The sequence below is a fragment of the Anarrhichthys ocellatus genome, unplaced genomic scaffold (genome assembly GCF_004355925.1).
Source record: "Anarrhichthys ocellatus isolate YVR2014 unplaced genomic scaffold, GSC_Weel_1.0 scaffold23, whole genome shotgun sequence".
In the NCBI taxonomy this organism is placed as follows: domain Eukaryota; kingdom Metazoa; phylum Chordata; class Actinopteri; order Perciformes; family Anarhichadidae; genus Anarrhichthys; species Anarrhichthys ocellatus.
The window spans coordinates 2511676-2618305 of record NW_022280053.1 but is presented as its reverse complement, the minus strand read 5'-3'; the positions used below and the strand labels follow the sequence as shown (position 1 = coordinate 2618305).

The 106630-nt window shown below is 40.8% G+C and overlaps 12 protein-coding genes and 5 non-coding genes across 29 annotated transcripts in view; 5 read left to right on the top strand and 12 right to left on the bottom strand.

The window, feature by feature from the left end:
- Positions 1–21166: 21166 nt before the first annotated feature.
- dolpp1 (dolichyldiphosphatase 1) lies at positions 21167–25860 on the bottom strand. The gene is made up of 8 exons (XM_031860208.1): positions 25755–25860; positions 24966–25066; positions 24731–24815; positions 23978–24077; positions 23645–23743; positions 23365–23493; positions 23133–23222; positions 21167–22539 (listed from the first exon to the last, which is right to left on the bottom strand). The coding sequence occupies exons 1-8, from the start codon at positions 25828–25830 to the stop codon at positions 22503–22505; spliced, it is 717 nt and encodes a 238-aa protein (XP_031716068.1). The 5' UTR covers positions 25831–25860; the 3' UTR covers positions 21167–22502.
- A 1935-nt stretch (positions 25861–27795) lies between these two features.
- Positions 27796–37188, bottom strand: miga2 (mitoguardin 2). 3 transcript variants are annotated; one of them, XM_031860251.1, is made up of 16 exons: positions 36316–37183; positions 35284–35536; positions 34944–35154; positions 34726–34841; positions 34503–34623; positions 33762–33892; positions 33483–33600; positions 33101–33237; positions 32800–32912; positions 32461–32533; positions 32104–32190; positions 31878–31976; positions 31169–31303; positions 30990–31043; positions 30779–30895; positions 27796–30195 (listed from the first exon to the last, which is right to left on the bottom strand). In XM_031860251.1, the coding sequence occupies exons 2-16, from the start codon at positions 35377–35379 to the stop codon at positions 29995–29997; spliced, it is 1809 nt and encodes a 602-aa protein (XP_031716111.1). In that variant the 5' UTR covers positions 35380–35536; positions 36316–37183; the 3' UTR covers positions 27796–29994. The 3 variants fall into 3 exon arrangements, with proteins under 3 accessions (XP_031716111.1, XP_031716112.1, XP_031716113.1); XM_031860252.1 differs by having other exon boundaries at positions 33101–33210; positions 36316–37182; XM_031860253.1 differs by lacking the exons at positions 27796–30195; positions 30779–30895; positions 30990–31043; positions 31169–31303 and having other exon boundaries at positions 31318–31976; positions 36316–37188.
- On the top strand, positions 37029–41715 carry st6galnac4 (ST6 (alpha-N-acetyl-neuraminyl-2,3-beta-galactosyl-1,3)-N-acetylgalactosaminide alpha-2,6-sialyltransferase 4). The gene is made up of 5 exons (XM_031860254.1): positions 37029–37414; positions 37506–37649; positions 38312–38721; positions 39275–39382; positions 39492–41715. The coding sequence occupies exons 1-5, from the start codon at positions 37391–37393 to the stop codon at positions 39676–39678; spliced, it is 873 nt and encodes a 290-aa protein (XP_031716114.1). The 5' UTR covers positions 37029–37390; the 3' UTR covers positions 39679–41715.
- Positions 41716–41790: 75 nt separating this feature from the next.
- st6galnac6 (ST6 (alpha-N-acetyl-neuraminyl-2,3-beta-galactosyl-1,3)-N-acetylgalactosaminide alpha-2,6-sialyltransferase 6) lies at positions 41791–48236 on the top strand. Of its 3 annotated transcripts, none has more exons than XM_031860285.1 (6): positions 41791–41862; positions 42282–42357; positions 43834–44028; positions 45520–45932; positions 46020–46127; positions 46250–48236. In XM_031860285.1, the coding sequence occupies exons 2-6, from the start codon at positions 42337–42339 to the stop codon at positions 46440–46442; spliced, it is 930 nt and encodes a 309-aa protein (XP_031716145.1). In that variant the 5' UTR covers positions 41791–41862; positions 42282–42336; the 3' UTR covers positions 46443–48236. The 3 variants fall into 3 exon arrangements, with proteins under 3 accessions (XP_031716145.1, XP_031716143.1, XP_031716144.1); XM_031860283.1 differs by having other exon boundaries at positions 43813–44028; XM_031860284.1 differs by having other exon boundaries at positions 41793–41862; positions 42259–42357; positions 43813–44028.
- On the bottom strand, positions 47804–52043 carry spout1 (SPOUT domain containing methyltransferase 1). The gene is made up of 12 exons (XM_031860281.1): positions 51936–52043; positions 51813–51852; positions 51224–51340; positions 50979–51138; positions 50796–50885; positions 50665–50714; positions 50034–50164; positions 49775–49847; positions 49586–49684; positions 49317–49419; positions 48468–48615; positions 47804–48348 (listed from the first exon to the last, which is right to left on the bottom strand). The coding sequence occupies exons 1-12, from the start codon at positions 51981–51983 to the stop codon at positions 48262–48264; spliced, it is 1146 nt and encodes a 381-aa protein (XP_031716141.1). The 5' UTR covers positions 51984–52043; the 3' UTR covers positions 47804–48261.
- Positions 52044–54227: 2184 nt separating this feature from the next.
- Positions 54228–58745, bottom strand: kyat1 (kynurenine aminotransferase 1). Of its 4 annotated transcripts, none has more exons than XM_031860123.1 (14): positions 58371–58745; positions 58078–58153; positions 57947–58005; positions 57430–57577; positions 57158–57307; positions 56866–56952; positions 56630–56755; positions 56431–56551; positions 56275–56351; positions 56118–56207; positions 55739–55925; positions 55541–55617; positions 55269–55355; positions 54228–55178 (listed from the first exon to the last, which is right to left on the bottom strand). In XM_031860123.1, exons 3-14 carry the CDS (start codon positions 57997–57999, stop codon positions 55119–55121), a joined length of 1263 nt encoding a protein of 420 aa, XP_031715983.1. In that variant the 5' UTR covers positions 58000–58005; positions 58078–58153; positions 58371–58745; the 3' UTR covers positions 54228–55118. The 4 variants fall into 4 exon arrangements, with proteins under 4 accessions (XP_031715983.1, XP_031715982.1, XP_031715984.1 ...); XM_031860122.1 differs by having other exon boundaries at positions 58078–58194; positions 58416–58745; XM_031860124.1 differs by having other exon boundaries at positions 58416–58745.
- Positions 58746–59688: 943 nt separating this feature from the next.
- Positions 59689–62440, bottom strand: surf6 (surfeit 6). The gene is made up of 4 exons (XM_031860029.1): positions 62187–62440; positions 61347–61562; positions 61185–61255; positions 59689–60592 (listed from the first exon to the last, which is right to left on the bottom strand). The coding sequence occupies exons 1-4, from the start codon at positions 62275–62277 to the stop codon at positions 59894–59896; spliced, it is 1077 nt and encodes a 358-aa protein (XP_031715889.1). The 5' UTR covers positions 62278–62440; the 3' UTR covers positions 59689–59893.
- On the top strand, positions 62434–65651 carry surf1 (SURF1 cytochrome c oxidase assembly factor). Its single transcript, XM_031860030.1, has 9 exons — positions 62434–62566; positions 62673–62739; positions 63181–63308; positions 63404–63486; positions 63932–64123; positions 64210–64282; positions 64977–65139; positions 65334–65415; positions 65518–65651. Exons 1-9 carry the CDS (start codon positions 62504–62506, stop codon positions 65579–65581), a joined length of 915 nt encoding a protein of 304 aa, XP_031715890.1. The 5' UTR covers positions 62434–62503; the 3' UTR covers positions 65582–65651.
- Positions 65652–66216: 565 nt separating this feature from the next.
- rpl7a (ribosomal protein L7a) lies at positions 66217–70979 on the bottom strand. Its single transcript, XM_031860365.1, has 8 exons — positions 70833–70979; positions 68393–68516; positions 68053–68202; positions 67683–67823; positions 67331–67410; positions 66942–67072; positions 66461–66530; positions 66217–66355 (listed from the first exon to the last, which is right to left on the bottom strand). The coding sequence occupies exons 1-8, from the start codon at positions 70977–70979 to the stop codon at positions 66251–66253; spliced, it is 948 nt and encodes a 315-aa protein (XP_031716225.1). The 3' UTR covers positions 66217–66250.
- On the bottom strand, positions 66812–66885 carry LOC116390604 (small nucleolar RNA SNORD36). Its single transcript, XR_004213174.1, has one exon. It is a non-coding gene; the product is annotated as a small nucleolar RNA SNORD36 (small nucleolar RNA).
- LOC116390609 (small nucleolar RNA SNORD36) lies at positions 67181–67254 on the bottom strand. Its single transcript, XR_004213178.1, has one exon. It is a non-coding gene; the product is annotated as a small nucleolar RNA SNORD36 (small nucleolar RNA).
- Positions 67488–67554, bottom strand: LOC116390610 (small nucleolar RNA SNORD36). Its single transcript, XR_004213179.1, has one exon. It is a non-coding gene; the product is annotated as a small nucleolar RNA SNORD36 (small nucleolar RNA).
- Positions 67922–67990, bottom strand: LOC116390612 (small nucleolar RNA SNORD24). Its single transcript, XR_004213181.1, has one exon. It is a non-coding gene; the product is annotated as a small nucleolar RNA SNORD24 (small nucleolar RNA).
- On the bottom strand, positions 68271–68344 carry LOC116390611 (small nucleolar RNA SNORD24). Its single transcript, XR_004213180.1, has one exon. It is a non-coding gene; the product is annotated as a small nucleolar RNA SNORD24 (small nucleolar RNA).
- Positions 70377–80998, top strand: usp20 (ubiquitin specific peptidase 20). 2 transcript variants are annotated; one of them, XM_031860028.1, is made up of 24 exons: positions 70377–71489; positions 71665–71718; positions 72109–72171; positions 72288–72428; positions 72516–72618; positions 72929–72998; positions 73114–73227; positions 73357–73435; positions 74580–75093; positions 75210–75359; positions 75764–75876; positions 76270–76442; positions 77777–77871; positions 77980–78013; positions 78122–78167; positions 78266–78446; positions 78593–78719; positions 78820–78989; positions 79458–79539; positions 79743–79851; positions 79942–80044; positions 80138–80206; positions 80296–80465; positions 80774–80998. In XM_031860028.1, exons 1-23 carry the CDS (start codon positions 71412–71414, stop codon positions 80451–80453), a joined length of 2826 nt encoding a protein of 941 aa, XP_031715888.1. In that variant the 5' UTR covers positions 70377–71411; the 3' UTR covers positions 80454–80465; positions 80774–80998. The 2 variants fall into 2 exon arrangements, with proteins under 2 accessions (XP_031715888.1, XP_031715887.1); XM_031860027.1 differs by having other exon boundaries at positions 73357–73456.
- An 8372-nt stretch (positions 80999–89370) lies between these two features.
- Positions 89371–92204, top strand: ptges (prostaglandin E synthase). Its single transcript, XM_031860296.1, has 3 exons — positions 89371–89687; positions 89785–89867; positions 91120–92204. The coding sequence occupies exons 1-3, from the start codon at positions 89457–89459 to the stop codon at positions 91367–91369; spliced, it is 564 nt and encodes a 187-aa protein (XP_031716156.1). The 5' UTR covers positions 89371–89456; the 3' UTR covers positions 91370–92204.
- A 1996-nt stretch (positions 92205–94200) lies between these two features.
- The window catches only part of garnl3 (GTPase activating Rap/RanGAP domain like 3), a 55205-nt gene continuing 42775 nt past the window's right edge, over positions 94201–106630 (bottom strand). For 3 of the 5 annotated variants that reach the window (XM_031859859.1, XM_031859860.1, XM_031859861.1), the window contains exons 21-31: positions 106009–106125; positions 105387–105553; positions 104594–104752; positions 104145–104211; positions 103752–103859; positions 102987–103105; positions 102373–102508; positions 100892–100951; positions 98221–98439; positions 97781–97901; positions 94201–97696 (exon numbers count right to left, since the gene is read on the bottom strand). In XM_031859859.1, coding sequence (XP_031715719.1) covers positions 97531–97696; positions 97781–97901; positions 98221–98439; positions 100892–100951; positions 102373–102508; positions 102987–103105; positions 103752–103859; positions 104145–104211; positions 104594–104752; positions 105387–105553; positions 106009–106125 — 1439 coding nt within the window. In that variant the 3' untranslated portion in view covers positions 94201–97530. The remainder of the gene's footprint in view (positions 97697–97780; positions 97902–98220; positions 98440–100891; positions 100952–102372; positions 102509–102986; positions 103106–103751; positions 103860–104144; positions 104212–104593; positions 104753–105386; positions 105554–106008; positions 106126–106630) is intronic. The other 2 variants (XM_031859862.1, XM_031859863.1) reach the window with 1 other exon arrangement.

Here is a 106630-nt window from a genome sequence, read left to right as displayed (position 1 = left end):
GTGTGTGTGTGTGTGTGTGTGTGTGTGTGTGTGTGTGTGTGTGTGTGGAGGCGAGGCGAGGGGTGACCCAGAATGGTTAGGGCCGCCCCCATTCGTGGACCCACACACCCCGGCACTCACAAAAGCTCACACACACAACACTAACTAGCCCCAGTCTCCTAACAAAACACACATATATACGCACACACACACACACACACACACACACACACTTCACAGGACTGTTATGATACAGGGTGTGTGCTCAGGTGTGAGAAGGTCGAACAGAGAAGAAACCTCAGAGAAAAAAAGATGCATACGGGGGAAGAAAAGAAAAAAAAAAAGAAAAATAATCATACCAACCACTGTTCCCTTTATTCCTGAGCTGGAGCAATGTGCATCAAACCAAAAAGCATAAACTAAACACTTAAATCACCACTGTTTCACTTCAAAGGGAATGGCTGTTGTACCCACAAGGACCTTTTCTTTTCTTCCTTTATTCTTGGTTGAGTTAAGGATCTCACCTCCGTTTGACGGCCGACGTGTGTGTGTGTGTGTGTGTGTGGTCAGACTCGGTGAGAGTACGCGACATGACGACACGACGGACGAGTCAGGAGGAGAGCTGTGCGTTGGATCCTGCTGCTGAGGCCTACATAGTATATTAACCAGGTTTCATTTCTTCTCAAAAGATGATACTTGAGTTTACATTTATTCTATTTCTGCTGCATTCTTTTTTTTCCAAAATTATATCTTGAGTCATTGTATCTAATGTGCCCACTAACAGTCGCTGAGATTATACATATTATATAATATCCAGGGGGTTACGAATAATAAAAATGTAGTCACTATTATGGTTGTTATAGGAATGAGTGATTGTTGCCACACTTAGCGAGATTTAATCTTCACACAGTATTCAGGAAGCAGAATTTAACAGAATTTAACTTATCAGAAGTCTAAAAGAGAGAGAAAAGATATCGACCACGTATCAATATTATATGACATTATTTGAATATTTTTTGTAGAAATTATTTTTGTTTGGAGTTACAATAAATTATAAAAAATGACATTTACAACTATTCCAAATGAGCATTTTATTACACTGAGTGTAAACCTTGCAGTAAACATGACTGTTATTTGCCTTCTTGCTTGTACTTTTTTCATTCAATCAAGTGTCCGTGATTACATGTGCTGTTAACATCTCTTTCTTTATTTACAGTGGGGTGAAAAAAATAATAGCAAAAGTCATTAATGTGAGCCATTTAATTCACTTTTAACGTGGTATTGAACGCTCTTAATTACAGGCTATTCCAGCAGTCTGTCTGACAATCACAAAGAACTGCTGTCAAGATGATATAAATTATTTTATTCTGATTAAAGTTGCAAAGAGCTCTTTATATCTGATGTCACTTGCAGATTCAGCACAAGCGGTGCGCTAATTAAACATATTTTCCATTGTACAAACAGTGGAGATATACTGAGAGAGAACGACTGACCCTGAGGACGGATTTTCTCATCTCTAACTCTCCTCTGCAAGGCTGTTCCAGTGACAGGTTGTGTTTAGCAAAAATGTATTTTCCTCTGCAAAAACTACAACATTTCACTCAGAAGGGTTCAATTGCTGAGTCAGCCCAGGTACACGGTGGATAAAGAGATGTGAATGCTGCATTACACCAGGATACAGTGTACATCAAAGATAAAAGCCAGAATAACCCTGTGAGAAATGACAAGACAGGGATTCTTGTATTACTCCTCTGTTTTCTGAGCTGGTGGTTCCTGTATTAGCTATTCTGTGTGTAGGGCTCATCCCCTTTGAGTCTGAATGGTGTCAAGAACTGAGGCTTGGGAGGGAATAGTTTATGAATGTAGAACATTGAGAAGTGATGTAAAGGAACACATTTCATTGTGGATCAAAGAGCAGGAAGTGCTCGTAGCCAGAGAATAAGTGTATTGCAGTATACTGTACGCATTAATGCCTGACTGACTGTATTATGATGTTTAGATACAGCACACACAGTTGGATCCGAGTGTGTCTGCAGTGGGCTGGTCGCCCAGTGCTTAATTAATAACCGGGTTAAAGTTCCTCACAGTAACTTTAAATAAAAGTAGCAACACAGAGTGGAAATAGATTCAAGTACACGTCAGTCATGCATTACAGTTAAAATTAGTATCCAAAATGTATTTAAAGTACCAAAAGTACTCATTGTACAGAATGGCCCGTATCAGAATAATATGATATAATTGAATTACAATAATTGATTATTATAATTAATGTCATAAATATACGCACCACTTTAATGTTGCAGTTGGTAAAAGGTAGAGATGTTTTTAACACATTTATATACTGCCAGCTTGCTTAATCTGTGATAATACATAATAATTAGTTATTTACATTTTGTATTACTAATCTGAATCTGCAAAGTAACTACAGCCGTCAAATAAAAGTAGTGTCGTAACAAGTACAATACTTCCCTGAGGAATGTAGTGGATATGAGCAGCGACAGGCTGGGGATGAAGAATGCCTTTGGACTTCTCGACTCCGAGCGGCCCCCATGTTGACCGAAATAGGAATATTATATTCACACGTTGTTAATCAAGATAAAACCTGCTGCTAAATTTTTTTTCATGAATGAAATCTAACAAATGAGATTGGAGGTGCCAAATGATTCCGCCATTCAAGACAAAACTGTGAATAATTTTTTCATTAGAGTTTTATTAGGGTAATAAATGAATATTCAGATGAACCTGCCTACCTAATTTAATTAAAATGGAGCAACGCCTCTGCTTTGCTGCTTTGAGATGAACCCGGAGACATATAAAGAATTAATGAGTAAACTCTCTGAACAACAGAAAGCTGCTTTTTTTTATTTCACCTCTGAATAATGAGTGTAAAAGATCCATTTCAATGTGGTCTGGTTTCACAGTTATGTTTATTAACATACACAGACTGTACTGCTTATACAGAAATAAGTATATGCTGCCACAGCCATACCATGAACATAACACTTATCTGATCTAGAAACTGTAGCACCTGCCAACGCTGGTGTGTGTGTGTGTGTGTGTGTGTGTGGGAGATGAATACGATTGTCTTTGGTCTCCTGAATGTGATTCAGAGTTTGGTGAAAAATGGCTCCATTTGTCCCCGTCATCTCTGTACTGTTTTCCCAGCTGGACCACTGCCTCGTGTTTGGAGTATTTTAGGCTGTGGATTTCACTTGGGTCCTTGAGGCTTCCACGTCTCGACTGCCCTAAATATTCCCCTTGTTTTTGAGGATACACATGCCAGTCACCTTCCCCGTGGTGTGCCCATGGGTCTCCGTCAGTCACTTTGTACAGCCCTACCATTTACTTGTACATGACCTGATTTCTCTGCTGGGGTCATGCGTTTCTCTGGGGTTTGACTGATCTCATGTTTCATCATCTTTCGGAAAAAGATGAAGGGTTAGAAGTACAGGGAGCTTGTGCGTGACGGATCCCTCTGGAAGAAGCCTGACTGAGCACCTCGTGGGTTTTTTTTAAGGGGGTAACATGGATGCGATTTGGCTCAAAAACCTTGTGTGTTTCACAACTGAAGCCCCTCCCTGTTCGTCCACTGACATCCCCCACATACTTTGTATCAAGAACTCGGATCAGGCTGACTCGCCCTTCTGCTTTGGGATGCGCCAGTCCACCTTTTTCCTCTCCCGATACCTAAAGTCTTTCAGGACAGCATCGATTTTTCTTTCCTAATAATAAGTATCCTGGCTCACCGATCATGCAAATCGAGAAGGGCTGATCAATACTGATGAAATGGAAGAACTATATTTTCATCTACCTGAAAATAGACCCTCCCGAAAGAATCGGTGCTAAAAATGTGGATAGTGTATGAGCTTATACTGTCAGCTGTCACTCTGACGAAAATCCTTTAGTTAAGCACAGTCAACAAAATTTCTTTTACCCATGTGCTCTTTTCCATTTCTGAACAGGAGACAACAAGAACTATAACAATAGTACTCCTCAAATAGATTCACCCCCAGCATCCCACCTGTTTGCTTGTAATCACAAGGAAACAAGCAGAGTGCAGAGATATGGTAGGTGAAGTGAGTGCAACTGGAGTAACTGTGTTTTTACAGGAAACTTTAAAGCTCCACCTGTTACCACCAAGCCGTGCGGCAGCAGTGTTGTACCCGTGAATATCACTGAATAAAGCTGCATTAATTAGCATGAATAATTCATGCATCCACCATGCCATCACCTCGTATGTGGATGCAACAGTTGGCCTTAAAGGTTTGACTTCGACTTGCGCGCACACACACACACACACACACATAGAGGTGCTCCTCCCAAGGACTTACAATAACAAATTTGTTATTTACAGATGGAAATTGAACCCATATTATGATTAAATTCAATATGCATTATGCAACTTTCTGCCTGAAGTCAGCAGATTGTAGTCCCACTCTGGTCCCCGTTAGTCGGTCAAGTTCCCGTCATTCATCTTGATGAGGTGTCTGCCTGAGACGTCTCGCCTGAGGCTGACCCAAGGAAATCTGTAAAGACACCCAGAGGCGTTGCCAGACATTTAAAAAAAATAAGGCACAGGGGCACAAGCCGCCAGCACACCCTTCCCTAAAGAATACGTTTAAATCCATGGAAAGTGTGAGCAAGGCAGCACCTTTGTCATGAATAGCAATAACTGCAGATGAAGAAACTTGATCTAATAATATCATATACTCTGCAGTGGAAAAGATTTATTTGATTTAAACTGAATATTGCTAAAAATGAACATCACCGCAGTACATCTACCAACAGAAATACAGTGAAAATCAGGCCACATTAACCACAACCCACAGACTCAGACACAGTGTAGGAAGGCAGACAGGCCGGGCTTTCTAAAAAGACAACATGTCGCCTCTGCCAGCTCATTGGTCCCGCAGCTCTGTCCCTACTGAACATGTGGACAACACAATATGCTGTTTATGTGAGCTCTGCTACTCTCACTTTATTGCATGTTTTATTGTGCATCTCAGACTCCAGACTGCAGCGCAGCTCAATACTCTTTCCCTGACAGACGACTGAATAACACTGAATCACATCAAATAATTACCAAATGAAAAGTTTCAGATTCACATCTCTCTCTCTGTCCATATTAGGGATGCGCCAAGCTGACTTTTTCAGTCCCAATACAGATACCTGGGCTTTGGGTATCGGTTGATGCCGAGTACCGATCCGATACCAGAGTTTGATCAACTAGCTGCATGCATCACTGTGTGGAAGAGCCCGGGACCATTCTTTTATATGTAAGGAAACATCGGGCTTGACTTGACATGTAAAACAAAATAAGACAAATAACTACATAAATTAACTGAATTGTTATGTATTAGAATGATGTAAACGATACCAGATTGGCCACCGTCACCTACAGCATACCCAATCCAGCTATTTGAGTAAGTATTGGACCGATATCCAGTATCAGTGATTCTCTCTCTCTCTCCTTGTTTTCTTTTTTCTCTGGCTCTGCAAATCAGTTAAATTAATCTATTTCCATTAGTATTGGAAATGGCAGTTTACCAAAGCCGGATGGTTTGACCCAGAATCTGAATGATTAATTTGTTCACAAATATTAAAATTGGTCAGAAAATCATGAACTCCTGTCTCCCCATCACCAAGTCGGCTGCAGAATGTTTTATCATTGATTTAGGGGATGACAATTTGACTTTGTAATACATTTCTATGACTAAATTATTTTTGGAATTAGTTTGTACAACTTCACATTTGTTCTCAGGACATCATCGTCATTATTATGTTTCTGCCTGTTAACAGATGGCGCATCGTGCTGCTGCTGCTGCATTGCCTTGTTTCTAACACTGTCCTTTACCAACACATGCCCTTGTGAAGCATCGGCGTGCCCCATCTCAAACACGTTGGCATAAAGATGGCTGCCGCTGTGCAGTATGTAACCCTCACAACGCCTCTGCTCCAGGCAAAGAAATTGAAATCTTTGTCAATCCACTCAGCTGTCAGGCTCAGTGCACCAGTGGGGCTGACATCAGAGCTCTACAATGCCAGTTGTACGACTTAGTGCTGGGATGTCTGCCCTCTCCGCTGCTCCTGCAGACATTACAGAACGGTGAAGATGTGAGATCAGATGTCTATCGCTTGGAGCTCATGAACCCGACGAGTAACAATGTTTAAACATTTGTTGGGTTTTTCTGTTTCACGCTTTAATAGCGTCTGTCAGATTTCTTTGTATTTTTAAAGACTACTGTCACAGATGCAGTTTGTGTGCCGTGAGCAGGATGTTTTTTCCGTCGTATTTGATGTTTTTGTAAATTCTGCAGTGCTTTTAAAGACGTCGGCATGCTTTCAGGTGGCAAATCTAGTTTGTTTCCGAGTCGTACCTCTGCCAACTAATCCGTCTGAAAATTTCAGCAGACGAAGCTTCCCAGATATGAAGAGCAGACATGAAGGCAACATCTCCACCCTATATCAGACATTATTGCATTTTAATACAGTACGACAGCAGAGTATATGCACCTTTTAAATGCTTTTTCACAGCAGCACTTTCTTCCACAGTCATTTGAAAGGACTTCTGTCCTGATGAAACTTTTATCAAATCAGTTTGAGATGCATACAGAACGGAGGAGTGGATAAGTATCACACTCTACAGGTACCAGTGTGCTTGACAAATTGTCTAAAAGCATCTGAAACCCCCCCACGCCTTACCGATGTTAGCCTGTGTCTCACTATTTTGTAGCTTTTTCCCCCCAATCTGACAATCCAGCATTCACGACAGGTCTGAACTACTTGGTTCTTTTAACGTGTTCGACAAGTGCAACGCCATGAATGCCTCTGTGGAGACTCTGCACAATTATTCCCATTTGTAGGATTCATCACACCTCATTCCTCTCCATGATGGCAGGCTTTTTGCCTTTAGACATAGTCGGACCACACTTTCACACAAGATGGACAATGATGCACATGTATTTACATCAAAATGACGTCAAAGATCTTTACTGAGATCTGTAAATTAACCAAATTTCATAAAAAAATATGTATCCAGGTTGGAAAATGAGTCTAAGTCATGAGTCGTATAATTCAGACTCAGTGTTCTAAAGTTATTTGAAAGTGCTTGAATTAGTGTCCATCCTATAGCACCATCAGATTTGTTTTAGATACAAAAATGTGGAAACTTACAACTTGTCCAGTGCTAGTTCCTTACCGAACGGCCCTGTGTTAAAACAATGCAAGAGTGTTGCATCGGTGGGGGCATATTGCTTCAGACCTTCTGCACAGGCCACACACAATCACTAATCAAGGTCAATCACAGGGAAGCAAAAAATAGCTGCAAATTAAGGGGAAATGTCCAAACTAAGTACTGAGCCTCAGCGGGCTCCCTACTGAACATGTGGACAGCAGCAATAACACAACAGCTTCAGTGTCCAAACAATTAAGGCACAGCTTGAGCTCCAGAACAAACCAGACAGCAAGCAGTCAAATACACACAGCCATGACGTGACATGACCGTTAACCACCAGGAAAGCAAGACACAAAGACAAAGACAGAGAGAAAGTGTCTCTGACTCACCTTACTTGAAGTCTTTTCTTCAATGGAGGGGAACTGGTCCATATCCACACATCACCTCTTGCTGCTCTGTTTATTCATTTAAATTACAACTTTCTATTATTTATTGTGAGGATATAGTACTATGCGCTTAACAATTCACTTCAGGGTTTCTCCTCAGAGAGCATGGCGACGTGCTCACCTGTCTGTAATCAAAGTTTGACACCTGCACGCTGTCCTGAATCCACGCCACTGCCTCGACTTTACGGGTGCAGTACCACCTTTCGCCACACAGACTGTGAGACACTGACCAGCGCTGGAACCCTGGGAGGCGCTGTTTCACTCATTTGAAGTAATTTATTAAATACTGGTAAAGCAAAAAGGTCAACGAAACAAACGGAAAAAAAGGTGTCAAAGTTAAATGAATGAAAGATATGGCTGTTTTGGATCTAGTTTATTGCATAGTGTGTTGCAGAAAAGTTTGAACAGCTTACCAGATGACGATAAATAGGCAAGGGAATCTATTACAGTTTTACAGTAAGGGAGTCCAGGATTACTTCTTAATAGAAAACACTAGGGGGTCACAAGGGGGCTTGTTGCCAAAGGGGAACTGGCCTCTCTTGTTGCCAAAGGACCACCAAAGCACAAACAAGTTGACATTCACACATCTAGCTCACTCACTGTCATTTGTTATAGTTTTGTTTTTTAGCAGTAACACTTCCAGGAAGTATTCTACTTACCAGCTGTATGTGAACAGATCCTCGTTCTACTACTTTCAACTGCACGGTGCCAGAGGGGCTTCAGTGACTGGAGGCTCAGACTCCCAGTTAAGATATTGACAAAGCTCCTCTTCATTAGCCTCGAGGACTCAAACTTGAAACAGTTCACCTCTCTGTAGCACGCAGGTGCAAACGCAGAGACAGCGAGAAGTAGACTGTTGATGATCCTCTCCCATATATTCCATTCACCTTATCATGTTATATCCGCTGAAAAGCCTCTAATGCAACCCTATTTATAGACATTATTTTGTGACTGCATTATAAACTGTTTACACAATTCAATATATGACTTTATTGTCATTGTTTTGGGAAACAAATATTAATGTACAATGCATGCAAAATGATGTCGTAAAAAACAAACAAACAAACACAGAATACCAAAAACAAAGAAATATTTATGTTTAATCTGTAATACTAATGCATTGGCAATGGCAATTGCAGTAAAGCAGCCCTACTGTATAGGGTATTTATTATAAGGCTAAGTCAAATTTATGAATCGCTTATTATCAACAAATGTATGTATACCAAAATTATACATAATGGGTAGAAGTTAGGATGTCGTTTGGAACTCTGCAGTGTGATGACAAGATAACTCCTCCGAATTACATGTATAAATATCGGTCTTTGTGTGGAAAGATAGGTGCATATTTTTGCATGCTCATCATTGATACACCTGTTGTGTTTTTTGGCAATGATATGCCAGAACCACAGGTGACACCGGTGCATTCATCTGCAGGTTGGAGACTTTTATTCAAAACTTTAGCCATAAGGACACCAGGGAGCTGACCGTCATTCCTCACAGTCATAGGAAACAGCAGAGTCCACGTACCTCCAGATGGCTTTGTCTGAAACCTAATTTGGGTGTAAAGTAGTATCTGTCACGAAGACAGGCTGAAAGAAAACACTTCGGGCGGAGAAGCAACTGAAGTTTTTTAAAGAACCACCTTAGCAGAGAATATTTGTATGAGATTGTCCCAAACACATGGCACCACAATGACAGGAATTTGGGTAAACACAGTGACAGTTATTCAATTCAAGCAGCAGGAGGGAATTCACAAACCTACTTCTCTGATTTCAGCCTGTCCAACTGAGCTGATTAAAAATGAGATCTGAGAGAAACGCACCACTCAGCAATATGGAGGTCAAGAGAAATTGGAGCAAGAGAAATAGTCTATTTAAAAAAATTTAAAAAAACAGACACAAAAGAACACTTGGCAACGAAGGAAGCTGGGTTCATCTACAAAGGAGCACTGACATTTAAGAAATGTATGACTGCAGAGTAAACACCATCTCCAGCAGTGACATACCTGGAGTTTAAGTTACCTGAAGACAGAGAGTTTCGCTTGAAAGCCGGCACAGCTCAGTCTCAACAAAAAAGAAACTGACACAAACTGAGAAACAGTCTTCTATTTAGGGAATGGATACAAAAAGGCAGTAAAAGGAAGATGCATACTTATTATATACAGTAATATATAGTGTATGGTTACATTGTTTTGGTGTTAGGATTTTAAAGGAATACTTCACACACAAAATTACAATTTGCATATCAATTGTCTCTGTCTGGATAGGTGTACAACAAGAATTCAAGGTAGCACAGGGTAATTGATATAAATATGATTATTTTGTGGGTAAAGTATTCCTTTAACAGTATCGGCAACCTTGCTATAAGTAAGAGGATGTAGAGCAATTATGATTGACTTCTATGTGTGCTCTCTGGTTTGGCTTCTGTCACTCAATTCTTTCTTTTTGTAGGAGGTTTTATATTTAGCAGCTCTTGCACCATTTCTCCCTGAACAGATTAAACTTTCCCCCTTTGCCATAACTTGAAAATTCTGTGGATTTTCTCTATTTTTTTTATTTTTCAAAAAGCCTCTCTGGGTTGCTCTCTTTTTGTACACTCTGTCATGTAGTACGAAGTATATTTCCACCTCTTTTACGGCCTCTGTCTCTCTCAAACACCCCTCTCACAGCTATTCCATTCCTGCATTTCCTTCACGGATGGCAGACTATTGTGTCAGCTGCTGTCACACGTCTCAACGTTCAAGCGAGGGCTTCAGTTGTGTATTTACTGTATACCGATGAGAAAAAGAAACAATTTTCTGAAGTAAGGAAACAATAGTAAAGTACCTTCCCGAAAGGTTGTCAGGTTGTCAGTGAGTAAAACTAAACGAGCGATGTCATTATTTAAATTTGTACAATTTACTTCTGAGTTTTATTTTTTCTGTTTTATATTTGGCTTTCAGGAGGTCATATGATCGTTACACTCTCCATCCGCCAACACTAAAGATGTCTAAAGAATGGCAGGATAAGAAACAGCGGGGGCTTTCAAATTTCTGATTGATTCAAGAAACTTTTCGATGTTGCTAAAGAGATGCGAAGCCCTGGGGAGATCAGCTATAAGCCTCTTTTAGATGTAACGTCTAGCTTTAATGAGATCTGCCAAAAGCACTCTATCACAAGAAAGAGACAGAGATGAAGTCAATAAGGTCAATTTAGAAAGAGCAAGAAAGTGAGCCTGTTCAGAATCTCCCAGCAGACCCGGGAACAGAAACTCAGAACTTACACCGCAGAATGCAATTATCTGTTGCACAAAAGGTTATGGGCATCTTTGCATTTTGCACAAATTCAGATTTTCTATATTTACAGAACCTCAGAAAATGGGCATAGTCAAAAACATTTTCCTGCAGTCAAAATTCCTTTATAACTGCTATAAAAATTCATCCACAACCCAAAAAAAAAAGACAGACAAGTAATATTTTGTTTGTTCCGTACAAAAGAAGACAAAGAAGACTGTTCAGGTATATGGAGAAGTGTGCCAGATACATAAAGAGTGTACCAGTCATATGTGTACAGAGGAAAACCTGACGAAGGCGTTTGGTCAGAGTGTCTGAAGCGGAAGCAGAGGATAACAGTGTTTCATGTGTAATGTGTGTGTCCTGTCAGCAGGCAGCCTCTGGGGCGCCTAAGTGTACCATCTGTGACCAGGTCTGCCATGCCATCATACCCTGTACCACTGCCACTGATGATGAGGTCGTGTTGAAGCACATGTCTATACTGCTTTCACTGCCGGGGAGCAGCGGAGAGGAGCCAACAGGAAGCGGGGTCCTTGTTTGTTTTTCTTGACATAGTTCTGAAATCATAATTATAAAGAAAAACATGTTATTTACCATAGATACGACACATTTTGACAGCAAAGCTAACATGTCCTGCCCGCTAACAGCTTTCGTACAAAGCAGAGCCAGACAAAACACATCTCCGTACTGGATGTGCGGAGATGAAAATGTTATTGATCCTCTCTTGTAAATCTGTTTAGGACAGCAGACAAGTGTATTTCCCAAATTGAAAAATAATATTCCTTTGATATACTGTGATGGGATGCATCCTCTAATTTTGTCGTGTGATGATCTGCAGATCATTTGTGTATTTTCTCCCTATGTAATGCAATTTTGTAGTAATATTGGCAAGGACATTACCTGAAGCACAGAGTATGGTTTTATGATTAACGAGGAATAAAAGTGCTCACAGAGGAGCTTTTGCATCTTCTTCTTAATGCCCCGGTCTATCCTAATAGAAAACATTTGACCTGTCTATGCATGTTCTGTATGTGTAGTGGGAAAGGGGTCTACAACTGCATTTCATTGTGCAATCCTGTATTGTGCTGTAATGACACTTAGGCTGAACCTTTTGACCTTGAGAGCGAGAGAAGATGGTAAAAATAGTGAATTTTCAAAGATCAATGATGTGCACCACTTACTGAACACATCTCATTTGTTGCTGTTGTTGTTAAATCCTCCACCAGGCGATGGTATTGATGAGGCAGTGCTAGGAGGCTCCCAGAGGACAGGAGAGCTAAAGCTCTGCCAATGGTATTAGATCTGCAATGCAGTGTGCAAGAAGCAAGATATGTATTAACAGTAAAAATAACTTTTTACACCAAGAAAGGGTGTTGTCGATAAATAGATTAAAGAGATCAATAGATCAATGGATAAAAGCACAAAAACAAAAAGAATACACAAATTGGCCCTTACCTTAAAAACTGTTTTTAAGGTCTGTTATTACTGCAAATATGTTTTACAGCTGTTATGTGCAATTTGATCTGAACTGTTCTGTAATAGAAACATCAGACCGCCATATTTATGTTTTTACTGGTGCTTGACTAAACATTTTCTTAGTTAACCTAGCTAGCAACCTCATATGGAGCCTTGTGTTTGTCCTCGAACATAGGGAATTCAATAAATGAGCCTTGATACAACCGATGTTTAACAAAGATGAGACCATAAGCGCGAAATGCTTATTATTGGAAAATATTAATTGCTGGCCTACTGTTAGTCAAATATCTTGCTTATTAAAAGCTACACACCCTGTGGGGTTTTTAGAATTTAATGACACTCAGGGAACACTAAACATGAACAACGAAAAAGAATGTCCATGCAGTGCAGGATGTCGAAATATTCATGATGCTGTCAGAATGCTCAGGAAATCAGAAAAGCATGTGGACTAAGCTCCCCCGCAGCTCTCCAATGGATCCCCGCTGTCCATCACTGCACACTTGATGACACGTTCCATCAGTTAAACACAAAAGCATGACAAGTGACAAGAAGCTCCACATGAATAACTTCAACTGTTTAACTCAGTGCAGTATTCAGATGTGCAGCAGACAATGAGAGAGAGAGCTGCGTCCCACACAAGTGGAATCCTCCGTAGCAACATGTACTATGTCTGCATTGTGCATTACCTGCATTTTCTTCATTTCACTTTGTCGAATTGGAAGTCTATTTCCTAGGGGCTTCACTTCACGTGAACACAGAGCCCATCGAAGTGACCCGAGTAAAGCTTCTGTCCCAGAGCTGGAAGTCCGACCTGAAATCAAGCAACAGGCGACAATGGACCCCAGTTGCCGAGGTGACTAAGATCCAAGGACCTGTCGAACTAAACTACAGCATTCCTTGGCATGCTACAAGGGAATTTTCTGGAAAGACAACAGTCAGTGCAGCACTTCACAAATCTGGACTGTGTGGGAGAGTGGCCAGATGGCAGAAGACAGCAGCCTGGAGTTTGCAGAAAGCAGTGAAAGGTTCTAAGAGCATGACGCAAAAGACTGTGGTCTGATTAAAATGAACACTGAAGACTTCGACCATAATGCAAACTGATATTTTTTAGTGTAAAACAGGAATCAGCATCACTCCCCAAGTGGAGCATCATAGCGATCAGTCCTTACAAAACCAGTACAGTGATAAGAAGCTATATAAGGGGCGTCATCAACATCCCCACTAAGACAGAGCAGAAGTATAAACAGATGACATCACACAAGAACATTAAGGAGGATCACAAGCTTTTCATTCAGGCGGTGAGGATTATAAAGATAAGCGAGTCCCATAACACCTGGAGCTCCTGGCAGTCATCCTGAAACCGAGTTGAGTTGAGTTGAGTCAGTAACACAAGGAAAACATACAACAAACGGGCACAAATATAGATTAAAGGCAGACACCTGCTAAAGAATGAAAAGGAAGAAAAACATTTTGGAAAGTAAAAGAGAGATGAAGACATTACACGAGGTAAAAGAAAAAACAACCATGCAAGCGGCCCCCGAGTGGTGCTTTGAACATCAGCCTGTTATTTCAGTCTGGACCAAAGTGGTGGAGCAACAATGTCAGATCGACATTTCCATCCCTTCAGCCGCACACTATCCTGGCTTAAAACATGTGTGCATGCCTGTGTTTTGTGTGTGGGACTGTTCATTCAGCTTTGTTTATCAAAAAAAGTCTGAAGTCTGTGTTTATATTTATTGAGGGATTTTACTGTATTGTGCAGCGTGAGTGTAATAATTCCACAAATGTGATCCTCGACCTGATAGAAAATTGATAAAAGACAGCAAGTGCAGGAAATGAGAATGTGGGTGTTAATATCTTTTCACATATGAATATGATCAGAGGACGCAGAAGCACAGCTGAAACCACAAACACAGAGAAACGCTCACTGAACATGTGCTTGTATCTTCTTTCACTGTGCTGTTCATATGTTACTACACCTCACAATGTCAAAGTAACTCAGTCCAGTCCCCTTATATCAAGCATGTATTGAATAATTGATATGTTATATGATATTATTTAAGGTGCAAACTCTGCTATCCTACTCTCCTCTTTATGGGATGTGATATAACATTTCATTGCAGACATTTTTGTTATCGTTACACCTCTTTCCTGCCCTGTGGCAACAGTAAGGGTTTCCTTACTAGAAACTGGTCATGACCTTGTGATGTGGGAAAAGCATCAATGGGAGAGAAGAGAGAGAAAGCTGAGAGACACTGAGGAAATAAATGGTGAGGTGGTGAAGGAAAGTGACGGCCTGGGGCTGCTGGGAGGTAAATGTGTGTTGGAGAAAACAGCAGAAAAGAATTTGAAAAGGGGGGGAGAGAGGACAAGAAGGCAAAAAAACTGAAAAAGTACATGAGATGGAGAGAGTGTCATAAAAAGATTGGCAGGACGGCATAACCGCCAGGCTCAAATTTCAGAGGAGAATTATCCACAGATTAAATCACTGTTCACTGTGACATTTTAGCAAAGCGACCTCTCTCACATTAATGTCAAAAGATTTTCATGAACCCAAAGCCTGCTTTTGATATCATCTACGCTCGGCATGTTTTTTATGATTTATGTTTTTTATGCATGTTTTTAATAGCCATTCCACGCATTTACATTCCGTAATTACTTCCTAATGTTGTAGTTGACATTGTTTGTGGCGGGGTCCGCCATTTCCACACTGAATTCAACATTACTAACCAAACTGATAGTGCCGCATGAAATCAGAGTGTGTTTGCAAATATTATCATTGAACCAACATCACATTTTTTGGCTGCTCTGTAAACACACACTGACACAAGTCACTCTGCTATTTCTGAGAAAGTAACTGCTTGACGAGTGTTTTTTCGTTTTAAACTGCACTTTCTGTGGCGTCACCAAAGCAACCATGACTGAAATACTAAAGATCATAAATTTAACTTTGGTTTGATGCTTTGGGAGCGGATGGAAAGTTGAGACTCTTATGGAAGTAAATAACAGCTGTATTCATTTAAATATCAAAAGCATCTGAACACATAATTGTGAAATGCACCCATCACTCAATACTTCTTAACGTTGAAACTTAAATAACTGAAATAATAGCTTTAAAATATGATCGAAAAACGTCAAAAATCCAAAAAGCTTAAATTAAATTGGTCCAACTCCTACTTCAGACACTTCAAGATTGCGTGCTGTATCTGAGATCTGAAAAAAGGCAACTCAAACTGCCTGGTTATGAATATTTTAAAGCTATTTAGCATTTATACAAGTCATATACAAACACTCACAGAACCTGTTTACAACACACTAGTATTACGCAGCTATCGAGACACTTTAAGTGTATATCTATGTATAGTATTAGTAGACAATATTTGTTGGCCAATACATTAAAAACACTTAAATCTGCTGCTCACAACTCCATTATAGTGTATTGTAAACTGTTTATACTGCACGGCACCAAAGAAGTGTTGCTTATTGCTTCAATCATACTGCAGTGCAGGTTTCACTCCCATCTGCAGCTCTGGAGTCCGGCTGGTCTTTCTCTGGGATGGCTTTCTGTGATGTGACAGTGATTCATAAATTAGAGTACAACTAGCAATTAAGAGTCTCTCTGAAGCCGAATCAGACGGCGAAGGGATTTCACAAAAGCAGGTGAACCGAAGCAGATGTTGTGGTTCATGGGCACAATATTTGATATAAATAGTGCCAGGCCACCGCTTCAGAGCTGTTGTTGATGTGGTTGTTTGTTTTATCATCTGCAATATCAAAATCAGTGCAACATGAGCTCCATGTCGTGTAAAAATAGAACCACGTGTTCTCCAGCTGGCCAAAGATCAGGACCTAACAGAGACTGTCTTCTGCTTCCCTCGTGCTTCTCTCAGTGTCTAAATGAAGACTAAAATACTGGAGGTGAGACGCCAGAACAAAACAAAAAGCACAGCAATCAAAGCTTTTAAAACCTCTTCCAATTTTAGGCAAAGTCTACCAGCCATTTACCTGATATATATATTTATAGACTGTAACAAAATGAACACATGTTCTTACTAGCCAGCCCTTAAACATGTCAGCTGTTAGGACAAGAAAAAGTATTAAAACATATTAAATGACTTTAGCTGTTTGTCCTCTAAATATCTGTTTTGTCCTTGAACCAACCCACGTCACAAGGGAACTTCTTCTGTAAAGCTGACTTCAGGTCAGTGTATGTTGCCCCCAAGTGGAGAGACTGTGGAAAAACAAAGAGAAGACAACAGTGATGTAGAGGCAGCAAAGGCTTTTGACGTTTGCCTGAAGATTGTGTTTGTTAAAGTGTAAATAATTTATATCTATAAATCATATTAAACGTGGTACCTTTCATTGGTGCATTCAGTAACTAAGTGCTCAGGTACTTACTGATTTATTTCAGGTTGTACTTTACTTGATACCTCTATTCCACACCATCTGAGTTAATTAATTCATTTGATATTTCAGTTGGTGGACCAACAACAGACCGACGTTGTCATCTTTAGAGCCACTCTGCTAGCATGGCTGAAATAAAAAGAAAGTTGTTTAATATCATCTGATTTGCTTTTTCGCCAACAAACGCAGCTTAAAATGACTATTTTGTTTTTGTGCATTTGTTTCTTCCTGTTTTCTGCACTCCAGTCAGTCTGCTAGTGTTGTTGCTGCCTGCAGCTTCTGAATCTGTTGAGTTCAGCAGGAATCTAATCATATGCAGAAGACGTTTCCTCGAAATGTACAACTTACAGACATCTGAGTGGAGGGTCCACCAACTGACAAACAAAGATATCGCCAGGATAACTGTCTGTCTTCTAAGTCACAGATATGCCAATTACATCAATGTTGGGTTGAAATAAAGAAAAGTGAACTCGACAAATGTTGTTTTTTGTCACATTTTCTTAGAATTCTCAGTGAAGCAACAGGCTCCGTGAGCTGCTTTGAGATTTTGGATCAGATTAAAACAATCATTTGGCTCATGAACAATACTCATCCTACTCCCAGAAGATTCAAATATGTCCATGAAGCCAAAATGCAATAAATGTGCTGCCATTGTTTAAACACTGTTGTAGTTAAATTTAAGATCATGCCGGTTGTTTGTGATGTTTTAGGTTCGATCCAAGAGAAAAAACAGAAATATGAGGGTGGCAGTTTGAACACGCCTCGTGCCAAACGCTCATACATTTGTTCAAACAATAGAGTTAACATGTTGCTTGCATGTTTCAGAAGAGGAGATTGTGGCTCTTTCAGACACTAATTATCACAGACTATTCAATGCTTCAAGATAAGTTGGTATATAGAGTATATATAGTCTGTGAACATTTTAGTAAACTGAAGTTGTATACTGAAGTCAGTTTTGGAGGAGCTGCTGAGCTGCTTTGAAATCCACACTGCTTATGGATCTAAGAACGTGTTAAGATCAAATAACAAAACATGGCCTGAATCTGGTCCATGTAACTCCTCATACTGACATTTTGATACGCACTTACATCATTTTTGAAGACTTCCCCCGCATGATTTATGGAGGCATATAAGGTTAAACTGGAGAAGGTATATCCATTTTTTTGTGTGTTGTGTGTTTCAAATCCAGAACACACAAAATATATTGAATTTATCTTAAACGTCAACACCAACATTGCTTCTTAAAATCCTGTCTTGTGGTCAGTTCACTTTCCTGGCAGTACTTTCTATCCATCCCTCCATCCCTCCATCCATCCCTCCATCCATCCCTCCATCCATCCCCATCCATTGCAGACTACGTTTTCTTCAACTGACCAAACTGTTTTTAAACAATGACCCTCTGCCAAACAGTTGAGGTTTCCGTTTACAGTAAAAGTGGACTTTCAACCATCAGCGTTATTTTTTTCCGTTATAGTGAAATACAAAACTCAATTTTCATGGCCAACAGCAACATTAGTTGTATCATACTGAGAGAGGGTCATTACTTAACATCAGTCTGTTCAGTAAAAAAAAATTAAAAAATAACACGATGACCTAAAACTCCATCAAAAACATGCCACATGCTAAAACCAATTTTCTAAAGGGTTGGTTCTAAAAAAGCGCAGTGCACCCTGGGTAGTTTTTAAGGGTTTCAGATAAGATATTCCAACTTAAAAGCGGTTGTAGCTCACAGAGAACCACGTGTGTTGACGGCATGTTGTGTTTGGTGTTATCAGTTACAGTAAGCCTGCAGTGTATGAATGTGTGATAGGAACTGAGCAAACGTGTGCTTGCCTCACTACGGTCCCACTAGAGATGTACAATGGGTGCCATCTAGTGGCTCACAAGTAGAGACACTAAAACATTTAAGTACTTGGTCAGTTTGACTTGACTTGTATTTTTGACATTGAGCAGTATAGAGTAAAGATTTGAGCTTATACAATGTGATTCAATTATTCCATTATTATATTAGTTCACAGGTATTATTAATTCAGTTATAACGAAGAGTCTGAAAAGTAAAAATGACCTGTGCATCCAACAAAATCTTATTTGTCTTATAATCATTGTATGTGCTATATGGACAGTAGGCCGCTGCACATGTACGTACAGCAAAACAGGGTTTTTCAAGCCTCACACAGTAAATTTCCTGACATTCAATTTGAGCAGAGACGTTGAGCAGCTTCCATTTCTAAGCGTGAACACACTCAGAGCTGCTGCCGATCTCTCCTGTGAGATTACACTATGAAATTCTTGCCAACGTCTGCTGGCAGAAATGTGACTTTGCCAGTCAGTCTAAATCAGACAGACCGCTTCAGTGTTTGTGGTAATAAATGTCCTTAAAATCACATTTTGAGGACTGGAATCCAGGATTTGAAGCAGGTTTGGCAGAGCTTTATAGGAAAGCCGAACCAAAGCAGGGGACTCAACAAATACAAATTACAAGTGTGTTACTTATTCAAATAAATCCCCTCAAGATCTTTTACTTGATGTGTGTACTTTTCATCCAAAATGCCTGTTAAACCTCTTTGATTCAAATCCATTGATTCATGTTCAGATAGTAGAAAGCAACAGAATATTCCACCATTTAACGTGTCACTACTTCTGGATGTTGCTGCAACAATGCTTCTCATTTGAACAAAAATGCTATTTCTTTGTTTATTTTCTTGTAGTTACATCTTAAATTGTATGGTTAACCTAAACACTGGCCTGTCTTTCTCCGTCATTACAAAACAAATGCAAATCTAAAATGCTAAAACGCAGAGCGTACCTAAAAAGATGCCAGCAGTTTTGTGAGATTTATGTCTTAGCCAACTATCAAGCAATTAACATGTTTCAGGATGCAAATAAACAAGTCCACTGTGGAAGAGCAGCTTGTTAATGAAACCGGGGCCAATGTTTGATTTGTGGTTTAATTTGTTCCGCAGGGAGAAAATGAAAGTGAACATCATTCAGTCGAGAAAAAAAGGTTCATCTTGAATGAAAGGTGTACTTATAAACTTAAAGAATAAGGCTGGTGTTATTCTGCACTGATGGAATTGATGTCCTTGTCCTATTTTCGATTTGACTGGTGGGTGGTGCTATTTCCTAGATAGTGCCTTTGAAGTCCCTCAGGTGCTTCTCTCTGACTCAGCTTTCATCGAGAATGTGTGGGTTGATCAGATTTGACTGACAGAGGCAACAGAAGCAAACAACCCTACCCAGATTCAAATGTTCCAAAATAAGGATAAACACATGGAAATACATGACATCACCTTCTCCCAACTGAGATCAGAACAAAACAAAACTAGAGACCATCTCGTTAAGGGATCACACCAGCCTGAGACACCAAAAGGGGCCCTCTACTTCTGGCGCCCTTACTTGGACCACACCCATCTTCAAACTTGATCTTTATTTTGATGTCAACTACACACCTGTAAAGATGTGTGACTGCCTCTTGCACGGTTGCGATGCTATCACAGTCACAATATACAATATATTTTTATACAAAATATAAACATCTGGCAAAGTACTGAAATCACCTCTGTGGTAGTTCCTGCTACAGGTTGTCTCGTCAAACAAATCTCTCATCTAAAATAATTAAACGGCTCTAACTTTGGTGGGAAATGATGTGATTATATAGAATTCTGTTGATTGGGAAAATGTGTTTTCAAGGCCCTTAAGTGAATGATGCAATAATGCGTATGCAGCATTATACAATCAACACGGTGGTAATTGAAGCTATTACTATTCATCCTGCAGTATGTACGAGCTCACCAGATCAGTAAAAAGTACAATATTTCCTTTTCAATTGTAGTGGATGCATCAGTAAAGCAAAAGTACTGAAGTGTAGTACTTGATTAAATGCATCATTACTTCCCATGAGTAACTGCAATGTGTTCCTGTTCAAATGTGTGATGTTGTGCAAAATACCATCTCAAAGATATTTCACTTATTTTATGACTTTATCATTACATTGCAATAGCAATCTTCATCCAGTGGATGTCAGTCCTCCAATGTTTAAAATGTCAGTATTAGTGTACCAGTAGGGACAGCTTGGCCCCTCTGTTGGAAATGAAGTGTAATATATCTACATGTATGCTGTCTGTGTGGCCATAACCTCTCCGATGCAGGAATTAAACATCTGCTCAGGAAAAACAACATCTGTGGAGGGAGCTGACCACCAAGTCTAAACCATCACTTCACACAAAAAAAAAAAAAAAAAAAAAAAAAAAAAAAAAAAAAAAAAAAAAAAAAAAAGTTTCACCAGCAGCGCTCGCTGCTCATCCGATCAGAAACGGAAATAGGTTGAGGTCTTCAGCAAACTACCAATTGAACCACATTTTTGTATCATAAACATGCCACAGTATTTCAAAGCACGACACTTGAACCATGTCCTGTACATAAACACATTTTTATTTAGCCTGATATAGGTTACACATGGGGGGAAAAAACTAAATAAAATTCTAAGAGAACTACTTCCCTTTGTGGAGCTAATGATAAGACAGTTTTAAATCAGCTTATATCCCCACAAGACAGCCGTCAACATTAGCTGCCGTGAGATGTGTGGAATTAAGCATAATCACATGCTACGACTGACCCGAGGCTTTTTTTTTTTTACCTTTCTTCAAAAGGAATAGAAAAAGAAAACATATTCCCTCAGCAGTCTTTATGTACGTTTTCTCACTAAATAATATGGAATGTTATCTTGGAAATGCAGGTAAAAAGCAAACTGTTCTCTGCAACAGCAGAAAACAAGATAAGAAACTGAATGAATAACAAAAAAAAGAAAACCGATTCCCAGAATCCTGTTTGCAAGCTGCTACTGTGTGTGAGGCGTTAAGAAAACACCACCTCAGTCCAAAGTGTGTTCGACGACAAAAATAACTGAAACCTGCCGCCGTGATTCAGTCTTATTATCCTAAAACGTGGATATGAACAGAAAGCACAACCTCGATGCTCAATAGTACAGATTAAATTTACACTGCAGAGAAGCTTTGGAGTCTTATATATTAGGACCGACAGTCATAGACACAAAGAAAAGACTGATGAGGGAAAAGAGGGGGCGGGTCTTAACATTTAACTAGTGTTAGTCTGTTTTCACTTGTAAATTTCACAAAGTGCAAATTTTTCATTTATATTACATCATTACCAATTTCAGAAATTGTTCATTTTCTATTATACAACAATGAAAAATGGTTAATTCCACATTAACCCCCCCCCCCAGCCAGAACCAACCCCCCTCCACATCGGCTATCCATCCGAATGTTTTAAAAAAAGGAATCACTAAATACATGCTGCAATGCGCCCACCAATTTGTTTGAAACCGCTTTCGGCTCCTTGAATCTCTTACAGTACGTTGTTACCGTCAGCGTGCGTTTATAGTTAAAATATATATATTAATCTATCATTAAATAGTATGCCTCTTGCACAGTCTTGCATGCATTGAAGAGCATTTGGGGGCAAGCTGTACGAGGAGGAGAGGCGTGTGGACGGACTTGCTCAGGCTGTGGGCTCCGGGCCGGGACCAGGCACTCTTTCGCCACCACCTGTAAGCGGTTTCTGCCCTTTACTCTCCTTGCAACCACGTCAGTTCAAAAGATGGTTCTCCAGTGTGTTTTTGTTGAGTGAGCATTTTTGTGTGTACATGTGTGTGTGTGTGTGTGTGTGTGTGTGTGTGTGTGTGTGTGTGTGTGTGTGCGGTCCTAAACTCTGTTTCACAGAAGAACTGTGTAGATCACTGAAGTTTTGTTCCAAGCTTTCGTTGTCTGTTCCTAGAAGAAAAACAACAAAACAAATGCAAAAGACGGAAATTCTGTTAATTTCAATGGAATCGCAGAGTACAGCGGATTCTGTAGCGAGGACGAAGTAAATGCACCCAAATCTTTAGCCAAAAGTGCAACTTTACTTAGCAAACTATATAAACTATCTTGACAGCTAGTGTGTCCAAAATGGAAAATGGCTATTATTAATTGTGTTGCACTATTCACTTTTATTTAAACTGCTCAATAACCGAGACATGGTCTGTAGACAGAAGACAGGAGTCAGTGGTGAAATACTGTATAAAATCTGAGCATCTCGCTAGCAAATGAGCTAACGAACTTGCTAACTGAGCGCAAGCAGACTAGATTATTGTACTGATTGTTTAGTTTTTCTGCTCATTTTGTCATTATTTTTGTTATATTTTTCTAAACTATATTAGCTTAGATTTGTTTCCATCTTTTTTGTTATTGTTGTATTTCTCTTTAAGTTGAGTTTAGGTCCGTTGTATAAGCCCGTTGCTTCTTGATCTCTCCAAAAACATGTCTTACTTTTTCAGTATCTGGATTTTATGCACTAAATAAAAAATAGTGTGTCAGAAACTTACCTCGCCTCTGATCTGGTCACTGTATACTCAAACCATAAGATGTTGGGAATCAGACTTGTGTCTCGCACCAGGAAGTACTCTGATATTGGCCTATAAATTAAGAAAACATTAAAAAGAACAAATTATTAAGAGTGGCCATGAAAGACTAGTTGTATCCACTTATTCAGGCTACGGACGACTCGTCTTCCCCTGTGACACAAGGAGGAGGCGAAGAAATTAGAGCACGACTTACCACGCTGCTATTTTGGGGAATAATGGTGTCAGCATCTCTTGTGTGAAAAAGAACCAGAGTATGCCAATCGTACTACCGACCACTCCGCCATAGAAAACCTGGCTCCAGGTGTGATACAACAGGTAGACCCTGAGAAAGAGAGAGAGACAACACAATGTTCAAGAAAAAGTCAATTGAATATCTTTGGGTTCTGGATATTGAGTCAGCCGGAACAAGAAGCCACGAGGACATTTTATAGTCAAGGAAATAAAAATAGTGAAAGTAATGGTTGCAGCCTTACCTGCTGTATGAGACCGATAAGGCCACACCCAACAGGATGATGGACAGTATGTGTCTCCACAGCAGGTCCACACATCGAGCATTGTTCGTTTGATGCATTCTGAAAAGACAGATCGGCGTGAGTTCACATCATGACGTCTACCTCATGGAAAGATGAAGTGAAAGCGTCTAATGAGTGGTAGTCAAAAACATAGATAACAGATATTGAACAAAAACTATATTTGATTAGTTTGTGGACGTTAAACTTCAGCTTGGGTCTACGCCTCTCACAAATAACACAGCTACATATTTCCACCCATGAACGTTCACAAACACCAAGCAAAGACGAGCTCACCTTAAATAAAGGAAAAGAAAGAAGTAAACAACAAAGAACCACATCAGCTGGGAGTGACTGGAGGGCATCCCATAGTCTGTGTGCAGGGTTGTGTGAGTTCCTGCAGAGAGACAACATAACCGGATATAAATACACATTGTCAATATGGAGTACATATCCATACAATCATTAGATTGTTTTGGTCAGGTCAAGCACCAAAGTTGAAAAGTGAAGTGAGTGTCTTTCATTGCTTATCTGGCTGGGGTTGGGGCGGAGCTAAATATAATCAATTTGAAGAATATTTGCATATTTATTTCTATTTTAATTGTTTTGAATACCACTTGTATACCATAAATGTCTCTATTGTCTGTTTTTATTCTGTATGTTTTCTTTCCTGACTGCTGAAAAATATATCTTAATCTCACTGAAACTACACATCTAAATAAATGATTCACTAAATGTCACTGTGTCGTTTATACTGAGGAAATGCCTGTAATTGGCATCTCTCTCTTATGGCAGTTTGGATGTTTATATGATTTTTGCATCAGGTGATGAAGTACCTTGATTTTTCAGGAATTGAACTTAAAATAGAGCCGGCAATTAAGCCGTTAGTCAGTCTCTAGAAAACCAATCGGCCACTATTTTGACAATTGAGATGGGCAACATCGATATACAATCCAATGTGATGTAGAGAAACTAGACAACTGAGCTGGTGATGTCCCGTTACCTGAACAAATAACGTGATTGCATCATGTCAACAGTTTGTTCTCTCACCTGCACATGGGCGTGGCTCTCTGAGAATGTGCTTCAGCAGCCAGTTCACCCCTTCATTCAGGATGAGTCCACCGAAGAAGGAAATCTGTAAACATTATATATAATATAGAAAAAAACAATAAGGTAAACGCATAAAGCTTGCAAACTTCTTGCCTGCCTGACACACATACTCAGCCCCCCTTAAATTGACTTGAAAAGTGATACTCTCTGAAACTTAAAAGTGTGCAGAACTCACCGTGTGCAGCTCCCGTTTAAACACTATGAGTGTAACAAAACCCACGAGGATTGCTATGGGTAGGAGACTGAAGTAGGCCAGCATGTGTCCCGTCAGGTCGCCTAAAAACACAGAGACACTGTCATGAATATGAGACCATCAAAAAAAACACAAATATTAAAGTTATCCAGCACCGGTGGGAGGACACTTTGTGAACCCGGATGGCTGAAATATTTGACTGAATACAAGCAGGAAGCTGCTGCGGTGACGTAGCCAAGCCTTCATCTAACTAATGATCCACATTGTTTTCTTTTGTTAACGCACAGCTCGGTGCAATGTGGTTCATGCTAGTTATACTAATCAGTATGAGGCCAAGGAGCTAGCTACTACGTTAGCCGCAGTCCTGGCTACAATGCTATAAAAGGTGAAATATATGGCTGTTTCCACCATAGTTATGAATAATATTTTGCTGTTCACGATGCTTTAATTGTGTTGAATAATTACTGCAGGACGCGCCGTATTTGCTAACTCCTGAGAGGAGATATTAAAGCTGATAACAAGGCAGCTAACAGGCTAGCTAGCCTTCATTGTGGACATTAGCGGCAACTGCGCATGCGGCTCTGTCTCACTATTTAGCAGTCCGGGTTGCATTCCCCGCTGCGCTCCGACGTTTCGCAGCGTCTCACTATTTGGCAGTAGCGCCAACGACCGTGTCCATTCAGTTACGAGCACACACACGCGCAGTCTCCGAAAATCACGCTAGCGGTTAGCATCTTCGGTAGTTAGAGAAAGACGTTGAGTTTTACATACCCTCCGGGAACTCTACGTGTGTCAGAGATATGGACCGCCATCGAGATGGTGCCGAGCACTGCTCTTCCAACGCCATCTTACCCCGGACACAACCGGGCAGTCCCAGTGAAACGCCCCAGACACGTGTCTAACCAATGGTGAACGGAGCGCTGTGTTCAAGCGGGCCCCGGCAGCGGAGACGCCGTCCAATCCCAGCCGCACACTGAATATGAGATATATAGTCCCCATAGAGAAGAATTATTGAATGAACAGAAAACACAAAAGTCCAGCTCTCCACTGCACTCATTCAAAAAAATAAAGTTCATAATTAGGCTGCTGAATTAATTCAGGCTGTACATTAATTAAAATGGCATGCCATGTATATGCCGTGATATTGCCTCAGTATTTGCCCAGACACATTTTATCTAGATTAAACGATTCATCATTTATAAAATATATAAATGAAAATAAAAAACATCCCTTTTAATTCCCTTTACTTAAAGTGAACTCTTAAAAATGTCCGTTATGGTTTTGATAAGATATTTTGTACTGACTGGTGTTTCTATTATTTTGGCAACCCTATTTATATCAATGAAGAAGCTTAATAACAAAAACAACTCTCTGTGTAATGCAGTATTTAAACACAGCGTAGCCTTTCAACATCACTGGGAAATTTGAACCAATACATCTCTAAAATATGTTCAACAAAGCTGAACATTATAACCTTCATGAGGTATAAGAGAACCACATTTCTCCTCTGTATTGCATGACTATTGTATTAAACCTCATTAGTTTTTAGCTATAGGTGTACCAAATACACTGGGTGTAGCTCACCTGCAAAGCAAACACTAATCATACCTTACACTGCCTATAGGTGTCTATTCACTCCGGGAAAAAACAAATATTGTGCCATTGTCAAAATTGCACAATATCTCACAGCATTAGAGGGTTAGACCTAAATGTTGACATTGCTCATCTCGCAGTAGAAGATAGATAACATGTACTCACCCACACACACAGCAGACAAACTCAGGCTTTCACCAACTCACATAAATTCAGCCACGAATAACAGGACACGCAAAGTAAACAGCAAAAACCTGAACAAACAGACCCTATAAACAAACAGAGTATCTCCAACTGGAAAGAAAACCAAAAGAGGAAGCAGAGACTAATGGTAAAGATGCGTGTGACCTTTGTGTCAGCGTGTACAGTATCCAAAATGTAGGAGGAAATGAAAAGCAGAATAGGATTTAACGTTTTGAGATATTATGCATGTTTCAAGGCCTCCAACATCTTCAAAGCTGACTCTGTTTTAAACGTAATTTATGCATATTTTCTTTGAAAAGTGAGATAAAAATATATTTTTGTGGGGAAGTTTTGTTCAAGAAAAATAAGTGTTTTAAGACAATTCTTAAAGTTTTGGCAAAGCAGTGATGCTTTTAAATGGGGTGCGTTGATTATGTCCCCTGGTTGTGTAGTAGGCCTTTCCACAGACTAAACATTGCCTCGCTGTAGAGATGAGAAGAAGGTTTCTAAACTTGTTCAGCACACTCACAATATGAGTTGTGCACCCTCCACTGGCCTAACATCGAATCACTCCAGAGCTTCCTCTTGTATCTCTCCAACTGACTCTAGTTACTTTGTCAAGGTCTAAATGGTGTTAAGAAGCACAATAATGAATGAGAGTCCTGCATCAAATGTCACACTTTATTTACTGTTGCAGCCAACACAACATGGGCAACAGAAAAACAGATTCGACACGACTTCTTCATGATCTGTACCTCATTATTGCTGGCAATGTTTTAAATAACATTGTTTTTAATTATAATAGTATAGGGATCTTTGTATGAGTAAATTCTGTATAATACACGGCAGTGTTTGAGCCGTCAAAAGACAATCCATTTCTCTCACATATTCATACTTTCTGCTCTTTTTAATTATGCCAGTGCTTCTTATTCATTCATTCATTCTTAAAAAAAAAACCTCTACCACACTCATAAAATAATCTTGTGTTTTAGGAAAGTCGGATTCCTGGCGAGACATGAAATGCAATGAGCCGCCATCAGTTGGGAAAAGGCGTAATAAACGTAGTTTAATAACAAAAAAATAACATTTAATATGGAGAATCAAAATCAATTTACAGTTTGTGCTGGCATTTTAATTTAACAATAGAAAAGACAAAAGGCATGAATAGGACACTTGTAACGTACAGCAGTGAAAAAATATGTCTTTCTACATTTTGGCCGTCTGCAATCCTCATAAAACTCTTTAATCTATAGAATATATGCAAAGTATTTCAGTTCATTCCCGAATTTTGACATTCAAGTCGTTATGAGTTAGCTTCTTTGTAACTTGGATTTTCAAAACTAACGATTAGAGCCTAGATCTAAAAGTTGCAAAGATACACTGATTGATGCATTTCAGAGAATGTTCACATGCAGAGGGATTAATCTCTGGTCATCTCAGGACAGAGAAAAAGCAGACCGTCACGCGAACACAAGACTAAACTTTAGCATCTTTGCTTAGTTGCATTTACCTGCATGAGTCATACTTGATAGTCTACATTAACAGGGCTGAAACTTGGGAGAATGGATTGGACGGGACAAGCAGTGAAAAGTTAAAATTGGAGAATTTGAACATTTCAAACATGGAGACTAAAACAAAACCAGAATAAATAATTTTCATAAAATATTTTTCCAGGAACGATAGTTTCCATAGTGTACAGCATGTCAGCTCTATGTTATCCATAGCATGTCAGTTCTACGATGCAATAAATAATTCAATATATTTGTACAGATAAACTCTTATAAACGGCTTTTACAAAAAGGGTTGTTGGACATTCCTGTATATCTTTCTGCTTTTCTGATAAAGTGCAAAATGCTTAAAAACACAAAGCTGCACATTTGCAAAACAAAACGTCTTCTTGTACAGTAAAAGCTTAATTTATAGAAGGATGTAAATGCTAGACAGAAACAGAAATAGTCCCACAGTGCCGACTCTGAGCAGTATTGTATTGCGACATGTAACATTTCTGAATTTCAGAGATTTGTTGCAACGAGAGCAGGATTTTGAATTGATCAAGACCACAAAACACACACTTGTATGATTATGAAAAACAAATAGCTGCTGATTTGTGTGATAAAGCTAGTGAGAGACCCCAAAAATGATTTGACAGAAACGTCTTCTCTTTTCTCAATCACACGGGCAACGATAATCACACATACTGCCGCTCAAATAAATAATCTTCTCATTGCATTTCATGAAGATAATTTAGTTTTCTTCACCAACCAACCTACAGTCTGCATTACACACATCTGCTTTCACAGTGGTGGAGTAACCAGACTTAGTTTAACTTGGCATCTTCGTCATCTCTATGCTCTATCTTCATCAGTGCACTTATGTAGGTTACAGTCCGACTGTACAATGCCCGGTTCTTCATGAAACAGAACAATATCCTTACTAAGACGAGTAGAATGGCACCGTTTCATTTAGAGGTTGGGTCAATTTTAAAACGTGGCCCGAGATGGAAAATATCAACGTGTGTTTCCAAACAATCATAACACAAAGGTGGTATTAGATAACTGTGTGCACCGTTCTTTCTGACCCTCTGTGGCACTTACAATTAATAATATTCACGTCATCTATTGCCGAAGAAAATCTGATCAGATCACTGAGAATGTCAATCTTTACAAAACTTTAGCATCTTAGCTGGATCAGCGCCATGTCCAAGAGGAGACAGCTGTGGGTCCGAATAACACTTTGGGATAATTAAACTTCAATATGAGTAACATGTTAACACACTTTACTAGTTTTACATGAGAACTTTTTGCAATTCACACAGTCTCTTGGATATTTGACATCTAAGCTTGCGCCATTAAACCACATTGGATTAAATAAATACTTCTTCAGATTAAAGAGACAAATTAATTTAAATCCTCCAAGTCTTCCGCTGGCCAAGCCTGCCAGGAATTATTATGGTTTTTGCAAATATCCTTTCTCCTTTAATATAAAACATACAAACGCACATTTATTTTCACATAATTATGAACACTATGATATTCCACAAGTCAGATGAATGGAAGGTTACAATGCAACCACTGGTTCTCAGAGAGACTCGATCCCTGTGGAGTAATAGTGTAGAAGGCCTGGTCTTCCAGTGTTGGGAGCGCTTTATGCAGGTGTGTTTAGGAATTGTCCACATCACCAAACAAGGCAGAGACAAGTCCTCACAAGTCGGAAGCCCTTAGTGACCCTAGTAGTCTTAGTTGGGCCCTGAAGGGCCCTCTGTGTCTCTTGGTAGGGCCCCGTTGAGCTCCAGAAGGTTGCTGATTCCCAGATACCCCAGTAAAATCTCACTCCGGCGGTGGGAAAGGTTCAGGATGTCCTCGGCCAGGCACTGGGCCGAGGTGAAGCGGACCTTGTCATGGTCAAACATGTCCTTCAGGTACTGCAGGATTTGTTGCTGCAGACGAAAGGAGAGAAATGAATGACATACACGTGACACGGTGAGTCTGACCAGGGCTGTATTAAATAAAAAAATACATCATATTATGTACCCGCATTAAGCTCGTAGAAAGATCAAAGACTAATTTGATGAATCAATTTATTGAAATTGAGTTTCACATTCGAAGCTTCCTTCAAAAACCTGAAAAGAAGCTTTGACTATTGAGGTTGCTAGTGACTCGGTTACTAACTGGGAGCATGGAGTCTCAGAAAAGATGCTAGTGAGTTGCATTATGGGAAATGTAGGATCCAGCATTTTTGGAGCTCGACCCATTAAAACTCAGGATATATCGGCCTCTGCGGTTTACATTTTCACTATTCTGTGTTAAGTCTCTAGCCTCCAATCTTTATGGAGGTTACGATACGGCTCTTTATGAAGCTGGGGAGTTGAAAAAAACTCCCCATTATAGACACTATACAACTGTAGTCCTCCTCATGACGAGTAAACTGAACGTCATGTGTAAAGTACGTGTTGCACCAGTAACGGTACTTGCCTTTCCAATATTGTGTTATAAATCACAGCGTCTTAGTTGTGCTCTCACCTTGAAAATGGTGCACACTTCACTTAGGTGCTGCCTGGATCCCAAAAACCCAAAAGCTAAAACCGGGCTCACATGTTCTGATATGGCATAGAAGTGGGAGATAAAACCATCAGGAACCTATGGAGAGCAGCAAGAGAAACTCAGCTGTCAGAATCAAAGACATACAGGTTGCAATAAACAGTTCTCAATCTTTAAATTTGCTCAAACTCACCATAAGAAGACGCCTTTTTGCTTTTAGGACAGACCAGCAAGCAGTTGCCAGAGCCTAACAGACAAAACAACTCTGTTATTAGAGTAATTTGTAGCTAACACGTCGGTGGAATAGTCAAGGAATTGCTGTGTGTGTGTGTGTGTGTGTGTGTGTGTGTGTGTGTGTGTGTATAAATCTACCGTCTCTTTAAAGCTGTCGGAGAGCCAGCGGTTCCTCAGCACAGCCACCACAGAGGACGGAGGGTTCTCCAGGTCTTCAAAGGAGTCCATCAGGATGAAGTCCAAAACGATGTCGAAAAAGTTCATACACACCACCTGCAGAGACACGAGAACCCCCACAGTTCATTGTACTACATGCGAAAGGGATTAGGTTTTCTCTAAACACGTTATACTATATATACACAGTTGTCATGTACATAAATACTGTATATACATGTACACAGTCTGTTTCAATTGCCCTGCTGTTTTCACCCTGACTGTTTCGCTGTCTTACCCTGAATTTATAAAGCGACGTTGAGTGCATTCTTTACATAACTTTGTACCTTTAACTTCTGAGGAAAACTTTAATTTCTGATGCATAGTATTTGTACTTCCTCTGTGAGGCATATTGCAAAGTATCCGACTGTAAACAAATGTGGCACTTAAATGAAGATCGATGGTTTGCCAGTTACACAACCGCCAACAGTGTTACACCAAGTAAAGTGCAGAGCGAACTGACTGTTGCCTGTATTTCAGTTAAAGTTTAATGCAGGTTAGCATGAACTTGAGATACCCTGTGCTCAAAGCCTGTTCCCATGAATGAATGAACCAAGCAGGCCGCATGCTTGCAGGTAGAACAATATTGTTGGCAAAGAAAAAGACACATGAGATGAAGGACGGGATTATTCACCCCTCGACCCTCAAGCTCCATCTTTGTGACGGGCCACGTTTCTTCCCTCTTGGTGTAAAGCAGCATGTCTTCGTAGCTCTCCAGGAAGGCTTTGGGACTCTGCATTAAAGCAACACAGGAACTAATTAGTTTCAGCTGCGCAAACATGTCCACAGAAGCAGAAGCTTGTCTTGCTTATCCAAACAGGACGAGTTAATAAGTGAGGATCCAAACGAACAGTGTTTACCTTATTTGCCTTCACCATTAACCCTACAATCATTTGCTTCCCCGTCTCCATGAAAAACGTGCGATGAGTTTCATCTAACAGCAGGACCTGGAACAAACACAAAGTCATTTATAGAATAATTTGGTTCAAAACCACATTTAACCTCCACAGTTAACCTGAAAGTGAATCATTTACCTCGGGCGGACCAGGGAGGGATCACTCTCATGGACCAAAATGAAATAAACTGTCAGAGCTACGCACCAACTAAAAACACAGCTTCACTTCCCGCTGTGCAATTGTTATCAATAATTGCAATCATCTAAACAAAGAGAATGATCTCGTAGACAACATGGGTAAGTCTTAGGAGCTGGAACAGACCTGGAATGCTTGTCTCACACATTGAAGCTTGGCAAGGAAGTCTTGGTCACCAAAACATTCAAGTAATTCAGTCCTGGTGAAGAAGAGAGAGAAAAGGTATGAAGCTCCGTGAAACATCGACATGTTATCGTCTTGTGCTGTTGATACACAGCAGGGAGGGTGAACCAAAAACAACAGACACTCAATGCTCCATAGAGCCGCGGTTAATTGGAGATCCAGGGTTCCTTACTACGAACGACTCCTTTGATATTACAAATAATAATGTAATACACTTAGTTTTAAAATATTGATTCATACAGCTTTTAATATTTAGGTACAGACGGTACACTTCACAGTTACCTCAGAGACCTATAGCACACTTTGCCCTCCCGGACCAGAGACAAGGCTTCTTCATAGAGAGCTGCTGGTTTATGTGGCTGGTAGACGTCTTCTAAAGACAAGGCATCGAACAGCTGCACGGACAAAACACACACACACCTCAGTACACAGTCCACATAAACTGTTTTACATAGAAAAACAGCAGATAGAAGAGTACTTGTATGTGTATTTGATACAAATACTAGGGAGCTACTTGGAATTTAGGGACTACTGTATATTTAGGTTTCTGTCAGTCTTTAGAGAGCAGAGGAAAGGAACTAACCTCTGCAGCCGAGAAAAAGGACTCGTCAGAGGTAACAGTGGTCGCATCATCATCATCTCGCAGTCTGTGGAAACTCTCCACTTGAGGCAAGATCAGAGTTCCTTCACTCTCTGCCAAAGGAACACCACAAACTCTGACTGACAGGGCAAGAACCAGAACACATGCACTTAACAGAAAAATAAAACGTGGGAACCCACTTTAAAAATCAGGAACTGTATTACTACTGAAGCACACCAACACTGTATCAATCATAAACCATAAAAAAAAAAAACATATGTTTGGCAGCTCGTTACACCTCAAACTCTGAGTCTGTTCTGTAATTTTGTTCTCTTTGATTAATATCATTCCTCTCGTTCTTTTAAGGTCACACATAAGCTCTTACCAAAATCTGCCAGCACGCTGTCTGTTGGGATACTGCTGCCAAAGTCCTCTTGTAGGTGGTACGCCCTGTGCAGTAGTGTCTCCAACTTCTCAGCAAACACTTTATTACGGGTTTCAGCCTATAATGAAGCAGAAAACAATTGTACTGCATTGGTGCTGCGTCACAGACACCATCACATGTACAGAAGGCGAAATCTGTACTGTACTTAAGTGGAAAGTAATCCAACCATGTTCAAGAATATCATGCTGTCTGCATTGGTAATTATTGTTTGATAGTTACCATTGGAAAGTCCTCACACTTCGCCCCCTGCAGAGCGAGGCTGTTGTTGCTGCTGGAGGTCGAGGGGGTGTGATGGCGAATATTCAGGGCCTGTTCCCACTTCCGTAGAGCTTCCTCAAAGAGCTCCATCCCTAGCAGGAAGAGAGCGATAAGACGTCACGTTGTGAACGGGAAAATCTGAACTTTGAGCAAAGAGTGACTGCAAGTGGCACCAAGCTGCAGGTGTTATTTCTTACATTTCCTACTTTATCAAATATATTGCTAAATTAAGTGGCCCGAGTTTCTACAGTTCTAAAAGGGGGAACATGGAGCAGAATTCAAATAGTTCATGCAGGATAATGCAAATATTAACCAACAGCACCCTGGGTCCAATAGTCCAACATTACCTGATAATAGCCTAGATTATCCCCAAATTACCAACAGCAGAAAATGAATGCCGACTTCCCACAATGTGGGAAACGCCGTATTATAAGCATGGCCACCAAACATGGTAAAAACACACACAATAACTTATACATATACTCAAGATACAAGTCATGCAGCATTTGTTTTTTAAATTAGTCACCAATAACGGATGATTTTGTTTCACGATCAATTGTTATTACTGACTAAAAGTACTGAACATATACTAAGTGGTAAAGTATAACTATAACACTATATCTAAGGCAACACAGCAAAATATCTGACATACATCCTCTGTATTACCTTTTTATAAAACCAGGAGTAATAGTAAATACCTACCCAATATATAGAGATTCTCTGCATTTACATCCTCTATTGCCCCTGACTCTTCTACCACAGGTTCTGCCTCCCAGGGGGTGGATGGATTGGCTGACTGATTTGGAGAGTTTGGGACCCGTATCTATGCCAGAAACACAAACACACCATGACACATTAGGGAATGTGGGAAAAAGAAAACGGTAGCCAAAATGATATGGAATTAGTTGTAAATTGTCAAACTAACAGATGCCAGGCTGTGTGAGGAACTTGAGTGTTTACTAGGGGCCAGGGAAGAAATTCCACTCATGGTGTCATTGCTCCGATTGCTGGGACTCATCATCTGTCGGCCAGTAAACGGGCCTGTGGAGAGAAAAACATTCCCTTGTATGCATATTTCTCAATAGATGATACAAAGGAAACATATAATTGGAACTTTTCCTCCGGGCGTGAAGTCATGCACACCTCTCTTAAATGATGAGGGTCTTCCCGTCTTCATCAGCGCCTCAGGTATTCCCACTGTCTTCTGGCCCTCCTTCCCTTGTGTCACCTGCTTCCTTTTCCTCCCCCGCCTTTTCAGCTGATGAGCGGTGAGAGCCAGGGCGACACTGCCCAGCGCTGTGGCAAACAGCACCTTCTTCAAGTTCGGGGAAAGCTTCAGCTGAGAAAATATGGACTGAAAGCAGGAGAGGCAAATGTAAGCGGACATAAAGGGATCTACTAAACATTAACTTATCCATCGTCGATAGTGAATAGCGCATCTGTTTAGAGCTGTAAAACTTTAACTGTATGCAAAGCGGTTTACCTGCCCAAATGTGGAATACAGAAACACCGGTATCTCTGCTACAGTCATGGCCAAAGCCTGGGCGATGGACATCCCGTCTGCTCGTTTGAGTGACATCTCAGAAATGTAAACGCCTTCACGTTCCCCCTGTACAAGGTGTCGTCTCTGCTCTGAGATCAGCCAGCTCAGGGCTTGCTGACGAACCGCCTATCGTCATCCACTCCCGAAGCTTGTGCTCCACGCTCGTCCAATGGCTGACTGTAGATTTATTACCCTATAATAAATAAGACATGAGGAAATTATCAGAGTGTGGCGGCCTCCTCCTGCAAAGCAACATTATATTGCACAGGCCTTGTAACAGATAAAGACATCACACAGTTATTGGATCACTGCAACAGTGCTGTTGGCTCCAGGACAACATGTCTCGAGACACAAAATCAACTTGCAAAGGTCCATGGTTTAAGCTGGGAAAAATCAAGCTCACATCCACTGTTCAGCAGCAGAGCAACTTGACATGCTGCCTGCTACTTACCTACATACACTGGCTGGTATGCAGCCAGTTCACACACATACTGTACGTGACAAACAGCAGGTGAGGATTATACATGAGTTCTCCTCTTTCTTTGGAGCCAAACTGACTAATACAATAAACTGTGTAAACAATGTTTTTGCCAGTTACACAAGCCACATTACTGATAATGGTACTGCTAGCTGAAAGACACTTGACTGTAGGTGAATAGCAAGCTAAGCAGTTAGCCCGTCCAGGCAGCTGAGACCACTTATTTTTATTTTAAACAAGTCTAAGCTCTGTTTTTATAAATGTGGTTGCACTAGCAAGCAAGCATGAGCACCCACAGGCGAGCATGCTAACGTTAGCTAGCACACTTAGCTAACCTAGCTCAGCCTCATCTGTCAGTTGACAGCGTAGCATCATCCGGTCAACCACACACTGGCTGTGGGGCTTTGACTTTAACACCTCAGAGGCTTCAGCGGCTCTGTGTACAGCTAACCAGCGGTACGACTAATAACATAATCCGTCACATAGGTACATACCGAGGGCACCAGGGAAGGGCATTCCTGTGTCACAGTCAGTGAAAGCCGCACACTAGCTTTTCTGCTCGGAGGCGGGGCTTTAAAAATGTATGGATACTGACGCGGTCACCCAACCAATGGGACAAGGAGTACAGAGGTTTGCTTTTTTTCTTGACCAATCGGATGGACGTAAAGAGGGAAAAAAACAGTTCGCAGATTAAAGTCCGGCTTTCATCACACTTTAAAAAATAGAAGGTAAAAACTGTCAGAAAGGTTCCCGTGGTACATAAAATTACATTTTGGCCAGTATTTTGCTCATATTAGTACTCTTTTTTTGTGGTGCAAGGACTTGCCTTTGTCATGGTAATGTTTTAAGAACAAGTAAAGACGTTCGCGCTCAGCCTTCGCAAAGTATCGTAAATTTACGAGTGGTGCCTGAAGGCGGCATTGCAAATTTGCCCTGGTGAAAGTGCTAGTGAATCACAGTGATATAAAGACATTGTTTCTGGTTGTGGCATATGCCTTTCAGAATAAAAGTGCAAAAATCACATAGGTTTAGGTGCGTATGTCTTACGAGGTACTTCTCAGATCATATTCTATTTACTGTAACGCTAAGATTCAAGGCCATGTTTTTGTATAAATGCATACTATGTATGCGAGTATGTTTGTGTTGTGTGTGTTCAGATCGTTCAGATGACACGTTTATTTTGAAAAAGGCGGATCGGAAGCCACGGTCTGGATATAGAGGAACACATTATAGTCAATTATTAGACAGGGCCTTGAAGTACTGTGTCAACACACCGGCTCAGATAACACTAAACAACTGGATGGATTTCAGGTGATAGTTAATTCAACATGCCGACTAGAATAGCGGAACAGACCGCAAGGTGATGGACGTTAAACGGAAAAGAAACGGATCCTGGATTTAAGAGCACTCATCGGAATTTACCGAGAGCAGCCATTCATATCTGTGAATATGAATCCCCATGAATATGACTCCTCCATGTCTGGGCTTGTCTCAGTCTCGCCGCTTCTGCCTCAAGTTAAACGGCAGGAAAAATGAGCGTCGCCGGGCTTCCTGTAGCAGAGCTTTCCCATGGGTCTTGATATGAAACATCAGGTACGAGCCGGTTATTTAAAGTATAAAATAATAGATGGATGTACTGTACGTTAACGGATAAACATGCAACTCCACCCCCTGATCAATACAGATGTTCTGGCTCTGTCTGCTCAGCCTGAGCCTCCCTCTGTTGTTTTGGTTTGGACACGTGATCACACGGGACGGTCTGTCTCACGTTCTGCAAAGCAACGGACTCAGGGGCTATATGAGGATCACGCCCGGCAGGATGGACCAGGTGAGAGGGAGAGAGAGACAACTTCTGGATTTTAAAAGAAATGGTGCATAGTTACAAAATCATTTCACTACAGGGTAATAGCAGACCACCTCAAGGTGTCACTCAGAGAGAACCAGGACATTCTGATGTAGCATTTCAAAATGAAAGCCCTTCAAAATCTCATTCATGAGCTAACTTCAAATCACATTCATAAAACAATTGGCGTTACAAAAAATACATAGTCATATAGAATCACACGGCAAATGCTTTCACATGACACCATCACCTGTATAAAATCCAACTGTTGTATTGTTGTTAGATACACTGAGAAAATAGCCTACCTGGCACAGGCCCAAGGGCCCAAAGTGTCAGGTCCACCCTGGCCTTTACCCACAACATGTCACTCAAAGATACACGCACCAACCAGGGAAAGACTAAAAATGACCACAAAGAAACATAATACGACTACAAAGAGACATAAAAAGACTACAAACAGATGCAAAGCAGCTGCAAAGAGACACAAAATTACCACAAAGTCAACTTTGGTTACTTAAATCACACGTCAAATATTATTATGTACATATGTACATCAATACATATGTAATTCTGGCAGCATTACTACTGAGATATAATTCCCTATATGACCTAAAACACCTTTATCATTCTGCCCTATTTCTCTACAGATCCTTTACATGCACTGCAGCCAGTGTGCCTTGGTCTCCAGCTCAGGTCAGATGTTCGGAGCTGGCGTTGGAGAAGAGATAGACAAAGTCGGATGCGTGATCCGGATGAACAATGCACCCACACAGGGGTATGAGAAAGACGTAGGGAACAGCACCAGTGTTCGGGTTGTCTCTCACACCAGTGTTCCCTTGCTGGTAAAAAATGAGCACTACTATTTCCAGCAATCAGCAGACACCACATATGTGTTCTGGGGTCCTGAGAGGAACATGAGGCAAGACGGGAAAGGACACGTCTATAATACTCTCCTGAAAATAGCAGAGAAGTACCCAAAAGTCAGAATCTATGCTGTGACAACAGAGAAGATTCAGTACTGTGATGGCGTGTTTCAGAATGAAACTGGGAAAAACAGGTACAGTATGAGTTTAGAGTCCCAATCTAATGAATGAAAGCCATGAGTGAAGCACTGTTTGTTTGTTTTCCATGTGTTTTAATAAACCAAAGTTACAGCCAGTTGTGGAGGAAGAATTAAGTAAAATTACTTTTACCATACTGTAAAAATACAAGTAAAAGTCCTGCATTGAAAACGTTACTTAGCTAAAAGTATACTTAAATGTACTTTATTATTAGAAGTGCACAATGAAGAGAAATGTCCTCTGTGAGTTGCCAATGAATTTTTCTATCAATCTGCTAATTAGCTGTTTTAACTGTCAATTTCCGTTTGTCACAGCTCCTTTCAAAATAAGAAGCTTCCATGTGTACAGGAAACAACAAAATAAAGCCATAGAACAAAATACACTTACAAACGATTTTTTATAAAGATCTTACAAAATTAGAATTACTAAAGTAATATACAAACTAATGATGTGATGTGCAGTTAATGACTGGAACCAGGCTTTTATTTTGGTCCTGTTAGAGTTTTAAATGAGCCTTTTAAGAACAAGTGCCTGCTGTCTCTCACTCAGAATGAAGACGGGGGCGTTTCTCAGTACTGGATTCTTCGCAATGATTCTGGCTATAGATATGTGTGACAGCATCCATGTTTATGGAATGATCGACGACAACTACTGCAGGTGAGACATTTTACACAATGACACATTTTATCCTAACTCGAGCTCCATCTTCTTTTTAAGTGTCGTAAATAACCGTTACCGAACTCCGGTACTTTTCTGCCCCTGACAGTCGAGCCAATCACAGCGTCGTTCCTTACCATTACTACGAGAGGAACCGAATCGACGAGTGCAAGATGTACAGGTTCCACGAGCACACACAACGCGGGGGACATCGCTTCATCACTGAGAAGGCCATATATGCCAAATGGGCAACACGCCACAAGATGGAGTTCAAACACCCCTCTTGGAGCCTCTAACGATGTTTAAACTCAGAAGATGTTGAATGTACAGTTGTAATACAGTTTTTTCTGGCTTTTAGTCTTCTTTACTAAAGATTTTGAGAGTTTTTAAATAGAAAAAATTAATTCCATTTAATGCTGGCATAGTGGATAAAATAATCCGCAGCCATAAATATAAAATAATGCTTTAGATGTACCAGATGTAAAAGTCAGCTGGTACCACTGTCAGTATTACTGAACACTTACCGTTATGTATAGCCATATATCAGTATACTGACAAAGCATTAAGCCACTAAACTAGAACGTAAAACCAGTTTATACCAAAGCTTTTTTTTATACCCATGCCTTGACTTTCAGTCTTATTTTGCACATGTATTCAATAACGATTTGATGCTGCAACCAGGCGTGCAGCTACAATATGCACCTTTGTTTAAGGCTGCAACTAACGATAACTAGCTGCCCTTTATTTTCTCAATTAATCAGTTCATCATTTGTTCTACAAATTGTCAGAAAGTAGTAAAAAAGAAGACTTTTTTTAAGAAGACTTAGAAGACTAAGAAAACCAGCAAATAATCCCATTTGAGAAGCTGGATCCAGAATAATTTTTTGTGTGCATTTTCGCAGAAAGAAAGACAAAAAAAGCTGCTGATTATTTATCTGTCAATCAGCTGATTGATTCATTGAGTAATTGTTTCAGTTTACTTTCCCTGACTGCAACCAGTTACAGTGTTGTAATGCTTGAAGTAGTAGTAGTAGTAGTTAGCTTCTGATTTCAGCAATACATTTTATTTTAATGTTAACGGTGTCCACATGTTTCCATTGGGAGCTGAGTGCCATTTAACTCAATGAGAGATCATGCAGTGTGTAGTTGTGGAGAATGTGGGGATGGAGCGCAGTAACATATGTAAACGTGATGGCACGTATACGAACCACAGAGAAGTATTCACTGCAGAGAGGTCGACAGACCACAGTCCTCTGATATACAGCCCACAGCTTCAGTGGCCAACAAACAGTATTAAAAACAACGAGCATGATGGGAAAATACAAGCAGTTCTTTGTGGCTGACGGGACAAATGCGGTTTGGTGTTTTGTTTTAAGCATAGGTTACTTTCCCTTCGAATTTCTTCTGCTGGTTTACAATGAAAAACATAGCGCTGCCTTTTTCAGTCACGTAATCCTGATTTTGTGACAAATTCCAAAGACTGTAATATTATTTGCACTACTGAGCAAACTACTGTGTCAAAGTATTTCACGGTAATTTACATTTCAGACCGGAATTGTTTGAATTAATATGATTATTGACTTTTTGGGAACCACAGATTTATGTGGTGAACTGTGCAAAGTACAAACTTGAATGTAAACTTGACCACTGGTTACTGCAGATGGGTGCAAACATGAATAAATCTGCTGACAGTCTGCATGTGTGTGAGCTCGACTTTGAGTGAGACTATATACAAATGGTATTAATGTCTGTCATGTTTGAACCACTTGAACTGTGTCTACACATGGGAATGCAGTGAAAGGCTCTACGCACACGTGGTCCACCCACACAGGCGTTGTCACTGATTAGACTTCTTGGCCGGACAGTGAAAAGTCAAATTGAGTGGTGCGTGTCATGCTATTTTGTAAATTCTAAGGATTTCTTACCTTATGCAAAAAACATTCATATTGAACCTCTTCATATACAAATCAACCCAGATTTAGTGTGAACCTCTGAATTTGCAACCTGATGGAAAATGTACGGCCCTTTTAAGCTACAAATGGAGATATGGTGTACACACGTAATGAAGTTTACCCAGAACATCGCATAACAACCTTATTTTATAATCCATTAAAATCCACCTTTAATCAGGATAAACCTATTTTCTGACTAACAATAATATCATGGATGTGTACCTGACAAATATTTCAGATCGCCAATGTAATACTTTGTCAAATACCTCAAATTAATTTAGGAGACGTAAATATAAATGATTTGTAATGATTCTTCTCTTGGATATCGAGCTCATGCATTTTTTTTATTATAGTACAATTTTAAAGGGAACTTCGAAATAACCCCCCCCCCCCCAACCACCCACGCGCACATCACCGTGCTGCAGTGGGAGACGTGATGATGACGTCAGCTAGTGGCGCAGGAAGATGGGGTACGAGAGGGAGATAAGAACGAGAGCCGACATCGAGACCGCAGAAGGCCATGAAACGGTAAACACCGGATTAACACTGGTGCTAACATGTCATGTTAGTTAATATCTTAATCATATCTGTTGTTGTTAAAAAAAGAATCAGTAGATGTACGTCAACACCGGAGGAAGAATGGCTGCGTAGGATGTTGTTTTTTTTATTTTGGTGAACGTAATAACATTTATTGCCTTTTATGTATATAGCGTTAGATAAATATAAGCTTAAATAAAGATAACGATCGCTGGACTACTATGAGCATATTTCATAATGTCCTATGCAGCCTAGTGCGGAAATAGCTGTGTACGCTTTATTGTTATAACATCGGTGTGATGCTGATGCGTAAAACTCATTTATTTGAATACAACATTTGATATAAGCCGTGCCATAACATTTGCATTACATGATTCCAATCAACAGTTTATTTGTCTCGTCCCGGACAGATATGAGGACAGACGGCCTCCGCCAGTGTGTTGGTACACATCCTGACCAGACAGCATGGGGCTGAAGATCAGCAAGGTAAGAAAAGACCACACAGTTCGGTAAAGTTGGAAAGATATACAGATTTGGACTTCCCGGATCAATAACTTGTTAGAAACGTGTTTTTTTTTAAGTCAAAAGCACATTTTTCTAAAATAGCTGTTGTAGTATAACAAGGAGGAGCCCATTAATGTATGAAGTGATCTTTGTCACACTACTTCATAAGTTATTAAATATTTTTCCCAATAAAAATTCACCATAATTAGTCAAAAGCACATTTTTCTATAATAGGTGTCGTGGTATAACAAGGAGGAGCCCACTGATGTATGAAGTGACTTTGGTCAGGCTACACTTCATAACACAGAAGCTATTGAATATATTGGTCTATGTCTTTTCGCCATTGCACTTTGGAGACGGTCCCCGCGCACTCGTCTCACAACACATTGAGACCGATGTTATTCGTGCAGTTCTGAGGACAGTCCGTTTAGATTAAACTAAGGTTGTAGCTCGTCGTCTGCCTTATACGGTTACAGAGAGGCATCGTTTGTCTTTTAACAACTTTTTGCTGACGAGTTATTGATCCACGGAAGTCCGAATCTGTGAATATCTTTACAACTTTACCGAACTAGAAATGACCAAACAACTGTAGGGTGTGGTGCTCAGACCTCTTGCCCTTCATCACCAGTATTATCGTTAATAGTATTATTGGGTAAAGGAGTATTACATCCATGCAGGTAGTATCATTGTCTTTATTGTTTATTGTTTATTGTAGATGAAGTATTTAGATCCTTTACTAAGTAAAAGTACTAATATCACACTGTAAAAACACCACTCTTGCATTGAACATATTATTTAGATAGAAGTATTTGTCATCGGGAAAATGATCTGTTACTGTTATATATAACATTATATTATTAGTACGCATGCCTTAATGTATAAACTGCATTTTTAGTTGAGGTGGAGTTTTTAAAATATCTTATGTGAAGCTGCAACCAATGATTATTTTCATTATTAATTGGCAGATTAGCTTCTCAATCGTTTGGTTTGTATGTCCATGACTCAGAGCCCAAAAGTGACAATTACTTGTTTTGTCTGACAAAAAGTACAAAGCCCAAAATGATTCAGAAGGGTGGCTAAGTGGTTATAGCTAATGCATGGATGGATAATTCATGACATGGAAATGCTGAAAGGAAGAAGCTGAAAAAGCTGTGGTTGACATTTCTGGATGTAAAGCTCAAATATATAAAAGTATATATCTATACTATATAAAGTACATACTATTGGGTAGTTAAATATGCAAAAATGCATCATATTTTATGTGCTCTTCATGTTTTTTTTAATGTAAAATCTGAATTTGTAAAGTAACTACTGCTGTTAGATAAAGTTGTGGAGTGAAAAGTACAAGAATTCCCTCTGAAATGTATAGATTGGCTATATATGGTATAGCAGACCGTATAAAGTGGCACAAAATTATAATTCTTGTGCTTCGTTCAGCGCTGTTGTTTTCCACTGCAGGGACAACAGAGCCACAGGCTGGTGATCTTCGCAGCCATCTTTGTCCTGATGACACTCCTCATCCTGTACGGCTCCAACAATGTCAACGAGTCTGTATATGCTCCCTTCCATGTGGCTACAAATTATGCCATCAAGGCCACAGATCTGAAGACGTGGTCCGGGAAAGACGGTTATGTGCCATTTCACGGGAACAAGGTATTTAATAGCTCGAACGCAAAATAATGTGTTTTTATGACGTGGAAATCCACATATGTTTAGATTACTATGTCATTGTGACTGAGACGATGTGTTTCTGTCACTCAAGGACTGCTTTGAATACTAGTGTACATGTAATTTGATTGGCTACTATACAAATCAGTGAAGGATGCAGCAGAAGGGAAAAGGTACTGTTGCACTAACTGAATGTTTCTGTTAACTTCAGTACTCGAACAGGAGTAAAAAAACACAAGATAGCAAAAGGAAGTTGTACACCAATAGAAACTAAACGCATGGACCTCCACATCACAACAGTAGGACATTATATGTAAGACATTATTAGGCGATTATTTAAAATGAAGAATAACCTTTAATAGATGAGTCACTCAAAAGCAAACTGTGTGAAAATGTTAGTGCAGTGTTGTCATGAGAATTCTCTCCAAATGAGCCAGATAACACATTCCTGTTCTGTTTCTCAGTGCGTTATCTGTTTTCCATCTGCCTGTTTGTCTTTATCATATCCATCATTATACATGATGGATTTATTAATAAATAATATATGCTTGTAAATAAAAATGAAAGCCGAAAGCATTCAATTAAACGCATCCATTATTTACAAAGTGGGAACTTGTTGCTGTGAGTGAATTGTCGTTTGTAAGCTCCGTTAGCGGCTCTGTGCTGCTTTGAGCGAAATCTAAGCATGTTAGACCATGTTCACTCACATTTGCTTATTAGTATTAAAAGCAGTTTAGAGCAGAAGCTGAGGAGAATGTTTTAGTATTGCAAGTATTTAGTCAGAAACATAAGTGATTTCAATTCACCCCGGGGGGAGCATGAATGTGTGTACCAGATTACATGGCAATCCAGCCACTAGTTCAGTTTTAGCCACTAGGCCAGGGGTCACTAATAGGCGGACCGCGGTCCGGTTCCGGACCCAAACGCCGTTGTATGCGGACCCGGATCTAAAACCGATAATTGATAATTAATAAATTCTAACAGAGCACTTCTATTTTTACCGGCACAGCTTTTCCAGCCTTTACGGCACTCGGTCAGAGGTCCAGGAAACACACCGACCAATTACATGTGTTGTAAATCATATATGTGTGTATTCCTATAAGCTTTGCAACTCCAGTGACATTTGCACACACACAAGAGAGAGACCCAACAGTCGGAGAAGTACGTGAGTCAGAGTTATTTCACATAGTGTTCTCTAAGAAGAGACATGTGGACCAGAGAGACCAGAGAGACCAAGAATAGACAGACTCATATATCTTCATTCTTCCTACAGGCAGTTCAAAACCAGTATGTCTCATATGTTCAGAGACAGCGTGTGAAGCGTCACAGCGCTGTTAACTCAACTTCCAAATTCAGCGATGTCAATATCACATCAACATTTTGTTTTTAGAAAACAAATACACAATTGGGGTAGGGGAACTCCTCAGCTACACTAATGATGGACTGTATTTACACCTTAAATGTTTTTCATTTCAGAGTATGAACCTACGCTGTCAGAAATGTGCGCTGGTGACGAGCTCCAGCCACGTCCTGGGCAGTCGCGCAGGAGAAGACATCGACCGCACGGAGTGCGTGATTCGTATGAACGACGCTCCCACGTTGGGGTACGAGACTGATGTAGGGAACCAGACCTCTCTGAGGGTCGTGGCCCACTCCAGTGTGTTCAGGGTGATCCGGAAGCCTAATGAGTTCCTACAGAGGCCAGACAGCAGCCCTGTGATCATCTTCTGGGGACCCCCAAGCAAGATCGGCAAGGAGGGCAAAGGAACGCTGTACAGGTTGATCCAGAGAGTCAGCATGACCTACAACAACTTGTCTTGTTTCAGTATCACAGCCAACAAGATGCGCAGATTTGACAGTCTGTTTCACAGGGAGACTGGACGAGATAGGTGAGTATTTAGGGAGCGAGTGAATCATATTTTATTGGGTAAAAGTCACTTTTCTTTCTCCAATATATTTTGTTTTTCTCTGCTCAGACAAAAATCTCACTCGTGGTTGAGCACAGGCTGGTTCACCATGGTCATAGCCATTGAGATGTGTGATAGCATCAAAGTATACGGGATGGTTCCACCAAATCACTGCGGGTGAGTAATGATGGCACTAGTCACCCTATGTAGACTCATTAAAACACTATAAAGCCATCAGTCGACTCATTATCACAGATAAGATGGTTGTGAATTAGAATATTAAACCCCTATTCTTCTAGGAAATCCAAACCTGGATCCAGGAAGATGCCCTACCACTACTACAAGCCCAGGGGTCCTGATGAATGTGTGACATACTTACAGAATGAGGGCAGCCGGAGAGGGAACCACCATCGCTTTATCACAGAGAAACAAGTGTTTGCACGCTGGGCAAAGCAGTACAACATCACCTTCACTCATCCCAAATGGTTTTAGACTTTTGTGAAAACCACAGAGAGATCCATCAGTGCTGAGAGAGGCCTCGAATGAGGCTTCAAAGAAAGCACATGATGAAATACTGCTGTTATCAGGAATAGCCACAAGGATGAAACATGTTTTGGACCGATAGACTGAGAAGAGTGCAGGATCTCAGTTTGGAGAGGAATTACTATATTGTGTATATTCCACATGGACTTGTAGTGGCCAGCAGACGGGTGTTTTCGTAAGTAGGAAAGAAGATGAATTTAAAGAAGAATTTTTACATGTTTGTAGTATTTTTGTTAATATGTATTAAAAAGTCATTATGTTTCCCATGGGAAGAGGGAATTATATCAGCAGGCATTCTCATTAGATTGGACTAAGTGGCCTACAAAACACTATCTCAGCTAGAGATTAGATTATTCTCTACAGTAATTGCAGTCTAATTCAGCAGACCACTAATTCATTCTACCTGTACATTGGTGCAGTGTGTGTGAGCAATACAGCTGGGAACAGTAACAGTTCCTGAACAGATGCCAAAACCACTTTTGTTCTCTTAGCTTAAATAATACGAGCATTTCAACATACATTTTGATTTATAAACAACTAAAGAACGTCTTAAATTTGACAAAAAACAGGATTTTAATGAGGAAACTTCTGATTTCATATGTAAAGATGACTGCCAGCTTAGTATACTTGGTGCTACAGATACTCTTTGTTGATTCAACAGTGACAAACAATTACACTGCAGTTTGTGCATCAGCTATCTTGCCTGTAATAATTAAAACAGATTGCTGAAATTACGTGGCACCACATTTATTCTAGAGATACCGATTGCCACATTATAAAGATTTGAAATCTCAGAGTTGTTATAACACTAATTTCTTACTGAACTACCGATTACTGATCTAAAACCTTTTTTTTAATACCTCAGTGGCATTCCAGTGCATGCAGCTTGTGTTTAAATAGTCCACAGAATGCATCATGGTCATGTTGTGTATCAGTATGTTGCCCTGAGGACCGCATGATTCAATTAAAAGTGAAATTGCCATAAAACTAAACATGAGAAGGGTTCAATGTCTTTCACTGTGTTGCCTTTTGCAAGTTGTTTATCGGTGAACGTGTCATCAGAATATTTATCTTCAAGGAGAGGCCGTCATCACCGATTGTTGTGATGAAGCCTAAAATAACATGAGTTTTGTATATAACAGTCAGTGTCTATAACTCAACTACACAAACACACATTTTATAATCAATGATGGAAGACAAAGTATTGGAAACGTGAACAAAACTAAATACAATTCAACAAAACCACAAAGTACAGGCTCCAAAATGTCATCACCTCTCTAAAACAGTTAAACAAAAATGTAACATTAACTTCATTGAAGTATTAATTATTGCAGGACTGTTGTATCAGTACTAAAAGCAGACGGGTGACTTTCTCTTACCGCGGGCGTGTGTTTGACCTACTCTCTCAGAAAAAATGGTGTTTATTGATGAAAATATTCAGTGACATTTGTTTGTGCGTGTTGTGCTTTGAAAAAATACAATACGAGTCGGTGCAAGCTTGTGGAAAGTATTTGTATTTAAATATGTACAATTTGTTAAGCCATTTACAAACACAGACATACAGAACAAAGACATGAAGAGAAATGTGACAGGTATCTAGTGACAGTGTGTGACTGCACACAATGCAGTGATTGGGATGTTTGTATTAACAGCTGTTTTAACTGTAAGCAATGCTACAAAGGTCTAATTATGGAAAATTAACAACTTCATGGTGAATACTAGATGATAAAATGTCTGCCAGCATGCCTTTGTTTACTTTCTGTGATCACTAATTCTTTAATGAATCATTGGAAACATCTGAAAAGGCGGTGGTGATCTTCTGTCTAAGCCCGGCCATGGAAACCAAGATGGCCTCCTGTTGAAAACAAAATGAGAAAAACTAAATTAACACAGCAGTGAGTGAAACAAGCGAGCTTAATCCAAAATACTTGCAGAATGTAAAGCATTTGCTGATGTCATGTGATAGGCCCTCACCTCTGTACGAATGGTCCTGCTGCCCTGACCGGGGCATGTGTTGAGGTACAGGTCAAATAACACACTGGGGTCAGTCACCTGCAGGTGTTGGTCCGTATCTACACTGGCCTCCAATCCCTGAAGGCCTCCAAAGACGACCAAAAGATGCCTAAAAAGGGGGAAAAAGTCAAGTTTAAATGAACACAAAGTAAAGACAACAATACAGAAAGTAGACGGCGCTTTCCGACACTAAAATTGCATTTTTCAGTTTAACTTTGAGCCCTTTCTGTCTCAGCAACAGACTCTCGTGAGATCTGGCAACTAATGTTCATGAACACCCCTGGCTAACTCATTTTGTTAATGCTAAATATAGCGGTTAGCTGTGTAAATATCTAATGCTAGCAAAAGAAAATCGAAATACATTGTGCAAATATAACCCGGTCCGCTTTCAACCATCCACACTACGTCCGCAACGTTTCCAAACGAGGTGGAGGGAGGGGAGGAGAGGCGAACAAGCAATGACCACGCCCACTTAGGAGACAGGAAGTGCACATGATTACAAATCATTGGCAGAGCTTGTGATGCCTTAGCTTGTGTTATAAAGTACTTTTGGTACATCAGAGGTTGAAGGGAATGTCATTAGTTTTAGAAGCATTTGATTGGAAACCAAAATACTGGACAAATTCAATTTGACCTCATGGTGGCGCCAGAGGAAAAGTAAGGGGGATCACCAAAGTCAGTATTTACTAAATATAATGAGAATCCATCTGATGTTGAGATATTTCAGTCTGGGCCAAAGCAGACCAGCAGACAGACCAACATTAGCATGCATGGCCAATGAGATCCCAATCTCATTGGCTCTGAACATACTTGAATGGTGACAGGGCTGCTTGGTCCATGTTGCCGCCTTTCTCTGATGTGCCAATGGTGAGATCGTATCCTTCTGCGTATGGACTCTCAGTGAAGACTGCACCTGCATTAACAAACCGACAGCAATGAGGATAAAGCAGTCGCAGCAGGGCCACGCCGCATACTGGATTCTTGCACAAGTTAGTGGGTTGGTGTGGATGAAAAATCCAAGATGTTGCAAATTAATGTGGAGCATATGTTTGAGTGTATCACGAGGATAGGAAACCTACTGAGACACGACGCCAGACGGACACTGTAACCCCAGTAAACACCTCCTTCAGTCCTGGGCAGGTGAGGAGCCACCACCACACCTTTACACATTTTGCTCTCTGAGGAAGACGGACACACACACTGAACTGATGTGCAGAATTGAATGTGCAATGAGGACTTTTCTTAAAGAAAAATAAAAGGTATGTTACCCTGATTTTGTGTCTTATTGAGCTTCACTGTGACTCGAAGTCCAGACTGCAGCTGTTTATCTATCCGGACATCCTTTGGGAGCAGATGGAGAGAGTTAATTCTGGGAAATTGTAAAAGTCATTTTTCACTGTTTTCTGACATTTTACAATCAATTAATCTAGAGAATACCTGGTAGATCAATAATCAGCTGCATCCAACACCTTCGAACATAGCGTCCACATCAGATGATGAAAGTGACCTTTATTAAAACATGCTCACCTTTCTCATTCCACAGTTGACCAATGAGCCTTTTCCTGGTTTGATCGGCCTGTCGAGGACGATTCCTTCCCGGTAATCTGATTCATCATCGATCCTCATGTGGTGAGGACTGTCTAAAGGGTTGAGCAAACCTGGTAGAAAAGAAGACCAATCACATCCTTTAGGGGCCTGTTTATACAATCTGTCTACATAGATAAAGTATTCAGTTAATAACCAATTGTACCCTCCGGGATAACAACTTGATCTGATCTACACACTTTTAGGGCCCCCCACCTGAGGATCTAAGGCTGCCAGCTGACTCATACGGGGTCAACATTTCCATTATGTAGCATGAGGCCAGACCCAGATGTGCTTTGAAAGTAGTCATTAAACTAACAGGAAGCCAATGAGAGAAGCAGGATTGGGGTGATGTCTTCTGTCAAACACAGTGAGAAGCCTCGCTAACTAGTGGGAGGCGAGAGAGTGTTGGCTAGCTGCTAAAAGCTAATTTGCCATATTTTAATGACATCAGTTTAATAACTTTTGGGGGATGCAGTTGTCTCAGTTTTTGTTTGAGGGGGGACCCACAGTGTAAAGACTTTGAAAACCAAAGCTGTTAATGAATGCATGAAAAGGAAAATTGGATTATTACCTGCGTACTGTAAGTCTTGATGTTTTGGGAAAAACCACTTGCGCAGATACCTGATGGAGAAGAAATGCTGCAATCACAATCTCATAAAATGGGCTGACACTGACATCTGATTATAAAACAATCCCACTTACTGGGGACATTCCAGGTACTGAAGGATTCTGGCAAGCTGAATACAAGCATGTCCTTTCTTCCCAACACCTTTAAATTCTCCTTCAACGCTCCTGTGGGACAAAGAACACATATTTTCTATGAGCTTTCTGGTGGTTTAGGGTGTGTTTTTCCTCCCATAACTTGTATCTTAATGGTTAACTTACTTGACATCTTCCCCATATTCATCAAACACGATGATCTCATCGACACAGAACACGACACAGGCTCGGGCGATCTGCCCGGCCAGGTACGTACGAAGCTCAGTGGACTGAGCGTTATCCAGGACAGAACCCGGCAGAGCCACGCTGACCGTGTAAGCCCGACCTAGAGAGAAACACGAACAGATCACACACTGCTGCACGTTGTTCACAGATATCATGACAATCCGTGAAATGATAACATGGGTTACCTTTTGTGCTTTGGCTCTGATCATGTTTTGCTCTCTCTGCGGACTCCGTTTTCTTTTTCTGCTTTTCCAACTGTTTGATCAGCTTGGCCTCTTTCGTTTGCTTCTGAGCCTCTTTTACTGTCATCAAGGAAGAATCAATGACATTGGTAAGCACATTAGATGTATGGAGACAGAATGGAAGGATCCACATTGATGGTCTATGACACCCAGGTTGGGAACCAGAGGTCTACAAATACAAATGTCAGTTGTACAGATTGAAAATTAAAACTTGTAACACTCTCTACAGTAGCAAATAAAGTCCAACTTTGACACGTGAGTCTCCAGGAGCGCAGTGATAATCACCTGAAACTACCCCAAGAAGTATAAATGATCATACATTAAAACAAACATTAATGCTGTGGCTAAATATGAGCTAAAACATCATATGAAATGTTAATATGTAACTTAACTGGAACGTTTTGTAAAACAAACAAAACCCACACGTTTCTTTTTGAACAAAGACACGTTATAACACCGTGGCTTGTTAAAACTTAATAAAGGAGCGTGCTGTAACTGACCTAAATGTAGCTAACGTTAGCTGTTTACTCACTTTCTGTTTTCCTTTTCTTCCAGTCCACCTTCTCTGCGGGCTGTTAAAAGCAACACACACATTACAGGTGATATAAAGAAATGTACAATGTCATTTTGATGTAAAACAACAGTGTTACGGTACCTGAGAGGGCATACTTTGGGGTCTTTTCGCTGCAACGTCGGTAGACATTTTTACACACACCAACACGTGAAGTGTATTTACTTCCGGGTCGTGATTCGCGTTTCAAAATAAAAGTCTGATGCTACTCTGGTTGACACTGGCTGATTAATACCGACGGTTTTATTTATTGAACTGCTGGGATTTCCAAACACACAACTGGGACGTCATAAAGGCATTGTCCTTTCAATAGTTTCCTCCTCCTTTGCTTCTATTAGGACCCCAGAATATAAGTTTCAACTGAAGGAAATATCAATTTCCATGAGAGGGTGATAATAACAACAACAAGTGAACCTTGAGTAATGATTTTTAGTAAAATATTTCGATCTTTAGACATTTTCCCTACATCTACATTTGGCCTGGCGTGGGTATCTTCTAAAAGTAAAATGAATATATGACATAGGAACCTCTACTTCCAAAAGGACCTCCCATACATTTGCTCATTTTTCAAACATCACATTACAAGTTGGCTTGATTTTTGATCAGGGTGTTATACGCTAGTTTATTGTGATTATTGCTGAAACCATTTTTTTCCCCCAAGGAATGAGACATATCTTGTCCATTTCTTGTTCTTTAGGTTGTTTAATAAAATTAACTTTTTGTGTAAAGGGGCCTGGCTTCAACTGTAAACTTTTCTAGCCTACTCTTCATATGGACATCAGAAGTATGCTCGGCTCACATTCTTTTATGAGACAAAAACATTGTCAATAAGGCAAGAGGACAGAGAAGGACAATAATACTGAAGATGTGGATTTATCGAAAGCTTTATTTAACCTGTTGGATACTTGGATATAAGACAAATGTTTCTGCAGTTACTGAGAAATAGAGTAATGAGAAATATGTTGTACAGTTTTTTACTTGAAAAATAAAAGTTAAGTAAGTGGACAAGTGATGCGTGACTGTGTGCTTTACTGTCTTTAACTCAATTTTATCAAGATGTCCTCAGCTGCATCCAGAGTGGAGTCCTCCTTTTAGACAAAAAAAAAGGTGAGTTTGAGTGACTGAAGGACATACTGACAACAAGAAACACGATGAAAATAAGAGAGGACTTGAATCAAATTACGATTTTGTTAACCTTGATGAAACAGAATCGGATATATTTGTCAAAGTCCTTTCTGTGCTCTGGGCTGTAGAATACTGAGACAGGGATTGTTGCTAAACCCTGAAGAAAAAAATACAAATAACATAGAGAGAAGTTGAGAAATACATCGAAATATATGGTTAAATAAAACTTATGTTATTGCTTTAGGTAGTCATTTTAAATAAAATTAAATACAGTTTTTATGACATTTTAATTGTTTACCTTCTCTTTAATTAGCCATTTAACAAATCTGAAGTCATGGGGTTCATCCACAGACTATACTGTTGCATGCATACGTTTATTTCTCATACATCTGCTAGTCACTTCTCTCGCATGCTCTTATAAACATGAACATGGCCAACTATCAATTACACAATAAAACACCCGACAGGCTCAACTTGGGGTACCAACATCCTAAAGTTTTAACAAACACCAAAGTTGTTCCTCTGGGAGAGAAACTCTTTTCTCTTTCTGGGTGATTGAAACAGTTTATTCTCCACCACAGGGAGCAGTTTGCCGACAGGCTGATTGAACTTTACTGGCGTCTATAAAACTCTCGCACAGCTCAGGTGTCAAAAGTCCACCAGTGTCATCACCACTTACCACACATTTTTGTCCACACGCTCTGTACTGTGTGCATGAAAGCGTCCCGACACGATTATCTGAAAAAGCAAAGCACAGTTGAAATTTGCCAATCATACAAATGCTCTTCAGTGCTGCTGCTGAACTCACCTGTTAATGGTTTCTAATTGAACTCTGACAAACTTCAGTGAAACTTCCTGCAACATTAAGTCGCCTCCACCCCTCCTTCCCCCAATCTTTCAACCTGTTGTACCTTTATATGACAGCGCTGTTTCCCTTCAATGACTCCTTATTGAGCAAAACGTAGAGTCCTGACATCTTCAAAATAACACACAAGGTGCAAAAGACAATAATGTAGCAACAGAAAACATTTGCATGTGGTGGTGATATTCCTTTTAACGTCTCGACCTTTAATCCAACATTCTGAGTAGATAATTTAATTAGAAACACCGTCAGTACACTGCTGACTATGAATGAGTTACATACTCCGAACTCAGGTTGGCTGCCAACTCACATCGTTAATATGTTCAAGAAAAGCAGACACACCAGGAGTCAAACAACTTTACAATAAATTACTTACAGTTTAGTCAATATAGTGTGATGAAAATCAATTTATTGTGATTAAAACATTAAGACAGTGCTTTTAAGCCTCAACTTTAGCTGAACATATACGACTCTTATTAACTGTATATCTAAATCGCTATTAGGTTGTTGTTTCACACTGTTCACATGGACAGCCAAATATTGTAATATACACTTAACACGACATGAGCCTCTGAAGCTACAACAGAAGATAAACACTAAAACAGAGTGGATTCATTAAAAGGCTTTCCAAAAAATGTTGTGCTTGACATTATTGCACAGGAAGATTCACATGGATTTTTTTGTTGAAACCTGAGTTTTTACGCAATGTGTATTAACATATAGGAGTGTAACGGTTCACAAAATTCTCGGTTCGGTTCAATACGATACAGTGGTGCCACGGTTCGGTACGTTTTCAATACAGCAAAAAAAGCAGAAAAGCCAGCACCTTGCTGGTGAGACTCTCGAGGGGGCGTGTCTAAAGAAGATGGCTCTTCATCTCCCATTCAGTAGTGAGATAATGTGTCGTTACAGTCAGGTAGCTTTGAGTAGTCTGTGACGTCCGGACTTCTGTTGTCAGAGGAGCTTCGGACATTTGATTCTCTGTTTGGGATTGTGTTTTCTTTTACAAAGCAGGAATTGTGGTCTGGAGAAATGGGCTCGTGAAGGAGTCGTGCGTTTCAAACAAATGGTTTGTAATGCCTACCGAACGGTTCAATACAAACATGTGTATTGTTACACCCCTAATGGACACCATTGTCTTTAAGTACTCAACTGTGCCATTAGGACACACAAGCACTGAATATGGCTCATTTCAACTGAGGAAGCAACCTAAGCCGGTTTATAAAGCCAGGTGAGCTCCGGACGGACGGGTGATGCTTCTTGTGGTGGGTGATTTTTTTTTACTGTGTCTGACTCCACTTCCTTAAGATGTCCATTGCTGCATTCAGGGTGGAGTCCTCCTGTTAGACAAAGAGAGTGAGTGTGAGTCAAAGAGCGAGGCAGGAGAAGGCTGAGATCAGATTCATTTCAGTCCATTACGTTGAATTCACCTTGATGAAACAGAACCGAATGTATTTCTCGAACTCCTTGCTGTGCTCTGGACTGTAGAATGCTGAGACGGGGATTGTTGCTAAACCCTGAAGAAAAATAAATGATATAGTAAAAAGTCAGAGAAGTTAATTATACGCCAAAATTAAATGTTGCACAAAAACAGATTTCCATAAAAACAAACTGCAACACTTGTGCTGCTGCTTCAAAAGGAATTTGTTACTCGGTCCTTAATAAAATCCAATAAAGTATTAATTGAATTATGAATATTTACCTTCTCCTTAGTCAGCCACTTAACAAATCTGAAGTCAGTGGGCTCATCCTTAGTGCTCTGGTCATTCAAGTCCACCTCTGTCAAAAAACCAACATTAATTAGACAACACGAATAAAAGAATGAACTGGAAAAACACATTTTTAAAAGCAGTTTTATTTTTTTAGCTAAGACGTATTCAGGCGTTTGTTCTTCACTCACTGGCAGACGAGATGTCAGCGATCATAAAATAGCCTCCCTCCGGCATGATGGGCCGCAGACCCACACTCTCCAGACACGAGGCCAGCTTCTCTCTCTTCTGGTGCAACATGGCAGGCAGCTGCTGGAAGTAGCTCTCTGGAGTCCCAAACAGCTCGTACTCTCTCTCAAACCCACGAGCTACTGCCTCCTGTTGAAGGCGGGAGTGGAGGGAAAGACCAACATGGGAAATGGGATACGTTTCAGAGGCGTGGCTTATGTTAAAATGACAATGGTGACATTTGCAGATTGATTTGTTCAAGCAGAAGAAAAACTTTCCTTAAAAGAAAACATGTTTCATTTCGACAGATGAATCTAAAATGCTCAGGTTTTGTGTATTTACCTGAGCGGCTGTAGGACAGTGGTACACACAGTTCTGATGGATTGTTTTCATGTGTTGAATGATATGCCCAGAGCTGATGACCCAGCCAACCTGGAAAGAACAATGTTTCGTAAAGATGAATACATGACTGAAATACTCAAGACAGTTTGTGCATTACCTTCCAGCCGGTAGCACTGAAGGTCTTTCCTGCACTGCCGATGGTGATGGTTCGTTCCCACATGCCAGGAAGGCCGGCTGTCAACACATCAACATAATGAACATCATGCAGCTTCACACTTTGTGTGCATTCTGTTGAACTCGGGCTGCATCTCACCGATCTTCACGTGCTTGTTTCCATCATAAGTCAGCCACTCGTACACCTCATCACTGATGCACAGCACATCGTGTTTGATACACAGATCAGCAATCATTTGGAGCTCTTCCGTCTTGTAAACCTGTAATGGACATAAATGTGTGAACACATTTCATTCAGCTGGCTTTACAAGGAGACACTACTCTGGTAAATGTCTTACTTTGCCCAGTGGGTTGTTGGGAGTGTTGATGACGATGGCTTTTGTGCGTGGAGTGAATTTACTGGCCAGCTCCTCAGCAGAAAGAACCCAGTCTCCACTTGACGGGACGGTGCTTCCCTCAACTTTCTTGAATTTAATAAGAAAGAATAACAGTTGATGTATACATTTTGTAAGGACAAAAAGGTGAAATTGTTGAAAGATGCTCTGCAATTATTTGTGTAAAAAGTGTAACTCACCGGCCTCAGAGGTACATAAACTGCCTTTCCTCCGGTCATCTTCACCATTGGCTGGTAGCAGTCGAAGAACGGTTCAACAATTATGACCTGAAAGAAAAATTCAATGTTTTGAATGAAAAAGAAAAACCACAATATGTAGCACTGTGTTCACTGTGCTGAAGTTAAAGTTACTAAAGGAACTTGTATTTTGTGTTCATTTGGCCGGTCCCTGTGGACAGAAGTGGTAGTGCTTCCGTGAGTCCCTTTAGAAAACAGTTGAGTAAATTACTTTGACTTGAGTGGATTTTCATACCTCATCCCCTTCATCAATCAGAGCTTGAAATGTACAGAAGAGAGCCTGATAAGCTCCAACTGTGACCAGCATGTCTTCAAAAGGATCAATCGCATGTCCCACGATCTTACTGAAGAACTTAGCCAGAATATTTACAAGAGGAGGATGGCCCTGAGGAAAGAAAGGATACTTAATTATAAGGTGACTCTCACCGTTTGTTCTGCAACTTAAGCAGACTTTTCAATCAATCACAGAAAGATAAAAAGTTTCCTCAAGCGTGTCTCTCCACTTACAAAAGCTCGGGTATACTGGTGCATTTGGTGTCCTCCACTCACAGCTTTACAAAAAGCTTCTTGGACAAATGTGGGAGGAGAGAAGTCAGGAAATCCCTGTCCAAGATTCACCGCTTTGTAGTCTGCTGCCAGTTGTGTGAATTCAATCCTGTTGGTGCAAAACAGGTCACACACTGCAGTGCAGCTCCATAAATTACAATGATATGACCACAAATCCTATCCTGCGATCGTCATATTATTGAACAATTACGTACACACAAGTGAGTAAGAAAAATACATATATTACAATTATAAATGCTTTAGAATGAATTATTTGTGTAGAAAGTTTAATGCAAGAAAAAAAACCAACAAAATGATGTAGTTTCAAGACATATCTTTCTAGTCTTGCAGATATTTTTGGCTTCACTTGCCCAGGTTTTGAGATATTCATCTCTGATTTCTGCAATGGATCAGTGAGAAAATAATCTTTTATATAAATGTATAAATGTTGATATGTGATTCAAACTGTATTACGTACCACACGTTCTTGCAGACACCGACAGTTCTGCGTGCTTGAAGTTGTCGTGACATGATTGCCTGAAATAAAAAGCACATTTGTAAGAACGTCATGTGTCGCTTTATGGATCAATTAAATGCAGCTGTACTCACTTTATTAATGTTTCTTATTGAGGAGTCCTCAAATTAGCAGTCAGACTCCTGATTATTCCCTTCATCAATCACATATCTTGCAGAGAGAGAGAGAGAGAGAGAGCGGACTGAGAGAGCCTGAACACAGAAGCTGGACTTTACCCCTTTTGGCGAATCAGTGCATGATTATTAAGAGGAAACCCCCGTTGAGTGTTAGAATTAGTTCTAGAGACTTGGCATTGTTAGTCATAAATGGTGAGAATGTTCATAATAGGCAATAGTAAATTATAGACGATGTACATAACTATTCGTACTGGGTGTTAGGGTTACATCCTATTGACAGCGCCTCGGGCATTAACCGTAAAAGACTTCCAGAAAGACAATAATTCCGAAATCCTAACGATTCAGCTTCGGGGTGAGATAGAAGGCCGAAGGTATTGTTGCGACACCTCCAAGAGGAACGGATATCCTCGCAGGTGGAACAGCCGGACGGAGTAACCTGTTAGGTGCGTAAGGCTCCCCCGCTTAGACATGGGGCGGGCAGGACCCGTTCACGCTACAGTACCTTACAAGCGAGCCCAAGTTCTCGTATTAGGCTCGTGCGACATAAGCCAGGTGTGCGCACAATGCATGTCGGGTAGATTTGCGTCCGACTTGATCCCGATTTGCTCTGACGTCATGAACTCGTGAGCAACGATAACCTCACGAGAGCGAGGCGGCGGCAGATTTTAGAGCCATGCGCTGCAGTTGCTCTCCACCGCCTGCATGACCCCAAGGCATGATGGGAAACTTCTGGCTGTCGTCGGATCAAAGAGCTGATTGGCTCTTAGATTTGACAACAAACAAGTTAAGTAGAAAATCCTAATTTTCTGTATAATTAATTGTAATACTTAACGCTAGATTGTCGGCCAATAGTCTCATTTTGTGCAATGATGTGGCTGATAATAATAATATATAAGGTTATTTATTTAAATAAATAAAGATATTTATTGAGAGAGCCTGCATCCTACTTGATGTCAACATTTTTTCAGTCAGAGCACTGAATGTGTCCATCGATTAACGATTGTGAAGCATCACAAAACGTATTAAAAGAAAAGCACAATTGTCACTGATGGAAACTTGCAGTGTTGCCTTTCCTCCGTGTGGAGCCTGTTTATGTAGCTGTGATGTTTGGACTGTTGGTTCAGTTTTTAAATTTCTTAAATTTACGCTTGTATGATTTAGAAATAGCGCTATCTTCACATATTTATTTATATAAATGTTTAAATAAATATGACATCCAAGAACTAACATATGCCAAATCGTATATCCTCAATTATAATAAGTTAAATATATAAAAAGACTATATAAATACATATATTATACTATATAATAAAAGATTATTTTTGTACACAGGGGATGCAATTAAGAGACTTGGGATGTACCCATAGCCAGGCTAGTCGTTTCCCCATTCCTAGCCTTCATGCTAAGCTAGTTAAGCTAACCAGCAGCTTGATTGATTCTACTCAAATATTCTCATTCTTCTCATCTAACTGAAAGCAAATAAGCGTATTTCCCATAATGTCGAACGATTCCCTTAAACGACACATGATATTTGGTAAAATAAACAAACAAATGATACAATAGTCGTCATTTAAGTTCATCATAAGCATCACATTTTATTGACACATCATATTACTCCTCGACAGGAATAAAAGGTACAATACGTGCAGCAGCGCTTTAATATCATGTAAATGAATCATGCTGCCATAAAAAGAGACGGATTTATTTTCAACATTAAAACATCGCCGATGATTTTTTGTTTTTTGTTGTAAAACGCGGCATAACACACAGTCCTCTACAATGTTGCTTTCTTCAAGTCCTCTGGCAGCACTCGGCCTCTCTTCCTCGCCCTGTCCTTCTTCTTCTCAGTCTTGGCGTGCTTCTGTTTCTGGATGTTCTTCCGCCTCTTGTCCTGGCGGTGCTGCATCTTCTCGATGACGTTCTCGCTCCGCTCGCTCCACTGCTTCTTCCTCTGGTCGCCCCTCTTCTCCTTCTGCTTCAACGAGGAGTGCAGCATGACCTCGTTGTCTTTGATCTTGAGACCCTCTGCCTTGTAGAGCACGTTGGTCCACTTCATCTTCTCCTCCATCTCGCGGGCCTTCCCCTCGTCCTTCTCCCTCAGCTCTTCCAGCTTGGCTTTGCGAGCCTCGACGCGACCGAGCAGCTGCTTGTAGTTCTTCCCCGTCAGCGGTGTCAACTGGCCCTTCATACTCTGCTTCTTGTTCTTCTTTTTCTGCATTTTGTCTACATACCTCTCTTCCACCATCTCCACCTTGTTGAACACAATGGCAGTTTCGCTTCTCTTGTTCACGGCCGGGGCGCGCTCTTCCTGTTTTATCTCCTGCTTTATCTCCGGCTGCTGTTCTTTGCCACTTTCTTCAGCCAATTTCTTCAGCCGAAACTCTTTCCTCTTCCTCTTCTTGCGCTCCCGCTCCACCTTTCTTTTTGCTCGCTTAGCCTGGACGGCCTCTGATGCCGAATCCTTTGGGGCTCCCTGATAACAGATTAGTGCAGCGTGTTAGACGAACAGACACTTCACTTTTGAGTTTAACTACTGCGCAGTGTGTGATGACACTTTTGTTTCTGTTTTACAGTTCCACAACATGCATATACTTTGGTATGGACTCTGCATATGTCTTCAGGACATCTCTTACTGAAAATCAAACATTTTAACTGTACAACAGCATCCCTCTGTTTCCTGTAAGCCTATCGTTTAACTGCGATTGAAATTAAGTACACGGCGACCAAGTGAGAAACATCTGATGAAAGTATAATGTTTTTAATATTCACTGTTAACTGTATTATCACATACTCATACCAGTACTTGGTATCAGCAAATACCTAAATGTGAGTACTTGTACTTCATCTGAGAAGAAGTGCTATTGGTGTATCCCTAATAATAATGGTCCAAAATTATGTAAAATGATGCAAATAACTATTAAATAAATGATCCTGGTCATTCCACTTAAAGTTAAACATAAATGTTGAGCTCCAGTTAATGGTGGAGTTTACGGTCTCAGCACAAATCAAACAATGTTGGATACATTGTCACTAATTAAAACCTCGTCTGCTCCATCTTTACATACCTGCCCTCTGGACTCTTCGATCTTCTCATGAAGTCTCCTGCGTAGTACATCTATGGTGGAGAAGTTGGACTCTACAAATAAAAGAAAGAATAAAAAGTGACTGAAGGAACCATTTTTAATAACAACCAGGAGCAGCCTGAGTAATGGATACACGTACTGTACCTTTAGGTGTCAGTGTTGATGCATTTATGCTCTGAGCTGTGGACCCATTCAGTTTAGCTGTGGCCGGGCCTTTCTGTGCTGCAGGGGAGGATGAAGCCTTTATTTGGGGTTTAGGAGCCGGTGTCTTCTCATCAGTGCTCTTTTCTTTGAAATGTTTCTTCTTGCACTTTTTCGTCTTCTTTGGAGGACCAGTGTCATTTTTACCCTTAAAATATGCTACACACAGAAAAACACATGTATTAATGATCATAATATATATTAACATTTAAATATTTCACAAATAAACACAATTTTGTATATTGGAATTTAGATTTTTCTTTTTTTAAACACAAGGCACAATCTTAAGATCCACTGTGTTATTGTTTCAAACAAGGTTGGGAAGCACAGAATTGATCAATTAACTTTTATTTATAAAAATGTCAGAAAATAGTGAAAGATGTCACGATTCCCTGGAGTACATTGACCTAAATTCTGCATCACAAATACCAAAACCTAACGATATCTAATTTACTAAAAATAAAACCAGCATATCATCACATTTAAAAAGCTCTAAATGGAGAATGTGAGGTATTTTTGCTTAATAAATGAAGTTTTTGTAGATCTGCTGCTCTTGCCTATTTCTGATATTTGTACACACGATACTTTAGAAAAAACTGCTTTTAAACAGTACAGCGCCTCCTTTGGTCAACAGCGGAAATAATAACCACGTTGGACAACACCTTTTGGCTTTTAGTACTTTTCTACAACCATCAACACATAAACAACTCCCATAGACACGCTGTTTAGCAGTCACAGCACATTCTAGGGTGAAAATGAGCTAAACCGGTGAGCTAACATTACCAAACGGTCTCTTCTTCGGCTCCTGGTCTTGTTGAGAAAACACTTTGCTGGCGAACTTTTGAATGTAGGAATCCCTAGAGACGAGATCCATGTTGACTAAATGAACAGAGCCTCTAAAGCAGCTAAAACAAGCTCTCAAAACACGAGCTTACCGATAGAAACATATCAACACATTTCTATGAACACACGTGGGTAACGTCCCGGGGCGGAGCGTCATCACACCGGAAGTAGTAACACCAAAAGAAGTCCCCCTCCTGATAAGTTATGTTCTGTTATGACGGATGTCTCCTCCGTGTTTTCGGATGTTTTGACCTAACATGTCGTCTTTAAAATTAGTGCTGGCTTATTCCACCAGAGTGCTAAAGACGCTCAAACAAAAGGTAAGTTACATGTTTCATATCTGCGTTTTTTTCGTCTTCACCGAGTCATGTGAATGTCACTTTTCAGTGGTTTTCAGATTGCTGAGCTGATTTTCTGTCATTGCAGTCGCACGTCATTTACATCAAGAGGACTCTCGTGCTGCCCAGACTGCCACTCTTCAAACGTGCAGAAGGTAACTGTTAATAAACATAACGATGACACGTTGTACTTTTGTTTTTCACCATTAAAAAATGCACAGGAAAACTTATTAAAAGCAAACAATCCATAGCAATTCATAATACTGTGAAGAAACAAATATCCAGGATTGTTGATTTAGACAAATTTAAGAAAACATTATGAGTTACAAAGAGATTAAGCTTTCAATTCCTTTAAGAAGGCAGAGAATGTTCATCTATGTTTATGGTACTTTACAAAAAATACATTTTCAAGGTAAAATTATCTTTGGATTTGTGCAGATTATGGGAAATAAATAGCAGCAACAGTATGTATATACAGCATGTTATATAAATGTAACAATGTTTAATCTCTGTCATGTATCGCTTAACTGAATAACATTTCTGTGTAAACACGTCCAGTGTCTTCACTTCCTGTCTTGTGTATTGTGAATTTCCAGGTAAGTTCGTCACCTTTGGGCGACAGTCGAGCTCCACAGCAGCCGAAGCGGAAAAAGCAGAAGACTCTTTCTTCAAATGGTTCCTGCTGCTCATCCCTGTCACCACCTTGGGCCTCGGTACTTGGCAGGTACAGCATATTTACTTTGTGTTTTCACATAAAAAATGAATGCTGATGGTTTGTTCTTGTTGGATGGACTCGTGATATATTTTGTTCCTGTGAAGCTGAGACGGCGTGAGTGGAAAATGCAGCTGATCAATGAGCTGAAGACACTCACTGCTGCAGAACCCATTCCTCTTCCTCGCGAGTAAGTACTTGTGAGAAACGTTTCTTAGTATTCTCACACACTAAATGCAGCTGTGCCCCTTCCTGCTTAAGAAGTCTGGGATTTTAGAAATACAAATATGCAAGTTGCTTTATAAGAAATCCAGTGGCGTGGCTGAATATCAGGTCCACAATTTATTTTAAAATCTTTTCTTTTTTGTCTGTATATTGCCACAAATACCCTTTACAAATAAAAAAAAAAACATTTGCATGACTAACATGTTTTACTAATTTAAAAAGGGCACCTACATGTGTAAAACAGACTTTGAATTTACTATATAATAATCAATACAATTGTGAAAGTGTAAACAGCGTTGATTATCTTTCCTTGATAAATTGCACTTTAACGATTTGTCCTTGTCCCCGCCAAAGATTTGTATCGTTATTAATGTGCAGATTTGCTTGCCATTTTCCTCCCCGGGTCTTAGTCCTAATGAGCTGAAAAGCCTGGAGTACAGGAGGGTGAAGGTGCGCGGACAGTACGACCACTCACAGGAGCTGTACATTCTGCCACGCTCACCAGTCGACCCGGAGAAAGAGGCCAGGGAGGCGGGCAGGCTGGCTTCAAGCGGAGAGACCGGTGCAAATGTCATCACTCCGTTCCACTGCACTGACCTCGGGTAGGACAACAGATTAAACATACTTACTGCACACGTGTCATCTCTTGCATCCAACACCTGCTGATGATTGCTACCTTCACCTGCAGCATCACAATCCTGGTGAACAGAGGATACGTCCCAAGGAAGAAGATCAGACCAGAGACCAGGGTGAAGGGACAGGTGGGTACTTCAGATGATGCGACGCGTCACGGCCTCTTTATTCAGACGACTCTACCGGTTTGACATTGTCCAACTCACGATGGAACGTACAAAAAAAAAAAAGAATAGAGAGAATCAAAATCAATGCAACAGAACTAGAGATCTTTATTCCACGCATGTCAAAACCTGGTGCCTGGATTACCCACAGTGCAACTTGATTGCCAATAGTTTGGGTGTGCTATGCTCGTAATGAAGCCTCAAGAGGAGATGAGAGCGAAAGCGATCTCCACACCCCCATTTTTCATTTTCAAACTTGCAGTCTTCATCCCCAATCAACAATGACTCATGTGACGTCTTTTGAGGCAGTTTTATCACATTTTGTGTGGAGCAAAATTAACAAGTGCTCTCTAAGACCTGCAAACAGACTTAAACCTGTAAACTTGGTGGAGTTTCATCATCCTTCCAGACAACCTTTTTGTGGACACAAAGACATATGATTAACTTGATTGTATCTGATTTACAGTACTCATCTAATGGTAGTAGTGGCTCTGAGATTTCTATTTGGCCTCAGCTATAAACCACACAAAACCATTAACATCACATTTTATATTAAAGGAAATGGCGGCACCAAAGCTTCCCCGTCGTACTTTACATTTTTATTTCCTCGCAGCCTATTTAGACTTATCTGACAAAATGTAATGGCGCTTCTGTTCAGGTGGAAGGTGAGGTGGAGATTGTTGGGGTCGTTCGACTGACCGAGATCCGCAAACCCTTTGTGCCGAACAATGATGTGGAGAAAAACCGCTGGCATTTCCGGGACCTGGAGGCCATGGGCAGCGTCACTGGAGCTGAGCCCGTCTTCATTGATGCAGACTTTGGTATGTTCTCGTGGACTACAAAGTCCACCATGCTCTTTGATTCAACTATATCATAGTGAATATCAAATCAAATATACAACTGGCTCATACACTTTGTAATTATTATTCTACAGGCGAGCAGAAAAAGGTTAAAGCCACTTATATTAAAGATGTTATAGATTCATGAGTAAATTAAAGTGTCTTGTATTTAACAGGGAGCACGACTCCTGGCGGACCAATAGGTGGACAAACCAGAGTCACCCTGAGGAACGAACACATGCAGTATGTAGTAACATGGTAAGTAGATTAAATACACCTGAGAAACATGTCTTTAAAATAACTCAATGTCCTGTAACTGTTTTTACTGAATTGATTTATTAAGTCCCCTTTTCTCCGAAGGTACGGCTTGTGTGCAGCAACCTCCTACATGTGGTATGCAAAGTTCATCAAGATCATTAAATGAGTGACCTTGTATTACATATGAAATATTGCTGATATTGTTCTACTGAAACTGAGAATAAATGTATAAAACTTCATTTAGCGCCATTCTGTATTTCTACACATCTCAACTACTGTTCCGTTAACTGATGGACACTGAAAAGGTACAAACACTCCCTAAAATCTAAGTTTTCTGCAGATTTGTGCTTTGTATTAAAAGGAAACCACTGCCCCATGAACTGCAGTGACAACTTGTACACGGATGGTGTCTTTAAAAGCTTGAGGCCTCACATTCAGTAAAATCTACCATCTCAGTTTTCCAGGTCTCAGAAAATTGTTTATAGATCAGCCCGAAAAGTCAGTTATTTTCAAACAATTGAAAATTAAACTGCCAGAGCCTCACTATGTAAAATGTGACACCATGCACTCTCCTCACCCAACCATTTCTATGTGGCATTAATGTGCTGGGGCCTTTAGTGCCATGGGGACACTTGCACCCGATAAAATGAAGTATCTGCTACATATTTTCATCATTAACTGCAGGAAGAATACTGTATTGATAAAATGAGACCCAATTTCATTGTTTCCCAGACATTAATTTTGTAGATTAATCTTAAATTGCATTCTTTCAAAATACAATATAATAACACCAAACAAGTCTCTTTTAAGACATACATTTTTTATTCCAAACATTTTAACCAAGCTTGGTTGCCAGTTCCTTGGCCTTTGCCTTCTCCAGCTTAGTGATGCGGGCCGTAGATTTGGGGCCCATGATACCACCTCCCCAGTGACGACGGATCTGGAAAACAAATTTAAAGAGATTAAAATTGTGCACTTCTGTTGTATTATATTAACATTTTACTAATGCGGATGATATTTGCAGTCAACTCAAATGAAAGCTCACCTCCTCATATCTGTCATTGTAGTTGGTCTTGATGGCTTCCACAAGCTTGGCAAGTGCACCTTTATCCTCACTAGGAGAGAAGAAGGCCATTTATTAGAGTGCAGACATTATGAGGCGGGGCAACAAGGAATTATTGATTCAATGATCAGGTCTACTTTTAACAGGATAATGTAGATCAATCATTTACATATGTTGATTTCAAAAAGATCAGATCGTCAATCAACCTCATTTGATTTTACGACCCTAGCGGCACACACGCACCACTCTATTGCACTCTTTGAAAGGATGAATCTGATCATAGACTAATGTTCACAATAAATGTGGTAAAACATGTTTTCTTGGTTTGTGGTCTCTGCTCAGGGTTAAAAAGCTCAAGTTTGATCCACATGGAGGATTCAGTCGAAGAAATTCATACATCATTGCTAGAGACCACTTTCTATTCTCAAAAAGACACCACAGCTCAGTTTGTGGGCATACTTACGGGTTAGTCTGTGTGAAGGCAACTGAAGTGCACGTCTTTCTGTGCACCAGTCTGCCCAGTCTAGCCTTGCCCTTGACGATGCAGTACGGGACACCCATCTTACGGCACAAAGCTGGCAGGAAGACGACGAGCTAGAGAAGTCAGGGAACCACAGGAGAAAACGTTAATATTTAATGAAGTATTAGCTTCAAGCAAAGCCAAAGAAAAGGATTAATCTGATTTATTCTTGGTTTGTGGTCTCTGCTCAGGGTTAAAAAGCTCAAGTTTGATCCACATGGAGGATTCAGTCGAAGAAATTCATACATCATTGCCAGAGACCACTTTCTATACTTGAACTTTGCCAATACGGCAAATTCCACTGCTACTAAAATAATGCGTGACAATCTTACCTCAATTGGATCCACATCGTGGGCAATGATGACCAGCTGGGCTTTCTTGCTCTCCACCAGAGAGGTGACCGTGTTCACACCTGCAGGGAAGCGGGAAAGGACAAAATCACTTTCTACCCAGAAAACACCCTGAAAACATCTTATTTATATTTTGGCCAATGCTCAGGGTTAAAAAGCTTAAAAGCATCAGGGTTCAGGTGAAGAAATTCGAGTCATCACTGCATTAAGGCCAAGTTAGAGACGGGTCACACGATTAACATCGGATGTTCAACCCAGCCAGACTTAAAGGGCTTTCCAAGTTATACAATATGTTACCCATCAACTCTACTCTTTGTTCTTTAGTGAACCTCACCTGCACGGACCACAGGAGGCCTCTTGGTGGGAGTATCTCCCTTTCCAGCGGCCTTCTGCTCAGCACGGGCCAGCAGCCTCTGCTTCTTCTCCTGCTTGGTCTCTGGCCTGTACTTGTGGGCCAGCTTGAACAGCTGTGTGGCTGAGAAAAACATACAAATATGAAGTCAACCACCCAACAGTGGCTACATGCAGAAACTATGACAAGTGGAATAAATAAAAATATATATCTCAAGAAGTGGCATCAGTGATCTTGGTGGGTGTCAGCACAGCTGTTCAGTTAGCAAATATTCTTTCACATCATCTGCAATGTCATCACGGTACTAGTAAGGACTTTAACAGCCTTGAGTACTAAAGCATCCCTCACTCACCGGTCTGGCGGTCCAGAGCCTGGGTGAACTGGTTGATTGCAGGGGGAACCTTCAGACGCTTGTAGAGGATGGCGCGCTGCCTCTGCAGGCGGATGTACCGAGGCCATTTCACAAAGCGTGTCAAATCACGCTTGGGCTGAATATCCTGGCCTGTGGGGGAAATATAATAAGTTAGTATCTAGTACCAAACTTAGACCTTTTGATTTTCTCATCATAAGTGCATCAGCGATCTTGGTGATTAAAGTTGTCGTCAATGATGTTAAGATAGCAAATATTCGTATCATCATCTGCACCGTTACAATGTTGAGTTTTCCCAAAAATCCACACAGAGGATACTCACCGATGCCGTAGTTCTTTGGCCTCTTCTCGAACAGGGGGTTGACTACTTTCTTGGCCTCATGTTTCCTGGCCACATTAGGGGCCGGTGCCACCTTCTTCCCCTTAGCCTTCTTTCCCTTAGGCTGTCAAGAAAACAATGTTGGGAAGAATTAATGAAAAGGTACACAATACACAAACTACTTAAAACAGAAGAAAGTTTGAAACCTAATCAACATGTATCTACAGCCATGACTGAACATACAGCACAACACTTGTAAACACTAATAAAATCTTAAATGTGTTGCCCAAGTAAGCCACAGAACAATTTAAGTTAACATCTAAATTTAACATTAATACTACTTGCACTGCCCAAACCAGCATGCATGAGTTTTAACATCCATTGCTCAGCATGGAAGGTGGCCTTGTTCCACACACACACACACACACACATATTACCTTAGCCCACCCAAGACCATTTAACACAAGCAGTGTTTGAAGACCAGTAGTTTAAGCCAATAACACGCAATTAAGTTCCAGAGAAATACATTGCATGGAGCTAGACTACTCCATGTTGCAGGCTACACTGTTAGCATGCTACACAGAATCAAGACCAATAGCACTAGCTTGACTGCTAACGTTACTACTGACTGGTTATACTTTAAAAATGTTGATATTCGCGGATTAGACGAATACCAAGCTGACAAAGTCCTTAATAACGTGGGTTTGAGGTATGGAAGCCAACAGCACGTTACCATCTTAGCAGGAAGAAGCAATGCTCGGGCCTATCAACTCTATTGGGTTTAACACCCGGATACACACTCGTATCCCTCTACATTACAAGTAACGTTTTACTTCAATTAGTCACAAACTCAAATTAAATTAAAAATACAGAACAAAAGCGAGACAGTGGTCCCGAAATAACGTGTGTGCACCGACATTAGCTTTAGCTACGGTGCAAATCGTACCGGCAACACAATGCTCAACTTCACCAAGTTTTACCCTAAAAACAAAAACATCGACGCGAAATACCGACACTATAGATACTGGCAGGCTTCACATAAGTCATAAATATATTTTAAAGAGTAATACAACGCATACATCAAGCGATGCAGACAGATACAACGGAAAGATTTATTCCTCAGAAGGATCGGCTATGTACCCACCATGTCGGTTCAGGCTGAAAGGAAGACCGAGGGATTCTGGGTAACCTAAATAGCGCGAGGCTTTGCACCGTGGTTACGTGGCTTCTTATGCACCGACCTGGAGTCAGATGTTACAGCTGCTCGCATGCTACAGCTTTGTAGTTTTAAAAGTCCTATTCTGACTCAGGATCAGTGATACAATATAATGTCTTTGAACGTCATACTCAATGGGACATTGGTTGTGTATAGTACACAGTCTGTAGTAACTCAGTAGTGGAAGTACATTTACAAAAGTACTGTATAATTTCAGGGTACTTGTACTTTGTATTTCCAACTTTGCAACAATTTACGACATCTTAAATTACTTTAAAGATTTAAATAAACATGAAATATAATCAACTTATAAAGGATATATTTTATAAATTAAATACCTAGCAGTATATCAAGTAATTAAAAATAGCCCCATCTTTATCAGCTGCAACATTAAAGTTATGAACACATGAATAATCCAATAATATTATACTGAAATGGGTCACTTTTCAATGAGTACTTTTCGTAGTTTAACTATTTTGACTTTAATTAAATTAGTTAACCATTTTACTTTCAAAAGTATTATTTCACGTTTCAAAACTTAGTACTTCCCTGGCCACCATTTCTGTTCATATCTTTTTTTAAATAATGACATTTGTTTCTACAAATAAAATGAACTAAGATATTATCTCATATTTGTATATTTCAGTAGGCATTTCCATAATTACAGCTATTGTTGTTTGTAGTATTACCAGCGACAACAAACAAACACGCGTATACACGCTGCTAACTTCCGGGAGCTACTTGAGAGGATCCATTAGCCGCCATTGCTGTAACAAAAATAACAGAGATGACGTGACTCTGGATTTGAGCGCAACATTGATAACTTCAAAAACCTTCTTTCGTTCATCCCAAAATGTCGATATGTCGTTTAAGAACTGCTACTCTAAATTAATTTAGATTAATTTCCTTCACAAGTCATGATATATGTATTGTAAATGTACTGTGACTATACAACTGCCCCATTATCGGACATATTCGTTTTATGCTACGCTCAACCGTTGTTCCCACAGTGGAATCGGGGGCCAATTTAAACGACGTACAATATTACGTCACTTCCGTAAACAGGGATATTTAGCATCTAGCTATTTAATTGGTTTCTACTTGTTAAATTACACGCAGCATGTACACGACAAAGATACGCGAGATAAAAACAAGGAAAGCGGGGTTTTATTTTTTAATCGCGAGTTGCTGTAGTCTGGGTTTGTCAGGTTGACGTCTCCGCGTTGCCTCCTCATCCTCCTCCTCCAGCCCTGCGTCGTGCCGTGCCGGCCGGGCCGTGCTGTGAATGTGACGGGGGTGGGAGGCGAGTTGTTTGGGGATGGTGGGCTTGGGTATCGCGTCTCTAGGCTCGGCTCCTGCACATCCTGCTAGCATACTGTCACCCGCCCGCATCCAGTATCGATTGTTGCCAAGAAGAATGAAAAAATAGCGATTATCGTCGCGGCAACTTCTTACGTTGGTAAATAAGTGGGATTCATAACTGCTGTTGTCATCGCTGCAGTGAGGAGATTTTTTTCCTGAGCTTTTCTTGGTAAACATAAGGCCTGTCAGTTGATCGGTTCCACGGGTTTATGTGGGGGATTATTGTGAAAAGATGATCTAAACACGACAATAGACATCTTAACTCATGTGTTCGTTATCAGCCAGAGACAAGGCGCGTGTGGGTTCTCTTGGTGCACATCGTGTGTTTGTGTTGAGATGTTAAAGCTAGCTTTAGCAGCAACAGCTTGGCATCTGTATCGCTACAATTTTGTTACACTGCCATGTTAAATTAGCACACGTCCCCTCCGATGAGAGTGAGTAGCTATGGCCGAACAAGACGTTTGTCCTCATCTGGATTCCATAGGAGAGGTAACCAAGGAGGACCTCCTCCAAAAATCCAAGGTGGGTTTTCATTAATTTACTGTAAATGTCAAAAGATGCACATTCCAGGTCTTTGGCTGTGTGCCATGGCCTACACTTCTTTTAAGGTTGTTATAGCAGCCTTGCACCACTGTAATAATAACCATTTGAGTTAGTGCATTTTGTTCTAATCCTTTCTATTCAATTCATGCTGCAGGGAACTTGCCAGTCTTGCGGAGCTGGGGGCCCGAACCTGTGGGCCTGTCTGCAGGTAGAGTCTTTTAAAATCAATTTTTAAATGTTTTGAATCTTTGTCCTTACAAGGGTAATTGCTGCTTTAGCTTGTGCGCCTTGTCACTTAAATGATGACTCCTGCAAGCGCAACTACCTCTGCATTTCAGATAAGACGGCCAGGTGACTGCTAAATAATAAATGATGATGTGGGGCATAAGTATTATGATAAATGCAGTAGTACTCAAAGCATGTACACAATATAGCAGTTGCAGATTTGATACTCTGACATTTTATAGTCTTGCATGGCATTAATTTAGAGATTAAGCCGATTCAAACAGATAGAAAGGTAGATACTTTGATGTAATGTCTTTGCAAGACAGAAGAGAGGATTCAGAAGCCCGTCTAACACAGTGTCTCTGCTCTGTAGAGTGACTGCCCATATGTTGGTTGTGGAGAGTCCTTCTCCGATCACAGCACGCTGCATGCACAGGTAAAAACCCTCTCACGCTAAACATACCTGTCCCTTTACCTCCTTGGTGTATGGTGATGAGAGAAAACGTTTCAGACAGATCCCCCTGGACTGATTTGCGGGTGTGTTCCCTTTAGGCTGAGAAGCACAACCTGACTGTGAACCTGACGACGTTCAGGATCTGGTGTTATGTGTGTGAGCGGGAGGTGTTTTTGGAGCACAGGCCTGCTCTGCTGCCGGTACCTGCAGCTCCCCACCACTGTAAAGCCACGGAGCAGGTACGACATCGCCTCCCAATCTGTCTGTAACACAGCTTGTTCCTTACTCACCTTCTTATTTATAGTATCTATTCATCTTTTTCCTAGGAAGCAGCTCCTCAGCCAGTAAGTCACCCACTAAAAGCAGTGCCAATTGCTGTGGCAGAAGAAGAAGGTTCAGAGTCAGAGGATGATGACCTTAAACCCAGAGGTACAACAAGTCCACTGTCAACATTTCCTCTCCTAAACAACAGAACACATGGGTTTCTCAAATGGGTTGTGGTTAAGTTATTAAATCAGACAGAAAATGGTTTTAAGAATCATGCTATGGGATCATAGCTGCCATCTTTAATAGATATAACTGCCTTGGCCCGTTTCATTTTAATCCAGACTAGCATTGCTAATTAACCCTTGGTGGTGATCTATCTGCTCTGTTATAAAAAAGTAGCTTAGTTTGTACGCCTTTGTATTCTCTGGCAGTTTAAAATAACAGTATGGCTCTTGTTTTTTCTTGTTTGAAGGCTTGACAGGAATGAAAAATATTGGGAACTCCTGCTACATGAATGCGGCTCTTCAAGCCCTGTCCAACTGGTGAGGTCACTTCCTCTCATTACATCTGGCCCATTAGCTTCTATGTTTGTTAATTCGTTTTCCTTCAGTTAAACAGTTGTGTTGATGTCATTTTTTTCCTCCCTTTCCTCACCAGTCCTCCTCTCACTCAGTTCTTCCTGGACTGCAGTGGATTGGTCCGCACCGATAAGAAGCCTGCTCTCTGCAAGAGCTACCAGAAACTCGTCTCAGAACTCTGGCATAAAAAACGGTACTAAACACATAAAACGTGACGTAAAATGACATGAGACAAGACAGAATGCAACAATACGAGACTTTTTTGTACTAATGGATCATTTACAGTATATTGAACTAACTCTCATGGCGGCTACCCTCCCAGGCCCAGCTATGTCGTGCCTACCAGTGTGTCTCATGGCATCAAACTAGTAAACCCCATGTTTCGTGGTTACGCTCAGCAGGTAGGGGCAAGCAGCCAGCAGGTAACTACACCTGGCATCACTCAACAGCTTGACACGGTGTTGTTCTTTGTTTGTAAACCCCTGTGTATATTCTTCACACATTCCCTAAAAATGTCTTGTATTTTTGCTATTAACAATTACATTTGTCATTAATAACCAAAAGCTTAGTTTGAGTTTCGTTGTACTTCAGTTTTTTGGGGGATTTTAGTATTTTTCTCACATCCTCAGGATCAGACAAAGTCATACATGCTTTAATAACTCTCTATGTCGAAACAGTGGAGAGTAACTGCAGGAGAGTATAGATATAATCAGATTTGTTTGTAACAATGAAATTTTATAATTGCATAAACTACAATGCGTACTTAAGTTAGTCCAGCCAAACCTCTTGGAGAGGCTTAATAGTGTATTTCTTAAAAGAATAGTTGACATTTTGGGAAGCGTGCTTTGTTATTTTCATGCACAGAAGCAGTTAGCTTAGCTTGAAGACTGGAAGCAGGGGGACACAGCTAGCGACAACCTGCTAAACTAAGACAACCGTCTCCTGGCTGTAGCCTTATATGTTGCACACTGACATGGGAATGGTATAGATCTTCTCCTCTAACTCTCGACAAGAAAGCAAACAAGTGTGTTTTCCAAAATGTCAAGCTCAACATACAGTCATACTGCTTGCAGAAACGTTAAAAAAAAGCATCTGTCACCTTTGTCTGACTCTGTGGGAGAAAGGAAAAAAAGAATAATTTCTTTAAATACACAAACAACTCAAATCAAAACCATAACTGATTCTTTGTCAGACGATTAATCATCGGTGTAATCCAGTTTAAAAATGTCTTCATGTTTGATTGAGGTTCAGTGCATGTTTGATTGTGTGAACTGTCTGATTCTGTTGGTTGGGGATTGCCATAGAAAAGTCTCTGAAAGCCTCTGAAATATTAATGAGTTTTGCCTGTTCGTACTGGGTTCTCCTTGTACCACTTCTGACCAATATACAAAATGCCTTTTTGTTGCAAACAAGTCACATAATTACTGACACACTTGTCTTTCTATCTTCCTGTTTTGAAATGTCTCTGCATAACTCCTGTCTCTGTGTATGTAGCCGCACTCATGCGTCCTTTTGAGTGAACGCAATGTGCTTTTGTCGCTACAGGACACCCAGGAGTTCCTGCGCTGTCTGATGGACCAGTTACACGAAGAGCTGAAGGAGCCTCTGACAGAGTGCAGCATGAGCAGGGAGGGAAGTGACGGCGAGGAGATAAGAGACGGAGAGCGCTCGCCGTCTGAGGATGATTTCCTGTCCTGTGACTCTGGCTCCAGCAGTGACCGTGGGGAGGGAGGGGCAGCGGGTGACGGCGAGCTGCTCCTGCAGGATGTGTGTGACGGGGTCAGGTCACTGGCGGGAGGGATAGTGGGCATCGGTACCGGTGGGGTGATCTCAGAGAAGGAGAAGCTGAAGGAAAGGAGGGTATCTGGCTCACCCCTCCATGGAGGCTCGCAAGAGATGGATGAGGACGCTGATGTAGATACGGCAGCGGAGGACAGGGTTCCTGAGAGGGGAGAGGAAGAGGAGTCAACGCCAACTGCAAACCCTGAGGTCCAAAGCCAAGAGAACAACCAGTTATCTGATACTGGGCAAGGGCAAGACCACAGCAGCAACCCCTCAGGTAAGCCAGCAGGGTCAAGAAAGTGGATTCTTCAATCTAACATCCCTGGCATCATGTCACTCATTTGCCTCTAAACTGTGTATACTGCGCGTCCAACATGCTTTTTTTTTTTCTAGAGCCAGACAATGAAGCGTCAATGAACCAGCCCCAGTCCACTCCCTGCAGTCCTGTGCGAACCATTCAGGAGCTGCATCCCAAACTGTCGTCCAGTCCACCTCGCTCCAGCCCCCTCCGCTCAGCCGGACCGGTGTACTCCTTCAAAAAAGGTGAGGAAACATCCCAGAGTTCAGTAGACTCCTGCGGACTCTACGGACTCCTGAGGAGTTCCCGTTATTCAACCCTCTGCCTCGGATATGTACATTTGCACCACAAAGTCATGTGAGAGTAGTTTGCATTAGAGACTTGTTAGAGCCACATGAATTAAGAAGTCAAGGCGGCAAATGCAGGGTGCCTTTTGATTTTGATGTGAATTTAATGTATCCAGTGAGGGTTTCTAAAGTTCTTCATATACAGCAGGCCTCTTCTTCAGGTTTGCAGTCCATAAGGTTGCTGCGTTGAAGATGTCAGGTCTATTTCTGGTGTTAATGAAGCAAACAGTGGTAGTCAAGACAAACATCAACGATATTAAGTTGTTCCTCTAATATCCTCCCCTCCGTCATCAATCTTTCAGCTCAGCTGCAGCTCAGTGCCAGGAAGAAGAAACAGTGTCTCTATCGCAGCGTGATCTCGGACATCTTCGACGGCTCCATCCTCAGTCTGGTCCAGTGTTTAACCTGTGACCGGGTGAGCTGTGCTTCATTCAAACACCAGGGGGAGCTCCGTGTTTAGTCAGGAAGGGAAGTTTAGGTGAAAGCATGTCCTGTGTAACTGAGTCATTTCAGTATTTTTTTGTGATTAGAATGAAAAAAAAAAAAGTGAAAATCGTAATTGAACAATTCACATTTTAAACTTTCATTAGCTGAGATTACTTGGTTTGTCTGTTATTTGTATAATTCACTAATGCCCTTTTTTGAAAACATAGATGTTAAATGATTTATTTGACTCTAAAATCACTCCTCCACCACACTGTTCTGTTTGGATAAGCATCCATTATTCTATAAACATGTATTGTTTAAAGCTCTACTCTTACTGATGGAGGCATGCTGTGTAAACCTCGTCTCTCTGAATGTGTGACAGGTCTCTACTACAGTGGAAACCTTCCAAGACTTGTCCCTCCCTATTCCTGGGAAAGAGGACTTGGCCAAGCTCCACGCATCCATACACCAGAACCTTCCAGTCAAGACAGGCTTGAATCCCGACATTTATGGCTCGCAGGGCTGGATCTCCTTCCTAATGGACTCCATACGCCGGTCAGTGGACCACGTTTAGCCTTCAGAGGAAAGGGAGAAGTCAGCATGTTTGAAAGCATGATAGTGCGTTTTAGATGCAACTTGAGACTTGCTCATCAGGTTATGACTTATTGAGGGAGTGCCTTGCAGAGAAAGAAAGCCAGTGGAATCCCAATTTGATTACTTATGTCTTTGAAAATCTAAATCAAGCACCATGAGGCTGCCAAGAAAAGTGTGGGCTCCTGTGAAGTGACTTCAGAGTAAATGCCGCACTGTGTGGTTTTGGTTTCCACAGAAGCCGTCAACAAATAATTAGCTTGCACGCCCCTACTTCACCACAGCAGCGGCCACAGATGATGCAGGTGAGGGCATGTAGGTATCAGGTATCAAGAGGGGTTTTGCTAGATCTGTCAAGGCAATATGTGTGTCCTTGTTTTGTTTGCTGCACTTCTTTTACTTGCCTTATGAGGTGGATCAGCACAACGCATGCTAGCATGTTGCTAGTCGCAAGAAGTGGAAAGATACCACAGCTGAACTGTCTTTTAAATATATAGTGACAATCAGCCGGGTGTTTCCAGTTACAAGACCTGCACCATGAACTGATGAAGGCCCCTGGTTCGACTTCTGCTCTGACAAAATTCAGGAATTCTTTCAGGGAAAAAGTTTGTTATGTTTCACGCCTCAAACCTGATAAAAATGTGTGTGTGGTTCATGCTGTGGGAGGGTCTCTTGAGGACTGATGGGTGGGTGGAGATTATGTAGACTGAGGAGGGTTCTGAAATGCCTGATCCAGTGCTCCAGGACAAGATGCGAGTGCTGAGCCAACAGGAGTGGTGTTGTATTTTCAAAGACTGTAGAGGTGTTGTTTTTTTTAACAGTGCAGCAGAACGTGTGGTTATTGTCCATGTCAGCAAAACCGTGTTTTCTGTTAAGAAATCACTTCCTTTGCCAAGTGCATCTGCACATGCCTGGACTATGTTACCCGAGTTTATCATCTCACATATTGGGACAGAGATGCAGAGATGGGCCTTGGCATGCTATTTGCTCATCTTCCAGCAGTTCTGAGATTTCAAAATCACCATCATAACAGTGCTGGTGACGACATTTCCAACTTAACAGTGATCGTCATGCTCATCCTGCTGCTTCTGTGGAAGACAACGCGGTGCCCTTCCAATTTACTGCCATCGACGACCCTGTCAGGAGCTAACATCGCTCTAGGCAGCATTTCTTTTGGGGTCACTTAATTGTTAAAAGTTGCCGAGCCACACAAAGGTCATTTTTCTCAGTATGATCTCTGTGACAGACTAGAATAGGTTGTAACTATTATGTCTCTTTGTGTTACGCCTCTGAAACAGGTTCGTAGTCTCGTGTATCCCCACTTGGTTCTGGGGGCCCATGGTGACGCTGGAGGACTGCCTCGCCGCCTTCTTTGCTGCAGATGAACTCAAAGGTAAACAATGCTACACTGTGCTGTTCTACTTTAATGCGCTAGCGTTTAAATTGTCAAGCGTAGATGAGAAAATGTATTTCAAAATGTCCAATTTATTTCTTTTCACAGGGGACAACATGTACAGCTGTGAGAGATGTAAAAAGTGAGTATGTTTAGTAAATCCAGATGGAGACATGAATTAGAATTAAAACATCAATTTAAGGACATTTTTCATTTAGACATTTTTTACACAGTATTTTGTTTTCTACAGGTTGAGAAATGGTGTCAAATATTGCAAAGTACTTAGACTTCCCGAGGTACACTATATTTTTTTATCTGATCTCCTTCTTGCTGCAGATAACAAGTTTTAGTTTTGCTCGTGGTTGGCTTCATAAAGTTTCATTTGTTTGCGTAGATTCTGTGCATTCACCTGAAGCGCTTCCGGCACGAGGTCATGTATTCGTTCAAGATTAGCAGTCACGTGTCCTTCCCGTTGGAGGGCCTCGACATGCGGCCTTTCCTGGCCAAAGACAGTCCGTCCCAAGTCACCACTTACGATCTGCTGTCGGTCATATGTCACCATGGCACTGCAGGAAGTATGAGATAACATCATATGTGCATTTCAAACATGATTAACACATTTCAGAGAATCCGCAACGGTTTAAATATATCTAAATCTACTTTATGCAGGGTAATCACATGGCTTACTTTACACTTTTCTTCCTCTTTTCTGGTGCTGCAGGTGGGCACTACATAGCTTACTGTCAGAATGTGATCAATGGCCAGTGGTATGAGTTCGATGACCAGTATGTGACGGAGGTCCATGAGACGGTGGTGCAGAATGCAGAGGCCTACGTGTTGTTCTATAGGTAAGCATTTGAAGGCACCTGTAATGTCTTAAGATTTATACCAAATCTATTTATCCCAAAAATGTTAATGACTGTACTTTTTTCCCCTGGACTCGTGCAGGAAAAGTAGCGAGGAGTCGGTGAGAGAGAGGCAGAAGGTTGTGGCTCTGGCCAACATGAAGGAGCCCAGCCTGCTGCAGTTCTACATCTCCAGAGAATGGCTGAACAAGTTCAACACCTTCGCCGAACCAGGACCCATCAGCAACCACACGTTTCTCTGTCAGCACGGAGGTGCGTGGTCAAATCTTAATGACGTTTAACGAGTGATGTAAAACATCAACCCTGCCTTAAAAGGGCATCAAAACAGTTTACGATTATTGAGATTTTAATGAAGAGATTCTGTTGATTTGCATATTGGGAAATATAGGATCCAGTGTTCTTTTATTACTTTGTTTTGCCGTATTATTTTGCTGTTCAATGATGGAAGACAGATTTTTGAGGAGGTTTTCTGGCCTCTCGAGACATTTCAGCTCTTAAAACAAATAATTTGCGTTCTTGTTAAACTGGATGTTTTCTTATTTTTATGATAGTTGGCTAGTTTACTTGTCTCAATTGGAAAAACATGTCTTCAATGCTTTTGAGCTTTTGTGAGACCAGGGTGGGGATTTTGTTGTTGGGATTCTTTCTGGTCTCCAGTACAGGCCTGAAAGAGTCATAGATTTTGTCCTTTATCGTCGGTACATTTCTATCTCCGTACAGGGATCCCACCTAATAAATACCACTACATAGACGACCTGGTTGTGATTGTTCCCCAGAACGTGTGGGAGTACCTTTACAACAGGTAAATATGCAACGTGTTTGTCTCACTAATATTTCCATATGATATGGATCAAATGTGCACGGAGTCACACGCAGTGACAAACCTACAGAGAACTATCACACTGAAGTTCCCCTCAGCTCTACGCTGTCATCATCATTTGTGTCAATCTGTCACTATATCTTTCAAATGCCTTTTATACTAAAAGTTGGCGTTTCTGTCCTCAGTTTTGGAGGCGGCCCCGCAGTCAACCACCTGTATATGTGTGCCATCTGCCAGGTGGAGATTGAAGCTCTGGCTAAACGCAGGAAAACAGAAATAGACACCTTCATCAAGGTAAAAGCCTGAATCCTGCTTTACCTGTGCGTAAATACGTCTTTACGCTTGGTGTTGGATGTTGAATGAGCAGGTTTCTCTTGTCCGTAGCTGAACAAAGAGTTTCAGGCTGAAGAGGCTCCGACGGTGATCCTGTGCATCAGCATGCAGTGGTTCAGAGAGTGGGAGAGTTTTGTGAAGGGCAAAGACAATGGTACGACCCTGCAGGAAGACAAACACAGTAGTGCGTTAAAACGTCTTCATCTTTCCGTCTTTACAAGATATTTTTCATGATTTGTGTTCTCAGAGCCACCTGGGCCCATCGACAACAGTAAAATCTGTGTTATGAAAGGAGGGCACATACAACTCAAGCAAGGTAAACCTCAGCACTGGTTGTAAAAGGTGGAAGTGAGAAAAACAGGCAGTCAATAAACCATCTTTTTTTATGTGCGTTTCACCCCTCAGGTGCAGACTATGGTCAGATCTCGGAGGAGACGTGGCAGTACTTGTTGGGTATTTATGGCGGAGGCCCTGAGATCGCAGTGAGACAGACCGTGGCACCGGCTGACCCGGACAGCCTTCATGGAGAAAGGAAGATCGAGGCAGAAACCAGAGCACTTTGAGAAAAAACAGAGGTTGGAATGTATAATTATTGGGAAACACTGTAAAGATCTCACATTCCCGTGCACAATCACATGTTTGAATATGCTTTTGGGTAATGTGTAGCTCTTTACTGGAAGCCGTGGTCGTGGAGCTGGTCCACCCACTCTGTCAACCACATGAGCTCATAAATTCCTTCTGGTCAGCAGACCGTAAAATAGCCGCACATGTGGCCAACAATAATAGAGGCAGTACATCCAGCGAATAAACAGCTGTAAATCCAATCCAGCCAGTTTGAGCTGATAAGCGGTCCATTTGTTCTCAACATGTTTTTCATTTTCAGGTCTTCTGATTCCCCTTTTCCACTCCTGCCCTCGCAGGAACCTGAGGAATTTGCACCTTGGTGAAGAAGCCTCGTCGTGAGCACTTTGTAAATGTAGCAAGGCACTATTCTGAAGCCGTGTCGCAAGAGGGCGAAGCGGTACTTAAATATCACGTAGTTTATTTATTGAATAACTCTGATCCTTAATGTTAAGGTGTAAAAAAAAAAATAAAACGTTGTGTCACATCTCTGGAGCTGTTCTTGGTAGCTATGGTGTTTCAGTGGCAGACAGCTGCTGCTGGCGTCGGGAATCAGTCGGCTGAGGAGGCGAACAGAGCCGGTGTGATGTTTGGTTCAGAGCTTTTCTTCTGCATTGGAAGCTACAACCAAACGTTCTGTTGTTTACATGTTACATAGCAACACGTTCAGACATCGAGTGAGAGATAGTGCATAAATCATACTCTTGCACCTACAACCTTAACTACACAGTATAACGGAGCCCTCAGGAATGGAAGTCTTTTGTTTTGGTTGAGCCAGTGAAATGATCAGATTATGGAACTTTTAAGAAAATACCACAGCTGGTTTGTGTCAAACCACAAAACATGCATGTGTCCCAAAAGACCACTTCCAGGGTGTATTTGAAAAGCTTCAAAATGCATGTGACTACTACTCCGTTATTTGGACCCGTATGGACATTTCGCTGACGGGATGAGGTGTCGAGTTTGTTCGCTCAAAACGCACAGTAACGTCTTTTCTGGGTTTAAAATGAAATATTGAGTTGCTCCTGTCCAGCACTATCTATAAATGGGCATACAGGCGTTAACGTAGATATATGGCGATTATTGTAAACGAAGTAAAGAAACAGCAAGTTTCTAAAAAGACAAACTAATTTAAGTAACATATGGCAATAGTGCCGGAGTTAAAGGGTAACTTTAGTATTTTTCGATGTTACTCCATTCTGGAAAAAATTTCAAAACTTGTCCTTATTCGTCACTTATACAAAAAAATATGGGAAAATAAAATCAAGGTTGAAAAATCCCAAAGTTACCCTTTAAGTAAGAAGAGAAGTACATATCTGGTGCAACAGCGGTACATTTGCCAAAAGGGGAATCTTGTGCAACAAAATATTGGAACTGGTGCAGTACCCGTTTAAGCCAAGAGAGGGCAGTACTTTCACCATGTAATCGTTTAGAAGACATAATCTGACTAAATCACAAATAATTAGCACAACATGCACAAATCCAGACAACAGTATAGGTCATTTATGATGACCATTTCATTGATCGAGTATATTTTCCTATTTCCGCATAGTATCTTAATTGTGTGTTGTGTTTCGTCATCAGAAAGGTGAAGCTGTGGTAGGGATGTCGCACAATGAGCTATTTGCTTGTAAAAATATTTGTGCATCTGCAAATTGCGTTTTTGTTAAAGATGCATTTTAAAATTGGATGTAAAAATATTCAATCTTAGCTAATTGAGACACCATAGCTCGTTTACTCAAATTATATTCTGCTGTAAATTCTGAACAACTCCACCCACACATTAAGTGGTGAATCATAACTTCCGTTGACACTTCGTGTCAAGAAAATTAGATCGAGATCTTGTGCTTCACTCGTCTTTTTGGGGGGTTTGTATCCGTTATCAGTGGTAAACAAGAGTCTTGTGCAATTTAACAAAACCACTAACGCCTCCAAATATTAAACTCTGGCTTCCATTTGAAGCAGCCAATATGCAGTTGATCAGAGCTTTTTTTTTTTTTTTTTTAATCTAATAATTGTTTACTGTAATTAAGTTTTCATCTGAAATATCAATAGCAACATTATATATTGTTGTGTAGATTTGTGCAAGGGTAAAATCTTTCACAAATGGCGGACACGGACTAAGCTTAGCTAAATAAACCACATCATCCTCCATCTCATTTAAGATAAGTCGCATGCTTGCCTTTTTTTTTTTAACTGTACAGTTCTGCATAGACGATATCTGCCTCCACGCTTAAGCAATTAAAGCCCAGCATTGTGGTGAGATTGAGCAACACATGGGAAACACAAGATAACAAGAATGTCAAGTGTAACTGTGCTGTTCTGTTATATTAATAAGAAATACCAATTTAGAAAGCCAAAACTATATTTATATTGTTCTTTTAAATTAATGTATTATTAGTTATGTCTAAATTAATTTAAATGAATTAAATTAAAGTAGCAATTATACTTATTAGACATGCATTGAAAAACCTCCAGAAGTCAGAGTTCCAGTTGGATAAATGCTACACTTACCAGTCTAAACGGCCACGAGACGTATTAGAGTGACAGCATGTCAAAGCCTATTTGTGAAAGGAAAAGAAGCCCGAATTTATCTTTTTTTTTTACAATTTTCAATGCCAAATGCATTTAAATATGAAAGAAATTCTGTAGTTCTTACCTTCTGATTTTTTCCTCTTTTTTATTTTTGTAGCAGCATTCAGGCAACGAGATCTGAAATATAGTCGAGCAAATTATAAGCTGACATGTACAAAATATGATAATGTAGTAATTGATGATCTGCAATAGAGTCATCCTACCTTTCAATAGATTCAGGTGATAATTCTAGAACTAGAAGTCTTCACTGTCTGTCATGCCCAGCAGGAATTGAACCTTCTTATAGTTCCCCTGCCCCCTCGGATGAAAACATTGAATACGTGGAGATCATCAAACCTAAATCTGCGGTTGAGGCTCAGATAGCCGTCCTGAATATCCTGCGACCAAAACCATTTAAAACTAAATAAAAGGCAGCCATTCTGAACGCCATTAATTTCACTTGAAATGTTTCCCGCTCTTACAGATCACACATCAACTCTGCCCGTTATGTTTATTCCAGACTACGGCCTACAGTAATCCATGTCTCCCTGTTTTATTTGTTGCTGTGTCCAAAGAGCAATTCACCAGTTTTAATGGTCGAGAACACAGAAATGTCGTTTTCTTTTAAGAAAACTGTTTTACCATGTTTTTCTTTTTTTTTTACACACGTCTGGTCTGTATCTACCAGAGAGGATACTGGTAATATGGGGATGTGTGTTCAGATACTTTTTGGGGGAGTAAGTGCAATGAGAAAAAGAAGACAAATCTTTGTGCAATCCAATCATCAAACAGACACTGGACAGCCATCAAACACGGAGCAGTGTGAACAGCCGGCAGTAGAGACTGAGGCAGTGCAGCTTATTATATTGCAGTGTTAAGAAACGTTGAGTGGTAATTACTTTATCATCCCCACCCATGAGTTTGTTTGTTTGTGTTACAGCACGTTCTGTAGCTATGCGTGTGAGATTTCCATTTCACAAGACAACACACACCACATTACAAGCATTGCTGTGGTTAGAGAGAGTTCATCATGACAGCCTGGAAGCGGCACAACAGGAATTTACCAACTCATGTGTTGCCCAAATTTTACAGTGTGTGGCTGATAATGGACCAGTGATGCTTTGATGAAATGGGACAGTGGTTGACCTCATTTCAATGGGATGTCTTAATGTCTGTATAACTGATGTAATTACCCATGACGGTTAAATCATTAAAATTGCCTCGTCTTTGATTTGAAGTGTGTTTTTATTTGCTGTGATATAAATATGAGAATAGCTAGCAGGCAAAATGGAAAAACAGGAACTTTTGTTTTTTGGATAAATATTTTGAAACCACACAGACAATTGTTTTTAAGAGGACATTTTATGCTTCACTTCTCAACCTGTGAAAACTGATGTATATCATCTTTTTGGGGCACTCGAGGGAGCTTCGTCGAGCCTGAGAAAATAACCCCGGTGATGTCATAGTAACATCATCTAGGACTCATTAAAGCTTGCAACCCAGGGCCATGGGGTTTAGTTGGAAGAATAGTTTGATATTTTGGGAAATATGCTTTCTTGCTGAGAGTCAGATGAGAAGATAGAGCATCATATTTGTGTGTTAAAAAAAAGAAGGTTGAAGCTAACGCCAGGAGACAGTTAGCTTAGCATAAAGACTGTACACAGGGGGAAACACCTAGCCTGGTTCTGTTCAAAAGGTAAGAAAATCCGCCTACCAGCACCTCTAAAGCTCACTAATTAACAAGTTATATTTCATTTTGTAAAAACATCAGTATAAAAACGTCCTCACTCGTTGACACAGCTGTTTGAGAATGCAGACATGAGGGAACTTCCCAAAATTATCTCACTTGAGAAGAAGTGGGCGTTACCTTTACAAGGAGGCTCTATTTAAATGATGCTGCATTCATTGCATTATAGGAAATTACAGCACATAAAAATCTGCCTTTCCTGAATCCTCCAACTTTATTGGACTCTTGATGGGTGCAACGCTTCTTTGAAATGTATATATATATAAATAAATATGTCCAGATAAATCAGAATATGCATATATAAATGTATTACTATTTCCCTTTACACATTGACTTGGATTGTGTCCATTTTGGTTTCATCACTACTCATCTAGAGTAAAGCTTTAATGAGGAGGTAAAGATGAGGTGAATACGTTTTATGTGTCGTCTACTGAGAGCATTTAGTTAAGTGTAAGAGGCAGAGTGAGAGGGTTCACCTGTTTAGATTTGAGAAAGAGGGGGCAACTCTCAAGTGAGCAGCTGTGATGTCATCTCAAGTCCCATACGCATGCTGAGCTGCATCCAGCCCAGACCGAGCCAGACCGAGAGGAAAACACACCGGGCTGACGAGAGGATATGATGCACACACCGAGAGCATTCTGGAAGACAGGAGAGCCGACCTGCTGTTCAGGTAAGAGACAAAAACAAAGACTGGCTTAGAGGACACAAATGCAACCGCAGCATCCGTCCACATCACATTCCCTCAAACATTGGCATGTTTCCTGCACTGCATGTCACATCGGAGCTGGGATACTTACTCATAGGCTGTACGGGATGCATTTGGTGGCACACCAGGTATATTGATGAATAACATAGCAGTAGTTTTACAGGCCATTGCCGATCACAATACAGTGAGAATCCAGGACAGCAGGGGAGGCTTTAAGAGCCCCCTGCTGTGTCTAGTCACTGGGATGGGATGGGTGTGGCGAGTAGCAGCAGCCCACTTGCCCTTTCCATCCTCATCATCAACGTAATTTGCACTCTTGCTAATGTCTCTTTATGCACCAGCCAGCTTTGCATGATGAAGGTCAGGTGATAGATTTAGGAGGGAATGTTGAGATCTGCAATAATGAAGTGGAATAATTACCAATTATGCATTAACATATCTGAGCCAATGTGAAAGGGAAAATGAGCTGCATGGATTCTCTTCTAGCTCTATAACGGTTTAGTTGACTAAATATTTAAAGTACATATAGCATACACAGCTGAAATAACTGCTTGTTGCTACAGCTGTCAGAATAAACTGGATTATGCAAGGGTTATATATACATTATTAATATTCCAGATTATAAACACTTGAGTGGTTCCCCCATTTTACCTTAGAGCATGCACTGGTTATCCCTCTCCTACTGTGCTCACAGCACTCCTGGATGTTTGCTACAAGTCATAAATCAGTGCTCACGAGGCCCCCGGGCGGGGAGGGGGGGGGGGGATGCATTAATTCCTTACATTTTTTAAATAATTTGCTAGTCTTTGACTCTCCTTATGGTCTTGCACCAGCTTACTTGACATGTTTGCAATGTATGATGCTTTAAGTTGTTTCAAAGTGTGCATGCAACAACTTTTAGTGAGGCAGCTTTTAGTTTGATGTTGTTGTTGCCGTTTAAACATTCTGCTCCAAATCTTCAGTCTGGCTTTTGACTAGCCTAATGTTCTTGTCTACACCTGTAACTTGTATATGTTACGTCTTATTTAACAGCCATGCTTCATCAGGCTGAAGAGAGGATGACTAACAAGACACAGAAGGCCATACATTTGTCAAAGTTCCAAGCCCTGTGGTGATCCTGCACCCACATAAAGCAAAAATCAAAGTGCTGCTGTATCGTCAGAGGAGCGAGTCACCAGAAAGTCATCCTGAAAGAAGCCATGTTGGACAGACTGTAGCCCACTGCTTCAGCTCCTCGCTCTGGGAACTCTCTCTCTGTGGCTTTTGCAAAAAGCAACTGCTGTAAATATTTACATGCCGTGTCTGGCAGCTCTTAGAGACGGAGAACACTGTGAGATTATATGACTCCGAGACCTTTTAACTCATGGTGCACCTCGTTTGGCCCTGCAGGCAGGGCTGGATGTGAGACTTTTTTTTGGTTGCAGAAAACAGGAGAGTTCAGTAGTTGTGCTCCTTGTTTTGCGGTACTCTTTGCTGCACCTTTAAATTCCCTGCTTGTCTTTTTCTTTTTTTTTGTTCACTCATATGAAACAGCAATAATCGACACATAGTGCAGTAGTTTGAAAGTATATTATTTAGTATATTCTACATTACAAATACACAGATATTATAAATGTCAAAATATTGATATCAGTACATGTAAATATATAATAAATGTTTTTCTCACCTGGAAAATATATTAAAGATGAATTAGTAGGGATGAGTATGCATACTGACGCCTGTGTGTAGATTAACTGTTAACACCTGTATAGTCTGTCTCCTGACCTGTTTGCACACACACACACACACACACACACACACACACACACACACTATGGGCTGTGCCATGTGTTCCCAGCTGGTTGACAAGTGGACTGTGAGGGTGAGCAGGGCTGGCCGCAGGGCCATGGAGCTCACCGCCTACCCACAGACGCTCCAGGAAGGTTACCACCGAGTGACCGGCCTCCACTACATGTCCTCCTTCTCTGATGCCGAGGACTGCTGTGATGACAGCAGCTCAGGCAGCTCTCTCACGTTGGACTGGCAGACACAGGGCACCGACGGCTGACACTCAACCATACATGTAAATAAACATGATAAAAAACACGTGTGGTGTGCTGTATTTGCGAGAAAATTGAGAGGAGAGATGTTTTTTTTTTTACAATACCCTCTTTATTAGATTAATCTTTTTGATTTTTCAGCTGGGTTTGCATATTTTACTAAGCTGATCAACTGTCATCCAGTTTAGGGGTTGCCAAGTTCAAGGTGAAGTCTTAACATGTCTTGTTTTGTCAGTCCAAAAAACAAAGTTATTCAGTTTAATATAAGTATAATACTCAACTCAAGTGCAAATACCCGGAAATTGTACTTAAGTAAATGTACTTAGTTATTTTTCACCACTGCTGTCATCAATAAAACTACACAGAAATTATGACCGATTAGGATGTTGCGCAACTAAAGTACCGGATGATGGCAGCGGTGGAAATTTTCCTTGTTTTGCAACCAACTGCTCAACACATATTCATATCTTACGTGAAATCATTTTCTCAGCATGACCACCACACTACGCAGAGAGGACATGCGGGCTCACAAAGGTCTTCTTTCACCTGTAGGTAATGACCCTTCCTCTCTTATTCAGGTGCAGTGGTGGAATGTTCTTAAGTGCTGCACTTAAGAACATTCTGAGGGTACATGTACTTTACTTGTATTTCCATGTTATGCTACTTTATACTCCTTTATACTTCCTGCTCCATTACATTTAAGCAGGAAATGTTTTATTTTACTTACTACGCTTATTTGACAGCTGTATTAGCAGTTATTAGTAGATTTTCAGAACAGTTTTTTACATAACATTTTGAGTGTACTTTACTTCAGTATTACAATCTTAGGCTTCTAGCTTCTATTCTATTCTATTCTATTCTTCTAGTCCACTATAATTCAGATGCAAATATTATACTTTTTACTTCACTATATTTATATCAAATTATGAAACCTTTGAGTTTTTAAAAGTATGTATTGCTAAGGATTTAGTTGAAGGAACTATCCTGTAATAGCCAATACAAAGTATTTAAATATGATCCGACTCTAGCAGCCACAACAGTAAAATGCTGCTTGCATAATAACAGGGATGAAGAGTACTAGAATATTCTCCTCAACTACAAGTAAGATAACTTATGTAAAAATGTAGCCTACATAGATAAAAATGTAGTCTAAGTAAACGTTTTTTTTAAAGAGGAGGGTAGCTTATATGATGATGATGATGATATATGATAGACATATTAAATAAAGGGCATTAACATGTCAATGTACACATAGACATGTACAGAAACCTTATGTCCAAACTAACGACATATTTTTTTTGATGGCACCAGTGCACACAACCGATTATCAATTACACAACTACTACTTGAATTAACCAGAAAAGAGACAAAACTCAGGCAATTACACAGAACGTGCCAACAAGAAATATAAAGTTAGGATACAATAGAAGATGCAACAAGCATAATTTAGCCACATAAATGAAATAACCTGCCACTTCTTATGGAGTCAACAGAATAAAAACATCACTTCTCACATCATCTCCACATAAGCTGCAGCCACAAAAACACACATTAAAGCGCAGAAATCACTGAATTATAGCTTATTAAAAAAACTCACCTTCAAACTTTTGAAACTGCAATCTCAAACACAAGCCCATGCTTACTCTCACATGCACACACATGCTTGCATGCTCGACACAATTACATTATTTTTTCTTTTCTTTCTTTCTTTCTAAGTGACTTTTTAAGATATAGCTGTAGCCTCGGGGAACCAATTTTTGCGTGCCAAGATGTTTCATTCTGGGATTCACGGAATTATGAATGAAACATTCCGTATCTTCTGTTAAATCTGCCATCGTGATTTGAGTGAGTGGGTGGAGGCATCACCGACGGTACATAAATGACTCCTCCTCGGGCTCACTCTCACTTTTTTAGCAGCTTTACGCACGCACGCACCAATCTCAGAGCTCTTCTTCCATTCCAACAAATGGTTTGGGTAATTGATGCAGAAATCATGGCAGCCGTGATGAAAAATCAAGTTTTCTCCTGTTTTGTTTTCTACGGCGTGCTTTTGGTGATGAAAATGTACATTATAGCAATAATTACGGGACAAGTGAGGCTGCGCAAAAAGGTGAGTGACTATGATCATGAGAAAGCAGCATGAGTTCAGCACCGGGAAACTTTCACTGATAACTTATTTTCTTTTCTTTTTCCTTCTACCTTGAAAGGCTTTTGCCAACCCCGAGGACACGCTGAGACACGGAGGGTTACAATATCACAGAGAGGATCCATATGTGGAAAGATGCCGGAGGTAAGAGAGCAGACAGTTTGACACTGTCACGACATGCTTTTAATTTGTAGAAGTACACTACTTATTTACTTTCAAAGTTAATATACTGCTGCTACAATCCTTTCGTTTTTTAAAATTAGATTATCCAGGAAGTATTCAGAGCCTTTACTTGGGTATAAAGTACCACAATGTAAAAAAAGTACTTGAAAAAGTGTGTCAGCAAAATCTACTTAAATGTATAAAGTATAATAAAATGGCCTGCAAGGGTTATATTTTAGGCCTATTGATTATTGTAATTACCATTTTTATTAGTTACTTATCAGAAGTATTGTATATGCTGTTTGGTAAACTCATCATACCTAAAATCCAAATGTGTAAAGTAAGCTTTCAAATAAATATAGTGGAGTATCTGCCTCTTGTAGAGTAGAAGTTCAGTACAAAGGGGCATGAAAGGAAAAAAACATAGTACCTCAAATGTGTACTTAAGTACAGTATCTGACTACAGTACTTTTGACCACAGTCTCATGAGGATGTTGCATTCAGCCACTGCATATCAAATTAGTAATATGTTAACATGTTAGGGGTTAACAGGCTTTACAGAAGCTTCTGGGGTTTCTGTGATCAATCTTCAATGGGATCATGTGATCTCCTCCATTTGGTTTTCAACAAGAGCTGGCAGCCTGTAGGAGATGTCAGGAAATGATCTGTGACAGCAGCACATGTTATCCACTTGTAAAAACTCTCCCCTCTGTCTATCCCGGCCCTTCCATGAATTTGTGATTGGGGAAACAACTCTAGGCTCATCCTGATTTATTTCCAAAAATCTGGCTTGGCTGTTAATTCATGTTTGTATGTGAGTTGCTACAACTCGATGTGTTCTGCTTTGTCTGCTTTTTAATGTGCTGTTTCTGCAAGAACATGGCAGGTTTCCTCGAACAGTATAATGAAAAAGTTGATCCCAGGGGTTGGAGGGGAAGCAGGAATATTTTGCGGCTGATAGGTAGTCTGACAAAGGTCCTAAACGTGTGCTGCTGTGGGATGCTTGTGAGAAATCATCCACAGTGTTAGATGAGCAAGGATTCGTCACCTTTCAGTTTACCAGTTTTTCAGGAAAATTGCAAAAGAAAGTATAACACAATCCAGAACTTGAATGAGTCACTGAAATATTCCAGTGAGGAATAATTCAGGCCTTCACTACGTCATAGGTAGCTGAAATACAACATTACAAGTAATTGAAAACATGTGTGACTAAACCGCCTTTTCTCTCCTTTAGAGCTCATATCAACGACATAGAGAACATCCTCCCCTTCCTCTTTCTGGGTGCTATCTACTCCATGACGGGACCTGGCCTGGCTGTGGCCCGCCTTCACTTCCTGGTCTTCTTCTTAGCTCGTGTGCTGCACAGCGTTGCCTACCTGTTTGCCCTGCAAGCGCCAACCCGCTCTCTGGCCTACATCGTTGCACAGATACCTTGCATCTCTATGGCTCTGCAGATCCTAATGGCAGTCTGGCAGTATGCCTAAATACCCAGAAACGAGGGACTGAACTAGAGGTGCTGTTCTTGCTGGAAAGATCGGTTACGATCTTTTATAGAAAAAGCACAAGGAGGATACCGGAGAGGCCTCCTGTGGGGGAAAAACTTAAAAGACAATCAGTGAGAGTGCAATATAAGGTGTGCGATTATGCAGCAGATGGGTTTTGTGAGATTTTGTCAGTATTTTTATTGTTTTATTTACAATGTTGAAATGTGAGAATGTCCTAAAAGTTCTTTGAAGTTGACATCCTGTACTGTACTATTTGAAATGGAAATGAAGGTTGTTGCCCGCTTTTGTCTGTTTTAACCAGGTTCTGTTGTTATGAACTGATGGAAACTAACTAACGAAGAGTTGTAGACATTTAGTTTAAGCGACATTGGAATATTTTCCAGCACTGCACTGTACGTTCATCCCTGCCCCCCTTTTGTGTTCACACACAACACAGACCGCCATGGTGTTGTATCCTCCATGGCTTCATCTGTTTCCCGTGTGGATATTCCATCTGTTTTTATTATGTTTGTTTGCATAGTGTGTTTAGCAGAAGCGTAATGGATCCTAACATGACTGATAATACCACTCAGTGAAATACAGTTTGATGCTTTTACTGTGTGAGGTGAACTTCTCTCTAGTTAACTACATTTTAATCAAGAAGAAAGGAATCCTAACGGCCTCGAAATAAATGTCGCAACAACCTGTAGAAAACAAAAATGGTGAAATGATTTTCATCTGTGAAAACGTAGTTTGAGGCTTTTGTAATAATTTATTATTCAATTTAATGTATACAGATGCATTTTTGTAGGCAATAAAACAATTGACGCATGAAACAGAGCTATTGTGTTGACTTTGCCTGGTCGTGGAGAGACAGTAAAGTGTTCTTGTTTTCAGGGAACCGGGCTCACTTTGTGTGTGCGTTTTTGTGGGAAAGTGAGATGATTCAAAAGTCTGTGGCAAAGCTCCAGCATTCCTCCCTCTATTATGTAAGACCTTTGGCTCTATGCTGTGTTCACTGTCGTATCCTGAGGGGCCAGGAGGGATCTGGGTAGCCTTACAGACGTACTGACAGTGTTCACAGCGATTACAGCATGTGTGAACTTCATGTCAACCTGCTCGAATCACTTGTTCCATCATCTTTTGTTCAAATGTTTTGTGTTCTATCACATCATCCTTGGCGTGGTTATTTCTCACACCTGTTAGACTTGTATTTTGCTCCAACCATTAATTTCCCAGCCCTAAGATGATGTATTTCCAGTAATCCCATTTCCAGTGTTGACTAAACTTAAAATTACAGAGCTATAATGTTTCTTGATTATGGAGTTTTTATTCCAAACAAAAGAAAAATATCAAACCCTGAGAACATGGGAGGACTGGAAAAGCCTAATCCTTTGCTTTGAGTGGGCGAATGAGCTTTAGCAACACATATGATCTGGGTGAAACATAAAGCTAATGACATGTCAGGGACAAAGCGGTGTGGCTATATCCGGCATGCGTCAGCGGTGGGGTCGTCTCAACTTGCCTATAGCTTCAGGGTAAAAGGAAATAAGGCCTCTTTCCTACACGCCTCACTTTTCCTCTCTTTGCCGCTCTCCTTTTCAGCCGATGAACTCACTGGGTGAATGAGCTGTGAGGCCTGACTCACACATACAACAATCACAGTTGCTGAGTGATGCAAAGTTATGGCTAGATACAAATATTAAGGTTTTCTTTTTTTTTTTCATGCCAGATTAGGAGATGGCTCTTACAAAAGTGCTGTTTTCGTTATGTCTGGCTGTTCCCCGTCTAGGGATCAGTTTTTATTGGCTGGGACAGTCTGTTGTTTCATGGGTGTAGGCTTTAGGAGAGTGAGAGTGAGAGAACGAGAGAGAGAGAGATAGAGATAGAGAGAGAGAGAGAGAGAGATACTCCAACAAGTACAAATCTTTTTTTTTTGGTGATTTCATCAAAGTGCAGTTACATAATTATTTATCTCCACCTTGTGGTCACAATCAGCTCTAACAGCGTATGAAGAATTCAGAGTATTTACTGAAGAATATACTATAATTGATATTTTTATGATAATGTAACAAATGCATGAGCGTATTATGAAACAATGGGCCCCTGGGCACTGACATGCAAAAGGACCCCACCATCTTTCCCACACAAGCAGACACACAGAGTTTATAGTTGTGAAAGTCTCTTTTTGCTGTTGTTTTGTGTTTGTAGACCTCCTTTTTGACTTTATTGTTCACCTTGGAATGACAAAGAGAACACAGCATGGGTTTAAGGCCCATCACAGCTTTAAAACGTATCTATGAAATGTTTAAACCAATTCTGAAGGCAATTAAGCCGGCCTGCTGACGCAAGGACTGGTGACGTAAAATGTTCTTACGCTTGTTTTTGAAATCCTGGCAGCAGAATTTTTAACAAGCAGCAAACAGGAAAGATGTTTTTAAAAGCAAATCTGAACTACTGATATAATGTGTATGTCTAAACTAAGATTGCAGTCAATCAGCGATGCAGTTGATGCTTTTTACCTGTTAGCTTTCCCATATCAGGCTCCCTTTCAAACATTGCATTTGGTGCCTGATTGCATCGAACACCTCTTCAGACACCTCAGACACAATGTTTGGCTGTTAAACGTGTTCAAAGCATCAGCCTGCATGAACCGCTCACACCTACACCTCAACTCTGTGCGTTGTTGCTCCTGGTGCACAGTAGGAAACAGATTATTTCAAAATGAATAAACAACTCTGTTGGTAGTCCCACGGTGTTAGAGGTTTCCTGGGTAAGATATATGATTAGTGAAATAGAAAGTCAAAAACAAACAAACAAGAAATTGAGTTCAAATTTCATAAATATTTATTACATATCAATGAACAGAATCGACTACTTTCACAGCAGTGGTCTACAGCACTTGTTTAAAATAATTGCTCAAATAATAATCATAATAATAATATAGTTTAGTTTCATTTGAGGCCACATTTGATACACAAACATTTACAAGTAGTACTTGGCATTAAAAACAATGGCGATACAATATTTTAAGACACTTGGTGTTTTTTTTGTTCATTTTCTTTCATTTTGATATCACAGAGGTTCAGCAACAGTCTAAACAGTAAATATAGATTAAAAATACAAAAACAAACAAACAAAAACAGTGAAAATGCCAAGGGGAGGTAGGAACAAAGAGTACTTGACAGAAATACAAGAGAAATAGGAACATCGTACGTGGGAGAAGCAGTGTCACAAACTGTAACTGACAGGCATCCCCCTCTCACCCAGAGTAATAAACACTAGAGTACCTTTTTAAAAATACCCCCCTCCCCCCATCCTATTCTTCTTCTTCCCTTTTTAGTCTTACCGAGTTGCGTTATAGTGTTCACACTGAGACAGGCAGGAGAACAGAGGAAAGGAGTGAGCGGTAAAGAGAAGGAGGCTCATGCAAGATCTGAAGGCTGCCGCATTGTGAAACCACCACAGAGGCGGTCGCATATACCCACATCAGCATAGTTAGAACCACTGCTCCCAGTTTGTTGAGCTATCTATATAGTACCAGTGGATCCCCAAAGCTTTGTCTTTGGGCTTTACTGACTGCCTCACGAACATTTTCCCCGTTTCATGTTAGATTCAGGGTCGTCAGTGCGAGTTCCTCAGCACTCAGTTTGAATGAAAAGTGCATTTATACTTGAGAATTGAGGAAGAAATTGCGGTGGGATTGAGTGCTGGCTGCTGAAAAGCTGACGCTAAGCTGTATTGCTGGGAGCTGGACAGCATTGCCTGAAAAGCTGGCGGGTGGACTGTAATGCTTGATGGATGGCTGGGAGCTAAAGCGCATTGCTGGTTTAACTTTAAATGAAGGACCATATGAATGAAGTATGAAGAGCTGTAATAGTAGAAAGGGCTGCAAATATAGTGTAAGCAGTGAAAGGTGTGGAAATGAGTGTTTTTTTATACATTTAAAAAAATGGATGCATGTGTTTTTCCATAGTTTATGTGGACATGCGTGTGTGAATTTGTACCATTGAAAGGCCATGACTTGCTTTGTGTGCCAGTTCAGAATACAGTAGCTGCAGTTGAAATAGAAGTTGTGTTAAAATGTTATTTGACATCCTTTTCCATCTACTGCAACACCACATAGACCAGAAAAGCACAAGTCTCATCAGATAATCCCAATCAGCTGTGTGTTGGTATCTGCAGAGTGACTCCTGGGTCAGAAAGTTCAGTAAATTGAAATTAAGACTCAACACTTAAACTCAAAGATTGTCAAAAATGTGGAAATACTGTAGAGTGCTTCTTTCTGTTTTTGTTCCTGAAATTTCTTGTCTCGGTTAATATTGGAGTCAATGGGGCAATTGGATGGAAGTCCCGTTGCTCATTGCGCAAACTGTTTGAGCCAGTTTTCTTCAATATTTCAATTGTTTGAAAGATGACACATTTTTCTATGTTTCGTTGAAAAAGGATGGTGTATGAAGAGTGAAACCTATGGGAGGATGAGGAAGTTGAAGAGTCTAACAGCTCAACCCCACTCTGCTTGTGATGTCACCCACTCTACCTCTGAACATTGCATCCCTTCATTTGAATTTGGGAAAAATTGCTGAAAAACTCGTAATATTTTGCAACGTATGAAAGATATGAATACTACAAGCATTCCGACAATGTCCTCAAAGGGTTGAACATGTTTAAGTTTGAAGGACGTTGAACTGTATTGAAGTAGTCGTGCCAAAAAACGAGGAAGAATACGATGAATACAACTATCTAAATTCAGAATGTTTTCTGCGTGCAGCTGAAATGGGTTTCTGTGCAATATAATCAATATATTTTGAATTTATTTCTACATTGTTTCAATATTGGGATCACTTCCAAATTCATTACTTCTCTGCACCTTAGACGTACAAAAAAAAAGAAAAAAAAAGACACTTAAAACACTTCATACTTAATGTTATTTTAGTGTAGTTAGTGGTCTAGACAGTTTCAGCTTTGCACATTTCAACAAAATTTTGCTTTTATCTTTTCAGTTTACGGCAATATGCTGTGTTTTAACTTTAGTTTTCACGTATTACTTGTAGTTTTGCTCTTTACTGTGCCATCGTACCTCGGCTCGGCACACACGCCAGTCTAGTAAAACATCCACACTTCTGCCGTCTCAGCTTGTGGTTTGCTTTAGGAGGCTATGTTTGGTATGATGTCGCAGATGTTATGGTTTCCAAAGAAGCAATTTCTTTTGGAGCATAAGTCACAATAATGTAGCAAAGTCAGGTCATGCAGTTTTAAGTACGTCTCATTCTTATGAGAGAGGGCCTCCGATAAGTCAATTCATCCAAACTGAATGGAGTTGTGGGACACCATATAGTAATCTAATGAGGACTACAATCATGGCTGCTACTGTCAGACACCAGAATATGGTGGCTGTTGGAGATGTAGTTCAGTGGAGGATGCTGGGAAATGGCACTTGTGGGAGACTTTGCCTCCAGCCCTGTCTACCTGTATACTGTGAATCGGGAGAATAATAAGGAGTAAGATATGCAGAGAGCATAAAACATCATACTTTCACTAAATATGGGAATAAAATGGATTTTTATAATATATCTATAAATATACATCACGGGCATGACAGGCATACATGCTTGTCACTGTGTATGCATTTTCATGTATAAACAGATGTACACACACATACGCATATCATACAACATTTGAAAGTGGATCGGAAATAATCACATAATATACAACACATTAAGCGCTAGCAACTTCAGAGGGCATTGTGAACGCAGAGATTTTTGTCGTGCCTCGGTGCGCAGATTTACATTCAGTTTGTGGTTTGGTAACATTATCTCAAGGCTGTTGCAGAGCTCTGAATAAACCACGGCATCTTACATAACCTCACCGCCTCTTTGGGTTATTTTCTGCGGGGCAACACAAACACCCAACACGCAGTGGCTTGATGGTAGGCTCGCGAAAAACAAACGCACACAGACATCTTCTAACTCCCGCTGCACTCATCTCGTCCGATGAATGGGGGAGACCCAAGATACAGGGATATGAACAACAACAACAACAAAAAAAAGTTAAGAAAAAAGAATTCAACAAACTAATTTAAAAACAAACCAACTAAAACAATAAAATAATGGTGACAGTACAGGAGTGGGTGGGCAGAGAAGTGCACGGTGGGATTGTCTTCACTTTAGGTCCAGGACATCTTCTTCGAAGGATGTGGACAGGGCAAACGCGCTGGCGAGAGGCGGGCTCTCCTCTCGCAGCACCGCCTTCTCTGGCTCGGCCTCCGAACTGGGCGAACAATGCAGCTGGACGTCCAGGTCTGTCTCAGCAGACTCCGAGGCTAACCTGTGATTAGAAACGTATGACTCAAGCTCGTGTCACATTCTGCAAGTGTTAAATGTGCGATGTTGCTGCTGATGAATCTGATACCTGTCGCTGTTTGTTGACGTCAGTGCTCGTGCTTTAGGGTCTTCCTCCGTGTTCTTCTTGCTCATCTTCCTCTGTTTGACTGTTCCACTGTCCGACTTTCCACTTGGTTCCTCTGTCAAGCCTTTGTTTGTGTGAAAATAAAATGTAAAAGGAGTAAAAGGGATAGTTCGATGTTTGGGAAATACGCTTATTTGCTTTCTTGACAACAGTTACATGAGAAGATCGATACCACTCTCATATCTCTCTACAGTATAAGTCTACAGCTAGCAGCTTAGCTTAGCATAAAGTCTGGAGAAAACAGCTTGCCTACTAACACCTCTAAAACTCAATAATTAACAGTATTTCTTGGTTGTTTAATCTGTAAACAAGAAGTATCCCCTTGCAGTATGCCGTTGCCAACATAAAATACATTTGTTATTTAGTGTTTCTTTAGTTCTTACCAAGCAGCTCCTTGCGTGTGCGGCTGGCTATCTCTTTGATTTCCATGCGGGACAGGGACAGCGAGTGCGTGGCGGAGATGAGGGTAGATGGGGGCACCATGGGGGGGGCCGGCGTCGTCAGCACCTTGTTGACCAGAGGGGACTTGAGGGGCCTTTCGATGCTTCGGCCCACCAAGTTACACAGAGGGATCTTGAACATGTGCTTACATGCCGATTCACCTGGGAGGAAGAAACCCAGAGGAAGAGAAGGATGGAAGAAGGAAAGAGCAGTAGATAAAGTCAGAAAGAAGGAAGGAGCCACGTGACATGAGATAAAAAGAGCAAAAATGCAGCGTCAGAAAAGAGACACATATAAAGGGTGAGAAACACGTGGCAGTTAATGAGAAATGCATGAAACTCTTGACCTGAAGGACGATTTTTGCACGCATTAACTCATTAGCTACGGAAATGTAGTTCTTTCTAAAGTATATCCTTTTTCGACTTTCTACGCAGCCACTGAACAGTCATTGTTAATGCATTTCATTCCAAAATGACATTACTTTTGCACGATAATGCACTTGGAAGAAGTGACTATTTGAAAAAGTTTTGGGAAAATACATATATTTGGTTTCTTGCACAACATTAGAGGAGAAGATAGATCCACTCTCATGTCATGGTCTGACTTCTGTCCATGCAATGGCCATTTCTTTTTCACAGAAACAGTTGCTTACTTCCATGACTCTAATGTAGCTAATGCTCATACATGAGAGGCATATGAAGTATCTTCATGTTTACCGGACAGACATGAGTGGCATCAACCATCTCATGTTATCCTATTCCTTTGAAGCCCTCTTTGGTGGTGCATTCAAGGACCATCTTAACATTCACCATTGCTCTCATGTGCTGCATCGATGGAACATTAAGCTCACAACAGAAATAGCAAGCAAACAGACTGTAGATGTAGTTGAAAGTATGATGCGAACTGGCGATTTTATGTAGTTAAAAAGAGTAATTGAATGCATCATTAGAGAGGGTTTTCAAAACAGACACTGATTGCAACAGCGTCAAATAAAAATAAAAGTGTTTATTGCAATGGATAACGAACCTCAAGCAAGTATCAAGCCTCAGAGTCAATTTTCATAGCACATGAAAGGTAAACAACGGCTGCCTAGAATATAAGAAATCAATCTAAAAATATGCCAAATGACCTTTTTGTGACTTCGGATCTCGAGGTTGACGAGCTGCTACAATAGAACCAAACCTCCATTTTCAAACGAAGACACTCTAAAGCAATTAATAGTCCTATTTCCTGAAACAGCATGTGATCTTAAAATGAATCATCCTTACTACAGAGAGCTAATGCGATAGTTGTAATCATTTATAGCAGACCATCTATTATTCAGCAGAGACTATAAACGCTTAAAGTCTGCTTGGGACGCATCAAATGGATGTTTGGGAGTTTTTCAAATGGCACAATCTGCAGCGTGTCATCCTGCAGTGCCCAATTGTGCCATCGGGGAGCAGTATTGCAGTTCAGCAGCTCTTCTCCATCGAGGCAGGCTGACAGTAAGTAACATGGATGCGAGTGAATCAATGTGGAGGCTATGCCGCACAAAGAGGTCTCATCTGAAATGTCAACGGGTGAGAGGCGAGTAAAGGGCCGCGGAGAAAAATATAGGGCCACTGCCGATGTCTGACAGGTACACAGTGTTACTGTTGTTACAGATCGGTTTTCTCTTGTAGCAACAAAGAATGGCAATAAACCAAAATGTGGAGGGAAAGCATGCAGTTATTTTAGAATATATAATCACAGAGATCAATATATTCCACATGCGTTTCTGGACCAGGGGAAGTGTCGCACCGCATCACACTGGCGAATAATTAAATATAAATATAGGGGGTGTTTTCAGCACTAATTGAAGTCAAATTCTCCACAGCAGAGAGATGTTTTGCTGCAGGTCGTTGGCGTGTCTTTAAGCCAGTGGAGGGAGGTGGCGGCTAGCAGCCGCATCAGTAACAGCATCTTGTTCACATTACTGGTGCGATTACATCAGATGAAACCCTCCCCAAGGAGCAGATACGGCAGGCGCACAGGCAGTTAGCGGATGGGATTTTTGTCAGCACCCCTTCTACCTCTCTTCCCCATCTGAATCCCCCCACCCCCGATTGTGGCACTGCTATTTGGACTAGCACTTTGGATCGAAGAGAGGGCTGACAAAAGTCTCCATGGCGACAGTGCAATCTGTAAATCATGCTGCGGCAGACGTGTCTTCTCCTTCTCTCGTTCCCTTTTCTCCCCCCTTCTCTCCCAACCTCATGCTTATACACCAACCCCTCCCTTCTCTCTTGCACTCATGCATACCTTTTCTGCACCTCCTCCTCTCTTCCCCCTGTAATGTTAACCCCCCTCCCCCTTTGATCGACATTATCTCCTCTGCTTCACTTTTTTACTTTGCACTCCATCACCTTTCCCCCCCCCTCTCTCACTCTGCCCTCGCACTAATGCTTTTTTATTAGTTAAGACAGAAGGGGGGGATGGGGAAGACATAATGTTCACTTAACATTCAAGTCAACATGCCACCTTGGAGCAGACAGGGTGGTACACTCTGGGAGCATCAGCATGTTAGTGGGGCAGCATTATGAGCATCATTTTCATGAACTGAGGACGAGTTGTGGGAGAATCCTGCAGTACCTTCGGCATCCTTAGACATGTACAGGGAAAGCTTGGTACCATAGGGGATCCGTATAGAATCTGAACCAGGGATGAAGAAGAGGGTTACACAAACCAAACACACACGCACACGCACACACAGTAGGTTCTCTGTTAGGTTAGACTCCCAGTGATGCAGAATCATATGAATAACCAGCTAAAACAGGAAAGAAAATGAGAATCCATTTGAGAGAAATGATTACTCGAACCGGCCTAAAAGTATAAAGCCCGTCCTCGGCTAATTGAAGCAGCGACAGTCAAACCCTCCTCCCTATTAGCCTTAATGGGACCTGTAAATACCCGCTCCCCGCTTTGATGGTGCACACAAGCAGAACATTTCAATAATTGTTCTCCTCAGGCTTTGTCCTTCCCCGCAACCGTCAGAATTACAGGACGACTTTGTGTCCCTGTTAACAGCTAGAAAGTCTAATGAACATCGAGAAGTTGACATTGCCATGGTCCATCAGTCTGTTGTGCTGAACGACAAACCTGTGTGTCGTTAACCACAGCTGTGCATCCCGCAGGTCCGCTGTAAGGGTCGGGCAGACTCCGAATGGCCAAAGACACAATGAAAGATGGAGAGAATAGTGGGATGCAGGGAGCAAGGTAGGGGCTCGTATTGATCCTCAATCATCCTTGAAAGCATTCTCCGCCTCTGAGGACACTTATTGTGTGCCTTGAATGGTGGGAGGTATGTGGATGATTAGTCCGTTCTTCTTTTCGTAATTTACGTCTTATAGGAATTGAAAGGATCTATTTTTAACTAATTACATCTACATAGGTGCCAGACATTTTCCATATCATTCATGTATAGATGGAATTCCTTACGTATGTTGCAACCATGGATCTCCTTTTATTCAACTATTTTATGAAAATCAGTTTGCAAGAGAACCGATGACAGTATTGCCTTGATGTTTGTCAACGTTGTGTTATCATTGCATTAAAGTTAGGTCATATTGTACTGAAATAAATGAAGGCAAATGGCTGCATGGCTGGAGATTAATCTGAAATATGTGGAAAATAGACAGCTATAATGTTAAGTCAACAAGATTCGTAAGTAATGGGCTAACATATTTAAAACTATCAGCAGGGTTGTATACGTTAGTAAAAAAAGAAGCTATGGAAAGGCATTTTCATGTTTGTTATGAAACTAAACTATGTCAGTATTGCACCTTGAGAAAGGATGACGTAGTAATGAGGGGAAAGATGAATGCAACTGAATGTCTTGGCCTAGAAAACTACACATGATTCGACTGTGAGAAAGAAACAAGTCTGGAGGAGAAAGGCTGCAGCTTCAATTAACCATTCTGCTGAGACAGGTTTATGTAAATGGGTCTCTAGGCTAAGATGGCAGCATCCAAAGTCAAACAGACCTGCAGGCAAAACTGAAATTTTAAAACTGAAGCTACTACTATCAACATCCTCTGGTGCTTTCGCTGAGCGGGGGGGGGGGGGGGGCTTACCATCGCCGAGCGGCGAAGGGAACACAGGCATCTCATAGCCGGTGGGCGTCTGCGGGGAACTCTGGGAACTGGTGTCTCTCGAACTGCAGTTGGAGGCTGAGCTCACCGGGGCCGAGGAAACAAAATATATGTCCGACTGTGGGTGACACAGAGAGGAAGTGAGGTCAATTCAGAGACATGACAAACATGTAAAGATGTTGGGAAATACTAAAGGAGGAAAATGGGACAGAAAGGATAACGGTGAAACATGGGAAAAAAGAAGGAATAACTATTTGTGCACTGTGGTCTTTTTTAAATTATCTATGTGTATGAATAATGAGTGTATTATTGATTTCTAACCATGCAGATTGCCAGTCATATTTCCCACCAGGGTAATAAAGACGGATTGAAACGAGAAAGCTGAGACAGCTACTTCTATAATACAGAGTGAGGCCTTCTAGCACTCATAATCTAAAAAGGACTCCTGCTAAAGTGAAACCCAGTAGGTACATATGTAGTTTTCTACTTGCATACATAAAACAATGAAGTATGAATGAAATATATCATTTACAAAGTGGCAGTGCACAACAGCAGGACGGGGACATGATATTGTGTTAGCTCTCAATCATACTGACCCGCGAGGCAGCCAACTGTAGCTCTGGGACCACTGCCGTGTACACAAGGTTACCATTAACGACCAGCCGGATCTCAATGGAGTCCGTTGTGAAGGCCAGGATGTAAGGAAACGCACAGACTGCAAAGACACCATGAGCACATGTTAAAACCATCGGCAAATGATCAAAAGGGGACGGAATTTGCTCAACACCCACAATACGAGACAATTGATAGTTTCACCCAGTAGGGCATTCTGAAACGCCATTATTACGCAGAACAATGAGAGACACACACACACAACACTCAGGCTGAGCATCTCTCGTAGGGGCTCCGGACGCTTCCCCTGTTCTCCGTTTGTACAACAAGGTGAGAGCGAACTGCGCCGCCGCGTGGGAAGCCAGTGTCGACAAGTAAAAGAAGAATCTCTTAAACCCTAAAAAACAAACCGTCTCACAGGTGCAACTTGACAGGAAGAGGAGCGTTAAAGAGCTTGGACATGATCAAGCAATTATTAGAGTGAGTGTGTCTCTCTCTGCGTGTGTGTGTGTGTGTGTGTGTGTGTGTGTGTGTGTAAGGAGGGCAGCAGCATGTTGTTATCAACTGGGTCGGGTTACAGGTTCAATACCAATTGTATTTGCTTTTCATCACCTTATGCATTAATAAAAACACACGCACGAACACACACACACACACACAAATAATCACGTCGGCCAATGGGATGCTTGCGGCTACACATGGTGTTTCCATGGCAACAGCAAGCTCCGGCCAGGCCGGCGGTAACCTACCGATAGCATTGGGCATCTGGTTCCAGCTGAAGTGGAAATCGGAGGTGTTGGCCTGGATCATCGGTGTGGAGCCGTTAAATGGACAAACTTTCTTATAGTAGCAAATGTCTGTAAGGACACACAGGAAACAGGTTCAACGTTCTAATTCAATGATTTAAATCCTTCTGCTTTTGTCTGTGTTTTATTGTAACTTTGAATGCGTAACTGTAAAATTTGAGATCTATTTGTCATATTATCCAGACATAAGAAAGCTAAAGTAGGTGGCTACGTCTGTGCTTTGATTTGTATTCCAGAAAGGTGCAGTGGCTGAGAGCAGACATCAAAGCTCAGCTTTGACAACAGAGACCTGAATCAAATAATGTCTGAAATATCCAGAGTTCAAGGAAGACTCACAGTTGTAACACAGCAGCAGACCCGCCTCCCCGTCTTCATACACATCAATGGCTGCTACAAAATTTACCTGCAGGCAGAGACAAGTCAGTTTAGGAGAATTGTTTCAACGAGATCCAAAGGTCAAGTCAGGTTTTTGAGAAATAATGTCAGGTCACATACCCTCAAGACAATATAAAAGATACACTTCTTCAACAGTCTGTTACATTTTAATTTACTCTTTCAAAGGAGAAATTGTTAAAGCAGAAAAGGATGTCTTATTATAACAGCTGTTCATCCTCCAGCGTACTCAGTCCTTCCCCAGCTGGTGGCTGTGAATGACAACGTGTTGATTCACCCACAGGCAGCCTGTTATTCAGCAGGTAAATAAAGCCACTAATTGTTCTAGTCTCAAAATCAGAAAACCATTAAAAGGTTTGCATGCGTGTATGTACGTGCACGTGTTGCCTCACCCTGTTGGCGTCGACGTGATGTAGCCGGTAGGCATCGCCAGTGCTCTCATTGATCAGGTCAAACTGATGCTTATAGGCCACACAGATCATGTTGTCATTTTCCCCCGTCGGCCCATCCACCAGCGCCATCACCACCGGCGGGTCACACAGACAGATCTCCTAATGAGTGGATGGTACACAATAACCTCAGTGCTCACACAAACACACGTATACGTATATAGTACAACATGAAAAAAGGTAATAATGCTGTCTTTTCAATCTTTTTTATAATACTATTATTTTTCTTTGTCTTACTAGTATTTAAGTAGATATAAAAGCTCTATGTTTTGGGCTACAACTTGATCCCCGTTTTTTAAAATGTGTTGACATTTTTGCAAATTGGCACCATTACAAGTATGCCAAATTAGCTGTTAGTACTTCCTTTCTGAAATGTAGGCATGAATATGCAGACATACAGTATATCACTGCGGGATAAGTTTGGGATTAGAAGGATGTTTTTCATGTCTTTTTTCAGATCTATATGCAGATTTATTCAGTTTATTTGACATTGGAGATGATGATATCCTCCGAAAGTATAAGTCACACTGCATCTTAACATCTATCATTAATATCATGTCTGTGTGCTCAGACTTGATGTAATATAATTTTGACTTTGAGAAGTACGAGGTAGATTTATGCAAATTGGGGCATTTAAGACACTTAAAAAAAAAAATAAAATTTTTTTATTTAAAAGTAAGTTAATATTCTATTATCCTACTCATATTTTTATTCACTCATGTCGAGTTTGTTGTACCCGTATGTACTGAAACTCCTCCACCGGTGACTCTGCTGAAGGGGCGACGGCGCTCAAGCCTTCGAACCGTGGATGTTTTCTGGTGATGAGGAGGAGTTTGTTCCTGATGGCAGCCACAATCCTCAGCTCTGAGCCGTGGTGAGTGTTGATAGAGTACAAATGACAGCCTGGGACAAAGAGGAGGAGGAGTAGAATGGGGGCAGAGATAGAGAGACAGACATTACATTGGACATGTGCTGTGCTGTGGGTGGTGTTCCCTGGCAGCATCCCACAGATCAATGCATCCACCACAGACAGCTGGCATGACACTAGCAGCAGGTTAAAGGTTGTGTGTTTGCACTGCCAAAAGGACGTTCAGAAAGGTCACGATATCCCGCTTTAGGCTGACCTGTCTAAGTGCATTAGGAGGCAATCTCTTCAATGGCCGGAATGAGCAGGAGAAATAATTGCCGCAAGCAAAAACAAAATGTTTGAATGTACATACGGCCACCTGACTGTTGTTTTAAAACAGCTGAATCAAAGTACATTTTTCGAGATTACAGTATATTTTTCTTGTTTGTTGTAGGGATTCCTTTGCAGTGTGTGCAACAATACGCTTATTCTTTCGTTCCTCTCGTTGTACCTTTGGTTTTCTCCAGTTTATTTTCCCGGCTGTCACACTTGCTTCTGACGAGCTGCTTCTCCTCCAGGCCCCTCTTGAGCGTGCTGAGTCTGTACACATAGAGGCGAGCGTCCTTCCCTGGAAACGAAACAAAGGCCACTTCTGTTTTGCATGAAGGTTACTCTTAATTTGCAGAGCCTTTTTTAGCATCCTCCCACGGCCAGACAATAGTGTTGTGCTGCAGGAGGATTACTAGAAGGCATCTTAAGGCTTGTGCTCTCTGAAGCTTAATCAAAGCCCACACACAGTTGTGACAAATGTTTGCGCCGCCGTCACATAATCGCCATCAAAACAGAGTCAACCCTGTTTGTCAATATTAGGGTTAGCTAATCATCTGCCGGGTAATTAGTTACATGCTCTTCTGCTCGAGGCAAACACGAGAGGGATCCTACAGCTGTTTGTTAATACACAGCGACTTCTTGTATGTAGTTTTTGTGTTTTGCACTTGTAGCTCTGTATGTTTAATTCGTGATTTGTGTCTCTCTGCATGTCCGTCTATAGCCCTCTCCTCTCTGAGTCAATCCAGTCCTGCAGCGCACACACACACACACACACACACACACACACACACACACACACACAC

Excerpts from the sequence above, each read along its gene's own strand:
- dolpp1 (XM_031860208.1), bottom strand. The coding sequence starts at position 25,830 with ATGGCGTTGGAAGAGCAGTGCTCGGCACCATCTCGATGGCGGTCCATA. Across the intron at positions 25,067-25,754 it reads ACACGTAGAGTTCCCGGAGG|GCGACCTGACGGGACACATG; the intron begins GTATGTAAAACT and ends CTGTGTTTTTAG. Across the intron at positions 23,744-23,977 it reads TTTCTTTTCCTTTATTTAAG|AATGCATCAAACGAACAATG; the intron begins GTGAGCTCGTCT and ends CTGTCTTTTCAG.
- miga2 (XM_031860251.1), bottom strand. The coding sequence starts at position 35,379 with ATGTCACTCAAACGAGCAGACGGGATGTCCATCGCCCAGGCTTTGGCC. Across the intron at positions 35,155-35,283 it reads TGTATTCCACATTTGGGCAG|TCCATATTTTCTCAGCTGAA; the intron begins GTAAACCGCTTT and ends TCCTGCTTTCAG. Across the intron at positions 33,238-33,482 it reads CAGCGTGCTGGCAGATTTTG|TCAGAGTTTGTGGTGTTCCT; the intron begins GTAAGAGCTTAT and ends TTGCCCTGTCAG.
- st6galnac4 (XM_031860254.1), top strand. The coding sequence starts at position 37,391 with ATGGGTCTTGATATGAAACATCAG. Across the intron at positions 37,650-38,311 it reads CGCCCGGCAGGATGGACCAG|ATCCTTTACATGCACTGCAG; the intron begins GTGAGAGGGAGA and ends ATTTCTCTACAG. Across the intron at positions 39,383-39,491 it reads ATCGACGACAACTACTGCAG|TCGAGCCAATCACAGCGTCG; the intron begins GTGAGACATTTT and ends TGCCCCTGACAG.
- st6galnac6 (XM_031860283.1), top strand. The coding sequence starts at position 42,337 with ATGGGGCTGAAGATCAGCAAG. Across the intron at positions 45,933-46,019 it reads AGGGAGACTGGACGAGATAG|ACAAAAATCTCACTCGTGGT; the intron begins GTGAGTATTTAG and ends TTCTCTGCTCAG. Across the intron at positions 46,128-46,249 it reads GTTCCACCAAATCACTGCGG|GAAATCCAAACCTGGATCCA; the intron begins GTGAGTAATGAT and ends CTATTCTTCTAG.
- spout1 (XM_031860281.1), bottom strand. The coding sequence starts at position 51,983 with ATGTCTACCGACGTTGCAGCGAAAAGACCCCAAAGTATGCCCTCTCAG. Across the intron at positions 50,886-50,978 it reads GAATATGGGGAAGATGTCAA|GAGCGTTGAAGGAGAATTTA; the intron begins GTAAGTTAACCA and ends TTTGTCCCACAG. Across the intron at positions 49,848-50,033 it reads TCAACTGTGGAATGAGAAAG|GATGTCCGGATAGATAAACA; the intron begins GTGAGCATGTTT and ends CTGCTCCCAAAG.
- kyat1 (XM_031860123.1), bottom strand. The coding sequence starts at position 57,999 with ATGTCACGACAACTTCAAGCACGCAGAACTGTCGGTGTCTGCAAGAAC. Across the intron at positions 57,308-57,429 it reads ACCAGTATACCCGAGCTTTT|GGCCATCCTCCTCTTGTAAA; the intron begins GTAAGTGGAGAG and ends TTCTTTCCTCAG. Across the intron at positions 55,356-55,540 it reads AGTGGCTGACTAAGGAGAAG|GGTTTAGCAACAATCCCCGT; the intron begins GTAAATATTCAT and ends ATTTTTCTTCAG.
- surf6 (XM_031860029.1), bottom strand. The coding sequence starts at position 62,277 with ATGGATCTCGTCTCTAGGGATTCCTACATTCAAAAGTTCGCCAGCAAA. Across the intron at positions 61,563-62,186 it reads GCCGAAGAAGAGACCGTTTG|CATATTTTAAGGGTAAAAAT; the intron begins GTAATGTTAGCT and ends TTCTGTGTGTAG. Across the intron at positions 61,256-61,346 it reads ATCAACACTGACACCTAAAG|AGTCCAACTTCTCCACCATA; the intron begins GTACAGTACGTG and ends TTTTATTTGTAG.
- surf1 (XM_031860030.1), top strand. The coding sequence starts at position 62,504 with ATGTCGTCTTTAAAATTAGTGCTGGCTTATTCCACCAGAGTGCTAAAG. Across the intron at positions 62,740-63,180 it reads ACTCTTCAAACGTGCAGAAG|GTAAGTTCGTCACCTTTGGG; the intron begins GTAACTGTTAAT and ends GTGAATTTCCAG. Across the intron at positions 64,283-64,976 it reads AGACCAGGGTGAAGGGACAG|GTGGAAGGTGAGGTGGAGAT; the intron begins GTGGGTACTTCA and ends GCTTCTGTTCAG.
- rpl7a (XM_031860365.1), bottom strand. The coding sequence starts at position 70,979 with ATGCTAGCAGGATGTGCAGGAGCCGAGCCTAGAGACGCGATACCCAAG. Across the intron at positions 67,411-67,682 it reads GCCTCCTGTGGTCCGTGCAG|GTGTGAACACGGTCACCTCT; the intron begins GTGAGGTTCACT and ends GCTTCCCTGCAG. Across the intron at positions 67,073-67,330 it reads ACGATGTGGATCCAATTGAG|CTCGTCGTCTTCCTGCCAGC; the intron begins GTAAGATTGTCA and ends TGACTTCTCTAG.
- usp20 (XM_031860027.1), top strand. The coding sequence starts at position 71,412 with ATGGCCGAACAAGACGTTTGTCCTCATCTGGATTCCATAGGAGAGGTA. Across the intron at positions 75,360-75,763 it reads GGTGTACTCCTTCAAAAAAG|CTCAGCTGCAGCTCAGTGCC; the intron begins GTGAGGAAACAT and ends TCAATCTTTCAG. Across the intron at positions 78,014-78,121 it reads AGCTGTGAGAGATGTAAAAA|GTTGAGAAATGGTGTCAAAT; the intron begins GTGAGTATGTTT and ends TGTTTTCTACAG.
- ptges (XM_031860296.1), top strand. The coding sequence starts at position 89,457 with ATGACTCCTCCTCGGGCTCACTCTCACTTTTTTAGCAGCTTTACGCAC. Across the intron at positions 89,688-89,784 it reads AAGTGAGGCTGCGCAAAAAG|GCTTTTGCCAACCCCGAGGA; the intron begins GTGAGTGACTAT and ends CTACCTTGAAAG. Across the intron at positions 89,868-91,119 it reads TATGTGGAAAGATGCCGGAG|AGCTCATATCAACGACATAG; the intron begins GTAAGAGAGCAG and ends TCTCTCCTTTAG.